Genomic DNA, 144179 nt, shown 5'->3' with positions numbered 1-144179 from the left:
CACTTAGTGACTGAGTTTCCGATCCCAATTGTGGTTGCTAAATGAGGACTCTGTAGTGAAATCTGCAGTGGTAGATAAGCAGATATCTCTCTCTCAGTTCATCTGGATTGTAATGGTAGGTGGGAATGGCCTTGGAAGATAGGGGCAAAGAGATGCTGCCATGGAGAAGTAGTCCAATAAGTGGACATAAGCCTGGGTTAGGCGATGAAAATATTAATACCCATTTTTTTGTAATCTATACTTCAAGCTGATATCAGAAACTGTTTCTTGATAATCAGATCTGAACCAAATGTTGACTGGTGATTTTGTGATTGTCAGTCTTTGAGAATTGCTATTATTTTTGTACTTTTTCTTCACTTTTTCCTTTCCTTTCAATCATTACCCCTTTTTCTGCCTGTATTTATAAAATCATTATATTCTCCCTCTCCCTCTCCCTCTCCCTCTCCCTCTCTCTCTCTCTCTCTCTCTCTCTCTCTCTCTCTCTCTCTCTCTCTGTGTGTGTGTGTGTGTGTGTGTGTGTGTGTGTGTGAGAGAGAGAGAGAGAGAGAGAGAGAGAGAGAGAGAGAGAGAGAGAGAGAGAGAGAGAGAGAGAGAGAGAGAGAGAACATCCCTGGGAGCAGGAATCTAACATAAAGAAGGATTATTAGCTAAACAATCAGTGCACTGAATTTGCATCTTCAAAACCCTTTCACACCAGATCATGCACCAATCCAAAGGTTATGTATCACCTTTTTCTCCATTTGTCTTTTTTTCAGTGGCTGACATTTTTTCCAGTGTCCTCCCATGTGTGAAGTTCTTTTGTTTACTTGCTTGCTCTTTGTAATGTAAACATTCCTCTGTTCTAGTCCTATTAGACCTCTCAGCGGCTTTCGATACCATCGACCATGGTATCCTGCTGCGGCGTCTCAGGGGATTGGGAGTGGGAGGCACGGTCCTTCAGTGGTTCTCCTCCTATCTCCAGGGACGCTCGCAGTTGGTGTTGACAGGGGGGCAGAGGTCGGCCGCGAGGTCTCTCGTTTGTGGAGTTCCTCAGGGGTCGGTCCTCTCGCCTCTCCTGTTCAACATCTATATGAAACCGCTGGGTGAGATCATTCGTGGCTTTGGAGTTGGGTATCATCAGTACGCTGATGATACCCAGCTTTTTCTTTCTACCCCAAACCACCCCAGTGATGCCCTCAACGTGATGTCCCGTTGCCTGGAGGCGGTTCGGGTCTGGATGGGGAGGAACAGACTTCAACTCAACCCCGACAAGACCGAGTGGCTTTGCATACCTTCATCCCGGGTCTATTCGGATATTCCATCTTTTTCTATGGGGGGTGAATTATTACCCCCCGTAGATAGGGCTCGCAACTTGGGAGTCCTCCTAGATTCGCGGCTCACCTTGGAAGATCACATGGTGGCTGTGACTAGGGGGGCTTTCGCCCAGGTTCGCCTGGTGCGCCAGTTGCGGCCCTATCTAAGCCGGGATGATTTATGCACGGTCACTCACGCACTCGTGACCTCTCGCCTAGACTACTGCAACGCTCTCTACATGGGGCTTCCCTTGAGGACCACCCGGAGGCTCCAGCTGGTACAGAATGCAGCCGCGAGAGTTGTGTTGGGAGTCTCCCGATACTCCCATGTGACTCCTCTGCTCCGTGAGCTGCATTGGTTGCCAGTTGTCTTCCGGGTGAGATTCAAGGTGCTAGTAATGGTGTTCAAAGCCCTCCATGGCATGGGGCCGGAGTACCTCAGGGAACATCTGCTGCCGGCATCAAGCTCCCTGCGCCCTGTGCGTTCCCACAGAGAGGGCCTCCTCAGGGTGCCACCGGTCAGAGAATGCCATCTGGTGGCCCCCAGGGGGAGATCCTTCTCTGTGGGCGCCCCGGAGCTATGGAACCAGTTACCGGTTGAGCTCCGGACGGCGCCCGATCTGCGCTTCTTTTGCCGCGATCTGAAAACATACTTGTTCGAGCAAGCCGGCCTAGCCTGAGGGGGGATTGGTGGGGTTTTTTTATCATTTTTAATTGGGGTTTTTACTATGTATCAATTGTATTTTAATCGGGCATGTATTTAATTATCTTTTAATTTTTGTAAATTTCTGTGTTTTATTCTTGCCCTGTACACTGCCCTGAGTCCTCCGGGAGAAGGGCGGTATAGAAATATTAATAAATTAAAATTAAATTAAATTAAACAGCGCTTGCAGTGGGGAATGGAAGGATTTATACTCCTTGCAGACAGTTGATCATTTGCATTCTTTTAGAGAGTTGTTGAGGCCACTTGGAGATTTATCTGCATCCTCAGGGTCACCTGAGTAGTGAAAATTACTGTGGAGCCTTCTTGGAATTGGTAAAAGGACTGTGCTGTAGAGATTTATTTATTTATTTTATTTATTTATTTTATTGGATTTATATACCGCCCTTTCCCGAAGGACTCAGGGCGGTTTACAGGGTATTTAAAACAAAAATCAATACAAAAGTTAAAAACAATTAAAAGAGATTAAATCAAATCCCTAAAAAATAAAAACCCCAATTAAAATTCTCAGCCTTGGCCAGAAAGCTCAAAGAGCCAGGTCTTCAGGTCCCGGCGAAATGAACGAAGGTCGGGGGCAGTCCTAAGCTCCGTGGGCAGCTGGTTCCAGAGGGCAGGCGCACCCACAGAGAAGGCCCTCCCCCTGGGTGTTATCCGCCGGCAGTCTTTTACCGGCGGCACCCTGAGAGCGCACTGGACGAAGGGAACTTGGTGCTGGCAGCAGGTGTTCCCTCAGATATCCTGGACCCAAGCCATTTAGGGCTTTATAGGTCATCACCAGCACCTTGAATCTCACCCGGAGGGCATGTGGGTCACTCATAACCAAGCAAATCATCGCAGCTACTCTGTCATTTCTAGCATCCCTGACTTTTTGTCCATATCTTGTTTTCTGTGAATCTTTCTCCTTGCCCAATATACTTTTAGTTTCTTGAGACTAGTATTTCAACTGTTGGAACCCATAACTCTATTAAAGATGGGGCAAATGCCTGTGAGTGCTTCTGAAAATGAGAGTTTAACATGACCACAAATTAGAGAAACAAGTTTCCCGTTATAGCAGAAAGCACATTTATTTAAAGAAAATACACAGTGGAGATAAGCTTAGAATCTAGCTACAGTAGTTAAATTTTATTGGGAGGAGAGGTCAAGAACATATTTTCTGGGTATGTGTAGGTATGTATATGCTCCTGGGGAAAAGACAAGAGAAAGTGACAGCAAGTCAACACTTTTCTACACAAAGAGCAGGCAGTATGATAGACAAAAAAGGGGTTCCGGATAAATCTTTAACTCTCTATCTACCCCTTACTGCCTTCCTTGTGGCCAGTTAGTCATGAAATACTGAAGACTTAGCAGCACTGGATTTCACCTCCAACAGCACAGCCCACAAGAGCCAGAAGACATGGAACAATTTGGGATCCATATAGTTGAACGCAGTATCTTATTATCAAAAATTGCTACAGGCAAAGGCTATCTTGTCCAGTAGAGTTTTATTTTTAAGAAACTTCTGTGGGACCAAAATTATTTTCTTCTTTCTACAACAGTTCCCTTCTCCTCCCAAACTGCTTCAGTGTTCCTGTCAAGGTTATACCCTACTTAAGCAGCATTTAATTTCCAAATGTTATTGTTGCACTACGCCTGAGCAGATCTCCAGGAAAAGGAAAGAAAGAGGTGTCTGCATTCTGTTAGTGATATTCTGCAAAGATAAGGTGATTTATAAACCTGTCTAGAAAAAGGAAGCATTCATGTCTTTAGCGAAACATGTGACTTGCCAATATCCCGCTGAATTTTTGATGTAAAGTGTCATGTATATACTGTCAAGCCTTGGACAAAATTAGAAAGTCAAAAGAGTTTACAATCCACTTGAACACTAATGAGTATTTGATCTAATCTACACAACCCAGTAAGTAACAGAGCATTAAATACAGAACTATTCTTTTGGGGATTTTTTTTAACTGCAGCTTAATTTATCAACTATGATGAATGACAGTTGCAGAGAACAAATACGCCTTAGGCAATTAACCGTCACTCATTATTTGAGCATATTTTTGGCTTCCATTTAGGGGGAGATTTATTTATTTTTTGTCCTATAAAATAGAACTGCTTATGCATCAGCTCACCCTCAGCTAGTAAAGTCTTCTTTGGGTTCCAAGACTGCAAAATGGACAGAAAAAGTGGTAAGGATGTGAAGGAGCATTATAGACATATGGATGTACAATTGCATGCTGAGCTTTTGTCTGGCAGACTGAACAACAAATCATGTCCCCAGGTCTGATTCTGACATGTCAACCTAAACACCATCAGCCCTGTTATGAGGTAAAATATGGAATCCATACGTTTAGTGTCATGCATGAAATGAAAATTCAGGGTAATTAAGAGAAAATTAAGAATTAATTAAGAAAAGCCATGTTTTCAGGTTTTCATTTATGTCATTGTATGCCCAGAGGCCATTCCTTCAGAAAATTGTAGCAAAAACCTTTCTGAAGAAGATATATGCTCATTTACCTTCATACCTACTTCCTCCATGGTACAGATCATATGCACAGGTATACAAGGGTTAAGAGAATGCTATGGACTGGTGAATGGATATTCAATCCATATAACCAAGGAACAAGACCATATTCTGTCAGCCCATTTTTCTTTCTCTGGGAAGGGTAGTCTTAGCCTACTTTCCCTTCAAGTCAGCAGTCCAGGAAAGCATTGCTGACTCTTTATGCTGTATTAGCTTTCCTCAGCAAACAAAATCACCACTCAGCCATCTTCCTTTCCCTGTATGCAGTGGCTGGAGTAATTCCCTACTGTGGATTTAGTGCTCTCTGAGCTTGGTTGTTTGCTTGTGGATGTTTCATTACCCAACAAGTAATAAAACATCTACAATCAAACTACCAAGCTCAGAGAGCATCAAGGACTCCACAGTTCAGCCTTGCGCTACATTTGTTCTCTTCTATTGCAATTTCCTACCAGCAGACCAACACATCCATGGATTAAGTTGGGAGACTGAAGAATCTGATCCATAGACTCAAAATCTGTGCAAAAGGGGATGGAATGATTCTCTGAAATCCAGGAGTATGAAATCTGGGCTGCAAATATCTGAATAGTGATTGGATACCAGATTGGTAACCTCTTACTGTGTGGGTTTTCAGGGAATCACAGCAGAAAAAATTCCTCTGCATCATCCTTTCTGGCCCAACCCTTCCTTTTTTTGTTTCATACCTCATCTCATTAAAATCAAGCATAATGCACATATCTTTATTTATTTCAATTCACATTAAAATCATTGGATAATCAGTGACCATGGCAAACAGGCTTGACTCTATGGATCCGAAAAAGGAGTCTGAAGTAGCTCTTGCGAGCCACTGGTTGCCCATTCCTGATGCCAAAATATTAAATACTGATTTTCAACACATTTGAAATTTGTTCAAACATTCAGTCATTTTACATCTTGATTAAAGGAATGGAATCATGGGTAAACACCCATGAAATAACAGGGACTGGAAAAAGATTGATCTTTTCCTCAGATTAAAAGCCATTTTGGTGGAGCTGATGAGGAAGCAGGAAATAATTTCAGTGTTAATTTAGCAGGTTTTCCAATTGAGGGTGGAGGGAATCTCTGTTGGTAATCTCTGGGCACTGGCTGGGATTTTTATGCTCTTTTTAGTTCCTGCATAGACTAGATCCAAAAGGAGGTTAAGGAAAGGTAGAAAGGTATGAGCAAAAATGTTGAAATGATTGTTCTAACTATCTGTTGGTTGATACTGTGAAAAAAAAATGAAGGAAGGCTGGTGGGATAGAAATTTCTTTTACAGAAATCTCACTGGACATTCTTTTCTTTAATATGCTTAATGATATTTTCTCTACACTTATCTGGACAAAAAAATACTCTTAACAAGCCTATCACTTCTGCCGTTGCTTTCTCTGGCACAAATTTGCCAGTCTTCCTTTCCTGTAGTAATGAGATTGATTTGTTGTGATATTGCACAAATGAGTTAGAACAAGAGTTTCAACATCTGAATTCTCAGGAGTATCATCTGGATCAAATGAGCAGTCATTTTTTAAAAAAAAATATTTTGAAGCTAATGCCTTTTCACTTCCATTTGTCTTATCTCTTCCACTTCTTTCTACGTTTCATCTTTTTTTCTTGAAAAAGTTTTCATTTTTCTTCTCATTGGTTGATCATCTACATCAGGCTGGAGCTGATATACCATACTTACCTAGTCTTACTTGACATTAGTTTCACTTGTAATTTTGTCTCCATGCAGGAAGCAGAAAGATAAGTGTAGTACCTTTCTGACAGGATCTTTCTGGATAGGTATAGAAAAGGGCTTTTTTTAAAAAAAATGTAGGAGTGCATTTGGAAATTTGAGACTATGTAATGAGTAAAGTCACAATTTCTAGTGGGCATGGTCAAGCAGAAAACATCAATTTATCAGAAGACAAGCTGAAGTTGTCTTACATAGCACCCGTAACCTGGCAATTGAATTAAATTACTTTGAAGTTATACAGAATACACTGAACTATAAACAAGTCAAACAATTTAACTTTGTAAGACAGCTTATCAGGAAACAGTCACTCAACATTTTCCAGCTCATATGTACCTTTTCATCTGATTGGAATTGGAAGGAAAGAAATAGATCCAACTCTAACTATGCCCGGACGCTTCTTCTTCATGTCTTTGGGGACTAACAATATGCTGCTATGTGAAAATGGTCTTTAAAACTGATAGCAAAATTCCATTTATACAAATTATTTACAGCTTTATTTTTATTTATTTATTTTAAAAAAAACAACAATTCTCCCTGATATTAGGCCTAACAGATTTGGGCTGCAAATCTCCTGATAATGTGGGAGAGAAGTAGAATATTATATTTGCTGCCATTTACTGGTCATTCAAATATGTGCAGCCCAAATTTCATGATTTTACCTTATATACAGTCAAAACAAGCTTATCTGAACAAGCAACTGAATGGGTAAATAATGCAGACTAGAATAATCATAATTTCCCCAGCTGGAAAAGCAATCTGTAAAATTCTGAACATTTAACCACACCTCTTGTATTACTCTGGATCTATTTATAATCTTTCTGATACTTAGGGAGTGACCATTCCTTTGGCACAAACCAGGACCTAGCTCTGATAAAATACAAACCACAGACAGTCAAGTTTCAAAGAAAATGATAATAATTAAATTATGTTTAAGCCAGCAGGGCACAAGCATTTTTCTGGTGCTAATTTAAGAGTTAGAAATTTTTTTTGAAAGCATGCTTGCTTATGTACCCCAAGAATGCAAATTATAATTATAACAGTTGACTTATAATTCAACAGTCATTTGATTTCACATAATTCTCAGCCCAAGTCTTGCATTTTGTCCAACACACTAGACCAGCTCATTCAACATTGTCTTAACTGTCTGGAGCAATACTGCTTAATTATTATTCCAGTGGGGGACAGATATATGAAAAGCTCTCCAATGTTTATCAGGTTAAAAAAATTAATAGCCTCTTGGGATTTTATGAGTATAGGACATAGTCAAGACACTGCAATAAATATTTCTGTCTGGCTCAGTCAGTGAGTCTGCATAGCCATTGCTTCATTCTTACAAAACAAAATTAATGGCAGAGGTGGCGTTGTGTAATCCAGCCGAAAGTGGCGACTGGCTATGAACATTTCGGTGAGTTTAATGACTTTGCTTTTGGTTAGATAGAACTTAATTATATGCCTCTGAACAATCCAAAGCATCCCAAATTGTTTTTGATCAAATTGAAATAGCATAATTCTCAGCATAATTAATTAATTAATTCTAAAACATCAGCCCATTTTTAAATTCTTTTGAGACAACTGGCTTAATGGCTCAAGTTAATGGCTCAAGTTATCCATGCTATATAGACATTATGCTATTGGCCAGATGTTATTTGGGGTCGAGTAATGGAAACGACTAGCACACATGTGCGGGGGAACCTTTACCTTTTTAATATATTAAGAAAACATTTTATCAAACAGCCTGCTGGATACCCCATACTCATTTCAATCCATTTAAAAGAGATGTGAGAAACTGGATACAATATGACAGTTTTAAGGAAAATGCTCTCATGGGCTTGCACAAAAGAAACTATACAATAAGTTTGATATTTTGTGTGAACTCACATTTGTACACACAGTACATGAATATTAATACCAGTTCAAACCAAACTGGAACTGCTCATCTGTGTCAATGTAGCTGGTGAAGAATTATTTTAATTTGGAATTATAATAGTCTTCCTTCTTGCATTCTCAATGAAAATGCAAATTAGGGATAAATAACTAGAGGTGAACAGAGTTTATTTAGACATATTATTGCTAAAATGAAATTTGTTATTTTCAAATGTATTATTTAGAAGAACTGAACCCATAGGACAGAGTAAGAGTATTGAAAATAAATTTATAATACAATGTGATAAGCTGATCTAATCTGCTGTTGCTACTATAATTTGATTTATATTTTTATTACAATAGAAGTTTAGATTTAATAATAGAAAGTACTGCATCAGCCTAATCTAACATGCTTCTATATATAGTAGCCGCTTCAAGAACAACATGGAAAAAGCTGGAAGGGAATTCAATTATTACCCTTTATTCACCTTGTTGTATGATTTAGGATATAGATTTCGGCACAGGAGGAAAAAGGGAGAAAGAACAACAGAAAGAAACATCAGGCATATTAAGAATCAAATATAGTAACGTTAATCCTAATTGTATAACTTTGAAGATAAATTGCACAAACAATGTGGTAGCATCTGAAAACTTAAGCTAAATTATGTCCATATTGCATCTCATCAGCTATACAGTTCTAGAAACTCATAAAGAAAATCCTGGGTCAACATGACATCTACAGCTTAAGGGAGACATGAAAAATAACAAATGTTTGGAGCAGCAGTGAAGAAGATAAAGCAACAAGTATTATATTCGGAGCACCATACAGGCAGATCAATTTGTGTTTCACTGGTCACACTACAGAGCCTGCTGCCAAGCTCATTGCTGTGATTTAATTCCATGGTGTCAGTTTCTAAGAGCCAGTAAAATATTTACACACACACAACTGAGGAGGAGAGGAAGTAGCTGAGACCAATCCTACTCATCTCAAACATCTCAAGCAACAGAGATTTACAGCCAAGCAGTCTAAATTCCTGTTGGAGCTCCCTAGAGGTATTATGAACTTTGTTCTGTGAAATAATTGTTGCTTTCAAACCAAGAAGAAAACCTTCACAGATTAACCAAGAGATTAATCACATGTGGCTAAGCCATTAGAGATACAGTGCTGGAAATGAAGAATCAAATCAGTGAAGGGGCATAATGACCAAACTGGCTAAAAGGCAATGATTCTGATTTTTTCCCCTATAGCTTTGGCAAAATGTTCTTAAATGTTTAGGCCATAAACTTATGGATGAGTCAACTTTGTTATTTTGCCCTAAGAACTTTGAAAAGGATTGAGTAAATCATACAGTAGTGTAAAGTAAGGATTCTAAAAGTCACACCAAGGAGACATAAGGGCTCTTATATTTATCGTTTCTCTTACAGTTAATATTTTAACTTTCTCAGGGAATGGCTTAAGACATTTACCCAAAACATAAACATGCTGGTTTCTCACTCCATATACAAAAGTCAAGTGGACTGTCAACTGAATAATCTGTTTTGCTATATCTATTTAGGGGTTCAGGTAGCGTATATACTGCACATTGTTCATCCAACAGAACATCCTAGGAGATCAATAGGAGCCATTGGGAGGCACCATTCATCTTTCCCAACATCGACTGCCTTAAACAATTGCTTCATTCAGTCTTCACAGTATGGCCAGTCTTGATTTAGACTGGTCTTATGTATATTTATTTGGAGAAGGACAGCTCCATCTCTGAAGAGACTCCTTGTCCCCTATGGTGAGCTCATCGTCCCAGTCTATGGACTTACCAGATGGAAGGAAAGGCATATGGCAGTAACATTCATGCAGTCTTACCTTTAAAAAATCCTTAATATAGATTGGGACCATATAACTTACTAAGCAAAAAGATAGTTTGCTTATTTATAGAGTAAAGTGAACTGATAATTTGTGGGTCTTATGGCACCTATCTTGTCTTTCACTTGCCAAACCTTTCCAAATTAAAAAAAATGTTTTTGTTTTATGCCCATGCTGGGAATTCTGGGCATAGGTCCAACTTTTATGTTTGTGAACTAATTGCAGTTTATCTGATCAACTATGGATAAGCAAACCATAGCTTATTGTGCTACATCAGGGGTGTCAAACTGCTGGCCCACGGGCCCAATGCATCATAGTGAAACAGTGCCCGCCCCATTGCCAGCAATGGAAAAAAAGTTGTGATACATCGCAATATGTCACGTGACATTGCGAGTTTGACACCCCTGACGCAAACAAGCAGATCCACATGTGTAGTATTCAGACTAGCTACTTTATTATTCTCTGTCTATTACAGAGGGTTCTTCTCCTCAGACTGGCAGTTTTAGCCTGGGAACAACCAGATAAGGCTCCCAGGCAGCGGCTCCCAACTTTTTGGGCACCAAGGACTGGTTCCATGGAGAGAGGTTGTTCCACAGACTGGAGGGGGCATGATTTCATGTTCTGCCTCCATCCTGCAGATGGAGGCTTCGCTTGTTTGCATGGCCCAGTTTCTGGCATGCTGCAGGCCAGTGCCAGTCCACAGACCAGGGGTTGGGGACCCCTACTCTAAGGCATTTAAGGAGGGTCATACCTAGCCCTCTTTTATTTAAAGCAAGTGCAGGCTGATTCCTCTCTTGAGCCCATTTCCCAACCAGGATAGTTGTTCTCCAACAGCAACTGTATCATTCATAATATCAGCTCCTAAAGATCTGTGTTAGCCCATCCAAAATGGCTTGCTGGGAGTACTATGAAAAATGTAAAACATGGTTCCTATAGTTGTTTAGCATCCCTTGGATCAAAAACTACTAAAATGTTGTCCAAGTTAGTCTTTAGTGGAGGATCTTGCTCACTCAGTCCCATCATATACCTATATCCAATTATATGGGCAAGGAACTGAAGCCTTAAGTATACTGATGAACAAAACAGTTGCAGAGTTTATTGTATTTCTAGATCATTGTTAATTTATATTTTGACTTTCCTTGCCATTTTTCATGCAAATAGAATTACTCTGACAAGCAGAGGCAAGGTCACGAGAGAGCACAAAGGCAGATTGTAGGCCAATCACAAGCAATTGCTAATAGCCAAACTGGTGGTCTGGTTTATGTGATGCTATTAGCATGACATTTGGAAGGATTATTTTTTACCCATTCAATTTTAGATAAATAGAAATGCAAAGAAAAAACATCTTTTGTGAAAAATAATGTGAATTTAGTCAGGATCAAACTTTTTTTTGCTCTTTGGTTAGATTTGATTTTATCATGCAAATATAATGGGATCTACAGAGGCTAATTTTTTTTCTTTCTGATATTTTATTCAGCTGTGCATGAAAACCATAAACTTATAATGTGCATGAGGTTAGCATTAATTTAGAGTTTAATTGGAAATGCTGAATTTGATAACTTATAAACTAAAGTCTTTAAATATATTTCTTTTCAGTCTTATACTTGTTTCTCTTTCTGCAGACAAAGGAAAAAACATAATACTAACTGTCAACCCAGGGCCTATATAAATACAAAAAAATAGGCATGGGATTGCTTGATCAAGTCAACAGTACCATCATCTTGGATGAGCATATATTAGAGAAGAAGTCACCATCTCGCTGGCATGCAGACAGTCTTGTCACCCCCAGTCAGGGATTTCAAGATGGATCCAGTGAACTTATAATGGATAGCACCAAGATCTTGGGGGTCCAAATCATACTGATAATGGCTTATTCTCTCATCATTCTGCTGGGATTCATTGGCAATTCCTTGGTCATCTACATGATAGTGAGATACAAAACCATGAGGACTGTAACCAACTTTTTCATAGCTAACTTAGCTCTGGCAGATTTAATGGTGGATACTTGCTTGCCCTTCACTTTGGCTTATACTCTGCTGGATGAATGGAAGTTTGGGGCTGTACTTTGTCATTTGGTGTCCTCTGCTCAAGCTTTATGTGTTCATGTATCTATTCTCACATTAACTGTGATTGCCCTGGATAGGTACAGATGTATCGTTTTTCATCTAGACAGTAGAATATCCAAGAAAATCAGCTTCACCATCATAGCGATTACATGGCTGGTTGCTGCTCTCCTAGCTAGTCCACTGGCTATCTTTCGAGAATACAGATATGAAGAAATTCCATCCATCAACCTCAGAATAACTGTCTGCTCAGAGAAATGGCCTTCTGACAACAGAGATGCCACTATATACAGCTTATCCATGCTCATCCTGCAATATGTCTTCCCTCTTTCTATCATCTGTTATGCCTATATCAGGATATGGTTCAAACTGAAAAGCCACATTAGTCCTTCTGCTAGAAATGACACTCACTGTCGCAGGAAAAAGACTACAAAGATGCTTTTCATGGTCGTTGTGGTGTTTGCCGTCTCTTGGCTACCCTTCCATGCTTTCCAGCTCGCTGCAGACTTAGGTATGGCACTTGCCCTCCATGACTATAAACTCCTTTATACAGTATTTCATGTCATAGCCATGTGTTCCACTTTTGCAAACCCCTTGCTCTATGGCTGGATGAATAAGAACTACCGCAATGGATTCCTTATGTTCTTCCACTGTCAGAAAAAACCAGAGAGACTCTATGCAGAGGGATCAATTCGGGGAAGGTCTTGCACTTTCAAGGCTACTACCTTGAATGGGAGCATCAAACACTCAACAGGTGATGGACAGCTACCAACACCGGTTTAGTACATAGCAGCTTCATCTCTACACAGGAGCTGAGCCTCAGCATTACCCACCTAAAACTGTTGATGTTTTTTTCTAAAATTAAAAATGAGTTGAATTCCCAAAATGCTGTCATTGTCACAACTAGATGAAAGCACCTTATCTGTCTGTCTGTCATGCCTTGTGTATGATCAATTCTGCTTTCCCAAGTTAAACAATCCTTGCCTCCAATTTGTGTTTCTTGTTCCAAGAAGCAGAAATCATGTCATTCCATTATGCTTTAATTTATGAGAATTTAGTTCTACAGCTATTTGAAGGACAGGAGAAATAGCTGACAGGATTATTTCACTGCTTTAGGCACTTAGAGGGAATGAAGGTATTTGCAACAATACTTGCAACAAACCACAGGATCCAATGGCACTCATTAAATACATGGTGTTTATTTTAATTTCCTGTAGATTTTTTGCGCTCCTCATATCAAAGATCTATCTTAGCATTCCTTAATCAGAATTTTAGGAAGTACATTATTATAGTTATAGGTCAACAAAAGAATAGGAATAAAAAAGATGTATAACACACGGGTTCTGTGGAAAGTTTGTTCTAAAGTAATTAGTACTAACTTCTCAAATTATTTAAAAAAGGCGAAATTTGCTTTTTGATTTCCAGCAGAAAAGATTGACTCTAAATGTTTTTAAGCTAAGAGCTGTTGATAGTGACATCCACACTACACTCCATAATCATTTTTTGTATTTGATTCACTGGCTAAAGTGATTGTTAAGTCTTGTTCTTTAATAAGTAAATATTTATTTTGGCGATTGAAATTCCTGTTCTTCTTGACTGTTGTGAATATTTCATATTATGAGGTTGCTTTCTTACCTTTTCGGTTTGGAGGATGCTAAGGTGTCATTCATACCCTTCATTCTTGGTTAAGTGTCTTATTGAAAAGAAACATGCCCTATAATATTTATGTCCACCTACTTGACCAGTTCAGATTCTTCATATATAGAAGAACAGATTTACCTTATCCTGAATTTCTCAGTTCTTCTGGTGTTCAAAGTAAAAATCAGGATAACTCCAGGTGGGAAGGAGAGTAGCTGCAAAGAGCAAATGTGAGTACTATGGTGCTCAGCAAAGCACTCTAAGTGAAAATTATGTCATTTATTGCCAACACGTTGTACCAGTTCTACCACTGCTCCAGGTGATCTAGAATTGCTCAGAAATGCTATGGAATATTGATATCTTTGACAATGGTGTTTGCTCTGGCTCCTAGAATGTAAATGAAATCTTCATTAATGGAGCCAAAAGGGTTATAATGGGATTAGATGTGTAATGGATAACTATGTCATCATGATAACCATCACAAATTGCTGCTGCCAATGTACATTAAAAGATCTATCTGAAAGGAACTTTGGAGTGTTTTTTTTATTTTTTATTTTTTATTTTTATTCCATTTATATCCCGCCCTTCTCCGAAGACTCAGGGCGGCTTACAAGCTTAGCAGTAGCCTTCATTCTATGTATATGCCTGCTTATTAGGGCTTTCACACACACACACCCCAAGCGGCGTTATTACAAAGTCAGCTTAATTACCCCCAACAATCTGGGTCCTCATTTTACCTACCTCGGAAGGATGGAAGGCTGAGTCAACCTTGAGCCTGGTGGGATGCGAACCTGCACTAATTGCAGGCAGCTGGTGTTACTTAAGGAGGCATTAGCCCACTGCTCCACCAAGGCTCTTTTCTTTCTTGGATCATGAATATTACTCTATCTGTGACTATCTAGACACATGAACTTCCACTTGGTGCAGAGACTGTCTCCCAGTTGATGCCAGGGTAATTAAAGTCCCCCATTACTATTGTGATGTGCTTCCTACATACCTTAGTTACCTGACTAGCAAAAAGTTCATCTATTTCCTCTGTTTGGTTGGGGGGCCTATAGTATACACCTATGGGAATGTCATTCCCCACCCCCTTTTATATTAACCCAAATGGATTCAAGACAGTTTTCATCATTGTTGTGATCTATTTCTGTAGAGATGTAGTTATTTCTTATATAGACAGCAACTCCACCTCCTCTTTTGTTTGGCCTGTTTCTTTTAAATAATTTAAATCCCTCTAGCTGTGTGTTCCATGTGTGGGTTTCATCCCACCAAACACGAGTTTGTTTTTTAACATATAAAATACTAAAACATTTCATGGTAACTTCTAAAATCATTTCCCTTTTTTGACCAGAGGGGGGGGGAGGGAGGGAGGGAGGGAGGGAGGGAGGGAGGGAGGGAGAGAGAGAGAGAGAGAGAGAGAGAGAGAGAGAGAGAGAGAGAGAGAGAGAGAGAGAGAGAGAGAGAGAGAGAGAGAGAGATGCAAGTGCTGCAAAATATACCGTGAAGTAATATTTCATAAATATGTTTTGTGCATGAACAAGATACATGCTTGGGGAAATGTAAGTTGTAGCATATAGGTCATGATGTCTTGACATAGGACTTCCCCCTATGTCCCCTCTGAGGAGGCCCATGCTTTTATGAGCTTCAAACAAATTGCACATTACTTTCCGTGTATGTGAACTGACTGCAGATCTACCATATCCCAAAGGAAAACCATTTAAGAAGGACTGGTTGCAGATCATGTGGAGTTGGAAGGTGATTGTTTTTCTGGAAGTAGTTTTTCTTCCCTATTGTGGTTTCCAACAAATACAATCAAGTGGCCTCTCCAGAGGCACGCGCACACACACACACACACACACACACACACACACACACACACACAAAAGAGATGATGTGAGAGAGCTCCATCAAAGTCTTCCCTTTTATAACTAAGAAAATGGGCTGAGGTGTCAATATTTGTGAGCAAATTGTGAGCAGAAGAGCACTTTCCACTCATTCCCCCCACCATTACTAGTATTTAGAGGCATGCTATCTCTGACCTGGCAAGTAAGATATTTGTGGCCATATAGGCAACAGGGAAAAAAGCAAAGCAAACAGTGCTGTGTTCATTTGCCTTAACAGAGGAATCCCAGGAAATCTTTCTTCTCTCTGATTGTAGCCAGGAGAGAATCCCCTTGAAACACACACACACACACACACACACACACAGAGAGAGAGAGAGAGAGAGAGAGAGAGAGAGAGAGAGAGAGAGAGAGAGAGAGAGAGAGAGAGAGAGAGAGAGAGAGAAAGAGAAAGAGAGAGAGAGCGCAAGAGCACAAAGCTCTACAAACTGGTGCAAAAGAGAATTAAAGAGCAAGAGTGATCAGAGAAAAGATGGTGATAATCAAGTTTTTCAGCACAGTTATTTCTTGGTATGATATTATGGCGATGCATTCAAAACCTTTCAATTCCACATCATAATGGGAAAATGAGATATGTCAACAACATACACATCTACATCCTTTAGTAATTAATCTGTTTTACCTTTGAATCTGTCATGAATCTCTTGTACCAACATATCCAAACTGTCACTGTGTATGGAAATATGGTGCAACACTTTTAACCAGTTTATATTTTCAAGACAACAAGGAAACTGTAGGTATCAAATAGTGGCTTAAGCAAAGCAAGACCTGTTTGACAGAAGAGGTTGTAGAAGGAGAAGGAAAGCTCTGACCAGGCTTCTCTCTGTCCTCAGCCAGTGGTGGGATTCAGCCGGTTTGCACCACTTCGGCAGAACTGGTAGCTAATTTTTTGTTGCCCAGGCCCAGAATGGACTTCCGGAAGCGGCATCCACACAGAGAACCGGTTGTTCACATATTTGAATCCCACCACTGTACTCAGCTATTATCTGCAGCATGATTGAAAGAATATTGGAATGTGCAATTGTAAGTAGAGCAATAAAGGAGAATATTTGTAGCTGAGAGTTGAAATGAGACATTTCATTACCCAAACTAGGTAACACCATCAGTGCTGAGCAAGTACAGCATTTACATCCAAATGATATAATAACCTGGCATCTTCTTTTGACCTTAGTCCACTCAACATTCCTGAATATAGGAAAATTGGAGATTCTTTTCCTTATTTTCTAAAAAGCTCCACATTCAAAAAAAGAAACACTGAACTCCTTGGTGCTTTCTGAGCCTGATTGTTTGCTTGCAGATGTTTTATTATCCAATTAACAATCCCGAGACAATCCGGCCTGGTCTGATAGGTTTGGGGTTTGGATTTGGTTTTAACATAGTTTTAATTATTGTATTATATTGGGCATAATTATTTAATCTTTTTAACTTTTGTATTGAACTTGTCGATCGGAAGGTCGGCAGTTTGGCGGGTCGAATCCCGAGTGCCGCGTAGCAGAGTGAGCTCCTGTTACTCGTCCCAGCTTCTGCCCACCTAGCAGTTCGAAAGCACGTAAAAATGCAAGTAGAAAAATAGGGACCACTACGGTGGGAAGGTAACAGCGTTCCGTGCGCCTTTGGCGTCTAGTCATGCCGGCCACATGACCACGGAGACGTCCTCGGACAAGCGCTGGCTCTTCGGCTTTGAAACGGAGATGAGCACCGGCCCCTAGAGTCGGAAACGACTAGCACGCATGTGCGGGGGAACCTTTACCTTTACCTTTACACCGCCCTGAGTCCTTCGGGAGAAGGGCGGTATAAAAATTTAATAAATAAAATAAAATAAATAAATAAATATATTCTCTTCTATAGATTCAAAAAAGACCCAAATAAAACTACCGTACTCATTAGTTAGATGCATAGGTCTAAGTCTTAAAGGCAGAACTCTCCTCAGAAATAATTAGTAAGTGTTGGTGGAATGGTCTGATTGTATTGGGATCCTTTCCCAGTCTCAATCTAAGAGTCTATGCCAGGGGTCCCCAACCCCCGGTCCGTGGACCAGTACTGGGCTGCAGCATGTCATCAGCTGGTCTGCACAAACAAGCAAAGCCCCATCCACAGGGTGCAGGCAGCACACAAAACCATGTACCCTCTGGTCCACAAAAAAACTTCTCTTCAGTCCCTGGTGCCCAAAAGGTTGAGGACCTCTGGTCTATGCCACTTGTAATTCTGACATGGGAAGGAGGATTACCTCAGGAGAAGAAATCTTGAAGCCTCCGAGATGGATGCAACTTTCCAAATAAGACAACACTATTACTATTGGTATTATCTTTGCTTTCTTTTGCCACGGTTCTACTTCTATTTGCAAATATTTTCTGATTTTTCTCCAGTTCTTTCTGTTTTACTCAGCTATTTCAAGATACTGTTACATCCAAACTGACTCTTTCATTACAATCTACCATGTTGGAATTTACAATAAATCCATTATTCTGTCTCCTGCACTCTGGAACAAGAAACAACAGGTCTTGAACTTTTTTCTGTGTTGTTTCCTTTCCAGGTATCAGAAAAATGCTACTGTATCCCCCTGTTCTTTTTCTTTTTTAGTCTAAGCATTTTTAATTCTGTCCTCCTCACTTGACTTATTTTTTTAATTCTGTCACATGCTATCATAGTCAATCCATTGAATGGAAGATAGAAATCATTTGGTTCAATATATTTAAATTAAATAGTAAGAAACAACACATTTTTAAGAGCAATAGTTATGGATACTTTTTAATATTTCATAATAAATCAGAGCTATCGGCAGTGGTGGGATTCAAATATGTGAGCAACCGGTTCTCTATGTCAGGGCTTTTCAACCTTTTCACCCATTATACCACTTTTAGGATAAGGCAATGTCTGAGTACCACCAGTTGCCCAGCAAGGTGTCAAAAACCTGACCAAAAAAAAAGAGGAAAAAAATGATAAAGTACAGGTAGTCCTTGACTTACAACAATTCTCTTAGTGACTGTTTGAAGTTACAACGGCACTGAAAAAAGTGACTTATAACCATTTTTCACATTTATGACTGTTGCAGCATCCCCAGGGTCATGTGATTTACATTCGGATGCTTGGCAAGTGATTCATACTTATGACGGTCACAGTGTCCCAGGGTCATGTGATCACCTTTTGCAACTTTTTGACAAGCGAAGTCAATGGCCGGGGGGGGGGCAGCTCATCACTCAGGTTGCAGGGTGCCTGTTGGGGGGGGGGACAAAAAATTAGCTACTGGTTCTGTTTGAACTGGTGCAAACTGGCTGAATCCCACTACTGGCTATAGGTTTGGGTTAAGGTACTCTAGTTTCCCTGTGATAGTGTAGCAGCACTGGAACTTACTGACCACTGACTGATTTTTATTACAAGTCTTAATAAAGTATCCTTGAGTTTAAGTGATTGACTTTGTGGATGAGTCCAAATGATTTTCTGGGCAACAATAAGAAGCAGTTTGCAACTTCTTTCCAGATTTTTTAATGTTTTATTTCAGGAGCCAGAAATAAGCATAAGCCCCCACTCATCCCATGGGACAACTTTGTAATTAGATTCATCCAAGAAAAAGGGCATAAAAATAACCTATACTGCTTTTTAAACATCATGTGAGACAAAAAAGGGCCTATTTTTAACTTCTGCCATCAAAAGATGCGTGATTGCTGCAGCAGTCTTAAAAGCTTGTCACTTGTGTGCTATGCTGCTTGCATTTATCTGGATAAAATTCAGTAAAATGATTTGACATATCTCCTCATAAAAAGGGGGGGGGGTTTAGACAACTGATGGCAACAAGCCATAATTTGCCTCGGTCTAGTGGTGTCTGCATTGTGCAATCCAAAAAAGTCCAGATGGAAGCCATGGTGATGTGATCAAAGCTCTTCCTGTTTTTATGTGTATCTCCCTGGACTTGCAAAGTTATAGGGCCACAAGTACCGGTATTCCTCAACTTATGACCAGAATTGAGCCCAAATTTTCTGTTGTTAACTGAGACATTGGTTAAGTGAGTTTTGTCCCATTTTACGACCTTTCTTGCCACATTTGTTAAGTGAATCACTGCAGTTGTTAAGTCAGCAAACCCAGTTGTTAGGTGAATCTGGTGAACCTGGCTTCCCCAGTGACTTTGTTTGTCTGAAGGTCGCCAAAAGGGATCACGTGACCCTGGGACACTGCAACCGTCACAAATATGAACCAGTTGTCAAGCATCCAAATTTTAATCACGTGACCAGGGGGGTGCTGCAAAGGTTGTAACTGTGAAAAATGGTTATAAGTCACTTTTTCCAGTGCTGTTGCAACTTTGAACCATCACTAAATGAACTGTTGTAAGTGGAGGACTATCTGGATGTGCATCTTTGGGTCTACTTATTATAGCCTTGCATGAGCAACACGCTGCCTTGGTAACCCCTTTAAAGTTGGTTCCGTGACAAATTTGTGCAGTTTGGATTTGACATCTGGGTGAGGATTTTAGTACTTGCCTCTCCATCGCACATTGTATCACTCAAAGCTTCCCCACTTCTGTTTGCTTAGGTTCGTAGCCATGGATCATTGTCTGCATGACTCAGACACTGAAGGGTTAATTGCTTTGGCCTTTCTCATCTTCTGTAGGATTGATTTTATGTTATTAAAGTTGAGCCAGGCTGTTGTTCTTTAGCCTTTTATTTCTTCATCAGACGTTTGTGTGGTACAGATCTTCTGGCTGAGGTAAATTGAGCAACTGACATTGTCTAGTTTTATTACATGGCACGGGCAGAAATGGTTTCACAAGCAATGGGCCTCTGTTAGGCCATCTGCTCTGGCTGCCAACTGAGCTCATTTAGACCCTGCTCAGCTTCTAGGCCACTGCAGCGCATGATGGTAACCTCATGGGCAAGGCAAAAGCTGTGAGATGGGTTGTTTAGTAATCTTTGGGAAAGAAGGGAAGGGAAGTGCAAAAGAGAGGGGTCTAGGACAGGGGTAGGCAACCTTGGCTCTTTTATGACTTGTGGACTTCAACTCCCAGAATTCCTGAGCCAGCCATGCTAAGGGAAAAGAGAGAGGTTTCCATGCTGAGCCATGCTGGCTCAGGAATTCTGGGAGGTAAAGTCCATGAGTCATAAAAGAGCCAAAGTTGCCTACCCCTGGTCTAGGATGTTTAGGTGCCAACCCTTGGCTGTGCCCACTTCGCTCCCAGTCAACCACTGCTGCTGAACCACAGCAGACTTTCCTCCTCCGCTGGTTCTCTGCCAGACATTGTTCACTGTCAATGGCCTCCTGGCCCTCCATCCCTAGCCCTCCATCCCAGCCTATTTCCTGAGGCATGGGTTGACCTGGGTGTTTCGTTGCTCTGGAGAAGTAGCCATCAGCGATGGTGCTGGGGGGGGTGGATAGTGTGTGATTGGCAGTGGGTGGGGTGATTGCAGAGGTTCTGGGAGGCAGCACATGAGCAACAGTAGGCTGTGGGGACAGTGCATGATCGGCTGCGGGCAATATGGGGCAGCATGCGATGAACGGTGGGCTTTAGGGGCTAGTGTGTGATTGGCGGCAGGCTGTGGGGAAAGAAGATGGGAGGGGGGAAATCAGTGAGGATATCTGACAGTGCCTTCCGCGGTCTGGTGGAGTGGCGGAGGCTCGGGCTGGGCTGGCTTGTGCTGGGCTGGTCTTCCCTTTCCTCGGTGGGGAAAGTTTCGGGGTTTGGAGGTTGGGGGTCATCGGCGATGTCTGGGACGAGTGGTACTGGGCTAGGTGGCGTTGGTGGTGCCGCTGGGGAAAATAGTGTGCCCGGTTGGGCTCGGGAACTGCAGTCCTGCGGCACCCGCTTCCTCAGTTGGTCAGCATGTCGCCGGATGAGCCTTCCGTCTCCTAAGTCGATGAGGTAGGAGACTGGGCCAGTCTGGTCAGAGATCACGCCCTGTAGCCACTTGTCGCCGGCCCCGAAGTTCTTTGCCCAAATGGGCTGGCCGGGAGGGAAGACTTTGACAGTCGGTGCGTGGGTTTGTTCGGCGGCTGCCCTGTCGGGGTGCAAACGGTCCAGTTTTGTGACCAGGCGGCACCCCCAACGGAGTTCGGCCGGAGACTTGCCGGTGGTGGTGCAAGGTGTGGAGTGCTGGGCCAGGAGGTATTTCGCCAGTCTGCAGTGCCAGTCGCCGGAGATGATTTTCCTTAGGGCTTCTTTAGTCGCCTTCACCATGGCCTCTGCAAGACCGTTCATGGAGGGGTGAAAGGGCGCGGAGGTGGCGTGCCTAATCAAGTTGGCCCTGATGAAAACCTGGAAGTCATTAGAGGTGAATTGGGGCCCGTTGTCAGATACGATGACATCAGGCAACCCATGGGTGGCAAATACCCTCCTTAAACCCCTGATTGTGGCTGCTGAGGTTGTGCTGGCTACTGGGATGACCTCGAGCCATTTGGAAAAACTATCTACTATTATAAGAAAATTTTGTCCCTGGAAGGGGCCGGCGTAATCGATGTGAATTCTGGACCAGGGGTTTTTTGTCACCTCCCACTTATGGACAGGGGCGTGTGGGAGAGGTGGCCTGGTCTGTTGGCACATGTTGCAGGTAGCTACAAAGTTTTTGATGTCTGCATCGAGCCCTGGCCACCATAAGTAACTGCGGGCGAGAGATTTCATCTTGACCACACCGGGGTGGCCTTCGTGAAGGGAGGTTAAAGCTTGTTGCCTGTGCGGGGCGGGTACGATGACACGGCTGCCCCAAAGGACGCAGCGGAGGTGGGCTGACAGTTCAAGGCGTCTTAGGAAGTAAGGCTGAAATTCTGGACCCGGGGAAGTGGATTGCCAGCCGGTTAAGACCCAGGTTAGAACCCTTCCCAGGATTTTGTCCTTGCTGGTTGCTGTAGCTATTTCTTTTGCAGATACGGGGCGGTCAGGCAATTCCTGGATAGCCAGAAGTTGGCCGGCGGGTGCGGGGTCTGGGTCAAAGTTGGGCAGGGGCAGTCTACTAAGGCCGTCTGCGTGACCCATTTCCTTGCCTGGTTTGTATTCAATTTTAAAAGAGTATGCTGCTAGGAATGTGGTCTAGCGAAGCATTCTGGGGGATAAAATTTGCGGGGTCAATTTGTCCCAGGTAAAGAGTCCTAGCAGGGGTTTGTGGTCAGTAAAAATTGTGAAGTGGCGACCGTATAAGTAATCGTGAAATTTCTTCACGCTCGCCACTAATGCTAGGGCCTCCTTGTCAATTTGCGCGTAATTGCGCTCGGCTTTGGATAAGGTCCTGGAGTAGTATGCGATGGGGGATTGAGTTCCATCGCTATGGAGGTGGCTGAGGACGGCGCCTATGCCATAGGGGGAGGCGTTGCAAGCGACACAGAGGGGCATTTTCTCTTTGTAGTGGGTGACAGTTGATTTGCTTGAAAGGAGTTGTTTTAATTTGTTAAAACTGTCGTCGTGGGCTTGGGTCCAGAGCCACTGGGCTCCTTTGTCTAATAGCCTGTGGAGCGGCTCTGCTATGGAAGCTTTGTGGGGGAGGAAGGCATGATAGAAGTTTATGAGACCCAAAAAGGCTTTTAGTTCTGCCTTATTTTTGGGAGGTGGTGCTGCCCTGATGGCTCTGACTTTAGAATCCGTGGGGTGGATTCCATTAGTGTCAATTTTGTACCCCAGAAATTCCGTAGAAGGAACTCCAATGGAGCACTTTTCTTTTTTTAATTTGAGGCCGGTGGTGCGAAATCTTTGGAGCACCTCTCACAGCCTGTCAGCTAGTATTTCCTCGGATTCCCCTGCGATGAGCACGTCATCAAAGTAGGGGCAGACCCCGGGGATTCCTTTAAGGGTTCGCTCCATGGTTTCCTGGAATATTCCAGGTGCTACTGCGATCCCGAACTGCAGGCGATTCACCCTGAACGCTCCGCGGTGGGTGACTATGGTTTGGGCATTGGCCGTTTGCTTTGAAACTGGCAGCTGCAAAAATGCATGGGCTAAGTCTAATTTGGCAAATATGGTGCCTGCCTGAATAGAAGAAAGCACGTCCCTGACAGCTGGGACTGGGTAGGCGTGGGGGTTCAAAGCATGATTCAGGGTGGCTTTATAGTCCGCGCAGAGGTGGACCTCCCCATTAGGCTTGACAGGGGTGACTATGGGGGTTTCCCAAGTGCCCCCTTCTGTGGGTTCTATGACTCCCAGTCCAATTAGCCTGTCGAGCTCTGCTTCTATCTTGGATTTGAGAGCGAAAGGGACTCTTCTTGCCTTAATCCTGATGGGCAGGACCTCTGGGTTCAATTTTAGGTCAATGGGGGGGCCATTGAATTTCCCCAGCGACCCGTCAAAAACGTCTGCATATTGTTGGCAGACAGCTTGTAATTGGTGAGGCTGGAAGTGGTTCACGCCCAAAATTTTTATCCCCAGGGGTTCGAACCAGTCGAGGCCAATGAGGCTGGCTCGTTTACCTGTTGCGATCTGGGCTGTTAATTCTCCCTGGAAATGTTGATAGCTAATAGAGAGCCTCGTTTCCCCTTTTAATTTGATAGGGGAAATCAGCTAGCAGAATTTTTGAGAGGGTAATAGGGAACCGGCGTCTGCACTGACGCGCGATCCCTTGTAGTGTGTCCCAGGACAGAATGGAGACTGAGGACCCAGAGTCCACCTCCATCTCGCAGGGGATTCCCTGAATCCGGACCTGAATTTTAATTTTGGGGCGGATGAAGCTGGTGGTTAAGGGCCCCTGGTCCATGCTAGTGGTCATGACGGATGACCATAGGGCCTTCCCTGGCAATTTGGGGGAGGGAATATTACCTTCCGGGGCCGCCTCCAGGTCGTGAAGGGTCTCGCAGCCGGTGCTGCGGCAGGTGGAGCGAATGTGGCCAGTTTTGCCGCAGCCATGGCACTTGGCATTTCGAAATTTGCATGATGCCCTGGCATGGTTGCCACCGCAGCTGGTGCACTTGGAGTGGTTGGTGGTCTCCCTTGGGCCTCCGGCCGGACAATCTGGTCTTTTGTCCCCCTCTCGGCGAGCCTGGGGGTTTGCGGGTCTCGGATGGATGGCGTCCACTTCAGTCTTCTGCTCGGCCGTTCCTGGGTCGGCATTTCTAGGGCAGTCGTGGTGGACTGACCCTGTGAAGGGATTTCCCGGTGGCAGCGCGTCTTCCCGATGGCTATCTTCATATGCCATAATTTCAATTGTTAATTTGGCCAGGTCCATCGTCGGCTTAGTAACGAGCTTCTTCTGGAGCTTCAGGTTTCTCAGACCGACGATGACCTGGTCCCTTATGCGGTCCTCGAGGTCCGGAAAACGGCAGCGTCGGGCCGCTTGTCGGACCGTGGCTATGAATGATTTGGCCGGCTCGCCTGGTCGTTGGTACTGACGGGCAAAGTTCAGGCGCCAGTATAACTCAGACCGTCTTGGGGCAAAATGATGATTGAGGCGGTCAACCAGCTCAGCGTATGGCACAGAAGCCACCGGAGCAGGGTCGCAGAGCCCTACGGCGATATCATAGACCGCCGGGCCGCTGAGGCAAAGGAGCGCCGCAGCTTTGGGGCGATCCTCGACAATGTTGTTGACGAGGAGGTACCCCTCCACTTGCCCAAGATGCGATTCCCAGCCCTCGGGCTGGGAGACATCGAATTCTCGGACGTGCCCAAGATTTGCCATACTGTCAGGTCCACGGGTCTGCTTAGGGTGGTGTGCGTGGAGGGCTCTCCCGACCAGCAAGTGACTTCAGCGGTGTCAGCTGGTGGGACGGCTTCCCTCCTTCACTTGTGGCTTCAGCTAGTGACTTCAGCTAACAAGCAGACCCGGATCCCATCCTCGTCGCCAGGTGGATTGTCTTGAGGGACGACAGGAGACAGCAGGCACGGTCAAAAACAATACGTTTATTGGGCAGAGGTCCCGGGCGAAGCATCGCCGGGAATCCCCCGTATTTATAGTGAACAGGGACAACAACAACAACAAGAACCAATAAACAAGCAAGGTTCTCCCGCCTAACAAGGACGCCCAATAAGAGAGAGACCGGCTAAAGGTAGGCGCAGCTGTAGCGGCTTGTTGCCGGGGCCAGCTGGCAGCTTTGACAGCTCCGGCTGAGCTGCGCATGTGCGGTTCTCTGAAGTTTGACAGCTGTCAGTGTACTGTGCATGCGCGGCAGTTTGACAGCTGTCAGAGTCGGCCGGTTTGACAGCTGTCAGTGTACTGCGCATGCGCAGCAGTTTGACAGCTGTCAGAATCGGCCGCTAGCTGCGTGTGTGTGTGGGGGGAATGCCGCAGCAGCCTTTTGATGGCTGTCAACGGCTGCCGGGGATCCCTTATAGATGTGAGGGGGTTGTTGTGTGTGTGAATATGTAACAGAGGCAATCAGTGTATTCATTCAAGATACATTCAGGATCAGGTTCTCCCTTTAGTAACTTAGTTATGACATTTTGAACTAGCTGTAATTGCCAGATCAACTCAAAAGGCAGCTCTATGAAGACAGTCTTGCAGTAAAGTCACCATGAGGTTACCAGAGCATGAATCATCCACTGACCTTCCCATCAATCAGTTCCCATTGTATACTTCTGTCTGAAAAATGTCCCTTTTTAGACAGTTGTCTAATCGGGTTATTGGTGCTTCTCAGGATACAGCTAGGTGACATTGCTTGTTTCTACCGTGGGTCCATGTGACACTATAATAACACTTACAGCATTCTGAAAAGACTTCGATGAACTTGAAAGTGTTTTTCCTGTATTTCTGAGATAATAGGTAGACTACCATAGTTAAGTTATATATAGGCCAGTAGCTATGGTGCTGGACCAAGAGTGGGGAAACACAAGATTTCCCAGACCAGCTGGGTGACTTTGGGCCAAATACTCACTCTCATTCCTAGACTTTTATAACCTTCAATAAAGCATCTCCATAGACTTCAATAAAGAAGATTTTTATCCTACTGTTAATTGCTTTCGGTCGATAATAATGTCTGTCTGTCTGTCAGTTTGTATCTGTCTGTCTATCTGTCTATCTCTGTCTCTCCCTATATTTCACAGTGAACGGAGGCACTCCTTTTTATTTAACGCAATCTGATGAATGGTAAAAGAGCTGAATGCGAGTGCCCGGCCTGCAAATTTCTATTCACATGGCTGTGTCTTCTCAAACTTGGAGGATGATATTTTTTTTGAAGGACGTTTAAAAGAAATGGAAACTATTCTCTGTTTCATACATAAACATTTTGCAAAGCGATTTAATATTCACTACTGCTTGTCAAAATAAAACTATGTATTCAGACATAGCTATAAAGAGCAGAGATAGGAAACAAAACCTGACTGTTATGAGTGAGCCAAAGATCCTGTTCTTTCATATTATATACAAAAAAAGATAAATGTACACCAAAAAGCAATTAAACTATGCACATGTAGCTCAACAATTATTTTACTTTCTTCCGATTGCCCCTGTGTCTTGTCTTACTCTTACTTTATGAAGAATATTGATGGATACAGTGAGATGCATTGTGTATCTGGATAACTTTGTTTAAAATTAACAATACCTGAGGAGTCAGATGGCTCAGCCTTCTAATATTCTAAAGAGGACAGGAAGCCATTCAGTGGCATGACTGAAATGTTAGGCCAGTTGTTTTTTATTTTCTTCAGGGTTTAAAGCGTAGAAAAAAGGACAAGATAGCTTCTGAGAATGAACAATGCCTGGGTTCTGTCTAATTCAAATCTTTCCCTATAGTGAAGTCCCTAAGATAGCCTTGTCCAAGCCAACTTCTCTAAAAGCACTGCTGATACGTCAGTACCCTCCTAGCTCCTACATTATAGTAGTTATCCCTGCTCTGCAGTTCAAAAACTGTATGAGAATCAAAAACATACAAAGCTACAAATATATAAATTAAAAAGAGACGAATCATTATTATTACTTGAGTGGGATCTAATCTATTCTAATTTTTGCACTGAAGCTCTAGGCCTCCATCTTCCCTTAACCCAGCACAGTCATGCCCTGGCAACATCCGTTTTCCCCCTTGACTCCATGACATTCTCTTCATCTCTTCCTCAGCTCATGAGTGAAATCACATTAATCTGTCTTTAGCTGTACTGATATTTAAATATTTCCCAGGCTATCCTCTGGGTATGTAAAATCTGTTGGGTTTCCCTACCCATTATTTTGGAGACAAAGTCAGGTGAGAGGTGGGGGCGGGGGGGAATGTGTGAGGTGCACACTGAGTATTTCAGGCAAATGTGGGGCTGTCCTTCCCTTTCTTTGGTCAGCCTTCTTCACTCCCGGCCTGTTACTCTTTTCTTAAAGAGCTGGACACGGAATGGCACATGAAATGTCAAGAAAACAACAAAAGTATATTTGTTGAAATAAACAGTTTTGATTTTTTTTGCTGTTAAGAAAGCTAGATTTGAACTTCACGTTAAATATATATGTTTCCCTTTGGAGAAGGTGCTGCTACTGACAGGTAATACTATAAGCCTCAAAACTAATTAAACAGGGTCTTTAATTAATTTGGCCTTCTGTTTATTTAATGTTAACATTAATTTTATCAATAAATTGTTGATATGGGAAGAAGAAATAGAGAACCTATTCTGTTCCCCTTGCTAAAGTATGCCTGAAAGCTTGTGGGAATTATATTCCTTAATTTAGAACTTTGTGATTCAATACACACACCCACACACACTGTGGAGCGATAGAGAAAGGGAAGGGAAAGAGGAAGGGAAGAAGGGAAGGAGGGAGGGAGAGAAGGAAGGAAGGAAGGAAGGAAGGAAGGAAGGAAATAACCAGAAGTAACACTTCTCAAAAGAAGTGAGCTCCTGTGAACTCCTGTAAGGAGTGGCCGGTTAAATAAAAGAGGAACTATATATTCATCTTCCACTGCCAGAGTGTGGAAGCCATGTAGGCACAAGGGGAAGAGCGAATCCAAAATCCTGACATGAGAAAATATTTGGGCTATTTTGAGGAAATCTTTATATGGAATCAATTACCATCTACTTTGTGTATCTTATCACCTTCCATACAATAACATTGTTTTAAAATGTTTTTTAAGCCTTCCAAATGGAGAAAGATAACATCTATATTTAAATTCCTAAGTTTATTGTTTTGAAAAGCTATGACATTTTTTTCCATCTCTGTTGAGAAAATGCTTTCATACAGGCTGAACGTTGTGGAGAAGCACCTTTCTCTTTCTTCTGCCTCTTGATTTCCCAAACTGAAGTGAAAAGTGGGGAGAAAGGGAAGGTGAATATTTTTTTCAAATGGTCAAGGACCATATTAAAAACTGTATTGTAAAATCTTTTTTGTAAAACTCTTTAATAATAAAAAAAGAAAACTGTTTTGAAAGACTCTTAAGTTTTATTATTTATTCATTTAAATGTATTGGCTGCCCAACTCAAGAGTTTGTCATGATTTAGTTGAGATATACATATACATATACATATACATATACATATACATATACATATACATATACATATACATATATATATATATATATATATATATATATATATATATATATATATATATATATATATATATATATTCCTTTGTCATAGTTTAGTTTATACAGTAGCACAGGAAATCCTAACCATTTTGTGAGTTCTACCTTTTTATTGTCATTCTCACCTTTTTCTCTTTAAAACATTCCTTTGTTTTATTCATTTATTTGCAGAATTAATATTCTCTCAGGAGGGCACTAAAGGACAAATCTAGTACCCTTTCAAAACAACACTAAACCTATGTTTTTAAGGAGTCTACCCAAGACCTGCCAATATTTGGGGATGTGAGCAGGTTCCTCTATCAAAGCCAGGTGTCTAGTCCTTCCTGCAGTGAAAAATACCATCAGAATTACACCTACCAACCTTCAGGGGAGTGGCCATGTCTGCAGAAGGCTAAAGAAGTCAGTAGGTACTGGACAGATCCCACTCCTGTGCCATCCATAATAAAATATTAGATTATATTCACAGCAGGAAAAACACTACTTTAAAACTGGAGCAGTTAGGCACAATTAGGCAGTCCATTAGCTGTGGACTGAGGATGAGATGAAAAGCAATGGCATGAGGACATGGCCTGAAAAAGTGATGACCAGGTGACTTTGTAGTGCAGTTAGGATGCCTCTTTGCAACCTCATTTCAGGGCTGTGCAGATTGACCCATCGAGCAACTATTAATCTCCCCCATCTGAATCCTCCCAAGGGTTCCCCTAACAGAAGACAGTACAGTTAATTCTCCATGTGTGACCACTCATTTTACAATGGTTGCAAATTAAAACTGCCCTGAAAAAAGTGACTTGCAACCCCTTTTCAAAGTTACAACTATTGTGCCACCCTTTCAGTCATGTGATCAGGATTTGGGTGCTTGGCAACCAGTTCACATTTACAATGGTTGCAGTCCACAGTCACCTGATTGTGATTTGTGACTTTCCCAGCTTGCGTCCAACAAACCAAATCAACAGGGGAATCTGAATACACTCAGTCACATAAGTCTCTTAACAATCATGAACCATAAAATCGGGTCCAGTCACATAATCACTTAAAGACTGCCTCATTTAGTGACTGATATTCTGGTCCCAATTATGACTGTAATTTGAGGACCACTTGTAATGACTTGGCATTTATGGGTAGTAGGAACAGTACAGTAATGCTGCAGATTCTGTCTTTTGCAGTGGTGTAATAACAACATCTCACCTACTGAACCACAGACCAGAGGTCAAATTTTAGTTTAAAGTTTTGCATCAATAGTGCATCAATCACATGCTTAATTCACTATGCAAATGAAGGGAAGGCTTATTCTATAAACCATGGTCAAGTTAACCAGTGATAAGTGAGTCACTGGAATACAGCCATTTTTAGTAGATTATTCCCCCTATGGCAGTCATTTTGTAGTGATGCTCAAAACAGTCTCACACATTTTTTTAAAGTTATTAAGTTTTGCAAAAATGTAGAGACTTCCTAGCTGACATCTTACAAGATATATGGCTGATGTAATAATAACAAAAAAGGGGGAAGTAATATGAATACCATATCAGAAGACGAGATCTGTTCATCTAAGTTAATTAAAGAATTTTGCCAAGCGGAGGTCACAGTTGGCCACCAGCTTTTCACAAGACCGGGCATACATCATTTTATTATTATTATTACTAATTTAAGCCAAGGCAATACATTTTTGACTGGGCAAGACATGTGATTATTTCAGCATCTTATCTATATGGGATTATCTTGCTTGACAAACAATGCAGATGACATTGGCGTGAGTTGATGCCCTCCTTTGGAGGAAAAAAATGCATTTTTGCCAAATTTGGGTATCACAGAGAGAAACTTTTGAAAACTGGCCTTCAACTGAGAAAAGGAATTTTGAACTATAGTTTCTCATTTCAGTGTATCCTGTATTTATTTTAAGAATCTCTAGACACCAGATACAATATTGCAACACTTGTCAGAATATTAATCTTTCCCTTGAGATTATAGAATGAAAAGAGACTTGGCAAAGGACAGGATAAAGAGTTTAGCTCTTTCTAAATCTTAATACTGTATGTGTTACATGATAAATGACCAATAGAGCTTCCAATCTATAAACAGTTGCCTTCAAAATATTCCTGAGACCAGCCAATGGGTGACAATTCAGTATGCAATTTGGGAATTAAAGCAGCTGAAAACAAAAATCTTCAGCCAGTTTTTGATGGACTGGGGCCACTAACCTCTGTTGACTTCCAAATTATAGGAGAAATGGAAAATCTGCAATTAAACTTTCTGACTTTTGCATTTTTAGACAATTTTTTTTCCTGATATAGAGCACTAATTATGATGAAAATAATTGCAGATTCATAATCATGCTTTTATAAACCACATAACCCATGTTCATTTGCACATTTAAATGATCTCCTTGAAAGAAAAACATAGAGGCATATGTTGGCTTACAGTTAGAATCCTTGCATCACATATCAACCCCAAAGAAATAGATCAGCTTTATTTTAGCACGTGCATCATTACATTAATATACTTTGCACCATATTTTTAACTCTCAGAGCGATTACATATATGATACATAGAAATAGACCATAAATCTGTAGGAGGAAACCATTTGCCCTTCAATACTCATAATATATTTATGCTCATGTTGCTCTACAGTACATTAGAAAAAATGTTGTTAAGCCTGTCTTAATAGAATATATTTCTCTGTAATGATCAGAATAGAAAAGCATAGATGTTGCACACTGTCCATGGTATGACGAAAAAGCATAGATTAGCTCTCTTGCATTTGGATATTACAATTTTATTCAGTAAAAGCTTGCAGTCATAATGCATTTTTAAAAGTATTAATTTAGCAAAATATACCAAGCTTCCAAGCAGACCTATTCATTGAAACATAGCATTGCTCCTTGCATCTCCAGATAACAGTTGTTGTTTTTTTTAAAAAAAGTTGCATTTCATTTGTTCCAAAGATCTCCAGATTACAGATGGTAGAAAGAATAAGTTTTTCACACAACCATTTAATTCACAGGAAGGCCATGCTTGTTTAAACTTGGTGTGGAAGAGACAACTCTAGGGAACACAAGGTTTGTAAGTTAAACTGGGAAGACGGTGGCAAATTGCTTCCCTACAGATACCAAGAAGACTTTGTCTTAACAAATCAACAGAAATTAATCTCACTTGAAGAAGAACTTACTTTGGTGTAACCGAAAACTCCAGGGCCATATATGACTTCCAAACCTGAAGAACTTTAAAGAGTCCAAATGTGCATTTCAAAAAGCATCTGGACTTTCTTGCTTTCTTTCTTTTTCTTGTAAATGTTTCACTTCTCATCCAAGAAGCTTCTTCAGAACTGAAGTTTTAAGGTAAAAAGCAAAGAAAGTTCAGCTGCTTTTTGAAAAGGACCTTTGGGACAACCATGAACTGTATGATTGAAAATCTCCATAGACAACTTTAAAGCACTTTGACAAATGGTAACCTTTAATTTGGCCAACATCCACCAAATGCAAAGTAAAAAAGAAGATGAAGTGATGACTGACTTTTTTAAAATTTATTTTGACTTATTTTTATTTGTTCATTTTTTATGCTGCCCTTCTCATTGATACAGCTTTGTAGGCTCATGAATTTACAGGAATGGTGACTGAAGCCATGAACTAAAGAACTGAGTTATACTTGAGAGAAAAACTGTGGTAGGTAGAGGCAAAATATAAAAGTACAGAAACATTGACAAGAACAGTACACATAGTCAAGGCCCTGGTGTTCTCTGTCATTACATACTGTATGTCTGGGAAAAGGGCCATTCGAAAAGCCAAATAAATTAAAAAATGGATGCCTTTGAATTCTGCTGCTGAAGAAAACTATTGAGAATAACCTGGACTGCAAGAAGAACAAATAATTTAGTCCTTGACAAAATAAAAACGTCACACACACAAGCTTGTAAGCCGCCCTGAGTCTTCAGAGAAGGGCGGGATATAAATGGAATTAAAATAAAATAAAAATAAAAATTAAAGCTTAAATATTTTAAACCCTCCAAAATTTTATAACAGGTTGCTTCCTATCTAAAGTAGCAAGACATCTAGTAATAAAGTAAATTATCTGAATTATCTTCAAGGAGAACTTCATGCTAAATTCTATGCAGAAAGAGTTTGCATATCAGGGTCACACTCCAAACTTTTCAATAACCTTGCTTACTAATTTTATATATGAGGGCAATTCGGAAATAAAGCTCTGTTTGGTTATCAATGACAGACACTCGCAGATACAGAACTTTTATTATACACATTAGAAAACTACAACATTACATTACTTTTCGACATAGTCTCCATTCAAATTGAGGCACTTGTCATAGTGTCTTACAAGTTTTGAAATTTCTCTGTGGTAGTCGCTCAGTGCCAAATCTGGGCTATACGTTTTGTAATGTTTTGTAATGTTTTGTAATGTTTCACTGTAGACTTCTGAATTGATGGCCGAACAATGCTCCATGAACTTTACTAGCAGTACTCCTTTGTCGTCTTCACATTTGGCAGGATTTTCTATGGCAACACTTCCAGTGTGGTGTTGGTTCACAATAATGCTCGCCCGCACACTGCTAAATGCATCCAAGAACTTTTAAAGCAGTTTCATTGGGATGTTTTTTGATTACCCCCTGCATAGCCCAGATTTGGCACCGAGTGACTACCACTAAGGAATTTCAAACCATGTAAGATGTTATGGCAAGTGCCTCAGTTTGAATGGCAATTACGTCAAAAAGTAATGTAATGTTGTAGTTTTCTAATGTGTACAATAAAAGTTCGGTATCTGCGAGTGTTTGTCATTGATAACCAAATGGAGGTTTATTTCTGAATTGCCTTCATAAATGAAGAAATGTTCAACCATTCAAATATCACGAAATTGTGCAAAAATCCTTCATGCTACTTTTTGGAATTGGCTTCAGTTATCTTCCAACCATCAATGCATTCTCAAATACATGTATCAGCCTGAATTGCTTACATACATTCTGAAATGTCTTCACAAAGACGAGAGAGAGACCATAGGCAAAGGTTCACGAATTTATTCGATTCAGCTCCGGGCAGCTGACTGTCAAAACAATCCCGGCTTTTATAGAGAACTGTCAAACATTTTAACCAATCGGATAACAGTGTTTTTCCCACCACTCAGACAGCAGCCAATCGTCCTGCGGCAATCTGACAGCTCGGCGGCTGTCGGGGAATTCCTCTCAGCTGAGCGTTTGGCTCGGTTCGGAGGACCAGATTGTGAACTGCCGATTTGACAGTTCCGGGAACTGTCAAATCTGGTGCGTGCGTATTTGGTCCGGCAGCCCGTCTGACAGCTGTCATTGAGAATGGCGGCCGGCGGGGCGGTGCGCATGCGCTGTTGCTCCCGGCGGCCATTTGACAGCTGTCAACTGTCAAAGTCCGCCGGGTCGGTGCTTCCCTAGCAGTTTGGCGGCTCCTGGGTTTCTGATATGAATCACATTCTGTCAGGGCTGATAGGCCATCTCTTATTAATCATCCCCATTGTGTCATTTCATCTGACGGATGAAATTTCCCACATTATATTATATTCCCACCATTGTATTTCCCACTATGTACTTATGTACCTTTCCACCCATCATCATCAGTTGACATTCACTGAACAAGAAGAGTAGCACTTCCAAATACCAAAATTTGTGCTCCAAACAAAATCCATAGAGAGAGGAATAAAATATTTTGACTGCATGTAGTTGGAAATCAACTGTATGGAATACATGGATGTTGAACTGACCAAGGAAAACAATTCTTGTCTTTTTTCAGATTGTTAATGAAAATGAGAAACCACGAAAAGCATTATGAAAGGGTGCTATGCCTGATGTCTCATCAAATGCAGTGTAAACAATAATAATAATAATAATAATAATAATAATAATAATAATAATAATAATAATAATAATTATTATTATTATTAATTAAATTTATATACCGCCCTTCTCCCGAGGGACTCAGGGTGGTGAACAGGGCACATATAAATAGCAAATACAAAAATTAAAAAGAGAATTAAATAATCGCCCAGTAAAACAATACAGTATAAAAACCCATTAAAAACCCTAAAATCCCATCAGGCCAGGCCAGCTTGTTCGAATAAGTGGGTCTTCAGACCGCGTCGGAAGGAGCGAAGGTCCGGTGCCGTCCGGAGCTCGACCGGCAGCTGGTTCCATAAAGCCGGTGCGCCCACAGAGAAGGCCCTCCCCCTGGGGGCCACGGTGTACAGGGCTATAAATACAATAAAAAATACAGTGTACAAAAGTTAAGATAGAATTAAATATTAAGCCCAATTTTCATTAAAATTAATATTAAAATCCCCAAACCCATCAGACCAGGCCAGCTGATTCAAATAAATAAGTTTTTAGATCATGGCAGAAGGAGCGAAGGTCAGGAGCCATCTGGAGCTCAACCGGTAAATGGTTCCAAAGGTCTGGCGCGCCCACAGAGAACGCCCTCCCCCTGAGGGTCGCCAGTCAACACTCTCTGACCGACGGCACCCTGAGGAGGCCCTCTCTGTGGGAGTGCACTGGACGAAGGGAAGTTGATGCCAGCAGCAGGTGCTCCCGTAAGTAAACTGGACCCATGCCATTTAGGGCTTTATAGGTCATCACCAGCACCTTGAATCTCACCCAAAGGGCAACCGGAAGCCAATGCAGCTCACAGAGTAGAGGTATTACATGGGAGTATCGGGAAACCCCCAACACCACTCGCGCGGCTGCATTCTGCACCAGCTGAAGCGTCCGTGTGGTCCTCAAGGGCAGCCCCATGTAGAGAGCATTGCAGTAGTCTAAACGAGAGGTCACTATAGCACACTATCCAACCAAGAGGCCCTGAACAAAGTTCATTTGAGTTTACAGTTTTTGTAGAAGCATGTGAAGTATTAAAGGAGGCTCTCTGGTATGTTTTTGAACAGAAACTTTTGCAAATTAACCAGTATAGCATAGCACTTTCAGTGTCCTATTTTTGATATATATTTTTTTAACTCTGTTGAAAAAATTGCTGGTTGTTTTATAGAATTACAATAAAACACCAACTCTCTGTAGACCTCATTGCCAAATAACTGGACAGCTGATGAACAATTCACACAACTTATGTTATTTGCATAAATATATATCAATTGTGTAAGTATAAAATGACTAAAATGTCACATTTAATGCACATTTGGATTTAATATGCATTCTTTCCCCCAAATGGCCCATTAAAGTGAGATTTTACTATATTAGAGACATATTCTCCGTGTACTTTCTATACTTCAAAATATTAAACAGTATGATGTGCCCTGAGTAGTGTCAGCCCCCTCTGAGATATACCTGCTCTGTTTGTGGTCCATACTGGAAAAAAGTAGTATTTTTTTTCTAACATTAACAAAATAATTGGTTCAGTTAAGAGAAAAATGATAGCTACTCCCCCCCCAAAGAATGACAACTAATCTCTGCAGGAACTATGGTCTTTTTTTAGGCTGCAAGCTAAAATATTTCTATACTCTGACACACAAAGCAATAAAAGAAGTAGGACTTCCCTATAATAGTTCATGCCAAGGGCTGCTAGATGGAAAATGCAACCCAAGCTATTGTGAAAGAGATGAAAACAGGTAAAGACTCTTGTCAAACAAGCTGAGCGCCTAATGGAGATCTTGATAATAAGTCCTTAAATAGCTCTTTCTGCACTAATGTGGCAAATCATAATCTTCCATAGCGTATTCATAATCCTCTGAATCTTACCCAGAGCAAAGGCACAGACACAAGTTTTTCTCCTTTTTGATCCAGACCAAGAACAAACAGCAAAATACAATTTCAAATCCAGTAATCTCAATCCTTCTCTTTCCTTTGCAACTTGCAACACTTTATATTTAACTCGTGTTTGTTCCCCCCCACCATGCCATATAAATTTAAATAAGGGGTGTGTGTGCCATAGTGTAAATGGTACATCTGGTGTTGAAAGAAAAACATCATTCTTGGCAAAATGTTCATTTTTATTATAGAAATTCTCCCCAACAGTGACAATTTTAATTTCTCCCATTTTAACTTATTTTTAATTTCAGTCCAGGTCTTAATAAAATTATTTTGAATGATCCAATTTGGATCGGTCACCGGGACCAGAGGTTTAGTCTTCTGAGCTTTTGGGGTCATGCTGGACTTCAGAGAACTTCTCTCTTCCAGAATATGTAGAGGAAATTCATTATTACATAGTATAAAATATCCTATTACAAAAGCTCTACTTGCATCCCAAACCATCCTTAATTCTGTACCTTTGATAAGATTGTCCTTAAAAAATTCCTTTAACTTATTTTAATAGCACTCCAGCACCATTTCTTTTTGTATTAACAACTCATTCAATCTCCACCTAAAAGTTCCATTTTTCTTTTTAAAAGTTAAAATCACTGGATTATGATCTGAAAATGTCTTTGGTAGTATATCCACTTTATAAACACTAATATTAATAAGATAAGTCTTAGAAATTCATGTATCTATTCTTGAAAAAGATCTATGTTTTTCAGAAAAATAAGTATATTCTTTTGAATTGCCACGTTTATGTTTCCATGAATCACATGCTCCAAATTATCCATTACAATCCCCCAGAAGACACCAATTTCCATATGTAAAATCCAATAGATTATACATAACTCCTTTGTAAAATGCTGGTTTATCTTCATTTGGGACATAAATTTCCAATATCAAAGTCTTAGTCTCCTGTAGATTAACACACCCAACATAACTTTATTGTTTTGTTTATACTGATAGTTTATCATATATTGCTTGCTTTTAGTGCCACCTGCAATTTTTGTCTATGAAGACTCACATATTAGATGTTCATATGTTTAAGCTGAAACACTTATATGAACATCTTGTAAAGAATGCTAGTATGCTTATTTTGATAACTCAGCTTCATGTTTATTGATGGAACTGTTAAATTAAGTTTTTGCTAGAGGAATAAAAGCAATTGCAATATTTGTGTCACTTTTTAGATTAAATGGCTCTAACATTCTAAGATACCCACCAGGCTCAAGGTTGACTCAGCCTTCCATCCTTCCGAGGTAGGTAAAATGAGGACCCAGATTGTTGGGGGCAATTAAGCTGACTTTGTAATAATGCCGCTTGGGGTGTGTGTGAAAGCCCTAATAAGCAGGCATATACATAGAATGAAGGCTACTGCTAAGTTTGTAAGCCGCCCTGAGTCTTCGGAGAAGGGCGGGATATAAATGGAATTAAAATAAAAATAAAATAAATAAATACCTGCCTATTATTTTTTTAAAAAATAACATTGAGTCCTATCAGAATGATTTAGTAGTCTTACTTTTCTTTTTCATTTCTTGCATCACTAATTTTAAGAGCACAACTTTGTTGAATGAAAGATATTTGTAAATGAAATCACTGTGAACATAAATGTTAACTCGTGGACTTCTGAACGGAGGGCCTGGGGAAGAGAAATGGAGCAGTCTTGTTATAAAGACAGCTTATAATGGCAGAAACATATCTTGGCAATCAGCAATGATGGAAAATGAAATTTAGAGGCAGAAGATAGGTGACCTTATGAAGAGTAACATTAATCATGTCCAGATTAGCTTGCTGGAAGGCCGACAGCTGTGCCTCTGTTTTTATGAGCAGGGTTATTGGTTCATGGCCTTTCGATCTATCTCCTTGGTTGCTGCCTGTTGACATAGAAAAAATGAGATAATGAGGGCAGCAAAAGATGGTAGGGAGGAGAAGGTGAAATATAAGTTTGATGGCTGATTAGAGGACAGAAATAAATGGGTTTCGGAGGCTGTGGGAGAAAATAAAAAGGGAAGATTAGGAATTCCCTTTTTTATTAGGAAAAAGATGTCGAGACTCTAGAAAGGGTACAGAGAAGAGCAACAAAGATGATTGGGGGACTGGAGGCTAAAACATATCGGGAACGGTTGCTGGAATTGGGTATGTGTAGTTTAATGAAGAGAAGGGTGAGGGGTGACATGATAGCAGTGTTCCAATATCTCAGGGGCTGTCACAAAGAAGAGGGAGTCAAGCTATTCTCCAAAGCACCTGAAAGCAGGACAAGAAGCAATGGATGGAAACTAGTCAAGGAGAGAAGCAACCTAGAACTAAGGAGAAACTTCCTGACAGTTAGAACAACTAACCAGTGGAACAACCTGCCTCTAGAAGTGGTGAATGCTCCAACACTGGAAGTTTTTAAGAAGAGACTGGCCAGCCATTTGTCTGAAATGGTATAGGGTTTCCTGCCTGAGCAGGGGGTTGGACTAGATGACCTCTAAGGTCCCTTCCAAATTATTATTATTATTATTATTATTATTATTATTATTATTATTATTATTATTATTATTATTATTATTATTATTATTATTATGGCAGTTCTTAGCTTTGCAAATGTGTAGATTTAAAAAAATGCTATTAAAATATACATATTTTAAAATTATCTTTGTTGTTGTGTGGATTTATTTATTTATTTGTTTCAGATTCTGCCTGGATGGCTTTCAGTTGAGAATAAATGGACTGCTAGTGGACTTTACATTGGGCATGGGATTGGATTAGATGATCATCAAGATAACTTGAATTCCAAGATTCTGTCATGCAAGGTTTTCCTTGCTAAGGAAAATTTACCCAGACTACTTGACTAGCAAGCTGATGTAGACTTCCTTATTTTTATTCTGCCAAATTATTGGACAGAAAAAAATGAGAAAGTAATGCCTGGGGATTAGACAATTAGAAAGTAATTGTCTAATATTAATTCTGGGTCTCAGGATACTGGCAAAAATATTCAGGAAAACAGTTCTTCTAGATCAGGGGTGTCAAGCTCAATTTCATTGAGGGCCGCATCAGCATTGCGGTTGCCCTCAGGGGGCCGGGTGGGTATGGCCTGGGTGGGCGTGGCCTACTGGGTGGGCATGGCTAAAGTGCATATGGCATACTGGGTGGGCATGGCCAGCTCTACATTGTTCGCATCAAGGGTGCCTATGGGGGCCCGGGCAGGAGTGGGACAGATCTGAGGGTCTCTGGCAGAAGGAAGGTCTCTGGGCCAGGGCCAAGGCAGTGGGGGCCGTTCCCTCACTGTTTCCAGGATGGCTTCACGGGCCGCATGAAACCACTTCATGGGCCGGATCCGGCCCCCGGGCCTTGTGTTTGACATGTCTGTTCTAGATGGAACACAGAAGTAGCACATGCAATAATAAAACTATACTAAATTTTGTATATTCCTGAGTTTTCTGAAAAGTATGGGATTAATATCTTTCAGTTGTAGCACTAGTTTCACAAGTCTCATAAGCAAAGTTTAACTTCTTTTTTTTGCAACATCTTATAAAAATTAGCTGAAGTGACATTATGTTAGATGGGATGTTTATGATGAATTTTTTATGATTCACTCATGATTTCATGATCCGTAAATCCTCTTAAAAAGTGGAGTGCTGAAAAGTAGCAAGCTGATGGGTAGCATTTCAGATGAAACCAAAAGCTTGAAAGACACTTAGTATTTCCCCAATGCATCTCTTCACCTACTCAAGAAACATTTTTGAGACATAATGCTACAGGTTTGCAATTTTGTAATCTAACATTGTACTATAATACTCCAGCTCTATAAATGTTAATCCTTAAAAGTTTGGTGAGTTGAGTTGTCACACTATGGGTGCCATTTGCCTCCTAAAAACAGTTAAAAAGCAGCTGAAATTCTGGTGAATGGCTTTAATGGGGATCAGAACATCCTGTGGTGGAAGCAAGTGATTAATTGGTCTTTTTGCCACCTACAAGACAAAAGGAATGGGCAGGTGTATGTCCTGCAATTGGCTTGCACAGGAGAAAGACACTTGGAAAACCTACAGTATTAAGGCTTTTGCTTACTCTTTGTTATAGATGTTTCAAGAAAATGTCTATGAATGTCAGGTGTATAATGAATCCTCAATCTTCTGGATTCCACATTCTCTGGATTCCTTCCAGTCAGATTTCAGACCATGGCACAATGCTGGAAGAATATTGTTTGTATCTGCTGATGATCTCTGGGGCAGCGCATCCATTCTGCCCTCTGAACAGCCCTCAGTACCGTCAACCACGATATTCTTCTGGACCAGGGGTGTCAAACTCAATTTCATTGAGAGCCACATCAGCATTGCGGTTGCCCTCAAGGGGCCGGGTGGGTGTGGCCAGGGTGGGCGTGGCCTACTGGGTGGGCGTGGCTAGAGTGCGTATGGCCTACTGGGTGGGCGTGGCCAGCTCTCCATCGTTTGCATCAAGGGTGCCTATGGGGGCCTGGGCAGAAGTGGGACAGATCTGAGGGTCTCTGGGCCAGGGCCAAGGCAGCGGGGGCCGTTCCCTCACTGTTTCCAGGATGGCTTCGTGGGCCACTTCGCGGGCCGGATCCGGCCCCCGGGCCTTGTGTTTGACATGTCTGTTCTGGACCATCTCAGGAGTTTGAGAGTGGGAAGCTCAGTGTTATGGTGGGATTCAAATATACGAATAACAGGTTTTCTGTGTAGATACTGCTTCCGGAAGTCCATTCTGGGCCTGGGCAACAAAAAATTAGGTACCGGTTCTGCTGAAGTGCTGCGAATTGGCTGAATCCCACCACTGGTTCTGCTCCTTTTGTCTTGGGGCTCTGCCTTCTCCCCACTTTTATTTAACATCCATTTGTGTCCTCATGCATAATCTCCCTTTGAGATCTGCAAGACTAGCAGCTTAGTCTAGTCTGAATCTTCACCAAGGTGCTAAAACATTTTTTCCTCCTTGGGTACTGGGGCCAAGTTGATTGCCATTCCCACCTGGAAGGCTGCAATAGAAGCTTGTCTTCTAAATACCTAGACATTTTTCTTGTTGTTTTCAACTGTGTTGTTTTCATCCTGTTTATTATTTTACTTATTGTTGTATTCATCATATTTGTATAGCTGCCCATCTCACAAAATGTGGCTCTGATTTCATGCAATGAGAATTAAAAACAGTGATATAAAACACAACAAACAGTTTTTAAAATATTGAAAGGCAAGGAGAAAGCAATGGATAGTAATTATAGTAAAACTACTCAGAAACTCACTATTCCCATGGGACACCCCCCCAGGCCTGATGACATAACCAACAGAGGGAATTATGGAATGCTAACAAGGATGAAGCCAACCTCACCTCAGGGGGGGGCAGAGCAGGGGAGGGTAGATAGAGATGATATTTCATAAGGCAAGCACCATGGCAGAAAAATTCTGTCTTTGAATCCTGTTGGATATAGCCCTTTAACAAATGGAACCAGAAACATAACTCTTCTGTGGCATCTGATGGGTGGGCAAATGAACCATCAGATCAGATTACACACTAGCCAGACTTGCAACTGTTTGATCTGGACAGCCATATAAATTTTTTAAACAAACAAACAAACAAAAAAACAAACAACAGATGATGTGGTTGGAATTTGTTTGTCGCTACCATGATGATAATATGAAAATGATGTAATTTGTGCCATTTGCCTAATGCAGGCATGTCAAACTGCTGTCCTGCGGGCCGGATGTGTCACGCCAAAACTGCATCCACCCCGTTGCCAGCAATGGGGAAAAAGTCATGATACGTCGTGTGACGTCACGTGATGTTGTGAGTTTGATGTGCCCGGCCTAATGACATTACAAAAATGATAGCTCTGTGATGACTTTCCATGCCAGTGATGTCATTTGTGTGGCTGCAATGAAATATAACTCATTTTAAGAGACTTTCAGGAATGACAGATACCATTCTCACTACTGTAATAAATTAGCCTTTACCTTAAGAGGATTGTACACATATTAAAAAATTAATTGTTCCATTCCCTAGATGCCTCCAAGCTAATGTGAAGAGAAATCGGTCTGTTATATTATAGTCTTGCTAGACTATTGTGCTTTGGGAGCCTTTAGCTGACTTGGCAGAGCAGAGTGCCTATAAACCTTTTAAGACTTATTTTAATCAATTTCCAGCTGAATAAAGTGATAAGGAAAGTCAACTTTGATGTCCAATGTTGCTGGCAGAAGGAAAGTCAGGAATAAAAATGTGAGCAGGCATAAGATGGATGACTGGGAAGGTCATCCACTCCTGTCACATTTTTATCTAAATGGAAAGACAAGATAAATACTCCAACATTTGCTACCTCAGAATATGGCCACCAAATGAGCTTTTCAAAAAGCAGTGATTTCTCCATCCCCTGCAGCTGCCTTACTTACTTCACAACCATGCTGCTAATTTTTAACATGAGCAGAAACTAAACCCACTCTTGTGTTTTATCTAACTTTCATTCATTCAACACTAAAAAAAATCTTGATCCTATTTCTTATTATACCACATTAACCTCTTAAGGAACCCATTCATACTACATTCAAATACTTGTGGACAGTTGGGAGATATTTTTCTCTGCAAAAGAGTTGGAATTTGAACTCAGGTTAAATTATGGAATAAAGTGTCTTCTTACAGTATATGAATATAACCATTCAAATTTTAGGATCATTCCAATTACATCGTCTCTATCCGCTGCTTTATTATTTTTCAACACTTTTACATTGGTTATGCCTTTCTTTTCATTTTATTTTCTTGGATGTATTTTTTATAGCATGAGTTTCCCCTCCCCCCGCCCACAAATTCTACTCTTCAATATATTACTAACTGATTATATGCCATCAAGTTGGTGTGGACTCTTTGGGACCACATAGATTTTCTCCTGAAGAATCTGAAATCATTTCATTACTGTTATGCTTAAATTCTTTCAATCTGCTGGAAGTGCTTTGATAGCCCTTTCCCTGTCTTCATTTCTGTTAGATACTGGGTTCGTTGCTTCAATGACAAGACAAGGTGAGTTCGTTCAGCAATGATCATTGTTTATTGCTTGCAGGAACTGAACTGATAAACAGGGCTGCGAATGCAGCAATTTATATCCTGGCCTCTAGGCAGTGGCCAATAGGTTTAAAGCAACCTATTGCTGCCCTAGAGGCAGCCAATGGCGGCGCTGGTGACAGGTTGTCTGAGGAGCTGGGAGCCATTAGCCAGCTTCCCTGCTTGAGCAACCTTCCAGCAATTAACCCACGTGATATTCCTTTAGCAAGACAAAGCCCAATACATTACAATTTCCATAAATTTGTTCTGCTTTTTATTGTCTGTTTTAATCTTAAACACATTAAGGTGCTGTGACTCACAACTAGTTTAAAGAAGCTAACAGTATGATTGGAACAATCCAGTATGAGTGGAACAATGCAGTATTGTAATAGAGGTAGGGCAAAGTCCTTGAAGGACTGGTCTTCATATAGAAACCTTTTATTATATTCATTTTAATGTTCAATGACTTTAATTATTATGGGGGAGGGTCCCCAAAAGATCCTGTATTCCATTTGTAGTACAATTTTTTTTATTTTTATTGGCTTTATATACCACCCTTTCCTGAAGGGCTCAGGGCGGTTTACAGGGTATTTAAAACAAAGATCAATACAAAAGTTAAAAACAATTTAAAAAGATTAAATCATTCCCTAGAAAAAATAAAAACCCCAATTAAAATTCTCAGCCTGGGCCGGAAAGCTCGAAGAGCCAGGTCTTCAGGTCCCGGCGAAATGAACAAAGGTCGGGGGCAGTCCTAAGCTCCACGGGCAGCTGGTTCCAGAGGGCAGGCGCACCCACTGAGAAGGTCCTCCCCCTGGGTGTTATCCACCGGCAATCTTTTACCGGCGGCACCCTGAGAACACCCTCCCTGTGGGAGCACACTGGACAAAGGGAACTTGATGCTGGCAGCAGGTGTTCCCTCAGATATCCCGGACCCAAGCCATTTAGGGCTTTATAGGTCATCACCAGCACCTTGAATCTCACCTGGAGGGCAATCGGAAGCCAATGCAGCTCGCGGAGTAGAGGTGTTACATGGGAGTATCGGGAAGCCCCCATCACAACTCGCGCGGCTGCATTCTGCACCAGCTGAAGGCTCTGAGTGGTCCTCAAGGGCAGCCCCATGTAGAGAGCGTTGCAGTAGTCTAAACAGGAGGTCATGAGCGCATGGGTGACTGTGCATAGGGCATCTTGGTCCAGGTAGGGTCGCAACTGGCACACCAGGCGAACCTGGGCAAAAGCCCCCTGGTCATGGCTCCTATATGGTCTTCAAAATTGAGCCGTGAATCCAGGAGGACGCCCAAGTTGCGAGCTCTATCAACGGGGGGTAACCCCTCACCCCCCATCGTTAAAGATGGAATAGTCTGGTTAACCCAAGATGCCGATATGCACAGCCACTCAGTCTTGGCAGGGATTGAGACGAAGCCTGTTTCTCCCCATCCAGACCTGGACCACCTCCAGGCAACGGGACATCACGGTGAGGGCATCGCTGGGTTGGTTCGGGGTGGAGAGAAAAAGTTGGGTATCATCAGCGTACTGATGATACCCCACCCCGAAACCACAAATGATCTCACCCAGCGGCTTCATATAGATATTGTACAGGAGGGGCGAGAGAACTGACCCCTGAGGAACTCCACAAACGAGAGGCCTCGGGGTGGATCTCTGCCCTCCCGTCAATACCGACTGCGAGCGGCCCAGGAGATAGGAGGAGAACCACCCTAAAATGGTGCCTCCGTTTTTTATACTTTTTACAGCAATGTAAATGAAAAACAAAATGTATTAGTTCAAGTAAAACAAAACAAAGATGTAAGAAACAAATAAAATAAACAAGCAAACAAAAAGATCCTAAATAAAAGAATCTTTACAACTATGTGAAAATTGCTACAATTCAGTTTTTAAAGAGCAAACTGAACTTTGACAGTATGGAACTAGATTGTCCATTATTTACTTTTATGCCAATAAAGAATGTATTGATGTTAATAAATTTCAACAAGCCAAACAGTTTAAAAATATTAGAAATTTAGGAAATAGTACAAATAGCACCTTTTTATTACAAGATTTGCTCTATGGGAAAAAATACGCAAGATACTGGTTATTTCTTGCAACCAGTTGGAAAAGGTCTTGGATTTTACATTTCTCCACTGATTAGTTGCTCTGTGAATTATTGATTAAAAATATTTTTAAAAATTCATACAGGATCTTTTCTATAATCTGACATAATTTTTCTTATCTGGAGTATGACTATTCTTGCAAAAATAAAAGAAGAGGTATTTCTTGTAGAAAAGAAGTGATATGAATTTATCCTTTTATCTGAATGAAAAAGAAGAGTGGAACAACGCTTTAATTAAGCCTTAAGAATAAATTATTCTACTTATTATAAAGCATATTTTTGTCTGAGAACTGCTGATGATAATGTTGAAAGAAAAGTCTTCATCAGGGTTCAGTCCAAGCTGGGAATAATCAAAATGGAGACTGCTTTAGAAAGAAGGTTGTAGTTTATTGAAGAGAAAAGCCAGACAGAAAGATGGCTCTGGGAAAGCTGACCACATATAGTGGGGAGTGGTGGGTTTTTATACCTTCTTAAGCTTTTGTTTGGAATTGTTCCTGTGGCATGAACTTGGACCTGAATCTGAGTGTGCCTTTCTGGTATTGGTGGGTTAATCCTATTATGTCCCCAAAGGTCATGTCTTTTAGAGCTTTGGTGGGGTATGTAGATTTTAGAGGTTGTTATGTACATAGGGGATGTCACACACATAGGGGATGTCACACAGAGATAAGCCACTGACACCACCAGGTGGCAGGGTGCTCTATCAAGATTGGCAGGGCATCCTTTGGCAGAAAATCCAGATATTGGGATTGTATACCAAGTATACCTGGCTAGGTATATAAAAGGGGCAGTTGCCCTTTGTTAGAGTTAGTCTGTGCTGAAGCAATAAAGTGTATTATGATGAACCCTGTTGTCCTGAGTCATCCATCTTGGCCATGCGGTCCAGAACTCACGATCTAACACTGGTGACGAAGTTGGGATGCTGTTTCAAATAGCGCGGAAGTCCAGGAAGGAGGGAAAGGCAAATCTTTCCCAGGGAAACCTCCTAACGCTGCAGACGCGTGGAGCAGAAAAAACTTCCGAACATGCCTAATGAAGCAGCATTCAAGGACCAGCAACATGGCCAAATTTGGGACCAGCGAATTCCGCTTCAACATCGATGAACCAGAGCGATGGGAAGCACATCTTGGACGGATCAAAGGGTTCTTAATGCTCAACAAGATCACAGAAGACAAGATGAAAGCGGTGGCGCTTCTGGGTCTCAGCGGTCAAGACGTATATGATGCGGCCGTGGGTATGTGCTCACCGACGCCGGTCGAGAACGTCTCGTATAATGACCTCAAGGCCAAATTGTTTGAGCATTTCATGCCAGAGAGAGCCCCGATGTATTGGAGGGTTTTTTTTTATCCCATTTATATCCCGCCCTTCTCCGAAGACTCAGGGTGGCTTACAATCTAAAGCACAAATCAATGTGCTTAGCAATAGCCTTCATTCTATGTATATGCCTGCTTATTAGGGCTTTCGCCCCCCCCCAAGTGGCATTATTACAAAGTCAGCTTATTGCCCCCAACAATCTGGGTCCTCATTTTACCTACCTCAGAAGGATGGAAGGCTGAGTCAAACTTGAGCCTGGTGGGACTCGAACCTGCACTAATTGCAGGCAGCTGGTGTTACTTAAGGAGGCATTAGCCCACTGCTCCACCAAAGCTCTTGGTATCAATTCATCCAGCGCATCCAGCAGCCCAGTGAGTCGACTTTGCACTTCACACTTCATCACAGCACTGAGACTGGCTGCCCGCCAGTGTGAATTCCTGGATCTCGATGATAGACTCAGAGACCAGGTGGTGTTCGGGCTGAGGGACCAGCAGTGCCGACGGATGCTGCTCACCAAACCGCGGATGACTCTAAAGGAGGTTTTGGCAGCCATGAAACCTTACGAGGCAGCCATGAAACCTGGCAAGCCCACACACCGCTCCAGCGGCAGCTCAGGTGCGACAATCCATCATGAAGGCATTTCGAGCAGTGGAAGTGGCGACACGGATGGAGAGGCTGAGCTAGATGAGGTACAGCAAAGATCGGTGAAACATCCATCGGCAAGAGAAAGACGAAGGTCACAGGAGACATGCACTGACCAGCAGAGGCTCAGTGGGTGGTTACAGTGATAAGGAACAAAAGAGAGCCAACTCTCACAACCAGAAGTGTGCCAGCTATGGGGGAAATCATCCGCGGGCAACTTGCAGGTTCAGATCTGCAAAGTGTTGCTCCTGTGGCAAAACGGGTCACATCACAAACGTCTGCCAGAACCGAAGCCGGGACAGTCTCAACGAGTTACAAGCAATGGCATCAGCACTCGAAGGTACCCCTCAGTGCAAAAGCTGGCTCAACCCCCCCAATCCTGGAAAGAGCATGCAATCCGTGTCTCACACGGAAGTCCATCAGCTACTCAAGCCAAAAATAACAATACAGGTCCATCTGCAAGGGGTACCTTGCACGATGGAGCTGGACTCTGGTTCCGCAGTCTCAATCATTTCTTATGAGACATTTAAAGGAATTTGCAATAGGAGCAGACAGAGGGTTCTTTTGAAGCCCACAACATTAAAACTGTCAGATTTCCAACACGCTCCCATTAAACTCAGGGGAAAGGCCACCGTGTCCGTGGGGGTTTAAGGATTTTCAGGGTCCCTTGGACATCTTGGTGACTGATGGGCGGAGAACTAGTTTAGTGGGGTTGGATTGGTTTGATGCCCTGGGTATTTGGTTGGGGGGAGTGAATAGCATCCAGCCCAAGCGTCTCAAATCTGTCTACAATGAATTTGCAGATGTGTTCGATGACAGGCTGGGAAAGTACACAGGTCCCCCCATCAAGTTGAAATTAAATCCGACGGTCTTACTGGTGCACATCAAGCCTTGGAGGGTTCCGTTCGCTCTCAAGCAAAGGATTGAGCGCGAATTAAACAAGCTGGTGGAACAAGGAGTTTTAGAGCCTGTGGATGGGGGAGACTGGGAAACCCCTATCGTGACACCGTTAAAGGCAAATGGGGAAATTAGAATATGTGCTGATTATAAGGCTACAATCAACCAACCCTTGAATCCGCATGCTTACCCGGTTCCGACAGTCCAGCAGGTTCTCTCCGCTGTCCAAGGTGGTGGGGTTTTTGCTAAACTTGATTTGGCGCAAGCGTACCAGCAGCTGACTGTCTCCAAAGAAACAGCGGATGCTCAAACTATAGTGACACATAGAGGAGCTTTTCGCATTAACCGTTTACAGTTTGACATTTCAGTAGCTCCTGGAATTTTCCAAGAAGTCATGGAGAGGACTCTGAAGGGTATTCCTGGCGTGTGTCTTTATTTTGACAATGTCCTCATTGCTGGGGAATCTGAGGAGATCCTGGCTGACAGGCTGCATGCTGTTTTAAGCAGATTTCGCTATGCTTGGCTCAAGCTTAAAAAAAAGTAAGTGCAGTATTGGAGTTGCCTCCACTGAATTTTTAGGGTTCAGGATAGATGCCAAGGGAATTCACCCTACTGACTCCAAGGTAAAGGCAATTAAATTGGCTCCCACGCACACCAACAAGGCAGAATTACAGGCTTTCCTGGGGTTACTTAATTTTTATCATGCATTTTTGCCCCACAAAGCTGCAATCGCAGAACCTTTACACAGATAAAAAACCCCATGGAATTGGACCAAGGTCCATGAACAGAGTTTTACTAGCCTCAAACTACTACTGTCCAGTGACTCAACCATCACACATTTTATTGAGGATAAGCCCATTTGCATTGCGTGTGATGCATCCCCTTATGGAGTGGGCGCTGTATTAAGTCACATTGAGGACAATGGGGAACAAAGACCAATTGCATACTACTCCCGGACACTGTCAAAAGCGGAAAGAAATTATGCACAAATTGACAAGGAAGCCCTGGCAATTGTGTCAGGAGTCAAAAAATTCCATGACTACCTGTATGGTAGAGAGTTCACAATTTTTACTGACCACAAACCATTGTTGGGGTTGTTCACTACTGATAAACAAACACCACAAATTCTTTCCCAAGAATGCTCAGGTGGTCCATCTTCCTATCTGCCTACGCTTGTAAACTGGTCCACAGACTGGGGAAGGACATGGTCCATGCTGATGCATTAAGTAGATTGCCTTTAATGAGCATCAATCCTGACCCAGCACTGGCGGAGCAGACACTACTCATCCAAGATCTTCCAGAATGCTCACTCCAGGTGAGAGATATTGCTGCTGGCACCACTGCAGACAAGGTACTGAGCAGGGTCACCACTTGGGTAGTGTCTAGGTGGCAGGATAAGAGCCCGGGTCCAGAATTCCAGGCATATTTCATGACGAGACATGCGTTGTCTTCCCATAAAGGATGTCTGTTGTGGGGTAGTAGGGTCATTATTCCTGAGAAATTGAGGGAAAGGGTTTTGCAGTCTTTGCATGAGGGTCACCCAGGCATTGTAAGGATGAAGGCACTAGCTAGAAGCTATTTATGGTGGCCTGGTCTGGACAAAGCCATAGAGGAGAAGGTAGCGGGGTGTTACACGTGTCAGAGAACAAGGCCAGATCAGCCTCAGGCCCCCATTCACAAATGGGAAGCAACACACACCCCATGGTCTAGGTTGCATTTTGACTTTGCTAGACCTTTTCAGGGACAATTGTTCCTAGTGGTAGTTGACAGTCACTCTAAATGGCTAGAAGTTGTTCCAGTCTCTAGCATGACTACTGCAAAGACTGTTCAAGTACTGAGGGGGCTATTTGCCACTCATGGGTTGCCTGATGTGTTGGTCTCCGACAATGGCCCACAATTCACATCTGCTGATTTCCAGGCATTCACCAAGGCCAACTTGATTAGACACGTCACATCAGCGCCCTTCCATCTGTCGTCTAATGGGATGGCAGAACGAATGGTGAGAACAACAAAGGACGCACTGAGGTGCATCATTGATGGCAACTGGCATCAAAAGTTGGCTCAGTTTCTTTTAGCACAACATACTACACCTTGCACATCAACAGGAAAGAGTCCTGCGGAATTACGTTGGGGTCGGCGACTCATAACTAAGTTGGATAGACTTCACCCTGACAGAGTGGCAGCACAAGAGGACCAAACCCAAATGAACACCACCAGAGAACTGCACATCGGTGATATGGTTTGAGTTCGGAACTATAGTCCTGGACACCGCTGGGTTCAGGGGGTGGTAGTTGACAAAACGGGTTCTGTATCATACATTGTAGAGGTGGAGGAGGGCCGTGAGGTGAGAAAACACATTGACCAGTTGAGGAAGCGTCAACCGGAAAAGCCACAAACAGTGTCCCCAGGCCAGAATCAGGCAGGAAAAAACAATGATAGGGATCAGGACCTAGCTGGCCACCCAATTGATGACTTCTTGTTAGCAGGCGACCTAATTGATGACTCTACGACTGACCCAGGGGACCTGGACACAGGGCTAGTTGTGAGAAGGTCAACTAGAGTACATAGGCCTCCTGGGTACCTCAAGGATTATGTAAGGTCTTGAGGTTAGGGTTATTATTGTGTAACAAAACAAGCCTCACACTGCGGGTGTTCTTTCTTGTTTAATTAGGATTCAGTTTGTCCGCCTATGGGTAGCAGACTGTTGGTACATCAGTGTCATTTGTGTTGTCTTGTATTTGTTTATTTCTTTTATTTTTTTTTGTTTATTATTTTATTTTCTTGTATGGGGGAAGGGATGTTATGTACATAGGGGATGTCACACACATAGGGGATGTCACACAGAGATAAGCCACTGACACCACCAGGTGGCAGGGTGCTCTATCAGGATTGGCAGGGCATCCTTTGGCAGGAAATCCGGATATTGGGATTGGTTCGAAGTATACCTGGCTAGGTATATAAAAGGGGCAGTTGCCCTTTGTTAGAGTTAGTCTGTGCTGAAGCAATAAAGTGTACTATGATGAACCCTGTTGTCCTGAGTTGTCCATCTTGGCCATGCGGTCCAGAACTCATGATCTAACAGAGGTCTTTGTCTAATCTCATAGCTTCTAGCTTCCTGGCCCCGACCTTCCTGAATGGATTATTGAATGTGCATTTCTAAAAGCTGGCCTCTGCTTGGGGCTATTAAGAAAACTGGGCTTGCTTTTCTGCCTTTAAGATCTTCTCCATTATTCCTTTGGATAAATATATTCTCCCTTTTTAATATTTCCCAAAATATTTCTTTCTCTGGATTCTTCCCACAATACCAAATATGCTAAAGACAGAAAATCTATATTGTTTTACTTTAAAATTATGATATTTTCATGGCAAGTACAGTAGGCTATAAATTCTATTTCATACATGGTTATATCTGAGGGCAAATCAGTAGAAACACACACACACACACAAATACGCACAAACGGGTTTTTTCATGAAATCACAGGAGTTGATTTGGGGAGAGACTGTCTTTACCATTAATATCTGTAACATATAGCATATATTGATTTATCAGTGAAAGGATAATCCATTGACAGTGATTTCAAGGAGCAGAATTTTTATTCTCTCACTCTTCTTCATCAGAGGAAGACTTCTGAGTTCCCCAAGGCTGACCAGAGTGAACTAATACCTCAGAAATGTATCTATTCAGAATGCACTGGAAATCCTCTCAAATAGGCAGATTTGATCCATAATTGTGAGGAATTATTGTTCAGCCCTATTGATTGCAGACCTCGGAATTTATTGCTTTAAACCTTGCACAGTACCGACAACTGCCACCCAGGGAACTGTCACCTGCAGTGCCGCCCTGTTTCCTCCACTTTCTATCTCCTTTTATCTTCTCTCAGGAGGGTCTGGCAAGCTCCCTTTGGCAGATGAGGCTCCCCACCCCACCACATTTGCCGTGCTTGTCCTGGGGCAATGTCCTTGCCCTTGCCCAGCATCAGGATCCGAGGTCAGCAGAGGGAGGAAGAAGATGGTGAAGATCATCTGGGGATGGTAGAGTAGGTGGTGGCAGTGCAGTATAGGGCTTCTAAAAGGGAAGAGATTCCAAAAGTGGGGGGAGGGCAAACAACATAGCCACTTAATTTTGTCAGATTTGAACCTGAATCTATTTTTCCCCATTCAGATCAGCAGAACCTGCAGGGAGGACAGGGCACTAGAACAGGACATTGATGGTCTTGCTTGGACAGCCCAATGTTTTGATATGTGACAGGGTATCATCAACATCATCAACTCCCTGAACTGATGGATGACTTCATCCAGCTGTTTCTATAGAAGGTAAACAGAAAGGGTGAGAGTAATGAGCCCTGAGGTACCCTAGGCTTGATCTCTTGTCCCGTCAAAACTGACTGGAACCAAATACAACAAAAAAGGAACTACTTCCACTCCCAATATTAGTAAATATGGACACACATAAAGCAATAAATGCTCTCTGTTCCAAGCATGAAATGTTCCCCATCATCTAGAAACTTCCAGCAAAATGTTTTGAGTTAACTACATTTCAGCAGAAAAAAACCCTCAAAGCAATATAAATGGTTTGATTTCACTGAAACAAAACTGAAATTGAGTGTTTCAGCCATAGGACACAGTGGGTACACTGTCGGAGGTCGGGTGGTGGAATGTCGGGGGCCAGGCAAGAAGATGTGAGGTCCAGCAATTCAGAGGACAGGCGGAGAGAACATGAGCTCTGGCAAGATGGGGTCTGGAGAGATGCAAGTGGGGGGGGCTGCAAGACCAGGCAAGTTGGTGGCCTGTCGGAAGGATGCAAGGCCCAGCAAGTCGAAAACCGGGTGAGGGGAATGTGAGGCCCAGCAAATCGGGGGCCAGGTGGGGGGACATGAGGCCTGGCATGGGGAAAGTGAGGCAGGGCAAGTCAGGGCAAGTTGGAGGGATGCAAGGCCCAGCAAGTTGGGGGCTGGTTGTGGGGATGTGAGAACTGGGAGTTGGGGGCCGGTCAGGGGGATGCAAGGTCCAGTAAGTCAGGGAAAGACAAAGACCCCTAAAATCTACATACCCCACCCAAACTCTGAAGACATGACCAATACCTACCAATACCAAAAAGGACATGCTCAAAAGCTCAGGTAAAAGTTCATGCCTCAGGAAAACAACCTCAAACACAAAAGCCCAAGAAGTTATAAAAACCCACCACTCCCAGCTTCATGTAGTCAGCTTTCCCAGAGCCACATTTCTGTCTGGCTATGCTCTTCAATAAACTATAACCTTCTTTCTGAAGCAGTCTCCATTTTGTTTATTCCCAGTTTGGACTGGACCCTTTTGAAGTTTTCTTTCAACACTTGGAAAGAGAAAAAGTTACAGCTGAACTGGGAGGGACCATTCAAGTGCTGTTAACCACTGAAACCGCTGTGAGAACCCAAAAGAAGGGATGGACACATTATACTCGAGTGAAGCAACCAGTAGAAGAACCAACCATGTGGACTGTACAAGAAACTGAAGATCCTCTATGAATTAAATTGAGAAAGTCATAACATGCTGGAATCTTGGCAATTTGGGGTAACTTGGGTTTTGTTAATTGCACTTGGAATTCTAATTCTCTACTGTTTCAGGAAAGAAATACCTTGTGTGTTTGGAAGAAAGAAGTCAGAAGAAACATCAATTCCTGAAGTGTTAGTTGTTGTAATATTCCTTGCTTAGAGAAAGATGGGGATATTGCTATTGTTATTGTGTGGCTTACTTTTCAATCCAGTCTTGACACTTCCAGCGAGTTCTGGAACACAATGTAAATGCTGCTCAGAAGTTAAAAGTACTAATTTCTAGAGTTTTCAGTCAACAATTAGTTAATAAACTGAGAAGAGTGACCTCCTCAGAATATATTAATATATACTGCCACTAGATGAAGCGATTATTATTACCAGCAATAAATTGAGTCAGCAGGTTAAGGTCTGCATTCGGATGAAAGGCGAAGATGGCAATAAATTAAAAAGTGCTTTGCAAGCCACTCCTGCTGCTTCTGCCGAACCACCTGCTACTGACATTATAGAAAATAATGAATCATTTTATGATGTGGATGTGGAAGCTGTGGATATCAAACCAACTGTTTGGTTAACTTTGAAATGTCTTTATGCTAGGAAATCAGGACACTCCAGTTGTTGTGTTCTCATTTGAATGAGAAGACAATGAAGATTCCAATTGTTGTGTAGTGAGTTCTTTGTGCAGGAAGTGAGACGAAGCAGGTGAGTTCAATAAAGCTCATGGTTTATTGCTTGCAGGATCTGAACTGAGAATTGGGCTGCAGCTTGCAGCAATTTATAGCCAGGCCCCTAGCCGGCAGCCAATGGGTTTAAAGCAACCACTGCTGCCTAGGGGCAACCAATAGCAGCACTGGAGACCTGGAGTCTGGGTTGCTGGAGAGCCGTTAGCTGCTCCAGCTTACCACATGATACTACAATTGAGCCCAGTACATAACACCCCTCCCCTCTTAGATCAGACAAACATCATAGCAATAATTGGCAAACAATACAAGTACAAAACTTAACATCATATCAACCTTAGAAAAACATAATACAGGTTACAAGGGTTAACCTCATAGTATCTGAATGAATAGGCTTCATTGCCAATACACTTGACAGTTAACATCATAATATCTGAATGAATAGGTTTTCATTGACAGCACACTAGACAGTTAACATCATAGCTCCAGTATTGTTCAGTACAGTGACAAGTTACAGAACAGACAACATTACAGTTCCTTTATTTTACAATGTAATCAGCAAGGTAAGAAGGAGGCTTGCGTACCCTTGTGGAATGCCTCGGGGTTCCAGTCACTTTGTGGTCTACCAGCTTACCCAGTGGGCCAGGTAGACCATTGTCCTTTGATGCACCTGAGTCAAAGGAATTGGATGCTCTCTGGCTGGCCTCTCCAGGTTGGCCCTCCCCAGAGTCAGATGGATCAGCAGAGTTGGCACAGTGGTTGTTAAAGTCTGATTGGCTTGCTCCTTCAGGGGATCCATGTTGCACTTTTGGACTCCCCTCCTCTACGCCCAGTTCCTCATTGCTTAAGAAGGAAGAGTCTTGAGAGTCCATGTATGAGCTGGCTTGGCTGCCATCTTGGAGACTTTGGGAGGGACTTATGACGCAGTCCTCACTTAGTGGCTGTTCTGGAAACCGTTTTCTGAGTTGATCAATGTGGCGTCTGACAACTCGCCCTCCCTCCAACCCCACTTCGTAAGAAAGGGGACCAGATGATTTGGTAATTTTACCAGGAACCCACAGATTCCCATGTCCATAGTTTCTGGCCCATACCCAATCGCCCACTTGAAACCCCCTAGGGGGTTTTGGTCGAGAGGCTTCTGCTGCCACTCTATCTGGATGCAACCTGTCCAGTTTAGTGATCAGTCACCTCCCCCAACGAAGTTCTGCAGGACTTTTGCCTGTAGCAGTGCAGGGCGTAGAATGTTGGCAGAGTAACAAATCTGCCAGTCTATGATGCCAGTCACCTGTTACAATGCGTTTGAGTGATTCCTTCGTGGTCCTCACCATTCATTCAGCTTGACCATTAGAGGACGGGTGAAAAGGGGCCGATGTTGCATGCCTGATAAGATTTGCTCTTAGGAAGGCCTGAAATTCAGCAGCAGTGAATTGAGCTCCATTGTCTGAAACTAAGACATCTGGCAACCAATGTGTTGCAAAGAGTTTTCTCAGCACCTGGATGGTCCTAGCAGTAGTCACGTTTGCAACTGGGATTACTTCCAGCCATTTGGAGTGGCTGTCTACCACTATGAGGAAGAGCTGTCCCTGAAAGGGCCGAGTGTAGTCTATGTGAATTCTAGACCAGGGAGTGTGCATTTCTTCCCACCTGTGAACTGGGGCGTGTGGCATCTCAGGCCTAGATTGCTGGCATGTATAACAACCATGTACCTGTGCCTCAATGTCCTTGTCAAGGCCTGGCCACCAAAGGTAGCTTCTTGCTAAAGCTTTCATTCTGACAATGCCTGGATGGCCCTCATGTAATGACTGTAAAACCCTGTCTCTCAGTGAAGAGGGGATTATGACTCTGTTTCCCCATCAGGCCCTTGTGAGCTGATAGCTCATGTCTTCTGACAAAATAACTCTGAAACTCAGAGCCTGGGCTTTTATCCAACCACCCTGTGTATACCCATGAAAGCACTCTACTAAGTGTTCCATCTGTAGCTGTTTCTGCAGCTATGTCCCCAGCATGGAGGGGAAATTCTGGCAGGTCCTGAATGGACAGAATTGTGGCCACAGGGGCTGGGGCTGGTTCTGTTAGTGGCAGTGGGAATCTGCTGAGGCCATCAGCATGGCCCATTTCTTTAACAGGTTTGTGAACCAATTTAAAAGTGTATGCAGATAAGAAAACAGACCATCTCAACATTCTTGGAGAAAGTATGTGGGGGGTTTGTTTGTCTGTTGCAAAGAGTCCCAACAGTGGCTTGTGGTCTGTAAAGACCATGAAGTCCCTGCCATATAAATAGTCATGAAATTTTTTTATTCCAGCAACAATGGCTAAGGCCTCTTTATCAATTTGAGCATAGTTACACTCAGCAGAGGACTGTCCTAGAATAAAATGCAATAGGGACTTGTGTTCCATTCTTTTCTAAATGACTCAAGACTGCTCCCACCCCATAAAGAGATGCATCACATGCTAAACAGACTGGTTTAGACTCCCTAAAATGAGTTACAGTGGATTTAACTGACAACAGTGCCTTTAAGTCCTGGAAGCTTTTTTCATGAATGCTGGTCCATTTCCATGGAGCTTTCTTATCTAAGAGCCTGTGAAGAGGCTCTGCCAATGTGGCCTTGTTAGGCAGAAAGGCATGGTAGATGTTAAGGAGGCCCAAGAATGCTTGTAGCTCTCCTTTGGATTTAGGACTGGGAGCCATTTTAATGGCCTTCACTTTGGATTCAGCAGGGTGAATACCGTTAGCATCAATTCGAAATCCCAGTAATTCTGTTGAAGGGACCCCAATACTACATTTGCTCTTTTTTAATTTGAGGCCTGCTTCACAAAGCCTCTGTAGGACAGCTCTGAGCCTGCTGGCTAACACTTCTCTAGATTCCCCAGCAATAAGAACATCATCAAAATAAGGGCAGACGCCCTGAATGCCTTTATGTGTGCGTTCCATGATCCCCTGGAAAATGCCTGGGACCACTCTGACCTCATCAACGGACAATTGCTGATAGGCCTGTGCTAAATCTAATTTAGGGAAAATAGTACCCCCTTGCAAGGAAGCTAATATGTGGTTGACCACAGGGACAGGGTAAGCGTGTTGCTTAAGGGCTTTATTGATTGTACATTTATAGTCTGCACATATCCTAATTTCCCCGTTGGCCTTAAGTGGGGTGACTATAGGAGTTTCCCACTCCCCACCATCAACAGGTTGTAAAACGCCCTGTTCTACAAGCTTGTCTATTTCTGAGTCAATTTTATGTTTGAGGGCAAAAGGGACCCTTTGTGGGTTAACCCTAATGGGGACTACATTGGGGTCTAGCTTGAATAAGGATAGGCGGGCCTGTGTATGTTCCAAAGGCTGAATCAAAAATGTCTGCAAAGTCCTCGCAAACTGATGAAAGGTTTGCGGCTTGTATCCGGTTGATGCCAGTTATCTGAATGCCTAAGGCATCAAACCAATCGAGTCCTATGAGACTCGTTCTCTGGCCCCCTACTACTATAATATCCAGGTGCCCATAAAACCCCTTAAATTTTACAGCCAAGGTGGCTTCTCCCTTAACTTTGACTTGAGCATTTTGAAAGTCAGTTAAGATTATGTCTGAGGGCCTCAGCTTGGCCCATTTATTACTGTGCCTGCACACAAAATTGAAGGTGTCCTGGAAAATAATGGAAACAGCAGAGCCAGAGTCCAACTCTATTTTACAAGGGACTCCTTGTAGCTCTACCTGCAATTTGAGTTTAGGTTTGAGGAGACAACGGGCCCCTGTGTGGCATACGCTTCTATGGCTTCTACAAAACCCCACACTGAATGGACCCTGGGCCCCAGTACCTTTCCTCGTTGGGTCTTCTGACTGGTGTTTGGGTGGCCGGTCCCTCTGGCGAGCTCTGGAAACTGCTGCTCTGGAAACTGCTGCACGTGGCTGACTGGAATCTGCAATTGGCGTGAAAATGGTTGCTGCCACACCCTTTACATTTAGGTAAGAGAACTGCCTTGTAAGTGTTCTCTTGCTGTTTGCTGCTGTGATGCTGCGTGTCAGTTTGCTTGTGGAGCTTGTTGACTTTGGGATCTTCCTCCTCCGAAGATTCCTCTGAGTGTTTGGCGTCCTCATGGTGGACCGTTTCTTCATGTCTGCCATGACTTCGTCTTGAGCTTCTGAAAATGTTAATTTTGGTCTGGCAAAAAGTCTTTGTTGGAGCATTTGGTTCCACAGGCCGCAGACGAGCCGGTCTCGCAGTCACTTTTCAAGGTTCGAGAATTTACAGAAGAGTGCGGCCTGCCTCAAGGCCGCAATGAATTCTGATGCTGTTTCACCGGGTTGCTGCACTCACTGATCAAATGTGAAGTGCCAGGCAATCTCTGACATCTTTGGCTGAAAATGCTCTCCCAGCTTCTTCTTGAGGTCCGCACAGGAAATTGATTCTAGCGATGTTGGAGCGAAGAGGTTTATGGCCAGGTCGAAAGTGGCTGGGCCACACATGCAGAGCAGCGTTGAAGGCCTTCAGCCCCTGTTCTGCGATTTGGTTTGCCTGGAGGTAGTTTTCTACCTGGGACAAGTAGGAAGGCCATCCCTCTGGATGCTTGACATCAAATTCGTGAAGTTTCCAGACCTTCGGCATTCCGTCTTCGGCTGGTTCCTGCAGTTTTCGATCCTGCTTCTCCAAGGCCCAGGGACTGAATCCGCTGAGCACGTGGTCGCTAGCATGGTTTGCTAGCCGACCGTAGCGGGGGGGGGGGAAATGCCTTTTCCCTCCAGGCATGAGCTGCCTCTTCATGAACTTCAGCTCTTTTGGAGAAGCAGGATCCCACCTTCGTTGCCAGTGTTGTGTAGTGAGTTCTTTGCGCAGGAAAGGAGACGAGGCAAGTGAGTTCAACAAAGCTCATGGTTTATTGTTTGCAGGATCTGAACTGAGAATTGGGCTGCAGCTTGCAGCAATTTATAGCCAGGCCCCTAGGTGGCAGCCAATGGGTTTAAAGCAACCATTGCTGCCTAGGGGCAGCCAATAGCAGCACTGGAGACCTGGAGTCTGGGTTGCTGGAGAGGAAGCCAAAAGATAACCGGAATAACAGGCAAGTTTGGCCTTGGAGTACAAAATGAAGCAGGGCACAGGCTGATAGAATTTTGTCAAGAGAATATGATGGTCATAGCAAACACTCTTTTCCAACAACCCAAGAGATGGCTCTACACATGGACATCACCAGACGGTCAACACAGAAATCAGATTGACTATATGCTCTGCAGCCAAAGATGGAGGAGCTCTATACAGTCAGTAAAAACAAGACCAGGAGCTGACTGTGGCTCAGACCATGAGCTTCTCATTGCAAAGTTTAGACTTAAACTGAAGAACGTAGGAAAAAGCACTAGGCCACTCAGGTATGAATTAAATCGTATCCCTGTTGAATATACAGTAGAGGTGACAAATAGATTTAAGGAATTAGATCTGATAGACAGAGTGCCTGAAGAACTATGGACAGAGGTTCGCAACATTGTACAACAGGTAGCAACCAAAACCATCCCAAAGAAAAAGAAATGCAAGAAAGCAAAATGGCTGTCTGAGGAAGCTTTGCAAATAGCTGAGGAAAGGAGGGAAGCAAAAGGCAAGGGAGAAAAAGAAAGATATGTCCAATTGAATGCAGAATTCCAGAGAATAGCTAGAAGAGATAAGAATGCCTTCTTAAATGAACAGTGCAAAGAAATAGAAGAAAACAATAGAATAGGGAGGACCAGAGGTCTTTTCAAGAAAATTGGAGAGATGAAGGGAACGTTTCATGCAAAAATGGGCATGATAAAGGACCAAAATGGCAGGGACCTAACAGAAGCAGAAGAGATTAAGAAGAGGTGGCAAAATTACACAGAAGAACTATACAAGAATGAGCTTAATGTCACTGATAATCACAATGAGGTGGTCACTGACCTCGAGCCAGACATCCTAGAATGTGAAGTGAAGTGGGCCTTAGAAAAGCTGAGCAACAACAAAGCTAGTGGAGGTGACAGTATTCCAGATGAGCTATTCAAAATCTTAAAAGACGATGCAGTAAAAGTGCTACACTCAATTTGCCAGCAAATTTGGAAAACTCAACAGTGGCCACAGGATTGGAAAAGATCAGTTTACATTCCAATTCCAAAGAAAGGCAGTGCCAAAGAATGTTCAAACTACCGCACCATTGCACTCATTTCTCATGCTAGTAAAGTTATGCTTAAAATCCTACAAGCTAGACTCCAGAAGTATGTAGATCGAGAACTACCAGAAGTACAGGCAGGATTTCGAAGAGGCAGAGGAACTAGAGATTAAATTGCCAACATATGTTGGATCATGGAGAAAGCTAGGGAGTTCCAGAAAAACATCTACTTCTGCTTCATTGACTATGCTAAAGCCTTTGATTGTGTGGATCATAATAAACTGTGGCAAGTTCTTAAAGAGATGGGTGTACCAGACCATCTTATTTATCTCTTGAGAAACCTATATGTGGGCCAAGAAGCAACAGTGAGAACTGCACATGGAACCACTGATTGGTTCAAAATTGGGAAAGGAGTCTGGCAAGGCTGTATTCTGTCGCCCTGCCTATTTAACTTATATGCAGAGCACATCATGAGAAAGGCAGGGCTAGATGAATCAAAAGTTGGAATTAAGATTACCTGGAGAAATATCAACAATCCAAGATATGCAGATGATACCACTCTAATGGCAGAAAGTGAAGAACTAAAGAGCCTCTTGTTGCGGGTGAAGGAGAGTGCAAAACTTGGGTTGAAACTTAACATTAAGAAAACCAAGATCATGGCATCCCGCCCTCTCAATTCCTGGCAAATAGATGGGGAAGAAATGGAGGTAGTGACAGATTTTATCTTCCTGGGCTCCAAGATCACTGCAGATGGGGACTGTAGCCAAGAAATTAAAAGACGCTTGCTCCTGGGGAGGAAAGCAATGGCAAATCTTGACAGCATGCTAAAAAGCAGAGACATCACCCTGTCAACAAAAGTGCGTATAGTCAAGGCTATGGTCTTCCCAGTTGCAATGTATGGCAGTGAAAGCTGGACCATAAAAAAGGCTGAGCGCCAAAGAATTGAGGCCTTTGAACTATGGTGTTGGAGAAGACTCCTGCGAGTCCCTTGGACTGCAAGGCGATCAAACTGGTCAGTCCTAGAGGAGATCAACCCTGACTGCTCTTTAGAAGGCCAGATCCTGAAGGTGAAACACAAATACATTGGCCACCTAATGAGAAGAAAGGACTCACTGGAGAAGAGCCTAATGCTGGGAAAGATTGAGGGCAATAGAAGAAGGGGACGACAGAGAATGAGGTGGCTGGATGGAGTCACTGAAGCAGTAGGCGTGAGCTTAAATGGACTCCAGAAGATGGTAGAGGACAGGAAGGCCTGGAGAAACATTGTCCATAGGGTTGCGATGAGTCGGACACGACTTCACAGCTAACAACAACAACAGCAAACCATGCAGACATCAGAACCATAGAATCCTTGAAGTTTCACCTAGGGAATTACTTTATTTTTTTATTTCACAGCCTGGCACTGGCTGGAAGGAAAAGGCAAAGGTGGGAAAAAAGAAAAGAAAGAATAAGCTGGTACCTAGAGAAAGGTCCTACCCTGGAAAAGACATACAGATTATTCTGTCTGATCTAAATATTCTTATTTGTTTCTGATTTAGAATGCAAAATAAAATATAATTTAGTTACCTATTTAAAAGAAATAAGTAAGCTTTTTTGAACAAAGAGATTTAAATCCAAATAACTATTTTAAAGCATATTTATAAATGAGATTTTATCTGAATGCTGATGCATATGACTAAACTACCTTACTTAATCTACTTTATTTATTTGGCACTTTGATACTCATCTACTAAAGACACATCCCTTAAATCCCCATTTTTATCCTATCTCTTCTTGTTCTACTATTGTACACATATTCCTCTACATATTCCACTGCCTACACAACTTTCACTGCCATATAATCAAGCCAGCAGATACATGGTAGCACATACTGATGCTCTGGCTTCTTCTTCTTTTTTTGGGCACTTCCATAAACTAATGGATTTATGCCAGAAATTAAACTTTACAAAATAAAAAAAATAGATATTGTCCTCATTCTTCTTAGATACTATACCATCTCAATTAGAAGACATAACAATCCTAAGAGTACAAATTTAAAGATGCCAGGTACTAAAGTTGAAATGCTGTTGATTTAGCATTAAAAACTGGAAAACATTCTATCAAGGGTGAATGTGAACGTTGTGCTGATCTGATGCTACCCACAATTGTCCTTGTGCAGGCAGTTGTGTACTAGGTCAACAGTGGCATAAAAGGAAATGCTGTGAATGCAGTTTGTAACATCGATGATATCCTTTGGAACGGATTGAATGGCTTCACACTGGTGGAGACTCCTGATCTGTAAGTTGGTAGGCCACCAGAATACCATAATTTCCTTTTTAAACTGGAGATGGGAGAAGCTCTGGAGCTCTTTCTCCTTGTGACCAGCTAGGAAAATAAAGGCTGTAACCCTTTGGTATTGCAGAAGAGTAGGCATTATGACAACAGCAGAAAGGATATTTGCAGAGTGATGTGAAAGTGTCTTGAGGGATAGAATGTAGCTGAATGGAAACAGTTCTAATGGTTGTTACAGAAACTCCTTTTTCCAGATACACATTTGTCTTTTTCCTGACCAAGGAAGGAGCAGATAAGTAATCATTGCTTCTTCTAACCCCCACCTGTTTTTTTTTCCATTGTGGTGATTTGCAGCTGAAAAAGAACAAAATACAACATGAGTGGAAGTGAATGGGTTTCATCAATGCAAAACATTGCTTACCCTTCTACATACGTGACCCATCCTCTTTAGCAATGCAGCAGGAAGAATAGACCTCTAGAAGGTACAAGGGATCACTTATTCCTTGAAGATATTCCTTCATACTGTACTTTTGCAGCTTGTAGGACTAATTCAGCCAATTAAGACTAATTCTCACCTGCACGATTCTTAGGAAATGAGCAGGTGAGTAGAGGAAAAACTATATTTTCAGTCATCAGCATCCTATGCTGTGATACCTCCAGTATAAAAGAGGTAAAATAAACGAAGAGTTAGACTTATTGTCTTCTTGGCTAGATTAGCATGATATGTAAAACCATAAATGACACAGCCACATTTTAGCAAAGTATGTGATGGAAACTTAGCTTATCTGGTTCATAAGATGTAGAAAATTAGAAAATGGGTCAATTAAGGGCAATCAATTATATTCGGCAATGTAAAAAACTAAAAAAAAAACTTGCACACACACATCACCTGATACTTCTTGGCTAGATCTCAACCTATTTTGGTGAGATTTTGCTGGGTTTTGAGAATTAAAGACTTAAGTCTTTTTTAGAGAATTTGGAAATGCATGGAAAGGAAAATCACTCCTATCTGTAACATTAAATTTTCTAAAAACCTTAAGAAGTGGTCTGAAGTGACCTTTGGCAGGGGGTGGGAAGATAGAAACTTGTTTCCTAGAGAGTTCTTGATCCTAATCTTTGCCATTAAGATTCCAGCAAAGAAAAATAATATTCAGTTCTTTCTCAGTTGAAGTCATTTCACAGGACTGTTGTGGGGAAAATAGAAGGTGCACACATTAAGTATGTTTGCCATCTTGAGTTGATTAAATATTAAAAATAGGATAAAAATATAATAATCATAATAGTAAAGTTGGAAGGGACCTTGGAGGTCATCTAGTCCAACCCCCTGCTCAGGCAGGAAACCCTATACCATTTCAGACAAATGGCTGTCCAGTCTCTTCTTAAAAACTTTCAGTGTTGGAGCATTCACAGCTTCTGGAGGCAGGTTGTTCCACTGGTTAATTGTTCTGTCAGGAAGTTTCTTAGTTCTAGGTTGCTTCTCTCCTTGATTAGTTTCCATCCGTTGCTTCTTGTCCTGCCTTTGGGTGCTTTGGAGAATAGCTTGAGTGCCTCCTCTTTGTGGCAGCCCCTGAGATATTGGAACACTGCTATCATGTCACCCCTCGCCCTTTTCTTCATTAAACTAGACATACCTAATTCCAGCAGCCGTTCCTTATATGTTTTAGCCTCCAGACCTCTAATCATCTTTGCTGCTCTTCTCTGTACTCTTTCCAGAGTCTCAACATCTTTTTTACATCATGGTGACAAAAACTGGATGCAATATTCCAAGTGTGGCCTTACCAAGGCCTTGTAAAGTGGTATTAATACTTCACATGATCTTGATTCTATCCTTTTGTTAATGCAGTCTAGCACTGTGTTGGCTTTTTTGGCAGTTGCAGCACACTGCTGGCTCATATTTAAGTGATTGTCCACTAGGACTTCAAGATCCCTCTCACAGTTACTACTATTGAGCAAGGTACCCCCTATACTATACCTGTAAATTTGGTTTTTCTTGCCTAAATGTAGAACCTTACTTTTTCACCATTGAATTTCATTTTGTTAGATAGCACCCAGTGTTCAAGTCTGTCCAGATCCTCTTGTATCTTAAGCCTGTCTTCTGGAGTGTTGGCTACGCCTGCCAGCTTGGTGTCATCTGCAAATTTGATGAGTTCCCCATCTATCCCCTCATCCAAATCATTGATGAATATGTTGAAGACCACTGGGCCCAGAGCAGAGCCCTAGGGCACCCCACTACACACTTTCCTCCATGTAGATGCAGTTCCATTGAGGACCACATGCTGAGGACGGACGGTCAGCCAGTTACGAATCCATCTGGTGGTGATGCTGTCTAACCCACATTTTTCTATCTTATCAAGTAGTAGTTTGTGATCTACTTTATCAAATGCCTTACTGAAGTCCAAGTAAATTATATCCACAGCATTCCTCTGATCCACTAATTTTGTCACCTGGTCAAAGAATGCAATAAGATTTGTCTGGCATGATCTGTTTTTGACAAACCCATGTTGGCTTTTAGTAATGACTTTGTTCACATCAAGGTGTTCGCTGATTTGTTTGATTATCTTTTCCAGAATCTTCCCAGGTTTTGAAGTCAGGCTGATAGGTCTGTAATTACCTGGATCCATTTTTTCCTTTTTTGAATATAAAACAGGTGGTCCTTGCTTAATGACTTTAATTGGGACCAGCAACTGTCACTAAGCACAATATTGCATGATCAGTTCAATTTACAATGGGTTGTGGTTGTTAAACAAGACATCACATGAATACAATTTGCAACCTCTTGCCAGCTCCTCCAATGACCTTGTTTGTCAGAAGCTGGCTGGGAAAGTTGCAAATGGTAGTCATGTGACCAAAGGATACAGCAAATGTTATAAATACACGATGGTTGTCAAGCATCTGAATTGTCATCAGATGAACCTGGGGATGTTGCAACAGTCGTGAGAAGCCCTGTCATACGTCATTTTTTTTTAAGTGCAGTTATAACTTTGAACAGTCACTAAATGATTAAGCAAGGAACTGTAATAGTAATAATAAACTAACCACAGTGGCTTGGTTCACACCTAAACTCTAAGGTAATTGGCTAGTTTGTAGTTTAATCTGTTGTGTAACTAATCATGGGGTAATTATTTCTCTTGCTTCTGTAAAAGTACAAAAATCGTCCACGTAAAAGCAGGTATTCAAAACCAGGATCTTATTGCAAGCTAAAAGCATTTATCTTTCTCCTACGTAGGGCTGCTTCAGTCCAGAGCACGAATAACACTCCAATGCCCTCCTCACCCCAAAAGGAAGCTTATCAGCTCCACTATGCAGAAACATCTGTGTCTCCAAACAATAGCTCCGTAAATGGCTTCAATTTACAAATGCCACTGTCTGCATTTCCTACCATTTCCCTATGACGTCTCTTTTTTCTGCCCCTCCTCCCCCAAATGATATTAGCGTAAACCATATGTCAAAATACACTTATTAGATTTTTTTTATTAAGATGCCACAAAATTCTTTCAGCTGCGGAATAACACACTCCTTCCCTGCAGATGCAACAGAACTCTATCATATTTTCTTCCTAGATAAGCTTTTATCGCCTCCCCGTCGATCATCGAAACTCTATGCTTTGCTATACCATCCCCGTCTCTCAGTTCAGCCTAGAGATTCCATCCGTCGAACGTTTATCGACCGGATGACCTATAGCACAGGAAGGAGTTGTCGAGGTAAAGCTTCCGGTACAGTGCCTTGTTTCAGAATCATTCTGACCGTTCCCGGCAAGGTGTTAAGTCTTCAGCTGTTTCTCCTCGCCGGCCGTTACAGCTTCTTTGCGAGGCGTGGAGTGGCCTGGCCTGGCTCCTCGGCATGCTCGGGCAGAGGCGGCCTTTTCTTCCAGAGTATGACCGGCTCTTGCCGCGCTTTCAAGTAAGTCCCGAGGCGTGTCATCCATCAAAGTCTTAGGGCTCTTTTCCCTCAGGTTTCTTAGTTGCGCTCATAGAAAAGTAGAGAGCAAGTAGGTCGGTAGCACTTCCGAGATTCTGCTGTGGGGAGAGGGCGAAGATGTCACGGGGAGAGGTGTATTGCGGCGGGAAAAAACGCACCACAAAAAAGGCTTTCAGGCGCGTTTAAAAGCTCTCCTGTCCCACGGTATGGATACAAATAGCAACGCCATCCCCTTATTCTAGACTTGCTTCTTATGACAGCTTGAGTATCTTTTTATCTTTCAACCGTCTCCATAATTTGTGTTTGGGAGCGTTTATTGTTTTCTTCTTCATTGTCCTTCACTTAGTTTTTCAAAACAGCTCAGTCACCCAGGTTGTCCCAAAGATGCTTCCCCCCCCCCAAAAAAAAGCAACTGGAAAAACAAAGTCCAGTTGCCTTTTGAGAGAGAGAGAGAGAGAGAGAGAGAGAGAGGAGAGAGAGAGAGAGAAACATCTTTGGGACAAAGCAGCCATTGTGAATAGAATAAAAAGAGAATAAAAATAAAAAGGAATAGAATAAAAAGAAACTAGAATAGAGGAATATTGATGAAAAGTCTTTAGAGGTATGTATGCTAAAAGTCATACCGTGATTTTAAAGTTTGTTTTGAAATTCAGCTGCAAGAAACATATTTCATACATTTAGTGACCTCTAAGCTAGAGAATTGCAGAAAAAAATACTATATACGTAATTACATATTATAGTTCTGTACTGCTTTTGAAATCAGTGCTTTAAATTCTAGCAATATTAAAATGTACTGGATCTTTCTGCCAAAGGTAAAAGGTTCATTGTTTGGGATTTATGACGTATAATGATTTGGAGAATGTAACATCCTAGAGTTTCTGTCTAGCAATGGATGCTCCATTTGATGGCGGTGAAGTAACTGTAGTCATGGAAGAGATAGAAAGCACATACACTTATTCATCCCCAGTGCCATCTAAAAAGAAGAAGAAATATAGAAGTCCTGGAGATCAAGGGGAAAAAACTAAAAAGCCCAGGTGAGTGATTTTTCTGAGTAATCAGTTGACATTAGTTTTTTAGGAATTGCCATTTCTTATTTTGTCTTAAATATTTTAAAATCTGTAATAAAGAAATGGATGCTTTCACACATATGCGTACTTGGCAAAAATCAACCTGCTCTATGGCTAATGACATTACAGAATTAATGAACAGTGTTGTGAAATTATGATTGAGTTGTTAGATACGCCCAGAGTTGTTGGAAATCATTTGGGCAGCAAATAAATTTCATAAATGATACTCTGTTCAAACTGTTTAAATGTTGCGGTATAGTTCCATAACTGAGAAGTGAGTAGTCATATATTCTTACTTGGCAATAATGAGTTTCTTTGAAGAGTTTCATTTTAAAAAAATTAGTAATTTGGTCATGCTTTCAATTATTTAATAGCTTTAGTGTTGCATTTAAATACTTGAGGCTTTAGCATTACACTTCAAAATTGTGCTTATAGTTTTTGCTTAAGTAACTTTTTGAGAGAATTGCTTATTATATATATATATATGTATATATATATATATATATATATATATATATATATATATATATATATATATATATATATACACTTTATGTATCTTTATTCTTATGAAGATATGTATATATATTTGTATCTTTGAGTTTATTTTTATTTATTTATTGGATTTACATACTGCCCATCTTGTCCAGCAACAACATGGACAAATCCTTGCAGATTCCTTGGCAACATTTTTTGGAATTGTTTTGCCACTGCCTTTCTCTTATGGCTGAGAGTGAGTGGCTGGCCTAAATGTACACAGCTTCATGCTTAAGACAGAACTAGAAGCCATGGTTTCCCAGTACCTTTAACTACTACACCTAATTGACTGTCTATGACTTTATATACTGTAGATATTTTTGTATTTTTGTGTGAAATGCCTGACCTAATCTTAAAAAGAGCTAGGGTGAAGTAAACAATTATAGCTTAGTATTTTTATAAAGTTTTTTTTCCATCTTGCACTCTAAAATTTGTATAGCTTTCTATCCTGTTTTCCAGCAGGATGACAGTTCTCAGGATGATATACATGGGGTTCTCACAGAGTTTCCATTTGGCTACTGAATAGATTCAAACCAGTTCACAGAGCATGGTCATTTTCAAGAGTGGGAAAAACTACTGCAAAGCATCTGGAAACAATCCAGTAATGACAGATACATTAATTGAATAGCACCTGTTTGTTACTTGACCAGAAGCCGGTCAGGGTATACATATAAATAAATACTATTCTTTAGTAAAACTGCAGTAATAGTACATTAAATATCTAAAACTCTTCTGCTTTTATAATTCCCCAGATCAACAGTCTGAAACAGCCACTATACTTTGTCAAATGACAGGGTTGGCTTTATAGCAAAATAATGGACTGCTCTGTTGGACTGCTGTATTACAAAAGCACAGTCTATGGACCTGAATTGCATGCAATTGTCTAAAGGTGTTTTAAAAATTGCTATTTCAAAGTAATTGCTTATTAACAAAGGGAGGATTAAACACATAGTGAATCATAATAAAATAATTTAGGCCAGCTGACCTTTTTCTTTAGAATGAGAGATGCCTAAGAATGCTCTAGAAACTTTTTTCATGTAATTGGAAGGACAATTTGTGTTTGTGTTCAAGAACTCATCAAGAACTAGGAGAGAAGAATTTGGATGAAGTGGGTGTTTCCAAAGTCACCATTCTTTTTCAAGAAATTCTGCTTAAGAGTTTCTCATTCTTATTGCTTTCAATAGTATCTTGAAAACAGTCCCCCTCCCATGCTTTTCATCCTAGATAACAAAAAAGCTATTGTCTTTTGTTGGTTTACAAGAATATATTAAAAGCAAAATGTCTGTTCCACAGACTGTGGACTAAACAATGATGCATGCCATTTACTTGTGTCAGTTTCAATTTATTTCATGCCATATTGTGATTCTTTGGAGGGGAAAAGAAGATGTACCAATAAGTTGAAAATAAGGCTTTCTGAGATCAATAGGTCTTGCAAGGAAATATGGTTCTTTAGAATTTGCTTGCACAAATAGGTTTGGGATGTTTATTGAACAAAATTTGTAGTCCTAATCTTTACATAATTCTATTAAAAAGTTTTTTTTATCAATGTTTATTGAAAATTCATGTGAAAATGCAGACCAGGAATAGATGGATAATTTGCTTGCATTATAATTTGAGAGGAAACTAGAGAAGTATTTTGCTTGTTTTCCAGATCTGCATATCTTCTGTATTATTATGATATATACCTGAAAGTTCAACAGGAGCTCCCACACCTTCCTCAGTCTGCAATTAACAAGAAGATCAGTGAGAGTTGGAGGCTGCTTAGTGTAGCTGAGAAAAGTTATTATTTGGAGAAGGCTAAGTTAGAAAAAGAAGGTCTAGATCCGGTAATTAATTTGTTTATAATTATACTTGAAAATCTGCAGGTCTTTTGTGTGCATGTCTCTGTGTATATGCATATTGTATATACTACATGTATTGAAAGCTCAAAAACAAATAGAATGCTGTTCTTAGACATACTCAGGAGGATAATTACGTTTCCATGAATTTCTATTATAGATTTGTAGTCATAGGAGATGTTTCTATATCGAAAATAACAAGTTCATAGGAGTCTACCTGAAATATTGGACACTAGTATTCCTCAGTATTGATTACAGTGTCAAAGAGCTTATTAATAGCAAGCAGTAAACTCATAACAATATTTTATATTTTGAATTCAATATTTATTGAAAATTGATTTTGGCATATATGTGTTCTCTATAGGAAGTTTCACCAGATAGCAGAACAAATGCTGGAAGAATACTATGTGTGAGATGAATAATATATCTCAGGAATTCCATCAGCTTCATAGCTTGAAGTGTCAATAACAGTAAACTTAATATTTATTAAACATATATGCCGCCTGACTCTTGATATTACTGGGCAGCTCACAATAAAGAAATTACAATATTTTTTTTAAAAAAGATAAAAGGTGGCAATCACAGTAAAACGAGGGGTCTTATTCTTCCTCACAGAAGGCCAGATAAATGTAGTTAAAATTAGAGAAGGTGAGATGAAAAAATTGCTTAGAATAGGGAGTTTTTTTCCTTTGAAAACTGGCAAAGAAACCCCTGAAGTGCTGCTATGCTGATGACTCCATATTCTATCTTTTTTTTCATAGAACTCAAAGCTGTCTTCCCTGACTGCTGTAGTTCCAGATATCCCAGGTTTTCGTAAAATCCTCCCTCGTTCTGATTACATAATTATTCCTAAAGGAAGTCTGCAGGATGAAAGGAATAAGCCGCACGTTGAACTTCACGTGACCCAGGGCCAAACAGCATTGGAAGGACAAACAGCTGCTGCTAATGTCACAAGTGTTTCCCATAGTGCTGTGCAGAACATACTTTCAGTGGACTCCGGCCAAATTGGCATTTCTGAGCAGTGCATTGCCATTGAAGGGGTATCAGAAGATCCCACCACATTTGTTCAGGCAGATACAATAGAAGAAGTTGTAGCATCAGAGATCTTGTCTCATTATGTCAGGCCTGCTGCACCTAAAGTGGCTGGCGATATCTTTCTGGATGAGGAGGCCCCTTTAGAAGCAGGAGATGGGTATCCCTGTCAAGCAACCAGTGTGGTTATCGAAGAAACTTTGGTTAACACCTCAGAAGCACCAAATGGGAGCATGACTGTGGCACAGCCACAGGCTTCGCATGGCCTTTCTGTGGTAACCGTGGTGACTAGAAGAGTAAGTAAAATGCTTCCTCTTAAATCTAATCCAGGTTATATTTAGCCGCATGTAAATGCCTAAATGATGCCAGTGTACATTTTCAATAGTACATAGGGTACCTAGGATTTTTGACTAATTAGCTCAGAAATGGAAAGAGTTGCATTTGAGATCTTAATGAACTACTTGTTCTGAGCTGTTTTGCTACAAAGTGTCCTCAGAATTTTAAAATTGACTACAGTGTAGAAAACGAGCAGTTTCCTTACTTATATCTTTCTTCTATTTCCAGGATAGACAAGAAAGTAATTCTGCAACCCCCACTGCACAGTTCATTATGCTGCCTCTGACAGCCCATTCTGTTTTGGAAAATCCAACATCAATCAAACTGGTCAGTAAAAGAAATGCATATTTCCAATAAGGCCTCTTAGAAAGGCATATTATTCAGTAACTGAATCATAATGTATTTAATATATCATTGAGGGTAAATTGAACACACTTCTAAATTGAAACATTTTTCTATGGTCTCAAACTTTCCCACATATACGTCCTGAAAACTTGGAGTTTGAAACCAAACTTTACAAAGAGGAGCATATTTGAATTTACATCGAAATGTGCATTTCCTGAATGCTTAATATAGGTTAAGCAAGACTGCCTCCTGGATTGTTTTTCTCCTGTTCCTTCTACCCGAGGAGCTGACAGACGAGACAAACCTAGTGGACTGTACTCTCTGGTGCTATATCTCATTTTATATAAAGCCATATCTTTTTACGTTTAAATGAACAGCTTGCTTTATGTTTTAAAGGTTTCTGAGGAGAGATGTAGTTCAACCAAGAATTCCATTTCCACTCTTACTAGAAACATTCACAAATAAAGTGCAAAAGCATTTCAAATGCATAAGACATGTACTGTGTTAATGAAGGGGTAGGCAATATAGTTTGGTCCAGGTATTTTAGATTTTAATTCCCATGAGCTCCTGCAGGAAAAAAGAATGGAAATTTTAGTCCTAAACATAATAATGATATTTAATTATATACATGAGATGGTGAATGGATGATAAAATGAAAATAGTTTGGGACTATGTTAGCCTGCATCTATTAGCTTTAGTGTTGTACCATTTGTATGTAACTTGCAAACCTTCACTCCATTCTTCCTATCAAATACAACAGCCCTACTCTTTGATACATAAATGTTCAGAATCATATGTCTAATTATATCATACATCTCTTTATTGCAAATTAGGTTCTAAAGTAAAAATGAACATGGAAAAACATGACTATAGAGAGGAATGTCATGATTGTGTGTGCGTGTGTTCATTTTTAAATTATTTTACTTCAGATGTTTATTTTGATGGTACTGTAGTTCATCAATCCATGTTGTTGATATTTCTGATGCTTTAATTAAATTTGATCTGTCTAGTTACTTGCAATCCAAGTAAGTTATTGCTACCAGGTAAAATGACTGCCAACTGCTAAGAAAAAAATGACTGATATCTTGATCGTCTCCAAAAGCATAATTTCCGATTTACACTAATTAATGTTATACTCCAAAAGGACTGCAAAATTATCCATGACTTTTACTGATTTTGCTACTAAAGAGTCAGGCTATATTTTGTCATCTGGAAGCAACGTGATTTTATAGTCCATATGAAGCATCTCAAGCTCCTGGTAAAGGTAGCTTTCCTTCCTTAGCTGTAGTCAGTTTTGTCATCCAGTCTTTAGAATGATGAGTGCTTTTTCCCGTACCCCAAGTACCATTTAAGATTATTCTCCAATTCATAATGCAGTGGTGAATTCATAAAAGGAGTCCATATTTTTGCCTAACATATTTCTAAGTGCTTTATTTGTAAAGAATTCACTTTGGTTAATATAGAATCTGGGCAGGGAGAAGCAAACTAGAAAGAAGCAATATATCTATCAACTCTGCCAAGGATACAGTTAAATTTTCTCAGAAATGTTTTACTTTTCTTTGCTGTTTGTTCCTAGATCCTTCCTGCTCTCTAGTAGCATTGGCTAATTTTTTGGCAGTGCTGGGTAGGATAAAAGTGGTTCTCCATCATTTTTATCCTAATCATTCATCATTGCAAGTTTGACTTTAAAGCAAGGCTATTTCCTGGAACCAGATAAGATCTAGATTTGTTAATAGTTACTGTCAATTATAGAATAACATGAGTTTATTTTTTAAGAAAGAATTAAACCACTACAAAAACATTTTTGTTGAATGACTTGAATCAACCTGAATCAAGACATATCTAGAAAAAAAATAAAGTGATTTATAATCAATTAAAATTCTTACTTTTTTATTTTAACATATTTTAAAATATAAGAAAAAGGAAATAGAAATTAAAAAATTACAAGCTAGCTTAATTTGAGTAAGATTCTTAACACTCAGTTATTGTAGTATTGCATACAAAGGTGATCTTATTCTGATACTTTAAACCAATATAAAAATGAAATGAAATCACAATAAAAAAGAACCCTATATGATAACTATAAATCAAAATGGGCAATTAATAAGAGTTTCTTTCTGATCCACAATTTGTTTCATTTAAAGACTAGTGCAAACCTTAGAAAAGGAAGAATAAGTTGTTATTTAGTTTGGCTATTCAGATATTAAATATAAACCCATCACCCTCCATAATAAATGTGATTTCCATAGCTGATGCAGTGTAACCTGTTTTCCCCCTTGGGGCTCAACAATAATCATGTCATTGCATTTGACTGCTTTACATGCAGAGCAAGTATACTGTCTCCCTTTCTCATGAATAAAATAATTTTGACTTATATTACAGTTGCTGACTTAATATTTTGAGTTAAATATTCCTTATTTGTATTCATAAAAAATAAAATTGGAATAATCCATCTGATTTTAGATTCTGTCCAAAAATTATACAACCATCTGAAAACACAAGAAACATAATACAACTGGAAATAAAATATGGATAATGAAAACCAGTCAGCATGATACAAGTATAATTAATATGAGGTAATAAAAGCAGCTGTCTGAAGTATTTGTTTATTCTGCTCCCAAATCTTGAACAAAATTCTAATTTCTGCTATATCTAAGGAACAATACAATACTTAAATATGAGATCATCCTAGAATCTAGATCATATATTATCATTAAATCATAATGACTTTTGAGGTAGAAACAAAGGTACATATATTCTGCTGTATTGGAGCAAAGCTTCTTATGCCTTCTTATGCCATTTAATTTTGTAAAGTAATCTATCCTTTCACTTCAGACAACTACTTACACTCGTAGGGGGCATGGAAATTGCACCAATCCTGGCTGTGTCTTTACTTATGTTACCAGACATAAGCCACCAAAATGCCCCATGTGTGGAAACTTTCTGGGAGGGAAATGGATCCCTAAGGTATGGTGAAATTAATTTTAAAAATATGACATTGCATAGAGAGACTTTTGTTTGTTTTGGGTTTGGGTCTGTAAAATGTTTGTGTTACAAAATGATTATTTGTACAAGTAATTTTTTTAATATACTTATGGTGATGAGTAGCATTGAAAATTTAATCGCTAATATAGCTAATTTCCAAGGGAAAAATTGGATGTCTTCTACCTTAACTGAACTAAATTTAATTATGAAATATTATTTTGAAATTTAGCTTTATTTTAAAAATACAGCTTATTATTTGGGTATTTAAAAGGGTTATGAACATGGATTTGATTTTTTTATTCAAAGTTTTGTATTTCATTGTTTGATGATTTACAAAATGATTACAATTTACCGTATACAAATTAAAATCAAAGTCATAGCAATAGAGAAAATCCTGTTTGAAAGTATAATTGTCATTGATTCTTAAAATTTAAAGTTGTCTTTTTCTCAGAAGATAAAGTTATTTTTTACAGGGTGTCATGTATCTATAGGAGATTCAGATACTACATATTTAATGCTAAATTGAGATGTTAGAGTAGCTTAAAAAGTATTATCATATCTACTTGTTTTTTTTATTTTGCTAGCTTCTTGATTAAAAATTGTGAAGAGTGAACTGTTTTAATTTGTTGTAATCTTAGAGTTCTGAAGAGTTTGAGTTTGATGTTTTCATTGCACTATAGTTGATGTTTTTTCATCTTTGGCATCTTTAAAATGTGTGGATTTCAACTCCAGAATTCTTCAGCTGACCATCCTTATATACTTAAATGTAAGTAATACTAACTTGGAGAGTTGGGTTGTTTTGGGGTTGTTGTTTTTTTGCAGGAGAAACCTCTAAAAGGCAAATCTGAACCAGCTTCTGGGCTACCGATAAAAACTTTGGGCCTGAAAAAGAGTCAACTACCATTAGCTTTTGGACAGGCATTGGTTCAAGATAATCCTGCTCAGTCTGTGTTAGAAAGTTCGGAAGCAGTTACCCAGCTTCTCAATGCATCTCCTGTTGAGGGGCAAGTGCAGGAGGCTGAGTGGGAAGAAGTGATCATCTCTGAGGCTCATATTCTTGCAAACAATGTACAGTCAGAAGAGCAAGGAGGTGCCACTACCATTATTCAGCTTCAAGAGAGCCTTGCACGGATAGAGCCATCGTTAGAACAGAAGGAGAGAGAAAATGATTCCTCTGAGACAGCAAATGCTCCCAGTCCCATTTCACACCCAACTTCTGCTGTGAAAAATACGACCGGGTAAGTCAACTTCACGTGGACCAAAAATGTGGTGCAGGTTAACTTGGTGTTAGAGTGCAATTCGTAACTTGGATTAAAATAAGCCAATATTTTACTTGGTGTGCTCCAAGATCTTTTCAGATAAAATTTTAGTTCTGAATTTATACCCGTGAGTTTAAACGAGCTATATTTTTGATGTTTTCCTTTGACCCCTAACAAAGTTGAGTAAGAATCAAGCAACTTTGTCCTTTAAGCAAGTTGCGATTGTTATGGCAGGGGTTTCCTGTGGGATTCTTACTTACATTTCCTTTTCAGTGGTGATGCGGTTGGTGCTGCCCCTAAGGGTCTGGAGCAGAAGAGCAAAGCAAAACCCAAGACTTCCTTGCTGGCTGCTGCGAGACCCATGAGGGCCATTTTGCCTGCTCCTGTTAGATTGGCAAGAGAAACTAACCAAGAACAGATCCCTTGCGGACAGTCATTTAGAAACAGTGGTAAATATAAGTCCAGTTTATGCTACAGTTTCTGAATTGTAGGCTGTGATTGCCGGCGGGTAACACCCAGGGATAGGGCCTTCTCAGTGGGGGCGCCTGCCCTTTGGAACCAGCTGCCAGTGGAGCTGAGGACTGCCCCCGACCTCCGTTCATTCCGCCGGGACTTGAAGAACTGGCTCTTCGAGCTCTCTGGCCCAGGCTGAGGATTAATCTTATTTTAACTGGGGTTTTATTTATACAGGGACAAATATAATTTTTTTTAAACTTGGTTTTTTAACTTTTGTATTTTGGTTTTTAATTACCCTGTAAACCGCCCTGAGTCCTTCGGGAAAGGGCGGTATATAAATGTAATAATAAATAAATTATATTTGATGGGTGTAAGCTTAGATGTAGTTTAGATTTAGTCTCAGAAAGTTATTTTAAAAATCCCTCATCACTGAATAGTGCACATTTAAAAAATCGGTCTAACAAAATAAAAGTAATAAAAATAAAAAAAATGACAGTCGAGTTGTACAAAAACATCAGTTAATTTAAAGTTCAAAATTTGTGCCTAAATGACTGAACCAAAAAAAAAAAGTTTTCATTTGGTGTTGAAGATGACAGAAAATCAAATGGGATTTAGAGATGACTTGCCATATTCCATCTTTCTTGGAGCACTTATTGTAAAACCTGATGTAATTCAGTGTGTTGCTTACTAATGTTAAAATTTTCATTTACATGTTTTTCCAAAAAGACAATTCCCCAATAAGAATCTCAGGATTAAAGCCAAATACACTGAAGCAGCTGGGTCAGAATCCTGTTCAAGCATCCAGTGCTGAAGATCAGAAGGTAAGATCAGATTTTGCCAAAATGCATCCTTTTCTGTTCTTTAGTTTACTAATTAATATACTAGTTTGAATTCAGTCTTCTAATGGAAAGCGTTTAGAACCAGTTCAAAGGATTTCTACTTCAGGTACTTCTGTACTTTACCAAATGGGGGAGAGCTGAATTGAATTCTCCATGCTTCATGGAATCTTGACCTAGTTGGGTGAAATTCCACACATCCTGGGATTTAGCAGTTTTGAGTGGAGCCAAGTAATGTAGCATGAAGAATTGTGAACTTTGACTATGATGATGTGTTGTTGTTTTTTGTCAGAAAACATCACAGTACATCTCACTTCATGTTTCTCTCTTGACTTCTTGTTCTCTGTCTAAAGCTTCACTGCAGCCCAAACAGTTCAACATCTCAGGTCAAAGTGGTGGAGGTCAAGCCAGATGTATTCCCTTCTTATAAATATAGCTGCACTGTAACCTTGGTAAGAATAATTGGCAATTGGAAATCTGTAAGATTGCAGTACCTAAATACTGTCTAATAAATGAACTTGGGGATTGTGTGCCGTCATCATAAATGTTGATATGCACTATACAAATACCCACCACACACTTCCTGTTTAGACTAATTTATGGAAAGGCCTGAAAGAGAATAAGAAATAGTAAACCAAAGAAATTAAAGGTGTGAAGCAAGAAAAAAAGGAAGTGTAACAATCTAATTCACCATTCACTACTCCTCTTACAAAGAAAGTCAGTTTGATGTGTTTTTCTTACCTGCCTACGTCTCATAATAATGCAGTGAAATGGAAATTGTTATCTGACGTGATATTAATCCATAATGAATATGGTTTTTTTGGCATTTTGATGAAATGTTAATACTTCTCTATACCAATGTTAATAATTCAGATTCGTTTGCATGAGCGCCTCCTGGTTAATTACTTTTCAGATGAATAGTTTTCACCGATTGACAGCATAGCAACCAATTCCATAGTTTTGTACTGCTGATATTTGAACATATAGTCTGGGAAATGTAGCACAGTTAAAATAAGAGTGGATAAAACATTTGAGCTTTCTATATAGGATTTGGGATTGGCAACCTCACGTGGTAGAGGGAAATGCAAGAACCCTTCCTGCACTTATGTGTACACTAATCGGCACAAGCCGAGAGTCTGTCCCCGTTGTGGTTACAACCTTGTCAAAGACAGAACTGAGAAAACGGCAAAATCTGCGGTGAGTTACGGTTCCTTTAAGCTTCCTTCAACTGAGTCTGTGATTTTGAAGTCCATAGGCCTTATCTCTGTATAAGTCTGTATAGGATAGGCCAGGGGTAGGCAACCTTGGCTCTTTTATAGCTCAGGAATTCTGGGAGTTGAAGTCTACGAGTCATAAAAGAGCCGAGGTTGCCTACCCCTAAGATAGGCCTAGAGACAAAGCAAATCTCTGCCTCCCCACAAGGTTTGACTTCGTTGTAGGCAAGAGTTTGTCTTCCCCTTTCACGTGCTGAAGAAGATAAGGGAAAGAAACAGGATATTTTCTCCTGACCTTCTGTGGCATTTAGAGATCTAGCATGACTGTCAAGGGGAAGACCCTGTGTTGATGATAACCAATCTTTCATCGGTCAGTTGGATCGCTCAGAATTGTCAGCTCACGGATGCATTAATTTGCAGGCAGGGAAGGACTATCCTCAACTTATTTTCAGTATGTGAGAGTCTGCACTGATTTCCTGAGGAAGACAATATTTACTATTCTTGTTCAGTTACTGGTTCTTATGACAACATCATCTATCTATCTATCTATCTATCTATCTATCTATCTATCTATCTATCTATCTATCTATCTATCTATCTATCTATCTATCTATCTATCTATCTATACCGCCCTATTCCCGAAGGACTCAGGGCGGTTTACAGGGCAATATTTAAAAGACAATATAAAATTAAGATAAAAATAGAATTAAAAAGAATTAAATTAATTAATAGCCCAACAATAAAACAATGTTAAAAAACTTGAAACTAAAAACCCCCTCAGTCCAGGCCAGATAGATCGAAAAGCCAGGTTTTCAGGTCCCGGTGAGACGAGCGCAGGTCGGGGGCAGTCCGGAGTTCCACAGGTAAATCATTCCAAAGGGCAGGCGCGCCCACAGAGAATGCCCTCCCTCTGGGGATCACCCACCGGCATTCCCTGACCGGCGGCACCCTAAGGAGGCCCTCCCTATGGGAGCACACAGGACGATGGGAAGTTGATGCTGGCAGCAGGTGCTCCCTAAGATAATCCGGGCCCATACCATTTAGGGCTTTATAGGTCATCACCAGCACCTTGAATCTCACCCGGAGGGCAACTGGAAGCCAATGCAGCTCGCGGAGAAGAGGTGTTACACGGGAGTGTCGGGAGACTCCCATCACAACTCACGCGGCCGCATTCTGCACCAGCTGAAGCCTCCGAGTGGTCCTCAAGGACAGCCCCATGTAGAGAGCGTTGCAGTAGTCTAGCCGGGAGGTCACGAGCGCATGAGTGACTGTGCGTAGGGCATCTCGGTCCAAATAGGGGCGCAACTGGCGCACCAGGCGAACCTGGGCGAAAGCCCCCCTGGTCACAGCTCCTATATGATCTTCCAAACTGAGCCGTGAATCCAGGAGAACACCCAAGTTGCGAGCCCTATCAATGGGGGGGGGTAACACCTCACCTCCCATAGTTAACGATGGACAAAACTGGTTCTCCTGAGATGCCGGTATGCACAGCCACTCAGTCTTGGCGGGATTGAGTTGAAGCCTGTTTCTCCCCATCCAAACCCGGACCGCCTCCAGGCAACGGGACATCACGTCGAGGGCATCACTGGGTTGGTTCGGGGTGGAAAGAAAAAGCTGGGTATCATCAGCATACTGATGATACCCCACCCCGAAACCATGAATGAGCTCACCCAGCGGCTTCATATAGATGTTGAACAAGAGGGGAGAGAGAACCGACCCCTGAGGAACTCCACAAACGAGAGGCCTCGGGGCAGATCTCTGCCCTCCTGTCAACACCGACTGCGAGCAGCCCAGGAGGTCCTGAAATCTCTCCCTCCCTTTTTTTCCTCATTTTTAATATCTTCTGTGATGCCATATAGTTTATGGCTAGGGATATGTAATACGTTTCTCAGACTAATTGTGCCCATGTGACTTGATGATATGCCACTTTTGTTGGTTTTGAATTCCATCCTTTTAAAATAATAATTGAGAGAAAGAATCAGACTGATAATGCTGAAAAGTTACTGATTTAATGGAGATATTTCTGCCTCCATCCCCATACACAAATTGAATGGAAATTTGCAGTTTATTACTTATAGGAATCATTGTGAACAATGAAAGGTGACCATGTATAGGTAGTCCTTGACTTACAACCCCAATTGAGCCCAAAATTTCTGTTGCTAAGTGAGACATTTGTTAAGTGAGTTTTGCCCCATTTTGCGACTTTTCTTGCCACAGTTGTTAAATGAATCTCTGTGGTTGTTAAATTAGTAGCACAGTTGTTAAGAGAAACTTCTCCATTGACTTTTCTTGTCAGAAGGTCACAAAAGGTGATCACATGACCATAGGACACTGCAACCGTCATAAATATGAGTCAGTTGCCAAGCCTCTGGATTTTTGATCATTTGACTCTGGGGATGCTGCAAGGTCATAAGTGTGAAAAACAGTCATAAGTCACTTTTTTCCAGTGCTGTTATAACGTTGAACTGACACTAAATGTAGTGCTGTATGTCAAGGACTACCTGTATTTAGAATTTAGACTTGTATGTGAGCTATTTCACTTTTGAACTTGTCTTACCTCACACCTCTTTTATAAAAAATTTTCTAGTGACTCATTTTGATTTTTCAGTACGTACGTTCAGAAATCTGTGACAACATACAGATCATTGCTAAAATGTTCTAGTATTGAGTGTTTTAAGCCAGTCTACCGAAGCAGTTCAGTTTTTGAAGCCTTTTTCCATTGGGCTAACAGTAGAATTCAATGGCAGTGGGGTTGAAGGACATTCCGATTATCCAGCAACTGGATTTAAATCCTTATTTTTCTTAATATACTTTTTAATTCGTTTTCCTTGATATAGCCATAGTATAGTGAAATAATAACTTCCTCTTTATCAAGCATACGGCCTGAGGTATCTAGTTTACTAACTTCCAACTAAAGAAAATAAAATTTAATTGTGATGAATGGTTTTTGTTAGTCCGGTATTATCTTTTGCACCACTGCCAGTGGCTTGACTGTATTTTGTATCCATTAGCGGTTTTCTCTAAACATCAGCAGGATGACGGAAATTACCCTGCCAACAGTAAGATCAACAAGTGGCTTAACAGATAATCAGATAAAGGTAATATGTTTTTTGTAGGAAGTCACCTCTAGCCCTGCACATGTACTGAATACCAGTGAGCCTCTAATTCAGTCCCAAAAAGAGATTCAGCGCCAGTCCACTCTGCAACTTCTGCGCAAAGTAATTCAGATCCCAGAGAATGAATCTGAACTCTCAGATGTTTTTGCACTGATTCACGAACTCAATAGCTCACGGCTCATCCTGTCTAACATGAACGAAGAAACAGTTACCATTGAGCAGACTTCCTGGTCTAACTATTATGAGTTTCCTTCTTCCCAATGCCTTCTCTGTAACAGCCCTTTATTCAAAGGAGGGCCAAAGTAAGTGAAATTACAATTATTGTCACTTTTCTTAATTTTACCATGTTGTGTTCCCTTTTGAAAATTCTCCACAGTCAAACTTAAAAAAAGATGGTTTAGAAAAGATGTTGCATTTGTATTTTTGTCACATTAATGACTGAAATGAAATGAAACTGTCGGAAGAACTACTTGTCCATACCCATCAAGAATAGGCTATTATGTTTATTTGCTCTTTTCCCCATGTCCTTATCCCAGGACCTGATTAATTTTTTTTTTATCCTGTAGCTTGAGAAAATTACCTGGGTAGTCTTAATTTTGTTAACTGAGATTCAGAAAGCTTTTAAGACCCATACAGTCACAATACAGGAAATATAATCTGAACAGATATTACGTCTATGAGGTACAGCTCACTTTTCAGACAGGAATAGAAGATAATTTTAGTATCTGATTATGTCTGCTATTTTGCAGTTTCGCTCTTCAGTTGCATTAGCCGGGTAAGGTGTTTGGTTTTTTTTTTAAAGCTGATCAAAAGGCTGATGATTATCAAAACAGGTACCAAAGAGATAAATTTCCATCCTTAAAAGTTAAAAAAGGATGAGGAAATAGACAGGGGCTGTGTTATCTTCAAGACAACTATTTATGGGTATCTTATTTGAAAATAGAGTATTTGCTGGAATTCTTGTGTTGTAACCCTAAACTTCTTTCAGATAAATAATATTAATCTGAGGTCCTAGGTCTTCAATCAATCATTACCAGTTTAGCTTGCCAGGAGAAAGCTCAAGATGGTTATTTAACTGTGTTTAGTCTAAGCTTAGCAGATAACTCTATCTAGGGAGGCTTGGCTGATACCAGCAACTCAGCAGGGTTAGCCATGGTTATTGTTTGAACGGGAGGGGGCTACCTGGAAATTCCAAGATTGTTAAAACTGAGGAATAAAAAAAAAGGCCTCGTTCTGTAGCATTGCCAAAAAAAAAATCATACATGTAGGACTCAAGATTAGTTTTACCTTAGTGCAGACATGTCAAACTCGTGATGTCACGCGACGTTGCACAACGTATCGGGACGGTTTTGCCATTGCCGGCAATGGGATGGGTGCGGCTTCTGGATGATGCGTCCGGCCCGCGGGCTGGCAGTTTGACACTCCTGCCGTAGTGGGACTGAAGGGAAGTGTGTTCTAACGGTACATAGTCTTGCTTGCCTGATCAGTAAGATAGCTACTTTGAAAATGCTTTGCTTTTACTTCTGCATAGTTAAGCATTATAGAAAGACCCATCTTCTCTGTGTTTCATGGATCAATATGCAATTTTCCGTTTCCATAGCTCTCTTGCAGGCCCTCAGGAATGCTGGTTGTTAACAGCTAATCGGCTGCAAGTTGTCACCGCCCAGCTCAAAGTGTGTGTGAATGTGCAGTGCTTGGCCCTTCACAGCTTCAGTGATATCTATACTGGTGAGTTAAAAGCGTGGAGGCATTTATAAAATTGGAAGCTTCGGGGAGCAGAATACGTTTAGGGCAAGGGTAGGCAACCTTGGCTCTTTTATAACTCATGGACTTCAACTCCCAGAATTCCTGAGTCAGCTATGCTGACTCAGGAATTCTGGGAGTTGAAGTCCATGAGTCATAAAAGAGCCGAGGTTGCCTACCCCTGGTTTAGGGTGTCCATTCTCTTCCTTTTATTTCCCTAGTGAAGCTGGGTTGTGCCTTTTTAATTTATTAACTTGGAATTTGAGATCCAAGTTATTTTATGGTCTGTGTAACTTTCAAATCCATAATAACAGCTGTTCTGTTTTTCAATTATAGGTTTGTTTAATATTGGTAACAAGCTTTTAGTGAGCCTGGACCTTCTGTTTACAATAAGAAACCATATAAAACTTGGCGAGGATCCTAAAGTGACAATTAGCAAGATTTTGGAAACTGTGCAGGAACACACAGGTATTAATATTACATTTTTTCTGCCTTTGCTACAGCTTTCAGACATTACTTTGTAATAAATTAGTTTTGCTATAAGTGAAGTTTAATATAGATAGTTTTTCCAACCAAATCTGTCCAAAATGCTGGTTGTTTAATGATTTTGAGAAAAGAATCTATTCTTTCTAAATTTAGAAAATTATCCAGAGGTTGTGATTTAACTCTCATTTAATATTTCAGCCTTGAAGAGCAAGGAACAAGCCTTAAAATATAAACTTGATGAAAGGTGGAATGTAGAGAGTGCAAAAATTATTGTTTAACCAAGTGAGAAAGTCAGTATTTAAGACAGATGGTTGGTATGATGTAATTTAAGATGGAATACCTTCACACGGTGACTGCTTGGTGCAAAGAGGTGGCAGGCTATAAGTTGTGGCCAGTAAAAATAGAATATATAATATTATGAAAGTTTTATTTCTTAGGATAATCTGTGAACCTTGAATAGAGAATTATTGAAATATGAAGCTTCCTTTCTTGAAGCAGTTTTTCCCTGCTGTTCTGAGAGACGGATATTAAAGTTACTGAATTGTATGACTTGCCTGTGGTTCAGCTTTCAGATCATTGTTAATGCATTGGTTCCTGACCTGAGTGGGTGATCGGTACTATACTTGTCATCTTTAAAAACTAGCCCAGGTTTAAATATCCTAATTCACCTAATGCAGGGTTGTCAAACTGCCGGATGCGTCATGCTGAAACCATGCCCACCCCATTGCCGGCAGTGGAAAAAAAATATCGCGATATATTGTGACAGGTCACATGACGTTGCGAGTTTGACTCCCCTGACCTAATGAGTAAGCAGTGTTGAGTCTCAGAAAGTTATAATTAAATTCATATTTCTGTGATTCTATTTGAAGCAAAAGTTTGAAACTCCATGTTGGTAGTTTGTCATTACAGATAGGGATTTGCATGAGCCTTTTTGATAGAAATTATTCTCATTGGCTCTTTTTTTTCCTTCCTCAAGAGAGAAACCTGAGCACTGAAGAGGTGAATCAAGTTGAGGAACTGCTGTGCAATGGTTACTGGGCCTTTGAGTGCCTTACTGTCCGAGACTACAATGATATGATCTGTGGTGTCTGTGGCATTGCACCAAAAGTTGAAATAGCTCAGAGGAACGCGGAAAGTGTTTTGTCACTAAAAAATATTGAGGTAGACCGGGAATGCATTGTTTTAAAGCTGCACTTGTTTGTTAGTGTTGATGTGCATATTTTGTTCAAACATCTTCATCTTTCTACTATAGAATTTACAAAGGTGGGCTTTTACTTCAGCAAAATTGATGGGTTGGCTTTCTATTAACACACCCTTTTAAATAAAAAGTAATGCAACAATGAAAGAAACAAGAACAAAAGTGATAACAGTTTCTTGAGAAAGATTAACTAATATATACAGTAACAATTAAATATTGATACTTTTCTTTCCTCCTTTTCCAATGCTAGTTTACCTGGCCAGAATTCTTGGCATCTAGTGAGGTAAATGTAGAAGATTTTTGGTCAACCATGGAGACAGAAGTCATAGAGCAAGTGGCCTTTCCCTCCAGTATACCTATCGCAAAGTTTGATGCCTCCATCATAGCTCCCTTCTTTCCACCACTAATGAGGAGCACCATAGTAGTCAACACAGAAAGGGAGAAGAACCTTGAATCGCATATAATCCCAGGTGGCAATCACATTTGTTTTCTTGTTTACCTTTTTAAGCAGTAGTTTTGATGGTATCCATAGTGGCACTAAGATTGAAAACTCAGTATGCTTTGCTGAAAAGGAGTGTGCCTTTACGAGTTTGTGCCCTATTAGATTGCATGCTAGTCCCAGATATGCATGGCTGTGGGGATAAATATGTAATGGTTACTTTTTTTCCTATGAAAAGCTGTAGGGGCAGCTTTTAGAGCAACACTTTCATGCTCATAATAGCACTTCCTATGTTTATATTAGACACGGTTTTATTTCTGTGAATTCTGATGAACATGACATAGACATGGCCTTCAGACATGGGCTAAAGGCTGTGTCCTTCCTTGTGGAAATGACGCTGACCTGGGTGCATCCAATTACTGAGGATTGTATCTTGCTTTTTCAGGTAATGCAAGTGTTCTAGTGAGGCTGATTCAGGATGAAATTTGTAAAGTGGAACAGATTGGTTCCTACAGTGAGGAAGAACTGCAAAATTTCTTGACACAGTGCAGCATTCCTTGGGAGGAGGGTGACTCCAAGGTAATCACAATGTTCTTCAAGAATATAGCCATGCTTCTGTTTTGAAGGAAGCATTACTTCCTTGCCTTCCTTCTGTCAAGTGCCTGCATAATGTAATGTCCCTCTTTCTATAGCAATAGCAATAGCACTTAGACTTACATACCACCCCATAGTACTTTACAGCCCTCTTCGAGCAGTTTACAATGTCAGCATATTGGCCCCAACAATCTGGGTCCTCAATTTACTCCCCTGGAAGTATGGAAAGCTGAGTCAACCTTGAGCCCCATCAGGATTGAACTCTAGGCTGCGGGCAGAGTCAACCTGAAATACTGCTTTCTAACCACTGCGCCAGCACTAGTCCTTTCTATGTTTATTAAATCTGTAAAATTAAATGATTTTAATTTCACAAATGACTAATAATGATGAAGTGCACTTCACCATAGGTAAAGGTAAAGGTTCCCCCGCACATGCGTGCTAGTCGTTTCTGACTCTAGGGGCCGGTGCTCATCTCTGTTTCAAAGCCGAAGAGCCAGTGCTTGTCTGAAGACGTCTCCGTGGTCATGTGGCCGGCATGACTAGACGCCAACGGCGCACGGAACGCTGTTACCTTCCCACTGTAGTGGTCCCTATTTTTCTACTTGCATTTTTACGTGCTTTTGAACTGCTAGGTTGGCAGAAGCTGGGACGAGTAACAGGCGCTCACTCTGTTACGCGGCACTTGCGATTTGACCCGCCAAACTGCCGACCTTCTGATCGACAAGCTCAGCATCCTAACCCACTGAGCCACCGCGTCCCTGCACTTCACCATAAAACTACCCATTTTTTTTCCTGAAGCAAAATAAGACCTGTGGGCCACTACTTAATCATCTCTGCTAGATGAACTGCAGTTGTCCACCTGTCTGTCTCTATCCTCCTTGATTTTGCATGCCGCTGGCTATTTGTAAGCTAAGACAGTTTGAAAAACTTGGTTGTCTGTTTTTTCTCTTTGTTTCTTAGGAGCAGCTCTGTCTTTCTTTTCTGGCTCTTTATGATTTTGTACAGAATGGGACACAAATCAGTCAGCCTCCAGCATTCCTAACAGGAGGGAAAATCTACAAAGTGTGTCCACATCAGGTGAGGCTGACCAAAAAAAAATAATGACACTAATATGTAAGGATGTTCATAATGAAAATGGCCACTGTGAATATTCCAAGAGTGGAAACAAACGTATGTATTTTAGAAGTTTGGTTGAAAGCGTGAAGCCAAGCCCACTGTTCTGTTTGGAACATGGAACAATGATCCCAGCTGCATAATTGCTATTCTGCCCTACAGTCATGGTATTTTTATAAAAACTGATATCCAGAAATTAGAGTTCATGGGGATACATGGGTTGGTTCACAATTGTGCAGAGGGATACTTCACATGCTTGCTTCACACATACGTTGCTAATGCTCCTAAAATTACATATATCAGGAAAAATGCCAATTGCTTCCTTGGGTTTGAGCCTAACGGGAATGTTGCAAGAAAAGGAAAAGGCTGTTTTTCTACAAATAATTGGTCAATGATTTTTTTTAAACAACCACAACATTAGTAAACACTTATAGGAGAGATGATAATTGAAAGGCATGTTGTTAAGTTTAACTGCTGTTTGTCTTGTAAATAAATTAAAAGATTGCACATCTGTTTTCTCATTGCTTCTTTGGGGGTTTTATTTGAAGGTTTTCAATTTTCTTAAAAATTAATTGAATTTTCTGTCATTTGGAAGGTAATTTTCATTCAGTATGGGCTACTACAACTCTTCTTTATTTACCCTGAAATATAAAACAAAGTCATAGTAATTGCTGCTCCCAAGGCCCCAGTGTTTTCTGTACTCGAAAAGAGAGAGAGAGAGAAAAAAACAAAAACTCTGCAAGCCACTTGAGTTTTTTTTTTATTGAAAAGTTTTAATATACAGTTTTCCTTTAAAAAACCCCCCTTCCCCCTCCCTCCTCCCCTCCCTACCTCCCCCTATCTCCCCCCCTCCCCCTCTCCCTCCTCCCTCCCCTGCCTCCCCCCCCCGACTTCCCCTCCTCCCCCCCTCCCCCCCCGACTTCCCAGAGCAAAATACAAGGTATATATCTAAAAAGCAATCATAAACAATCATATACTAACAATTATAAACTCTAAAATCCATCACTCTCTAGCTTATATAGAGTAAACCAATCCTTAATAATAGTAAATATGTATAAAGAACTAAAATAAAAGAAAACTAACGTCATTCCCATCTATGTTCTTCCACAATTCACTATTTCCTAAACAAATTCTCATTTACACATCACAAGCACCTATCCCTATCAACCTCTCTAGCCAAAATAGGCTATAATAGATAGTTCTTACACAAATTAACCCGCATTAACCCACAAAACTTTCTTCCTCTTCCTCTGTAGTAAATTGTCCATTAATTCCAAATTGAAGATTTTGTTACCATACATATCATCCCAAAACTCTTAAAAACACAACTACCACTTAACTATAAGTATGTTGTGGAAGTTCCATAGATTTCTACTGGTCTTATTTTTTTATCTTTTTTTTGAGCGTTTTAAGGCAGCACGCGTCACCCTCTGTTCTCTAGGATCATCCAAAAGAGTTGCAGCTTGATCTCCTCCTGTACCATTCTCGTCTATCTGTCCATCTTCATCCTCTTGATGTTCTCCTTCTCCAGATCCCTCTGCAGCTTCCAAAAGTGTTGATGGGGTTGCTTTTAAGACATTGTTGTAAAAATCATGCGCTTGCTTCACAGTACCCAAACAATACCTTTTACCTTCATACATGAAGCTCAACCCAGCTGGGATCTCCCATCTGAACCTTATATCTCTTTGCTTGAGCTCTTGCACAAGAAATATAAAGTCCTTCCTTCTCTTTAAAATCTTTGGAGGAATTTCTTTTAGAACCAAAACTTCTTGACCAGCAATCACAACTTTATTATCATAGGCAGCTTGTATAACTTCATCTCTAATTTCCCTTTTTACAAAATAAACCACCACATCTCTAGGCAACTTTCTCTGTTTAGCAATCCACGAGTTCACACGAAACACTTTGTCCATACCTTGTTTTATTTCAGATGCTGGATGGTTCAATACCACCTCAAAAGCCTCAGAAACCAGCTGCTTTAAATCTTCCTTGATATTCTCTTTTAGGCCTCTAATTCTAACAGCAAACTGCATCTGGTAAAATTGAGCCAGACTCAGTTCGCTATCCATTTTGTCTTTTAAATCTTCAATTTCCAATACTTTTGCTTCTAATATAGCATTCTTTTGAGTCAGATCTTCCACTTTGTCATCCAGCACCTCCACACATTTAGCTACTTTATGCACTGAGGACAAAATGTCTACCTTCATCTCTCTAAATTTCTGTTCCATCCTTTCTTCCATTCTCTGCTCCAATTTCTCCAATTTCTCCTCCATCTGTACAAATTTAACACCCATTGACTCCAAAATTAACTGGGTATGTTTTTCAAGATCCTTCAATGTCAATACATCGGGAGAATGCAACGCCTGCAGTAATGATTGTTGTTGCACCGGAGAATTTCCAGCACTCCGAAAAGTTCTAGGGGGAGGTTTAGCCGCCATCTTTTACTTACAATTGTGACGCACTTTCACTTTAAGTTTTAAGCACAGTCCATCAAGCTCGAGAGTAAAATAAAATAATCCTCTTCATCTCTTCATCTTTCCCTCTTGTACTGCTCTGCCTGCTCTTTTCCTTTCATAGTCTCTCCTTCAAGCAGGGATGGTCGCAGACGCCTGGCTCTGCTCCATGAAGTCCGGAGCAGAGACGCTAGCCAGCTGGGAGCAGCCCAGGCTACGGGGGAGTTCAATCCTTCAGCCGCCCAAGCTCCAAGCTCAGGCGGCCCCGGAGAACTCAACCCCTACCTGGGGGCTCACCCCCTCCTCTTCTCCCGAGGAGGGGGCTTCAAATTCGCCCGAACAGCTGATCGGCGCTGTTTCGGGCGAAAAATCACACAGCTGAGCCGCGGGCAGCCCGGGAAGGCTGTCTCCGGCGCCGCGGAGCCACCGGAAGTCAAGCCACTTGAGTTTTAGTTAAATGAAACAAAATCAATTTCACATGTTTTTAATGAATATGTTGAATGGGGTTGTTTTAATCTGAGTTTGAAACAAAAAAACATTTTCTAATTAGTGCCCATCTCTTACTAATATGTCATTCCAGAATAGGTACAGTATGGATTATTCCTATACTAGAAAATGTACTTATAAGGTTAGTGGAACAGGTGTTGTTCCAGGAGTGAACAGTGTTACAAGTAAGCAAAATAATTAAGTCTGGACAGAAGGAAAAAGAAAAAAGAAAATTAACAAAATCTACTTTAAAACTGGCATTCATTGTATTGTTATTCGACCATTCTATCCTTGCTCCCATTATATCCTCCTAGCTGAATATATGAAATCGTAGAGGTTTAAAATATAAATGTATTTTATCAAATCATATATTTTCTGTTTTAGCCAAGTACATTACTGTAATACTGGATCAACTACGATGCCTTTCTCTTCTATTATATCCCTATTAATAGTATTAATAGTATTTTGATATAATTTTATGCTTGCCTTGAAAAATATTATTTGAAAGTTGTATTAGTATACTTTTTACAGAGTGTGAGGGAATAAGCTTCTATGTGATGAAAGTTACATGAGTGTTTTAAAGTTTGAATACAAGTGTAAATTACCTTGGAAAACTGAATGAGAGTTTGTCCCAGTTATTTTGTTGTTCTATAATCTTTCTTGATCTTTTTTCTTTACAGGTTGTGTGTGGTTCAAAATATATTGTTAGAGGGGAAAGTCCCCGAGACCATGTAGATCTACTAACTTCTTCACGTCACTGGCCACCAGTCTATGTAGTAGATATGGCCACTTCAGTCGCGCTGTGTGCAGATATCTGTTACCCTGACTTGACTGCTCAGATGTGGGGAAGAAACCAGGGTTGCTTCTCAGACCCTATGGAGTCTTTAAGGGTTAGTTGCCATGTATTTCTCTGAAGATTAAAATCATTAGCAATACTGTGACTTATCTGGAATAGTTACCATGCATAGTTTTTCTGTTTCTTTGACAAAATCATGGCTTATAAAGATCTGTAGATTACTTTGGTAATAATTCTCTAAATGATATTCACTAAAAGTTACACTATTAGATGATTTATGTAGCTCCTTTAACAGTACTTATTCCCATTTATTTAGATCACAGTATTGGAGCAAGCAAGGATTTTACCTGTTGTCTCCTTCTAAAATTCATTTTTTAAATCAGCCAAAGAGTAGAAACCATGTCACCTTTCCTGAACACCAAGAATGGATCTGTATTGATCCTCAAAATTTAATATATTGATAAGAATGAGAAAGACAAACTGTTTTCACTAATCATAAAGGAATATTTTCAGGGGTGATCATTACAGTGCCTTCTTCCATCTAAAAAATTGGGGTCACTGTCTCTTTCTCTTGCAATGCACTTTACAAAAAAGCTATAGAAATATAATTCCAAGTTTTAAAAATTACATCATTTAATTCTTATGTTCAAGATGTGTATTTATACCGTCATCATTTGTTCTTGACTGCTTGGTCGATGCTCAATATATACTCCTTGGGAATGGTCAGTTACTATTCTAATTTTATAGAAGTATGCATGGTATGAGAATGTACAGGTTATTCAAAAAGCCTTCAGCCAAACAGTTTTGAACTTGGGACCATACTTTTTTATTGCTAAGCCAACTTTGAAGACTGTAAATACAAAGTGTTTTGTCATGCATACATCACTTTTGTCTCGCTTTTTTTCTTCCATCAGTATGTGTCTTGCCCGGAACTCCTTGACAGGCACTACAGTGTGGATACAACCACTGAGGAACATTCTGTTGAGCATCCAATCACTAAGTCAGCATCTCGCTTTGTAGTTCACACTGGGACAGAGCAGAAGACTCAAGGTGATCCAATGGCTCGACACCGTTCCCTCTCTCTATGCCGGGAACTGGAGCCCTACGGTGCTATCATTACAGCCATCAATGACAGCAAAACCAATAACGTTCGCCAAAACCCTATAGCATTTGACAGTGCAACCCACTATTATCTCTACAATCGTTTGATAGATTTTCTCTCCAGTCGTGAGGTTGTGAATAGGCAGATCCATGAAATTGTTCAAAGCTGCCAACCTGGTGAAGTTGTAATCCGGGACAATCTATATCGTCTGGGTGTTGCTCAGATCAAGACAGAAATGGATGAAGATGAGATACAAGAAGAAGAAAGTGTTGTCTAATATATTGCAAGGTGACCACGATCAGACACAATAGCTAAGCAGTTTGTCACAGAAAGTTCCAGTTGAGCACAGGACTATGTTAAGCTAAGAATCGTGACCTATTGATTGGGCTTCTGATCTGTAGACAGATAGCTGTTGACGAACAAATTTCTCTTTTCAAGAGGCTGGGTAAACCCAGAAGTAACCCAGGATAATTGTTCTAAGACAGAATGATTTTCTATTGCTGACAAGAGAAAGAAAATACATATGCAGAACATCACTTTTTTTTAAGAGTGCATGTTGCTGGAAATGCATAAAAGTGAAAAAAACCCCAGCATAAAACATGTGTGACTGCTCCAATATTCTGAAGTGGCCATCATAGATTGAAGAATATTTGGAACCTAGATCTTTTAAGTTTCTATTCTGAAAAGACTTGAACTTTGACTTGGCATTGGAAGGTTGAGAGTTTATGTGCTTCTTCAGCTTTTTTTGCATCAATCTGAGAAAACCACACATTATTTAGTGGTTGAAAGCTAGACTGGCTTGCATATTAAGTTATAAGCTACTAGAAGCATCATTGCCCTGACTAGCATGGTTATTTCAAAGGTTCTTCAGGGGTTTATATGTTTTGGATAAAGGATGTAGGCGGGGGATATTCAGGCACTTTACTTTATAACCCAGTTAATGGACTTGATGGTTTATTCCTGTGACCACAGATGCTACTAAAGATATGTGTGGAATAATGGTTGGGTTCCATGAATACAATCTAATAAGATATTTTTTTCCAAATTATTTCTATGGCTGAAATTGTTAGGCATGCAACATAACACTTACTTTTAAGGGCCATTTGGAAACCACTACATGCTCCACTATTCCAGTGTTATAAAACTGACCTGTATGAGTTCATACTGTCATAGTCAATTATTATATTGTTTTTTCTGTGTAATGTTTTGAGCCATGATGTGTGTCTACATTGTTCACTGATTTTGTGTTCATTCTTGGCCATCCATAAATCTACAAAGTAAAAAAAAATAGATTTCTGCTACCACTGAAATATGGGGAAACTTTCCCTGACTGAGGTAAAGTTACCCACTATGTTTTCTTCAAATTTGTGGTGTGGATTTAAAGCTCTCTTCTGTGAAGAGTTCTAGTGTGTACTGTGCTGTAAAAAACAACAAAAAAGAAACTTATTAAAGTTCAGAGCAAAACGTATCACTTGCTGTTTAAAATGCTAATTTATGAAATGCAGTTTTTAAGTCAGTGGTAAACTAATAAATTATCTCTTCCAGTGTTGGAGAGTAAAACTGTTTGGACAAATGAGTTTTCCTTATTTTGTAGCTTCAGGAGATTGAAAGTTACAGGGGAAAGATATCTCATTCTGGTTGCTAAAGAATAGAGTTACCGATCCATACGGTGGAAGTGTTTCTTTATGAAATGTTTGCATGGAAGAAATTAATTTTTATGCGTTGAAACAGTATTACCGTAATCTTTTATTTTCTTTGGGAAGAAACCCCCCTACAGAATCCATTGGTGCTGAATTTAAATTGTTTTCGTTATAACACTTAACGATTGGGTAATTAGAGCCAGAATAAATGCATGTTTTGTTTTCTTAACTTTATAATCCGAGCTCATTTAGGTGTTATGAAGGACAAAAACAGAATATGAATGATTTGTATCTTATTTTTTTAATATTCAATTAGATTTTGCAAATCTCATTTTATTATGACAGGTTAATACACTCCACAAATGATTTGCAGATCTAGCTTCACAGGCCAGGCATGCTGCTTATACTTCTATTTTTTTTCCTCCCATTCAAAAAATTAAATGTGCTTTTACTCTAAAGTTTTGTTTTATTGTGTCTATCTGAAATAGTATTATTAATTTCAATGGTTTTTAAACTAAAGAAACCATTTTCTGAGTTTCAGCTGTTAATCATTCCACCCCTGTAGTACTGAGTTATTTTCCTTCTAAGTGCTTGGACAGCAGAGGGGGCAATAGCAGCGCTTCAACATTCAGGATAGAACAATGCTTTATATATGCTTGGTTATTTATTTAAAGCAGGGGTAGGCAACCTTGGCTCTTTTATGACTCGTGGACTTCAACTCCCAGAATTCCTGAGCCGGCTGGCTCAGGAATTCTGGGAGTTGAAGTCCACGAGTCATAAAAGAGCCAAGGTTGCCTACCCCTGATTTAAAGGATCTGTATGGCGGCTTATGTTATATAAAGTAACTCTGGATGGCTAACAGGTAAAGAAATAACAATACAAAACTTTATCATACCACCAAACATCATAATAGTTCCGTCACGAAACTACAAATGGGAGGGTCTCTCTCCCTCTCCCCGCCTTCCCCCTTCCCATCCCCCAGATCTTAGCAGCCATATTAAATAGAGCGATACTATGCAAGAGTTCATAGAATCAGACAATCAGGTTGCTGAGCTTTTGTTTCGTAACATGATTAACATAACTAGTGCTGCAATTAATATAATCTATAACTATTGGGAACTTGTAAAAATCAGCCTTGTAAAGTCATATGTTTACATGGGGGAAAAACAAATTGATTAAAAAAAAGAAGACTGCAGGTTACTTGATCATATTGATTTATTTTTCATGTTAGCTGAATTACAAATAAACGTATGTTTATGCAATTGCTACATTAAGTTGCTTGAAACAGCAGTTAATTTTTTTAAAAAATAATCATCCGGAAATAACAGAGCACTAGTATTCTTGTTTAGCTGAAGTTTTGTGCAGTAAAAAAACATGTTCCCTGTCCTTGTGTCCTTACCCACCAATGGTTTTTATAACTTGCAAAAGACAATTGTGGCTAAGCATCATGAAAATTCTCTTGTCATTAGCGTGAGCTTCAGAGGTAACTGCTTAGCAAAGTGAGTAATCTTTTACGTAAAACCTGTGTAAAAATGAGCAGTTATTAAACAGTGGGTAAATCACTCCAGTTATTTGGAGCTGTTTGGGTCTAACACAGGGGTGTCAATTTCATTGAGGGCCACATCAGCATTGCAGTTGCCCTCAGGGGGCCGGGTGGGTATGGCCAGGGTGGGCGTGGCTAGAGTGCGTATGGCCTACTGGGTGGGCATGGCCAGCTCTACATCGTTCGCATCAAGGGTGCCTATGGGGGCCTGGGCAGGAGTGGGACAGATCTGAGGGTCTCTGGCAGGAGGAGGGTCCCTGCGCCAGGGCCAAGGCAGTGGGGGCCGTTCCTTCACTGTTTCCAGGATGGCTTCGTGGGCCGCATGAAATCATGGGAAGGATCTGCCCCCCGGGCCTTGTGTTTGACATGTCTGGTCTAGCGCAAGTTTAAAGTCATTGCTGTGGAAAACAAACAGGGCTGTGCTATCTGAAAGAGATTGCAGTGTAGGAGAACCTCTAGATCAGGCAACCTCGGCTCTTTTATGACTCATGGACTTCAACTCTCAGAATTCCTGAGTCAGCTATGCTGGGAGTTGAAGTCCATGAGCCTACCCCTGCTCTAGATAAAGAAGGCAGAAGCGGCTTCGTGAACTTTGTAAACAATTTTTCTGCTTTAACAATTCTAAAGAGTGATGCTTTGCACAGCCTTATCAAATAGAAGTGCAGCTCAAAGACAGTAAAATGTTTGGCAGCTTGTGCATATGAGTTGCAATATGTACAATTACCACAGTGTTTCAGGTATACCGTGTGTACTGCATGCTACAAAACAAATACTTGTTAAATGTCCCACACCAATTGCCCATTTGTCCTCTAATAGGATTTTTTTTAAAAAAACCCAGTTATTTTCTATAAAACAACTTGGAAAAAATACCTAATGTCAGTAGTCTTATGTTGCCAGTACTATACTTTGCTTGCTCTTTTGAATTTACAAAATACTAGGTAGCTATGCCTTCTTTCAATAATGCAAAGGGCAGATAAATATTAGAAATAAAAAGATCAGTTTGATCATAGAATAAGGAATGATAGAGTGATGAAATCCAACATAATAATAAAGACCTCTATACGTAATACACTAGAAAGCCAGATTGAAGTAATATTAGAATTTTGCCATGTAAGCTTCTTCTGATCCTGCTCAGCTCTTAAAAAAACAACAACACTAGCATGTTAAATGATATTCAGAAATGAAATGGCAGTTTGGTAGCTCATTAAAGTGGGAAGAAGATTCTTATGACCACTTCCAGTTCGTAACTTAGCAGCTGTATTGTGTAACTGAAGTTCTAATTAAGACTTCAAATGCTGCCTTCTGACTTAATATGTTACAATAACCTAATATGAAGATAGAACGTAGGTGCATTCTCTTAACTCAAAAGTGTTCAGTTCTACAGTTCTATAGTTTCACTTAGCTACAATTTCAGGTAGTACTACTCTATTTTACAGCACTCACATTACTCTAGTAGTATGTGAACAATTTGATTCTCCTTGCACCTGGGGGAAGACTTGAGTGGCATCATGTTCCCATCAGATAAACTATCCATCAAGAGATGTACAATATTTTCCAGAGTAAGCTAGTTGTCAAATTAACCTAGTATTGTAACATATGCATGAAGCTCTAGAATAATTGATAAAATGGAAACTAAAGGAACAGTAGAGTTTCCGTTTATTTCCACCAATTATTCTAGAGCTTAACACAGATGTACAATTATAGCTTAATTTCAGAATTTTCCAGAACTTTATTCTGGTGTTAGAGGCTCCTTAGATGATCTGAGCTGCAACAATTCTTTCAATCTCATATTTAAATGTATGTTGTGAACTTCAGTGCCCCCTATTGTTGCAGATGTAGTTGTCTCTGTTATGAGGTTTAGTGTAGGCAAAAGAGGAGTGAAAATTGAGGTGGTAATAGTATAGCGAGGAACAATAAGCCCTCTACTGAATAATAAGTCCTTGCCTTGAATTGCACATGATTCATTCAATAGAATAATGGCTAGTGGGTTATTTTGCATACTAGGTATGGGTAATTCCAAAAAGTAGATTAGAGAGATTAACAAGATTAATTCTACCTCACCAAATTCTTGGTATGGTTTTTCTAATCTGGAAACGTGACTTTTTAACCAAGAAGTACTGCTAACTCACGAGAAAAGTTAACTCTTCTACAGGCTAGAAATTAACCGTGGACAAAGCCACAGCCAAAACATAGTAATGACCTTTCTCCTATCTCCCTCCATTTCTTTTCACATAATTCATTTCTGAAATGACATTTGATATCAAGAATGAGAGGAAGCCTAAATCCAGCCTAGATCAAGTTGGAGATGATGGAAGTCAGGTGGGATACCTTATTTTGTCTTTGTTACATTGATCAAAATGTTCTTAACAGACACAGGAACAAAATTTGCATTTCTGAAGGAGAAATTACATCTATTTAAGATAAGCTAGTTATCTTGCATGTCTGAGATTTTATCCCATTCCCTATCACATTTAGATGGGTTATTTTTATCTTTCAGACTCAAAAAGATGTGCCCCGAAGTGATTTGCACTTATTCCGTATGCCCATCTAACACATAAACATTGAAAATCAGTAAATTTAAAGGCAACAATCATAATACATTCATTTGGAAATAAGTTTGATTTCATTTAACAGTCTTTGATTTGAAATAATGTCTATGTAAGATTATATTATAAAGTATTCATTAGTAACATGTGAATATATGGGGGTGCTCCATCACAGGAGATTTTTAAGAAGAAACTAGACAGTCACTTGTCTGAAATGTTATAGGTTCTCCTGCTTGAGCAGAGGGCTGGACTAGAAGACCTCCAAGGTCCCTTCCAGCTTCTATTCTATTCTATTCTATTCTATTCTATTCTATTCTATTCTATTCTATTCTATTCTATTCTATTCTATTCTATTCTATTCTATTCTATTCTATTCTATTCTATTCTATATATCTAAATCTAATCTTAGCTAACAGACTGGTTTTTACTGAAAATCACAGTAATTTATTTATTGGGGGTTTTATGCCAGTTCAATACAGAGGGACAATGAGTAGCTTATATTCCATTCTTTCAGTAAGAATATTCAAATAGCAAAACAATTAATGCCAAGTAATTCACATGTTCTGAAATGGTAATGCCAAATAAGAGAAAAATAGAGTTGCTACTTCTTGAAAAATAAATCCAATTCTCCTAAATCTAATTCTCCTATAATTAAAAAAAACTTTTTGAAGGTTTTTTTAAAAATTTTTTAGGAGAATTAGATTTATTTTCTTTCTTACAGATCCAGCAATTTTCCTCTCTATGATGGGTGGACAACCTTTGGCCCATCCCTTCAACCTGTGCCAAATCTTAGTGGCAAAATGATACAATTTTGGTTATTTTTCCAGGTTTGGAGGTTGTTTCAAAAATGAGTTTGTCTCGAGGAATCTTCCCAAAACCATCCTTATCTTTAACCATTCCTCCTACTGCCAAAGGCCAAATCTCTTCCAGTGATGTCCCTTTTGGTTTGGTTTATCTGCTGTGGATCTTAGCCTGCTCACCTAAGCTACAGACTTTAGAGTGGCAGGTTACAATGGGAATGCCTTTGCTTCTTTCTGTTCCCTGTTCTTTCTCTGCAAAACCCCCATCTAGTTCAAAATGTGGGTAATTTCTTTTCCCTCTCACATATTTTATAGGTTTGATAGTTTGTAGAAGAAGGTGTATCGAGAGAAGAAAATTTGTCTGCCTTGTTAAGCCTTGTTTTCTGCGATTGCGCTTAACAATCTCTCCCATTCTGCAAATCTGATGCACCGATTGTCCAATGTCCAGTATAGCCTCCCTTAAGCTATCAAGAGCGATAAAGCCCTCCTGTCAGTAGTTACAATCAGGTAGAATGGAGAATTTAGAAATTTGCTATCATTGCAAGGCACGGCCCCAGTCTGTGACTTACGTATAACTGTCTTGTTTTCTGATCTGAAAGCCTCAAAAAGGGATGCGATTGCATGAAATCCAAGTCCAATCTCAGATGGCATTTCATCATCCAGAGAACGTCCAGAACACACCCTAACAAAACTGATAATTGTTGCTGTTAAGAAGGGGTTGCTCCACTTCTCCCAACTCACAGGATTCTTCGAAGTAGCTGGCGGGCTCACATCCGCTGTCTTCTTCCTCTCTGGGGCTGGGTAAGTTTGTATAATCCTTCATGATATGAAGGAGGAGAGGAAGAGAGAGAGAGAGAAAACACAAACATACTTCAGAGTCTGGAATGTGTAGGGAAAAGAATTCAGACCCTGGTCGATAGAGATGCTCTGAACCAGCCAGGCAGCCTTGTCTCTCTCAAAAAACCCTGAGCAACTGCCCGCTGAACTTTTATTCACCTCCTTTTTCTGAATACCAAATACAACATTACATAAACCCCATCAAACTCAAAAAAATAGGATACATAGTGATAATTGGATACGTAGTGAGAACTTCTCAGGTGCCTATGAGATCATTACAAAAACAAGATACTAAAAGATATATGTGAAAGCTCTATCATAGCTTTTCCCAAACCTCCCACATGCCATCCTGTGCGAACCAGGAGAGTGTGCTCATCACTGTAATTCACGTAGAGGCCGATAAGAAACGTTTGGGAAAGCTGAAGGTTGGGAGGCCAAAAACCGGCCATTTCCACAAAATGTGTTCTTTTGAAAAAGGTAAATTAAATTTAAATTAATTAAAATTAATTTACTGTGGCCTTGAGATCAGTGTTGCATTATTTGTATATTTATCCACACAGAGCACTCAAGCTGTTGTTTATATCATTTTACCTCCTTTTTTCATTTCCCCCCAGGCATATAAATGACTGTGTTTGGGTGTATATGTGGAGAACAAAGTTTAAAGGAGAGAAGGAGGAGCAGCATAAGGCGTTTATGACAACCTTTATGATAAAATCAAAAATGTGAAAGAACAATCTTAGAGGGCTGAACCAGCTAGTTGTTTTTGAATTTTTATAAAGTAAACTATTCACCTGTTCCTTAATGGCATCCAGCTGTTTCTGAATTAAGGTGCAGATCTGACTGAAAGTAGGCCTCTGAGTGGGCTCCAATTTCCAGCATGCCGTCATTATATTGTACCTGCATTGGAGACGGGAGATGGGCAAGGAAGAAAAATCTGAGTCTGATACTTTCAGAAGCAAATTGCATGATAATATTGGACGGTCCCTGGCCTTATAATTCTGGCTTAGAATCTGCATCTTTGGTCTCCTTGGGTACTATTGTGCCATCTCATTCCTCCTTCGGCATGGTTCAGGCTCCATGACCCATCTGAGGGTTTTTTTTGAAAAATATTATGAATGCATGAATGGGAAATTAGCAGTTAGATTATTTGTGGGTATCCTAAAGCTTCTGTTCCAGACTGCCTGCATGTGGTCATTAAATTCAATGGGCTGAATGTCTGAGTGGACGTACTATGGTGCTGCCAAAAGCAACTAACCGACGTGGCTGGGGGTCTTTTGTCAGCATAAACACCAACCTTTCTGAAAGGAGGGAATCCCATATAATCAGCCCTGATTGGATCATTTATAGATTCACTCACACAGGGTTTGTGGAAAAATGAATGGAATTCAATTGTACACAAATGATTCCCATGTGACCAGAAGAACCTGTAAACAGGTGGGCAGAGCAAACATCACAAGCATTCTGAGCAATATCTCGAAAGATATCAAGATTCCCTCAGGTTTTTTAGGATGGATGGATAGATGGGTGGATGGGCACCTGGAGCTGAATTTCTTTTACTTACATATCATCCGGAGCAAAATCTGGCTTCCCCATATGATATCCTTGTTTCACAAGGCTGTAAAACTTGTTATTCACTTTCATGCCAGGATAGGGACTTCTTCCTATAAATACAAGAAAATAGGTAATGCCTGTATAGACGGAAGGACCCTGCAGTTTTAGAATGCTCCCTATAAAACTAGCTAAAATTTCTTAGGAGCCAGTTTCACCTCGGTCATTCTTTGCAGGCAGTTTGAGAGCAAGATCAGAGAAAACAGAGGTGCAAAGACAACAGATAAGCATTTTTCAGGCTAGGAGCTATACTTCTTCATTCCATCCTGCTTGGGCTTTGCAGGAGTCATGATTAGTGCTTGGAGCTGAACCTTTCTGATTGTTTTAAGAGTAAAAATATTTAATTTTTGGATGATTTTTTCCCCATTAAAACCCACCAACAATGTGGAAATATCTTCCTGGTTTAAGGTGATTGAAATTTTGGAAGGAATGCTATAAAAGCCTTTCATTCCTGAAAACTTTTCTTGACTCCTCAGAATGAAGTGTCCCCTGCTATTTGTCTGCAGCAAGCCAAAACTGCATTGAAATGATAGCACATATATAGTAATGTGATGGTCCAAAACTGCTCTGATATACTGGCATCCCTATCTATCTATATCTATATATCTATCTATATCTATATATCTATATCTATATATCTATATCTATATATCTATATCTATATATCTATATCTATATCTATATCTATATATCTATATATCTATATCTATATCTATATCTATATCTATACCCCTCTCTCTCTCTCTCTCTCTCTCTCTCTCTCTCTCTCTCTCTCTCTCTCTCTCTCTCTCTCTCCAATACAAGCATGTAGGTCTTGCCAAAAAAGCCAATGCAGTCCTAAGCTGCATTAACAGAAGGATAGAATTAAGATCAGGTGAAGTAACACTTTACAAAGCCTTAGTATGGCCACACCTGGAATAGTGCATTCAGTTTTGGGCACCACAATATAAAAAAGATGTTGAGACTCTGAAAAGAATGCAGGGAAGAGCAACAAAGATGACAGACATGGGACTGGAAGCTAAAACATATAAAGAAAGATTGCAGGAATTTTGGTATGTCTAATTTAATGAAAAGAAGGACAAGGGGGGACATGATAGCAGTGTTCCAATATCTCAGGGGCTGCCACAAAGAAGAGGGGGTCAAGCTATTCTCCAAAGCACCTGAGGGCAGGACAAGTAGCAATGGCTGGAAACTAATCAAGGAGAGAAGCAACCTAGAACTAAGGAGAAATTTCTTGACAGAACAGTTAAACCAGTGGAACCTCTTGCCTTCAGGTGCTCAAACACTGGAAATTTTTAAGAAGACATTGGACAACCATTTGTCCAGCATGGTATAGGTTGGATTAGAAAACCTCCAAGGTCCCTTCCAACTCAGTTATTCTGTTAATCATGTTTTTACATCATGAGGTGGGTCCACAGGCATGAACGCTGCATTTTTGACAAAGCCTTTCCACACAGAAAGACGCAGGCAGGCATAAACAAACCAATAAAGAAATGTTCTCCCTTACCTAGGGAGAATATCTCCCAGAGGAGGATGCCATAAGACCACACATCGCTCTGTCCTGTGTAGACACATTCAAAGATGCTCTCCGGTGCCATCCATTTCACTGGGAGGCGAGCCTGGAATGGTACGATATAAACTCAGAGAAGAGGAAGCCCTTATGCTTAGCATTCTTCACCGGGACTCTAGAGGTTAAACACTGGAGCCCCTTCTTTGCATGCAGATGATCCCTGAGATTTCCAGGGAGGGATACTTAGACAATCAATATCTTATCAATCAATACAGGCATTTCAGTGCCAGGTAAACCTTTATGGGATGTAAATGTATAGTTTCATTCCAGTTACTTACATTGCCTTTGACAACATAATTGCTGTCGTTCACAATATCTCTGGCCAGGCCGAAGTCACAGATCTTGGCCACTAGTCCATCAGCCACTAGCACATTCCGTGCTGCCAAATCTCGATGGATGCACTGGATTCAAGAAAGAGAGAAAAAAGGGGGAAAGGGACAAATTGATTTTCTTCTTATTTATTTTTACCTTTTTTTAAAAAAAGAAATAAATAACTCAAGGCAGCATACATACCTAACTCTCATTCCTCCTCTTATTGCCCCCACAAAAACAACCATGTAAGGTGAGACTAAGTGATTGGCCCAAGATCACCCAGAAAAGCTTTCATACCTAAGGCAGGATGGGAACTCTTTGTTTCAATTTATTGATCCTACAACTTGATTAGTAGCAAGGCAGATATAGTCCAGTTTGGCCAGTGCAAGGGTACTGTATGGTACTTACAAATGTTTTTATGTGGTCTAGGTTACTGGAATTAATGCAATCTAGAATAATGGGGAAGCTATAGTAATCCTGAAAATTTACAGAGGACAAACAAATGAAAAAAGTGCCATTTAGAACAGGGGTCTCCAACCTTGGCAACTTAAAGAATTGTGGACTTTAACTCCCAGAATTCCTCAGCCAGCCAAGTTGAAGTCCATGAGTCTTAAAGTTGCCAAGGTTGGGGATCTCTGATTTAGGACACCTCATACAAAAAAAATCATCTTACTGATTGTGCCAATATATCTATAAAAGATGTAATCATTTGTAGATATGTTTGGCTAATTCAACTATTTGAATTAACTATTGCAAAGTTATTTTTGTGAACTCTTCCATTCTCTTTTTCTCTTGAAATGGAGGTGGATATTAAAAGATCAAAATAATACAAATACACTTGTTCTTTCCTTTCTTATAAATGTTACTTTGCAGCTTTTCCTGTCTCAGTGCATTCATTATTTAAAGGTTGACAGTTATTAGGGTACCACATAGGCAGTGGTACTTAGCTACACAACATTTGTATAAACTCTGTATAGGAAAAGATGGAAAGATCTATTATTTTATAGAATCTGTGTCTCAGCCACTGGATTTTTTGTTGAATATAATTTTTGGACAACTTCTGCTGTAATAAAGAACCAAAGAGAGTGCTCTTGCCAATATGATTTATAACAGGGGTCCTCAAAAACCGGCCCAAGGCCCACTATGGGGCCATGCCCTGTTTGCAACTGGGCTGTGTGAGGGGCTGGTTGGCACACTTGCAATGCATGCAGCTCGATTTGCATGAGCGGTGGGCCAGTGCACACACACACACAACTTGACTTGTGTAAGCAGGGGGCCACTCAACTTGTGCGAGTGGCAGGCTGGTTCCCCTCTCTCCCCCCATTGGGAGGAGAAAGGACGGCTGTTGCTAAAACTAAAGTTTATGTCAGATTGCCCCTTGCTTCCTACAACATTTAAGCAAACACATATTCAAATGGATGCCCAAATTTGTATATTAAATGGGCAACCATTATAATTTTAATCAATCAATCAATCAATCAATCAGTCAGCCAATCAACCAACCAACCAATCAAAATGCTTCTTTTTATGCTGGTAAGAAAAGAGAGAACACAATGTTCATATTATCCTTAACAGGATTGTATACTCACTCTCACACAGACCCTATTTTTTTTTAAAAGCCATACAGAGTTGTGCCTTAAAGTTATAATCCAAAAAAATACTTCAAAGTAGTATAATCTCCTAAGAACAAATTCTTAGATTATACATGGATTGTCTCAGGAATCATAGCACTATGAACTGATAGGATTGTATAATACTCTGTGTAATAACAACAAAATTCCTTCTTCGTAGGACGACAAGCTTGGGCCTGAACTCCTTTTAGGATGATGATATGCATTGTCAGGAGAATGTCCTCACATTTTTGGAAGCCAGGAAAGTCATTCCCTGAGCTACTTGGTTGGAGAACTGCAGCAAAACAAAGAGATCAAGAGAACGTGGGTCTTCTTTTCCTTCACCTGATACCAAACTTCTTCCTAGATTGGGAGAAAGTTCACAGAGGTCACTGGAGGTATGCCTTTGATAGATAACGATAGCCACAAAGAGGGCCATGAAGGCAATTTAGCAGTAAGCTGTTAAAATAAGAAAGGTCAAAAAATATAATTCTCAAGAGAAGTGAACTCTCTGAATCTCAAATCACTCATGATAACAAAGGCCTACCTACCCAGAGACTAAATATAAGTAACTCCCAAGGAACTAATGGAATTAATTTGTGGTAGGCATTTGCAAGAATGAACCGGAAATTGCTGAGCAGAAGGAGATTTAATAGTTCTGTTCTCTTTGCTCATCCATAATTGCTTGGTTTTGCTTATCTATGGGCTTTACATATAAAGAATTGCTTTATGAGGGCTGTTTGGTGTTTTCTGAGTTTGCTAGCATTGACGATGTTACCTAGTTTGGGTACTGAAATGTCTGTAAGAAAATAACCAAGCTCAGAGAGTACCAAAGATCCCTCATTTCAAACCAGAGCTTCAAATATTCTCCTTTATTGGAACTGTTTTATATTTGGAAAGGATTTGGGACCAGAAAATGTATACACCCAAAGCAGCTTTAATTGTGAAATTCACTTTAATGAATGATGATTAAAGAATATAAATGACAAAGATGCAAGGAAGGGGTAAAGATGCAATTCACGAACAATGATTTGCATGCAAAATGACTTCCATATGAAAATGGTGAGGTTACACATGCTTCGAAATGAATTTGGAAAAGGCGCTTCCAATTTTGTGTGAACAGTCTTCCTTAAAGCAGCTTGTCATTATTCATTGTTTTCTGCATGAGTCTGAAAAAAAAAAGTTGCAGCCCCTTTAGGAAAACATCTCACTAAAGTTAATGCAGCATGTAAAATAGCAATTTTTTTTTAGGTAGACATGCAGTCTCCATGAAACAAGCTGATCCTACAATAAACTTGAGGAACCGAGTAAAGACCGACTGAATGGTGTAATCTATAAATATTACAAAATAAAAGAAAAACAAAGTAATAAAATACCCCCCCCCACTCCCTCCCTCAGCATATAGAAGGATCATGTCCAGTTCTGGCTTTTCTGATAGCGGTTTGAGAGCAATGATCTAATGCAGACCCTACGCATATTAAAATCTGTGTCATGTCTGAAATTGAGGAATTTAAGTAGAGCTGTACGAAGAACATTGCAACAATGCACGAGCTTTATTTATGGCAATATAATTTAAACATCTATATCTGCTGTATTATTGTTGTACAATGTATACACATATTATTAGGTGTCCATATGCATTACTGGGAATATTTAACAGTTACAATTATAGGTAGTAGCTAAGTATTAAACTTCCCAGTCATCCCAGAGATGAAATATCCCCTTTTTCCTGGATCACACTGAGTTGGCTGGCCTGAAAAATTTCCAGAAATAAATCATTCAGAATAGGAGGCTACTTTTAGTGTTCCAAACAGAGAACAGCCAAATTGGCATGGTTTGGAAGACAAATGTAATGCTTTAAGAGTTCTCCAGATGGCACATATTTATCCAGTGCTTGCCATTCCACTAATAAGGGTCCTTGGCCAAAACCCACAATGAATGGGCCACCAGCAGGAGCCATTCTATAAAAACCTTATGCTGTGAGGGAACACTGCTTGTAAGGCAAAAGGGAAAAAAGGGAGGGGGAAGGAGAATCTAGATGTGCAGACCTATGGTGTATTTACAGTTTAGATAGGTGCTAATTTATAAAATATTTGCAGGAAGGAGCAATGAGGCAGAATGAGTAAGTAAAACTTAGTTCAACTGGTACATAATTAAAGAACAAAAAAGGTTGTAAAATAACATATTGTTTTAAGTAAGGGAAGAACTAGGAAGAAAAAAAGGAAATGGAAAGTTGGATAGACAAACTGAAGGATCTTCTTTAAAAAAAGATCTCTTGTAAGAGACACATCACCACACAGCAACTGAACTATTCAGATACAGTCTGGATAACAATGAAGTGGTGAGTGCCAGAACAGCAAATAAATGCGTTTCTGGCTGTCCAACTTCCACAGTTTTGTTACTAATCCACAAAATGGAAGCTGGGGACATAATTATTATCCCTGCATTAAATTTGCCTTTCTCCAAAGGCAAACTCCAGCAGGCCCCATAGTATAATTAAAAAAAGAAAGACATTGCTGCTCTTTTCAGTCTGCAGAGTTCACACTTGATTCACCTAAGACCAAATTCTGCAGAAGAATTTGAATTAGGGAGAAGATTTGAATTAGAGAAATCTGTCCTGTCTCAAATGATTCAGCTGAGTTTGGATTTGTCTGAAATAGGGTTTCCTGCTTGAGCAAGGGGTTAGACTAAAAGACGTCCAAGGTCCCTTTCAACTCTGTTATTCTGGTCAGATCAGAGTAGAGCCCTAGTATATTAGATCTTGTGCAGAGTGCAGTGTTAAGGGAACTAAATTACTAAATTTGTAATAAAATTAGTGTTTAACTTAATTTCTTATTTCCAGATTTTAAAAATGCATTTTTGCTGAATTTCATACATTTAAATACATGGAGTTTTCTCTTGACAAGCTCATAAAATATCTTTATGTTTTACAAAGAGTTATTCGGAAATCAGATTTTTTTTTGAGTTCAGCTAATAAATCATGAAAAGGGACGCGGTGGCTCAGTGGGTTAGGACGCTGAGCTTGTCGATCAGAAGGTCGGCAGTTTGGCGGGTTGAATCCCGAGTCCCGCGTAGCAGAGTGAGCGCCTGTTACTCGTCTCAGCTTCTGCCAACCTAGCAGTTCGAAAGCATGTAAAAATGCAAGTAGAAGAATAGGGACCACTATGGTGGGAAGGTAACAGCATTTCGTGTGCCTTTGGCGTCTAGTCATGCCGGCCACATGACCACAGAGACGTCCTCGGACAAGCGCTGGCTCTTCGGCTTTGAAACGGAGATGAGCACCGGCTCCTAGAGTTGGAAACGACTAGCACGCATGTGTGGGGGAACCTTTACCTTTACTAATAAATCATGAGATGGTTAAGATTTAAACTAGGAAGTTTTGCCCCCAGTTCCAAAATGAGGGTCTCTGGTCACTGAGACAGGCATGATACCAAGCTATTTAATCTAGTAGATTCACATTTTTTTCCTGAATTATATCTAATCTTTTGTTGTTCCATGCTGAATAAAATAATACATGAAACTTTTAGAACTGAAGGTGAGGAGACAAACTGGCAGTAAGTGTGTCAGAAGTAGCCAGAAGACCCTAGAAAGATCAGAGAGTAGGCTGGATAAAAAATTGATAGCATCAGCAGGAAGATATTGGGAAAATTGGGAGACAGTGGGATCATTGGCAGCTGTAGTGAGAAGACATTGGTATAATTGGGAGTGTAGGGTTTACATCTAAACTTCTGGTTGGCTGATTAGATCCTGGCCAGAAACAACTTTCAGCCAGTTAAGCCTACCTTACATAATGATTATGAAGATAAGAAGGCCAGGTTGCACTGACTTTTCCAAAGAGAGAAATGCATAGTAATAAGCAAACAGCAATTTAGCTAAAATATTAATAATGTTGCTAAATTTTCTCTTGGCAGTGATCTTTGAGCATTACCTTGTGCTGGCATAGGCAATGATGTGGTGACCGATTTCATTTCCAAGTAACTGTCAACACTTTGGCATCCAAATCCACTATCGCTGAATGAAAGAGATCAAAAGAGGGGAAAAAACATTAATAGTTTTTATCAGTTTTAAGAGCAGATCTATCCTGCCAAATAGTTATTAAGTTTTGGTTTAATTCTAGAAGGTCTACTGAGGAAGTGAATAGGACAGTTTCCCATACAGGAACAAGCAAGTTTCTCTCTCATCCCTGGAGTAAGTAAAGGACTCTTTCTGAATTGTACATAGATCAAGTTTAGGCTAGACTTTCCATGTGTTTCTTGACTTAAAATGTTGGGGAACGGTGTAGGCCAGGGGTAGGCAACCTGGGCTCTTTTATGTCTCATGGACTTCAACTCCTAGAATTCCTGAGCCAGCTATGTTGGGTAGGCAACCTGGGCTCTTTTATGACTCATGGACTTCATGGACTTCATGGACTTCAACTCCTAGAATTCCTGAGCCAGCTATGCTGGTTCAGGATTTCTGGGAGTTGAAGTCCATGAGTCATAAAAGAGCCCAGGTTGCCTACCCCTGGTGTAGGCCAGGAGATTTTTGTCAGTTATGGTTGCAATGATCTCTAGCATCTAAAAAAGGAAGATTTGGGTTTTACATGTGGGTTTAGATGAATTTCAGAATACCCTCATATCTGTCTTAAAATAGAAATTGGAGTCTCTACTGGAGATTGCAATAGAATAATTTCTTGCTATTTTAATTAATTAAACGCATATGCCATCCATCTCATTCTCCAAAGTGACTCTGGGCAACTTTTTGTACACTTAAATATGCTGTCACTCAATGTCAGCTGTATTAACAAACTGCTAACACAGTTTTACAACCCATATAAGTGGAGGTCACTGATGACTAACTTATTACCTTCTTTGGACGTACTTTTTTCCAAGGTAGATGTTTTTGTAATCGGCCATCATGCTATCAAGAGTGGATTCCAGGTTTAAACCCTCAATTATGAGATGCTCAGCTTTTTCTCTCAGGAAATTCAGCAAGTCCCCAAATGGACAAAATTCAGTAATTACAAGGACAGGGCCTAGAAAACAGAAAAGAAACATCACTTGAAAGTAGAATCATTTTTCTCCTACACAGCAGCATTGATCAGTGAAGTGCTGTCCACTGAAAGAATCACATAGTTAGAATGACCTATGGGTCACCTACTTCTATCCTTTATTTAGAATAGGACCCACTAGACTAGTATTTCTCAGCCTTAGCAACTTCAAAATGTGAAGGTGGAATTATTTTTTAATCTCTCATTCATTCAACTCAGACAGCTCTGAAGGAGAATATAAAAATAAAGGATCTCTCAAGCTGAGTTCAATTTCTGGTATGTTATATGTTTTAAGTTCCTGAATTAAACCATTGGTGGCATTTATAGTTTGATGGGAATCTGATATTTTTAAACAAATATTTATTGAACTAGTGACTGTCATCTTCACTTGGAAACCTATAATTCAACCAATGATAGGAAAGAAAGGAAACACATTTCTGTGAACCAGAAAGGAAATGCTGAGAAGAATAATTACCTCCATGGGTACATGCTCCTAGAAGATTGACAATATTCTCATGGTGACCCAAATGGCTCATGATTTTCAGCTCAGACATAAGAGCTTCTTGCTCATCTGTATGCGCAGTTGCTGAAATCCAACATGAGAACAATTAATTTGAAGTCAAATATGGGAGCAGGATATAGGAAATAGACATGACACCTAAAATGAAAGCACCAGATGATGGAAAGGCTCCAGGTTAGAATCACTCAGTTGCAAACCTTAGCTAGTGTAGAAGCCCACTTCTGCAACAGTAATGGTTGGGAAAGTGTGACTGTGGGCATCCACATACATTACAACAGGGATACATACTTCCCGAATATTCTTCTGTGGCTCTCTCTGAGTCATTGAAGTGGGTGGGTCAAACAATGGGAGAAAAATGAGATTCCCACGGTGGAGGAATGGATTGTGAAAGCGTCAGAACTTGCAGAAATGGCAAGAATGATCTGTTTGCTCAGAGAACAAACAAGAAAAATGGTGGGGTTGTTTTTTGAAAGACTGAAAACCTTATATATTTACTGAAAGAGGAAAAATGAATTGATGCTTTATGGATTTGAAGATTAAGAAAGATGTGGACCAAAAGGGTGTTGTAAAATATTTAAGGCAATAAGAGTGTAATCATCTGTTGAAAAGGTCAAAGTCACTTATACATTTCTTAGCAAAAAGGAAACTTTGATTAACATTCATATGTTAAAAGACAAATCAAAATAAAAAAGAAAAGTGCATGAAAAAAGAGAAAGGAAACTTTAGTATATTTAGTAACACCAGCTGCCTGCAATTAGTGCAGGTTCGAGTCCCACCAGGCTCAAGGTTGACTCAGCCTTCCATCTTTCTGAGGTAGGTAAAATGAGGACCCAGATTGTTGGGGGCAATAAGCTGACTTTGTAATAATGCCACTTGGGGTGTGTGTGAAAGCCCTAATAAGCAGGCATATACATAAAATGAAGGCTACTGCTAAGCTTGTAAGCCGCCCTGAGTCTTCGGAGAAGGGCGGGATATAAATGGAATTAAAATAAAAAAAATAAAAAATAAATATTTAGTAAATATACATTAAAAATGCAGTGAGTAAGGCTGAAGAGAAAACATATAGGAAAAAAACAGAAAAAAATCTTAGTAAATATAAATAAAGAATTGAACTGGGTAGTGCCATAGATAGAAATCAGATTTTTTTTTTAGTAAATATGAAAAAATTGAAATTGGTAGGGCCAGAGAGAAAAAAGAAAGCCTGTCTGGTTCCTAGGAGCTGGTCTGATCTGGTACTTACATTTCAGCATTTTCACTGCCACCTTCAAGACAGAATCCTCCTTTCCTAGCCCAAAAGCTGTAGCTTCAACCACCTTCCCAAAAGCTCCAGCTCCAAGGACTTTTCCTGTGAAGTAAATACTGTCTTTTTATTTTTTTTTAATTAAAATTAATATTAAAAATATGCATTCATATGCAGTAGTTTTAATGATGCACATTTAAGATCAGGAAAAGTAAAGAAATAGACAAAGATAAAAGAGAAAAAATAAAAAGGGGGTGGAGAGGCACAAAGTAGATAAACAAGGCATTTACAGGTATCATAGAATTATTTAAAAAAAACAGGTGAAGATTTAATTCTATATACTTTATGGGAAAGTACCATTTACAGTAATGACATTTAATAGACAAATAGGTTGGAAAGGAACTTCAAATTTTGTTGAGCTTTACAAGATTGCTACCAAATATGGAGAAATGATTCGATCAGGTTTTTACAAAATGAGTGGTCCATTTTAGCAATCAGTACAGGAGTATTAAAACAAGTTAAACGTACCAGTTTTCTCTAACTAGAATATCCCATGTGAATTTAATATTATTCTTCAACTGAATTCATCACTGTTGCCTATTAGTTATTGTACCAAAATTCTGCACTATTTGATTATACAGTTTTTAACTTGTTTGGTGTCTGGGTTATATTTCATCAACAATTTCTATATAAGGCCCAGCAAATACTCTGTATCATAAAACCTTTAAATTTAGTCAAATTTAACCTTTATTAGTTTTATTAGTAATTTCCCAGGTATTTAATTATTAGTATTGGGACTTAATCCTGTTACTTGATACAAATATTGCTTTTCTTCCATGCCAGCCTTTGCCCTTATTAATAAAATAATCTGATATTGAAATATATTGCTATATGTATTCTGTCATCAATTTTAACACAGAACATTTGGCTGAGCAATATGAAGTACAACATCAATAGTGTATTATTTCAGTTTCTGAGTTTCCAATTTAATTCCAGTTTTTTCTTCTTGGCATACCTTCTTTACCAGAGACTCTAATGCCAATCAAAATAAGGAAGGGGAAAGAGGCAGCTTCTTCCTGTCTCTTTCCTCATATAAGTAGATTTCTGTCATAAATATTCATGACCTTGGCTTCTTGTGTTTTTAAAAACACCCCAAAAGAAGTTGGAGCCACAATTCATCTTCTGCAGACTTGTAAGAATGAAAAAAACATTTCAAATGATTTCAGGTTTCAACATTTATTATAGCTATGAGGCAATTTCAAATGAACAAAAATACTTTTAGATAAAAGCAGATTTGTCCACATTTATAGCGGGGGGAAATCACATTTTGAAGAATCAGAATGCCTCCTTCGGCACTTTCAAGAAGTGATTTTTTAAAAAACCCTTTATTTTGTTGTCATTTAGGGTGTTAATTGACGTAATTGCACTATTGCAAATGCACTCTACATGGGGCTGCCCTTGAAGTGTATTGGAAAGCCACAACAGTTGCAGAATGCTGTGGCAGAGGCAATTCTTAGGGCGCCTAAGTTGGCCCATGTTGTACTCCTGTTCCACGAGCTGCACTGACTGCTGGTTTGCTTCTGGGTGCAATTCAAGGTATTGGTTATCACATTTAAAGCACTGCATGTTATGGATTCAGGCTCTCCGAATAATGTTCTCACCCCACTAGGATTGGCTGGCCCCACTTGTGTCAGCAGAACAGACATGCTGCAGACTTCAGCAGCCAAGGAATTTCAGCTGGTGGGGTCTAGGAGAAGAGCCTTTTCAGACATGGCTCCTGACCCCCTTATCCCTGAGGTGAGATCCTCACACATCCTCCTGACCTTCCACAAAGTCCTAAAGACTTGGCTTTGCCAGTTTGCCTGGGGCCCAACAAGGGGGTCTTATCTGGAGGTGGCTATTAGATTAAAAGACCTCACCTCTCACATGTTCTTTGAATTCTCTTTTCCTCCCCATCTTTTAATGATAAATTATTATTGTTGTTGTTATTTATTGTCTTATTCCTTTGAACGTTTAGTGGTTTTGATGCCTGTAAACCTCACAGAGTGGCTTCTGGATGAAATGGGCAGAACACCAATTTAATAAATAAATAACAAATATGGAAACACAACAGAATAAATAGGATTTTAATTCTCTCTACAGGTGGGTGAGAGTATGTGCTTGAAAGCATGATCTTGAAAAGATTTTTTAGCCGAGTCTCTTAATAGTGAGTAAGTCAATATGGCCAAGGTGAGATTTTCAAAAGCCACTTCTATTTTTCCATTATGCCTAGCTTTGGTTATACAATCTGGACATTATATATATGTATGTATTTATATCCTTAATAGGACTAAAAATATGAATCCTGGGTGTGTGCATGTTAGAAAGAGAAGAATTGAGCACCAGGATAGAAAAATAAACAAACTGTTTAATATACAAAACACTTAGCTTTCATCGGCCAAACTGCCGACGTTGTCAGAGTAAGAATAGGAGATCCGGGAGTTTGTCTACATAGCCAGCTGCTTTTGCACCCTGCTCATTAAGCGGGTTACTGGTCTATTAACTTCAATTGGCCATAGCTGAGACAAGAACAACGCTCACAGGTGTGGGCACATATGGCTAGTCACAACCATATGTTTGATTTTGCCAACACTGAGGCCATAGCCCGGGATAACACCAAGGGCAGCCGGTTGCTCAAGGAGGCCTGGCTATCCGACAAAAACTCCATTAACCGTCATATAGACCTCTTACCTGCTTATCAGACACTCAGGGGATGGGAGGACCGATGCTATGACTTACGATGGGCACAACGAGCCTGCTCTTTGCAGGACCTGAACAATGCTGCTACAGGCAGAACAACAGCGATCCCCAGGAAGGATGAATCTTCAATGTGCCCTGTGTCAGACTCTGGGACATGTCCTGTATTAGATCCCGATTTGGAGGGCATGGCCACAACAATGATCCCCAGGAAGGACGAATCCACAACATTCCCGGCTTTAGGTCTTGAGACGGAGGCTCAGGGTCGACCAAAGAAGAGTAGGGGGTGAGGTACAAAGCAACTGCGGCTGGGTAATCGGCTCCCTGATGTGTATATGCTCACCAGGGGAGCGACCATGAATAAGAAAACAACTTTTGATACTGCAAACACGCTAAGAAATGCAGGACATTTAGAAACACTACGGCCGATTGAAGTTTATAGACCAGTGACCCGCTCAATGAGCAGGGTGCAAAAGCAGCCGGCTATATAGGCAAACTCCCAGGTCTCCTATTCTTACTCTGATGACGTTGGCAGTTGGGTGAATGAAAACTGGATTCAAGAGTTTTGGGTTAGAGATGAAAATTTAGAGGTGGTCTCACCAAATTGCAGGTTGTTTCTAGGAAATTCCCATTTCTCATTGTAAGGAAGCTGGGTGGGGTCAATAAAGATGTAATTGTTTCCTTCACAGGCTTCAATAATCTTCCAGTGGACTTGATATTTTGGTTTCTGAGAAGAAAAATTATTTAGGAATCATATGTTGTTTCAAAATATTTTGATTTTAGTAAAAGGTAAAGGTAGAGGTTCCCCTGCACATGCATGCTAGTTGTTTCCGACTCTAGGGGCTGGTGCTCATCTCCATTTCAAAGCCGAAGAGCCAGTGCTTGTCCAAGGACGTCTCTGTGGTCATGTGGTCGGCATGACTAGACGCCAAAGGCGCACAGAACGCTGTTACCTTCCCACTGTAGTGGTCCCTATTCTTCTACTTGCATTTTTACGTGCTTTCGAACTGCTAGGTTGGCAGAAGCTGGGACGAGTAACAGGTGCTCACTCTGATTTTAGATTCCCAGAATAAATATACAGATTCTCCTCGCTTAACAACCAGTTGCTTAATGACCGGTTGATATTATGACAGCCTCCCAAAGGGAGTTTTATGATTTGTAAAGCACTTCCAGCAGTCTAAAATATCATGCTACCTCCCGCAGTCATATGACCATATTTTGGGCACTTGGCAACAAGCTCCCATTTACAACTGTTTGCAGTGTCACATGGTCACATGACTGTGATTTGTGACCTTTTTGTGAATTATGGTGACTCACTTTATGACCATTGGGAAAAATGGTCAGAAAATCAAGTCACATGTGACCTGCTTAACAAGTGCCCTGACTTATGACCAAAATTCCAGGGCCAATTGTGGTTGTTAAGCAAGGACCATATGTAAAAGAAATTAAGCCAGTTTTGGTAAAAACCTGTTTTGCCGCAAACATGCCATATGTATTTTACTTCTGGTGTTGTACTAATAACTGTCTATATTGTAATCTTAAGGGGTTTGTTTGCTTTAATTGAGTTTCACACAGAATATATTTCTTCCTTTCCCCCTTTTGGGGATGTGGTGAAAAGAAACGTATTGAAAAATTCTGTTTTCTCTTTTCTTCAGCCTACTGGTATATGTGTGCTTTCTAAGTAACATTATTTCTCTGAATTGCAACTCCCATGATCACCCAGCTTCCATATTCATTGGGGATGATGGAGACTGTGGTTCAAAACATATCCAAATGACACCAGTCATTTGAGTTTCAGAGCTTCTTTGGTTTCTTGGGCAATATTTTTCATTATTTTTCCTTCCATACATAAATAAATATAAAAGCTTACCTGCTTATATTTATAGATTAAGAAGACGATACACAGAAGAAGAAAACCCATTGCCCCTCCAAAGGCCGCAAAAAGTAGTTTGGGGGTTTCATTTTTATTTTCTGGAAAAACAAAACGCAGAAGGAAGAGAACAATTGCAGGGAGTTCCAACCTCCTCGAGACTAACAGGAGCAGGTTCTGTGGTCAGTTTGTCAAACTAGGGTAAATATTTATTTATTTATTTATTTATTAGTTTTTATAAACCGCCCTTCTCCCGAGGGACTCGGGGCGGTGTACAGAGGAAGGAAGAAGTATACAGACCGAACAATAAAATAATAAGAAACACTAATGAACACAAACTGGGACCCCAATTAACGCTATCATGCCAGGCCAGCCTGCTGGAACAAAAAAGTTAATCACAACATGACAATAGTATGCACCACAATTTTTCTCTAGCACTCTGAAATATTGCTGAGTTTGCAAAGTAAACTCAGCTGTGAGGCAGTTGATTGGTTTCTGCCACAGCGTGTTGTGCTAACCCAGACTATTGGGGTTAATTGAACAAATCATCATTTGCCAGGATGTATGAATCAAACGACTCTTAAATTTGTCATATACCAGCCTTTCGTGCTTAGTATCTTTATGAATGGTATTGAGTTAATTCATGCTGAAAATTTATCCAGGTATTTTGGACAATAGTTCACAGATTGATGGGGATGATGAGATGTATTTTCCTTTTTTTGTAGTATTTTTTATTAGTTTAATCAAAATGTAAAATGCAGAAAAATGAAAATAAGGGGAAAATAAGGGAGGAAAAGAGAAGAGAGAAAAGTGTACGACAAGGGAGAAAAGAAAATAATTGACTTCCTACTCCTTTTGGTGCAATAAAATATATAAATTCAATAAACTTAAACTTAAACTTAAAATAAGGTAGTAAGACGTATTTGTGATGGTGGCAAGATATATTTTCCAAAACAGTTGAGGAGGGTGGAAATAAATATTCATGCAGCACATAGCTCTTCCCCCAAGTTTTGAAAATACTAGTCCATTATAAAAAGATGAAAAACTAGTCTGGGGAGCATAAACTAGAGGTGAAAAATGTGCATTTATTGCTAAAAACATCCAATAGTTTTGTTCCTGTAAATTACCAAAAAACAAAGAAAACCCTGAACATAGGAATTGAAATATTAGAAATCCATTCCTTTTGGATTCTTTTTTTTCCTTTAATTTTTTTTGTACATTTGAATTTTTGAATAAATCTACTACTCTTGTTTAATTTGCTCAAACCCCCTCAAATTTTTGCAGTAAATGTTCGCTTTAAGTGAATGGAAGAATGATAGTTTTTTTAAAAAAAAAAAGATGGAGATGAAATCACATAATTAGAATTACATTGAGAAATTACTGAAATGCCTCAGGAAAACTAATTTTTTAATCAAATGAATGTTTTGATTTATCTTACCAGTAACCTTACGAAGGATTGTAAGGATATGGGAGTCATTTCCAGCACTATTAACTGCGAAACAGCAAAAGTTCATACTGTCCTCCATCTCCACCTTAAGGACACTCTTCAATGACACTCTTCCATAGGGAATTTCACTCATGATCTCTGAACTGGAGTCATTCAAAATCAGGAACCCATATTGACCACATCTGATAGACAAACAAAAATGACAGAGATATTAATATGCCAGGTGCATGAGAATTTTATTTGCTGGAATTTCTAGGAATTGATGTATCAAAGGTTTTTCTTACCGTTGTGCAAATGATGAGAACAACAGCGGAAATAGCTAATTTGTCCGAGATACTGTCCAGTACAGTGGTCACGAACCTTTTGGGCACCAAGGACTGGTTTTATGGAAAACAATTTTTCCATGGACCTGGCGGGGGTGGGGGGAGTGATTTTGTGCAGTATATAGATGCCGTATATGCACAGATGAAGCTTTGCTTGCTGGTGCTGCCCAGTTCCTAACGGGCCACAGACTGGTACCGGTCTGCAATCCAGGAATTGGGGACCTCTGGTCTAACACATGGGTTAGGTGCTACCATTCCTGATCTCACTGCCATTGATCTTTATCTTTTTAGAATATTTGAATTAGCAGCAATTGTCACAAATTCCAAAATTGGGCAATGAACATAACAGCCCAAAAGAAACAACAAATGGATGAGAATCATTCAGAAATAAGAACAATTTGCAAATTAGCAATAGTTTCTTATGGCACTCAACTTCATAAACCCATTTTTCCCTATACCCTTTTGTCTGATTGATTGCCTCAACTATAATATAATTTTAATTGTGTAAATTAACTGCTCCAGAAATTACATTATAGGAAGTTGCATTTTTAAAGAAACCAAAATCAAAACTATCAGCCCAGTGGGGTTCCTTCAATATAGTTATAAAATATAGCAATAGCATTTGGACTTATATGCCATTTCTCTGTGTTTTACAGCTCTCTCTAAACAGTTTACAGAGTCAGCATGTTGAGAACTGAGATGAATCAGTTCCATAATGAAAATGGTGGTATATGAAAGCTGCAGTGCTGTTATACCCCTAAGTCACAGCAAGCATTTTTAAGTAGAAATGTATTGGCTTGTGCTGTGATTCTATTACTTACCCATGAATGTTGGAGGGAAATTTGTACCACTGAATATGTGGAGGAGGATAGCCAGTTACTTCACATTGAAGATCACTGGAATTGTCGGTCAACCTTTTAATTTCTGGTTTAGCTAAAAAGCAAATACAAAGGAACCATTAAAGGCAGCAGACAGTAGCGTATTTTCTTCATTCCAAATCTCCTTAGCAGTACTAAAAATGGTAGCACACTGAAAAATGGAAATTGCAGCAAATCAGATTAATACCATGCTCTTTGCAACTTAGCTCCCCATCACCTTTTCTATACAGGGGCATAAAGTCAAATTATTTTTCCATCTGAGTGAATTGACTCAATTATGACTAGGAAAAGTTACTTCTGATAAGAACTCAGGATCACTTCTAGGACAATATCAACAGTCATAAAGTATGAATTTTTGGAAGAAGTGTAGCTGGCATTTGTTTTGCCACAAAAAAGAAGATAATTTCCTTTTGCTTACCTACCCTGAGATCTGATATAGTTAAGAGCAACCATGGATATGTTTGGTTTTAAGGGTAACTGGATTTCCCTTAGAAAGACTTTGGTGTAGCTTTTGAGTTTCCTAGCACTCTAGATTGGAAAATGTCAGCCTTTCCAGAAACACCAGACAGGTAGCATGGCCAGAAGAACTACTTCTACACTACTTGTAAGTTTACTGTACATCTCAAATCTCCCTCTACCCTCCCCCATCTCCTTTACAGCCAAGAAATGAGGGAGGACCCCTTCTGAGCTCCTTGCCCTATCCACATTCTGCTGCTTCTCTTTTATCTCAACACTTATCTATCCACCTCCTTGGCTGCATCTCTGGTTCCCAAGGTCATTCCCACATGTCGTTACAAAAAGTGAGTAGTGCAGAACATACTTTTCACAGAGATGTAAAAATGAATGGATGCATTGGCTTCCCCATTGTCTGCAAAAAATATATATTCGCCACTGTTTTTTTCCCCCATCAAATTCAGCCTGAGTGTATTGATGTGTCTGTCAAAAGAGAGAGCAAATATGCATGTAAAAATGTTAAGAAGCAATTGTAATGCAAGACCTCCATAGTGACAGATGATATATTTTGGGAGTTTTATTTCGTGGTCAGCTAGCTTTCAAAAATACATTGAACAGAAATAGGAAAGAAAAAAAAACATCCTTCAAATTATGTCTAAGACAGTTAAAAAAAACAACCTTCTCATCTGCTACTATTCAATTCAGGGCACACTATATTGAAACTTGCAGCAGATTCTTCCTGGTTAGATCTAACTGGTAGAGTCAAAGCTGGCTGGAGAAGTAAGTCCTGGGAGTATCTGGCAAGCCAGGGATAACATTTGTAGTTTAAAACCAGTACTTTAATTATTCAAGAAAACCAAATGGCAAACAATGCAGGGACTGCGAAACTGATGTTATGTGCTTCCAGTCTTGAAGCTGAAACTATGCAGGCCACTACATTTTGAACCAGCTGTAGTTTCTAAATATTCTTTAAGGGCACTCTTCTGTATAAGTGGATTGCCTTGGTCAAAATAGATGGTAATGACAGCATGAGTAGCTAAGTTGAGCATAGTAGGGATAGTTTCCATTTGCTTATTCAACAAGAACCTTGAGTTAAAAAGGACCCCCAATTTGCAAACCTGCTTTCTGGTGGGTAGTGTTTAACCATCAAGGAATACCTTTGGTGATGACAGAGGATGGTGACATGGGAGGACTCAGCTTCAGTTTATTCTCTCCCTGACAACTTCCTAGCACCAGGAAAAGAAATAGATAGCATCTCTTCATGGGGCTAGTGATGTACAATTGTGTATTATCACATGAGCATGATACCACAAAATGAACCATAGGATTACCTCTCCCAGGGCTTAACATAGATGCAAAAAAGCAGAGAAGACAAGACTGACCCTTGAAGCATCTCCTAAACTGGGGTAATTTAATGCATTATTGTGATCTGCTCATTCCAGTTCATGCATTAGTGGACCAACTTTAAACAGCAAATCACATGAAATTTGAAGATAAACAGACTCAATGGGTTTTAGATGTCTGAGATTTTTCATAAAGTCATGCATCAGTATGGGGAAGTCCAAATTAAAATTCTTCTTGGACCAGTTAGGGAAATTCCTTGGGTGGGTGTATGTGCAAGTTTCTGCCTTTTCTCCTGTTCTGCTCTAAAAGGCTCTGGTGTGTCTAACATCTATCTCTGATCTTCTCAGGAAAAGACTCAATAAAACAAAATGCTGGCTTTGCTGAAATTATATGGGGAAACCTCATAGGACAGTCTTCCTCTCCCTGAAAATTAGGACTGGAACCAAAGCTGTGATTTGGGGAAAAAAACAACTCTAAAGGAAAGGAAAATGTCACATAGCCTTTACCTTAGATGACCAAAAATCATACGGCCAATGTTTGTGGACTTTCCTGATGGGTGTAAATGTATCCATCTATACGTTAAAGGTCTAGGATAAGCGTCAATGAGCACTTGAAGGTTCAGGTTCTGATGCATGTTTGTCTCCTGAATTCTGTTCTGTAATGTGGACAAACGCAGATATCCTTTCTCTGAAAAGCAAAGTAGGATGTTAATCTCTAGGGAAGTGAAGGGAGAAAGCTATTTCCTTGAGGAAAATAGCTTTATTCTTAGTAGAGTTGTTCATCACATGGATAATGAGGATAATAACCACCGAGGAGTCCAGTAGAAAAACAGCACATTCCAAAGCAAAAATAAAGTACTTAAAGCTGTTCCTGCCTTTCAGCTACTCAGGAATGACCAATGAGCCTGTTTTGATTGCAGAGGGTCATTTTGAAGGGTAGACCAAACCCATATTCACAAGGAGCAGCCATAATGCTACATGATGCACAAATTGCATGCCCATCGTTCATTACCTGCCACAGCAAATAGTTGCTTTTGTATGCAGAATTTAAAAATCCCACAGGAAGGACTTCATTCAATTCATTGTCTCCATTCTGGTGGCTTTGAAATACATTGGATTATTATTTCCACAATCCCATGTGAATGATTGGGCCACTACAGCTGGAAGGCACCCTGTTCGGGAAAGCTGATTTAAAGAATTCTGATCTGATCTTTAACCCTGAAAGTGATTTACAAAATCCAGTAGACAGACAATTGATGGGCTTATGAAAGAAGCAAACATGAACATGAACTGATGAAAGGACCAGGACACAATACTAATTTCATGTTTCTGGAGTTGGGATGGGAATGTCTAAGCTTTTGATTTCTTTTAGGTGTATCTGGAAGGCAGAAAAATTGGTCATAAATGTATTGGACTTATCCACCGATACTGGACTTTATGGACAAAATTCGATAGGAGCAAAGTAGTTGAATCACCCCAGAAACTTGTCATTCAAAATGCTGGAATGATTAATGGAAATGTGGTATGTGGGAAAACAAAATATCTATGTCCTTAAAACATCCATTTTTGAAAGTATTAGAAATTGTATTCTATCTTGAATTTTAAAAGAGAGTAGAAAGCAATGCTACATTTCATCTGAAAACTTTGTAGTAGTTATACTAATTAATCCAAAGTACCTGGGAATTTTGATATTTTATAGCTGTATATTTTTCCTGAATCATAAAGAAAGATTCTTATATAACATATTGGTATTTTAGAAAATATTAAGAATTTCTGTCTTTATCATGTAACTTCCTTACTGAGAGACTAGGATACTAAATGGTAGACAATCTTTGATAATTCTTCTCATCCATGTTTGATCATTCTTTTCATATACTGTTTGATAATTCTTCTCTGGAAAATGACTGCAGGACTTGGGTTTGGCTAGTTTAAAGAAAAGAGGAAATAGGGGTGACATGATAGCAGTATTCCAGTATTTGAGGGGCTGCCACAAAGAAGATGGGTCAAATTATTCTCCAAAGCATCAGAGGGCAAGACAAGAAATAATGGTTGGAAACTGATCAAAGAGAGAAGCAACCTGGAATTAAGGAGGAACTTCTGCTTGAGCAAGGGGCTGGATTAGAAGACCTCCAAGGTCCCTTCCAGCTCTATTCTATTCTACTCTATTCTGTTCTGTTCTGTTCTATTCTCATGCACTGTGTTTATTCATTTCTGATTGATTTAACTGATTTTCCATATTTCTGTTCATAAAAACCCTGCAGTCAGCTAACACAATATAAAAACTCCACAGAAACAGAATGAAAACTGGAATGGTGTTTTGGATACACAAAACCTATTTTTATTGGTGAGAGGAAGAAGGTTTTCCTTATAATTTCACCTACCTAATACCTGGAGAGTAACCGAAGCATTTACAACTGTTTGTAAAATTTCCCCAAGACAAGTATATTTTCCACTGTCTTGTAACTGCACTGCTGGAATGATTAGGGTAAAATCAGTTGCGTATGACTTAGCTAATCCAGTATCGAGTTCTATTGTATTCTTGCTGACCTGTAGTAAGAAAAGGCAGATTTTATTGTGCTGATTTGGAGATAGGAGCTCTTTGTCCCCATTATTTTCAATTAAACCTGTTCCAGACTGTAGGGCTTTTCCTTGAATAGGGCTGAGAAACCACTGGTCCTCCACTTATATTTTGTTAACCCCAATTGTTTATGTTAATTAGTGCTTCAGATATATTTCATATTATGCTAGTTCCTAAACAACAGGCTACGAAATAATGGTTTCACATCTGTATTAGTTAAATATAAAAATATACTTAAGTATAAATTGTTTTACAAGCTAATTAAAGTATGTAGAAAGCAAGATTCAAGACACAAAGAAATTGTTAAAAAAACAACCTGGATTAAATGATTAGGATGCTAAAGCAAATCAATCTGGAGATCTGCAAGTTTAATGTACAACATACAGTTGAAGCAGCTTTCTTCAATTTGATTGCCTCAAGACTACAACTCCCATCACCTGAGCCAGCCAATAACCTCATGATGCCTGGACCTAGCCATGATGTTGCCAAAATGATGACACATGTGTCATTTTGCAAACTCTGCCATTTTCTAGTTGTTGTCACAATATTGCACCCAAATATCTAAGGGGCAGAGTTTTCATTGTGACATTGCAGCACATATTAGATCTTCAGATACTCATGAATGACTTGCTGGTTAGGGATGGTAGACATTGTCGTTCAACAGCTCTGGAAGACAGGTCTAAGTCCTCGCATGAACGGGCTTAAATAAGCCACAAGAATCTCTGAGGTCATGCAAGACAGTCAACACAAGCTAAGGCTCACATTAAAAACCCTTAGAAATGGCTTACGTTTGCAGTAGGGGGATAGATCCATTTGGCATCATATGCAGAAGAGTGATATTGTACAATGCAGGAAATGTTGAAAGGTTCTCCTTGTATCCGCACTTGGTCCATTTTTGCTTCAATAGTAACTGTTAAAGGCTGACGGTTGTCTGAAAAAGTCAGAAAAGCCTGTTAAATACACACTGAGCTAGAAAGGCTTGTCAGTAAAAGAAACCTAATGTCTTCATCTTTTCTTACACTTCCCTTTGCTATTTCTGCCTAATGACGTTGCATTGTGTTAAGCTTCTGTTTTAAGCTTTTCAGCATCTTTTCCAGCAACCTTTTGACACAATGGATTGAGAAGTTATCCCAGTTTTTCGTTTGTGTGTTCCCATTTCAACCTAAATTATTTCAAGCCAGTTTGGCAATGACAGTAAAGGACAACCAATGTACTGAAGCAGCTATTCATTGCCCTGCCAATATGGACAATTGTTCTTTGTTGATTGATATTGATCCAGCATTGCACAGCAGAATGAATAGATAAAATTTGGAATCAACCTCTCCATGTTGAAAAAACGAACAACATGCACTGGAGCACTTTTTCTAATTGCTGCCAGAACACCTGTCCCAAAAGGCTTGTAAACACATGTTCAAGTAGTTACAAAAGAGCAGTTTCAACCTACCATAAATAGAAAGGGTAATTCTGGGCGAAATCACCCACTCTCCTTGAACCTGGGCTTTACACTCATAGGACCCTTTATCACTCAGCTCTACTTTGTGAATCCATATTCCTTCCTTAGGTCTGAATGAGACTTCTGAATCCACTGGAGAATACTCTTTAAGGAGGGTCATGTTGCCTGTGAATGTTGGGTCGGCAATCAGGCATGGAAGCAAGGCATCCCTGCCCTTTTCCACAGAATAATATGCATTCTGAAGGCCACACCACACAGAGTCAGGATCTGTAGAAGAAATACGTTATGAATCCATATGGTAGCTTGGCATGCCTAGAAAAACAGCTGGAAGCAATCTAAAATAAGGTTGTCTGCCGCTGACTTGGTGGTGAGAGCAAAATCTCTGAGCTCAGGTATTCTCTGTCAGTAGAGGCCTCTGGTATGCCTCTCTTTCTCTCTCTCACTGTGTGTGTGTGTGTAGGGGGGGTGTATCAGATATATCTTTGTTTATGAAATACATCTTTTGCCTCAACCCAGCATACACTGTAGACAATGTACAGATATTAATTATAATAGAAGTAATAACAGGATCCACTCTGGGCCAGTCACCGGGACCAGAGGTTTAGCCTTCTGAGGTTATGGACTCTTGCTGGAGCTCATTCTCAGGGAACTCATCTCTCACGTTCTGGTGACCCAGATTGGATCCTGCAACATTATCCTGGGATAAGTATATTTGCCTTCATTCACAAAAATAATAACAATGCATACTGTATAGTACCTAATCAATATCAAGTAGCTTGGTGTTGACTCCACTAATATCTGTAAAGTCAGTCTTGCCTCAGGAGGGCAAGTCGTTCCTCTCATTGTGCCTCATGGTAGGAAAGGATCTTCAGCAGGTCTCTGTCTCCCTCACTGAATAAATAGGCCCTAAATTGGTCCCAGGCTCCAAGACTTACAGGGCTTTATATGTGATAACTAGCACCTTCAACCATGCTCAGAAATGCACAGGTAACAGCTTCAAAGCAGTAGTGCAATGTAGCAGTAATGCATTTTGCAGCAGCTCAAGTCTCTGTGTGGTCTTCAAGGGCAAATATTTTGGCTGTGCCCACCATTTGCTCACCCAGCAGATGCTGTGAATCCAGACTCATTTATTATATGCCATCAAGTCAGTTTTGACTCTTAAAAAATACATCAGTGCTGTATATTTTCCCAAGGATGATTTGCTTGGCAACCTCATCCTTCAGATCTTCCAGTTGTGAATCAAAAAAGACTCCCAAATGGCAGGTACATATATTCTCCCAGGGACACAATCTGGCCAAGAGTTGATAATCTCCTAGGATTGTAGTCATCTGAATTAACAACTGGCTCTTTTTGCTTGAAGGGATTCCATTCTATGAGTCATCCAAATGAGCTAATTTCTCATGGTGGAACTGGACAAATTTGCAGCAGGGTTTTCCCATGATTGCTTTATTTCAAATGTGAAAAAATATTGGTATAGTTAAGCCTTACTGAAAAAATTACTCAAAAAGGGGGTCAGCTTCTAATCCTGCTGGCCTAAGTTTTTCATGCTTCACCAATTGTCTTTGCCACCTGATGGAGGAAGACGCTAATATATCCACAGCAGGCTTAACACTCCACACTTTACAACCCCCTCCATCCTCTGTTAAAACACTGACAACTGACAATGGAGATATGGGGAACATAATCCATCTACTCCCCTAATTCTCAGTCACTGTTTACTTATGCATGTGCAATGATTTATTTTCAAAGAATATGACAAATAATAAGGAGAAATCTGGTTACCTGTCACAGCCACATATATAGTTCTAATCCCCTCTTCTGGCTTGTTGATATAAGCACACTGGTAGCTTCCCATGTGGCTGCAACTAGCATTTGGCATGTAGAGGGTGCCATTGTCGTACACGATCACGGTGGACCCATTCTGGATACCAATCCACTCAACAGGGAAATTCCCTGAGCAAAATAATTTGACTGAGTCTTCTAGCTCCACACTCAGAATATCAAGATTAGGGTAGATGGTGGGAGAAGCTAGGCCTAAAATGAGGAAAAAGAATATTATTTTTTGTTATCTTCCAATTCTTCATTCTGAGAAACATTTTTTAAAAAAAAGTGAGTCATGATGGCTGGAATACTGTTGTTTTGTACTCACATAGAGACACAAACACACACAATTTGGCTGCCCTTCTCACAATAGTCACTGCTCTCACCGCTTACCAGCCGAAATCCGGATGGCCCCCGACCTTCACACCTTTCGGCGAGATTTAAAAACCTATCTATTCCAGCAAGCCGGCCTGGCCTGATAGATTTGGGGTTTTATTTGTAGATCTGGGGTTTTATTTGTTTTATTGTTGGTTTATTGTATACTTACTTTGCTCTGTACACTGCCCTGAGTCCTCCGGGAGAAGGGCGGTATATAAAACAAATAAATAAATAAATAAATAAATAAATAAATAAATAAATAGTGATTCTGGGTAGCAAACAAAGATTTAAAAAAGTTAAAAACAACACACCATAATTCCCTAGGTAAATCATCTAATCCTGAAATGACATTAACAACCAAGCTTGCTTACCCTTCTGGGGTAAAGCCAGATCTTCAGAGTCTTACAAAAGGCTAAAAGGATCAGGGCTGTCTGAATCTCTGGGCCACAAGACTTCACTTCTGCACTTTACATCAACTCACTATCCTTAGTAAGTTCTCTCATAGCAGTTCTGGTTTGAAATTAAAGACAGAGGGAATCACAAAATAACATTGTCTGCTCATGGTTGCTGGGCCCCAGCTGGCCTTAATCTTTTACCAAAGAAAGCCATAGTTATTTTTGGTATTCTTCCAGCGGATGGACCCACAATCTCATGCCTTTTGGTCACAGTTACATAACCAACCATGATATCCTATTCAGTTCTACAGTCCAGTTTCTCTCTTCCTTTTCTTAATCCCACAATGAAAAACCAACTGTATGTCCTTTTTTGCCGTGCATAACTAACACTCAGTAAACTGGAGAGAATTCAGTGGGTGCAAGGCAAGTGTCACTTCATCGTTCACAGTGCATTTTATTCAAAGTAGTCCTTGACTTACAACTACAATTGGGACCAAAACTTCCATTGCTACGCAAGTCAGTTGCTAATTGAGTCAAACCCAATTTTACAACCTTTTTTTGCCATGGTTATTAAGTGAATCACTGCAGTTGCTAAGTAAATCACATAAGGTCATTAAGCAAAGTCAGCTACTCCCTTTGAGTTTGCTAGTTGAAGCTGGCTGATAAGGTTGCAAATGACCATCAGCCATAGCAATAGCTCTCTCTCCATAGTGCTACCTCACTCTCTGAGCAGTTTACCAATGTCACACATATTGCCCCCAACAATCTGGATCCTCATTTTATCGACCTGGGAAGGATGGAAGGCTGAGTCAAGCTTGACCGGCCAGGATCAAACTCCTGGCAGTGGGCAGAGTTAGCCTGCAATACTGCATTCTAACCACTGCACCACTAGGGCTACTGGTGAATCACTGAAGTTGTCATATAAACCACACAAGGTCATTCAGTGAATCCAACTTCCTCCTTTGAGTTTGCTTGTCGAAGCTGGCTGACAAGGTTGCAAATGACAACCATGTAACCACAAAAAGCTGCAACTGTAGTAAATACACGCCGTCACCAAGCAGCTGACTTCTGATCATGTTACCATAGGGATGAGGTGAAATTCATAAGTGTGAGGACCAGTTGTCACTTTTCGGTGCCACTGTAACGTCAAACGGTCACTACGTAAATGGTTGTAAGTCGAGGACCTGTACAGCCTCTGCAGTGTCTAGCCTCCACTTTTGTTCTTCTTTTTGATCTGCCCTTTTCATCCAAGAGATCAACAAAGAAATCTTTATTTTTGAATGTTGGAGGAATTTTCTGCTGGCCAGTCAAACTGAGTTCAGAAAAGCCTTATCTTTAGGGGTTCTGGCAATCACCCTTCTTTGAGGTACCCCCTTCTTTTTCCTAGAACACAATGTTTCTCTCCCTTTGGGGTGAAACTCACCTTCTCCAGCCTTTTCCTGCCACTTGGGCCAATTCCCTTTCCAGTAAGAGAAGATACCTTTCTGTTCCCCCATTGACCTCTCTGGAGCCCTGGCCAGCCAGCTGGTCTCTTTGGAGACAGAATGCTCTCAGATATAATTTGCTTTTGCAGTTTCACAGTGAAACAGAGGGTTTTCTTTGCTGGGATAATTTTTTTTGTGTGTTCCCATTTGGGATTTCTGCTCATATATTTTGGATATATCTGGTCCAAATTCAGGCTTTTTTGAACAGTTGTGTTCATTTCATGGAGGCAGAGACATCAGAAAGGAAACAACTAAGTTTGAAATAACTTCATTACTTTCAGCAGCCTTCTTAAATTGCGAATTTGGCTCTGGTGGTCTGAGTGGTGTCTCTGTGTTAGCCTACATTCTTAAAGAGAACATTGTTTCAGACATATAGATGGAGCCTATGGTTCTGAATGGATTTTTTTAAAAAAAAATCTGTCACATTTCTCATACGTGTGCAGACTTTCTCTGTTTCTCTGGGCTTCCCTAAACTCTTCGCTCCCTGTGTCCAGAGAATCTTTGTATTTCAATAACTTGGCAAAGCTCAAAAATTTCTGAAAAAGGGCTTTATGTTCCTAATCTTTCAAAGATAAAAAGTGTCTGGTGCACATAATTTTGTGCACAGGTATCTTGGCTGCTTGCAGTTGTTGGCCAAATGTATATAGAGATAATCCATAAAAAAGAAATGCAAGTCCTAATTGCCTACTTTATTTCTCTACATTTATTGGCAGCTAGATGAAGCTCATGAATACGCATGAAATAAACATATTTGTTTTGAAAGAATATTTTAGAAGTAAACAGAACACTCCAATGCAAAATTAAGAAAGAGCAAGAAAGAAACAGGAAGTTCCCTTTATTTCTCAAGCACAGAGACTCCTTTACAGATTTACAGGCCAGTGAGAAACAGACGCAGGGACAGTCTGTGAAGACCCTCCCCCTTATCTAAGTCTTGCCATTTGCCCTGGTGTTCAAAACAGGGACAAAGAGATGATGCACATGCTAATTTGGGCAGGCAAAGGGTGAGAGACTTATAATTGATGGCTATACCAGCCCTTTATTTATTTATTTATTTGTTTTTGTTTTTTTTTCCCTTTGTAGGTCTGGATATCCCTACTACCCAGGACTAGGGGACTAGACGACAACTCTAGGATAACCCTGGTGAAAAGCTGAACAGATTTCACTTGCTTGATAGTGAGAGATGGATCAATGGGGAATCAAGAAAAAAAAAGTTCTTAATATTATGGTGGTGGTGGTGATGATGATGAAGATGCCATGGTGACACAGTGGTTAGAATGCAGTATTTCAGGCAAACTCTGCTCACAGTCACAAGTTTGATCCTGAGCGGCTCAAGGTTGACTCAGCCTTCTGTCCTTCCAAGATTGGTAAAATGAGGACCCAGATTGTTGGGGGTAAACCCTCAGAGAGTGCTGCAAAGTAGTCCCCTCCCCTCAACCTTTCTGGCTCCAGAGACCTGTCTTCCATGTTCTGGGGGGTGGGCTTGACAGGGGAATTCTGCAAGTTGAAATCCACGTATCTTAAAGTGGCCAAGTTTGAAAAACATTGTCTTAAGGACCAATGTCCCATGAAAAGATAAAGAAAGGAAAAGTGGAATTATGTATGGAGCATTAAGAAGGAAACAAAATATCAGATTCCAAAAGATCAACGACAGCCTTCAATGACTTTCACAGAGGAAACAAAAGGAAAAAAAGGCTTCAAGCTTTAGAAGAGCCATAATACTATTCTCTCCTCCAACCTTTTTATTTTTTTGCAACATCAGTGATTTCTTTTGACTGCCACATATATTTATAAGGGAAAGATGGGGAAGTGAGAAATATTTCTGTGAGTCAGATCTGCTGAGGAAGGCATCAGAGAATACAAACTTTATAGTCCCTTTCAGCAACAGAGGAAACACATTGAGACTGGTGGTCTCTGTCCCTCTTCTGTGGTTGTCTTCCCTGCCTCATCCTCCCCTCCCCACTTTAGCTCTTCAGTTTTGCTGTTCTTTCACTTCTGCTTTTTAGTATTTGACTGGGGGAGCAAGTGGGGTGGGATGGCAGCCCCCTGAAGTGAATTCTGCTAATACTTCAGGGGGAGGACTCCCCTTAGATTTCAGCTCTTAGTTTGTGATGTTTCCTTTTTATGTTTTTATAACCTTTTTTAAACAGTTGGAACTTTTTGTTATTTATGTGCGTGCGCGCGCACACACACACACACACACACACACATATGATTAAGCCTAAGCATCGACCAATGTGTAAGCTCTGATTCACATAGTGTCAAAGAGGACATAAAAATTCCCTAGTTTAAGTTCTGCAAAAAAAAAAACCTTCTCAGAGTGTCATGGCTGCTATCCATGGCTGCTGTTCTCACTTAAAGGTTGAACCAATCCCAGTGAACTCAATGGATTGAGATGAAACTGTGCAGCTAGCTGGCCTATTGATTGAGCTTGCTGAAATATGCTGATGGATTAATAAAGATTAATATGTTGATGGATTAATAAAGAAATACTTTGGTGTTTCTGAAACAGGATGTAGACTTGGGTGAGGCAGCTTTTGGAGCAGTAATAACTAGAACACAATCATGCCCTCTGTCTTGGAGAAAACATATATTAATGTGAATGTTACAACTCCTTTATCATCTTGATAATCTGTTTGTGTCTTGCTAGAACCAGACCAATGTTAACTGTACTATTTGATGACCTATAAAATGAAAAGAAAATTAAATAAAAAATACCCTTTCTGATAGTTCTAGGTTGAGCGAAAATGTCCAGTTTTGATTACGCTGATGTAAAAAAGATGTTGAGACTCTAGAAAGAGTGCAGAGAAGAGCAACAAAGATGATTAGGGGACTGGAGGCTAAAACATATGATGAATGGTTGCTGGTATGTCTAGTCTAACAAAGAGAAGGACTAGGGCTGATGTGATAGCAGTCTTCCAATATCTAAGAGGCTGCCAATATAGAAGAGGGGGTCAACCTGTTTTCTAAAGTACCTGAAGGTAGGACCAAAAGTAACAGATGGAAACTAATCAAGGAAAAAACCAACCTAGAACTAAGGATAAATTTCCTGATAGTTAGAATAATTAATCAGTGGAACAACTTGCCTCCAGAAGTTGTGGGTGCTCCAACACTGGAGATTTTAAAGATGAGATTGGACAACCATTTGTTTGAAATGGTACAGGGTTTTCTGCTTGAGCAGGGGGTTGGACTAGAAGACCTCCAAGATCCCTTCCCAACTCTGTTATTCTACTATTCTGCTTTATATGGCTAACTGATTATGCTTGGCTGGTATCTGAGTTGGAATATTAATTAAATGTGTTTGCAAGTAACACTTCTCTGTTTTCAGCTTTTGTTTGCTCTTTAGCCTGCTGAAAGCAACATAGAATCATAGCATTGGAAGGGATCTTGGAGGTCTAATCCAACTGCCTCCCCAGTGCAAGAATTCTCCTACTGCCCTGGACATATGGCTGCCCAGTCTTTTCTTAAAAACTTCCAGTGATGGAACAGTAAAAAAATTCTTACCTTTGGATGCTCTGCAGAATAAATCAACATCCTCTGCCCTGTGACATCCTTTAATGGTTTGGAGGTCAAGAACCAATGGGTCGAAGCTTTATTGTGAGACTTGAAATAATTTCCTGAGCTACTAAGGTACTGAACACCCTGCTTCTTGAAGCTATGGATGTTCCAATTGACATGTGCCTGCAATTTTCAGTCACCAATTGAGAGAGGCTTCCAGAAAGAGGTGGCTTAGGGGGGAAGAACAATACTGTTCAGCACCCAATTTTCCTCCCATTGTCAGTTATTTATCAGATTATTTCACAGAACGGCTTCCTAGAACACTGGAAAATTTCCCTTTGGAAACCAATTTGATCCAATAGGCATCTGGGGTGGACCATCTGAATATGGTTCTGCAGAAATCACAAGTGACTAACAATTGCAACTTGATCAAGGCATGATCTGACCATGGCAATGGAGTGCTAGAAATCCCCTTCATTTCCACATCATCTAACATCTTCTTTGAGACAAAAACAAGGTCCAATAAATGAACATCTACACGTGTTGGGTTCAAGATTACTTGAGATAGATCTATGATCGTTACGGAGTACCTAAATTCCTGATCCAGGATCCCTAGATCCCAGAATCTTCAACACCAAAAGTTGTGGGTTCTCTGCCAATATCTCAGAGATCAATTCCCTGGGCTTCCAAGTTTGACTTAATTTGGAATTATCTTAGTTGTCTTAATGTCATTGTTTTGATTTGGAAATATATACCAGTATGTGATGGTGACCACATTAACAATCAGCTTTGTTTTATTTCCATGATATAATCACAGAGCCAATTCTGATATATCTCTATGACAACTGCATATTAATTTTTTGGTTTTTATATTCATTGGGATCAGTGTGACAAGAAATGACAAGCAGAACACTGATGATGCTCAGGAGAAGGATACCAGAATATTTTGCATAATTTAAAGTTATTTTATCCCAGATTAAAACAACAAATACTTGGTAGAGTTCTAATCAAATCATTAAAAATAATCTATTCAGACAAGAATTTAAACATAGATCATACTTATTCATATAAACTGATATATGATTAACAAGGCATCATTCTCAAATTTCCATATTTCAATAATAAAATATTAAAAATAATTAAAACTAATAATTAAATCAACAGGATTTTATTAAGAAAGCCTTTGTGGATTTTTATTCTAAATTATATGCTAAGGAGAAGATTAATGAAAAAGACATTGATGAATATTTGGAGAATGCTAGCATCCCGGTGCTTACACAAGTACAAAAAGAGGAGATTAATCAATTGATTACAGAAGAAGAAATACTTACAGTAATTAAGGAATTGAAGGTAGACAAAGCGCCAGGTACAGATGGTTTGACGGCGGCCTACTACAAAAATTTACAATTAGAGATGGTTAAACCGTTAAAGGAATTGTTCCAGATAATCCAGCGAGGGGGAAAGGTGCCTCCATCTTGGAGAACTGCCTTTATCTCTTTGATTCCGAAGGAAGACCAAGATGCTACTCAAGTAAAAAACTATAGACCGATATCACTATTAAATACAGACTATAAGATATTTGCTAAGGTGTTGGCTAATAGATTGATGAGGGTTCTGCAACGGGTGATTCATGGGGATCAAACTGGGTTTATTAGTGGTAGGCAAATGAAAAATAACGTGAGGCATATAGTAGATGTGTTGGAATTTTTGGAAAGGAACAACCAGATCTCTGCGGCGCTAATTTTTTTAGACGCTGAAAAAGCTTTTGATCAATTGAATTGGCAATTTTTGATGAAAGTTTTAGACAAAATGAATTTTGGGGATAAATTTCTGCAACCAATCAGGGCATTATATCAAAAACAAACAGCCCGAATAATAGTTAACAATAGTCTGACAGAAGTATGTAATATTGAGAAGGGCACAAGGCAAGGGTGTCCGTTATCGCCCTTGTTATTTGTGTTAACATTGGAGATATTATTGGTAAAAATACGAAATTCGGAAAGAATTAAGGGTATGCAGATCAGAGATCAGGATTATAGATTGAGAGCGTTCGCAGATGATCTGGTTGTTACAGTGACCCAGCCGGAGAGCTCTGTTGTGGACCTGATGGAGATAATAATGCAATATGGGAAGGTTTCTGGATTTAAAGTTAATGTACAGAAAACTAAATTTTTGGCTAAAAACATGACAGCATCGCAAAAGGCCCTTTTAGAAGGGTTAACTGGATTTGAGATTGTTAAAAGGGTTAAATATTTGGGGGTGTTTTTGTCGCCCTCTAATACAAAATTATATAAAAATAACTATGAAAAATTATGGGGAAAAATCCAAAAAGAAATGGAGAGTTGGAAAAAACTGCAATTGTCTTTGTTGGGGCGAATTGCAGCAGTAAAAATGAATGTCCTGCCTAAATTTTTATTTTTATTTCAAATGATACCGGTTCTTAAGAAAGATTCTAATTTGGAGGAATGGCAGAGAGGTATCAATAAATTTGTTTGGGCAGGGAAAAGGCCACGAGTTAAACTTAAGATTATGCAGGATACTCGTGAAAGAGGTGGTCTTAAAATGCCTAATCTTAAATTATATTATGAAGCTGCTGCGTTAGCAGGTATAAGTGATTGGATTAATTTGACACAAGAGAGATTATTAAATCTTGAGGGCCATGACTTGCTGTTTGGCTGGCATGCATATTTGTTGTATGATAAGAAGGTAGATAATGTCTTTAGAGTGCATATTTTAAGACAGGCATTGCTGAGAGTTTGGAAGAAGTACAGACATAAGTTAGATTGTAAGATACCATTGTGGGCAATTCCAAAACACGCAATAGAAAATATACATGCTGGTTTCAAACATGATGTGACTATGTACAAGGAGATCCTAAGCTTGGAAAGAAATGAGTGGTGTCTGAAGCCATATAGTCTCTTGCGAGACGAGAAGATTGTTCAAAATTGGTTTCAATATACTCAGCTATGGGCCAGGTGGAAAGAAGACCAGAAAAATGGTTTTACAATGACTGATGAAAACCTGATAAAGCAAATTAGAAATCAGGGACCAGCACATATTAAACGGATATATCTTGCGTTGATAGAGATTGATTCAGAAACAGAACTTGTTAAGGATTGTATGATAAAATGGGCCCAAAACATCCAGGAAGTTATCACAATGGACATGTGGGAAAAGATTTGGGTGAGGAACGTAAAATTTACACAAGCTCAAAACTTAAGAGAGAACTTTTATAAAATGTTTTATAGATGGCATTTAGATCCTAAAAAGCTTGCAAGTATGTATCCGAACTATCAGCCAAAATGCTGGAGATGTGGAGATGAAGATGCAACATATTTTCATGTATGGTGGACTTGTAAAAAGATCAAGGTTTTTTGGATAAAAATTTGGTGGAATATGCAGAAGATTTTTAAGCAAAGGATAAAGTTTTGTCCGCAACTCTTCTTGTTGGGAATAATTACGGATGCTACGGTTGTGGACACTAAGTTGATGTTAAATTTAATTATGGCAGCAAGACTTTTGATAGGTCAGTATTGGAAGAAAGAGGAACTGCCGACCATAGAAGAGTGGACTTTAAAGGTCTCCGACCTGGCAGAGATGGCGAAGATTTCGGCTTATTTGAAAGATCACTCGCAAGAACGTTATATTATGGAATGGAGAAAATGGATTGAGTTTATCCAGAACAAGTATAGGGTTAAGAAGTTTCATGTAGCATTTGAATAAGTCTTCTTTCTTTTTTCTTTTTCTATTTTAGTTTTTCTATATATATTTAATATTACTAAGGTTTGTCTTATCCTATATAAGCTAGAGAGTGATGGATTCTAGAGTTTATGGTTGTTAGTATATGGTTGTTTATGATTGTTTTTTTTATATATACCTTGTATTTAGCTCTGGGAAGTCGGGGGGGGGAGGGGGGGAGGGCGGAGAGGTTGGGGGGAGGGAGAAGGGAGGGGGAGGGGGGATTGTTAAAGATAAATTGTATGTTAAAACTTTTCAATAAAAAAAATAATCACCATACTTGCTAACTGTAAAAAAATAGTAAGAAAAAGTAATTGTATAGTAATTGATATTGAAGTATGACTTTATGAAACCCAAACTAATATAGATTGTTGAGCCTAAATTTATAAATTAATCGTGGCACAAAACATTTAGTATTATTCAGTGTTTAATAACCCAGGAGCATCTTTATGTGAGCAAGTTGAAAGAAGTGCAAAGGCCAATGCATTATATAACATTTTAGAACAAGTAATAATCAGAACCCTAAATGGTACCTAGACATTCAGCTATTTCAAGTCTTATTTCTTTGCATATTTATTTTGCCAAGGAACACTTAATTCATTTTGTACAGAAGATTCCATGGATTGTTCAAAAAGACCTACTGGTCATCTTGGTAAACTGAAATGGAACAGAACAATTCACAATGGCTGATTTTATCATCTATAAGAATCATTTATTTTGGTAAATTTGTTCTCAATTTCTTAAGCTTCCAAAGAATTCTTGAGTTTTCAGTCCGGAACAAACTGAATTTAGGTTGACTCTTTGATAAAGAGTTGAACAATCTAGATAAAGATTAATTTTGAAATCCACCAAATATTTGGATCAGGAATGAGACCTAGAACACAACAGATTAATGTGTAGGGCTATCATGTATAGTAGATAAAGCAGAGCAGAGATCAAGAACAGATAAAAAAATCAGGTCATATTTGCTATAATTGGAAAGGGTTATTAATGGATTAACGGCAACATCATCAGCGAAGAGGAAATCCCATAGGCATTTCAGCTGGACTTTAGACTTTGCTGTCAATCTAGAGAGATTAAAGAGTTTTCTGTCTGATCTGCTCCGGAGATAAATACCCTCTCTTGCAGTTCCAAAAGCATGTTTCTGCATGACAGCAAAAAAGATCCCGAATAAAGTTGGCGCGAGGACACAGCCCTGCTTCACTCCACTTCGAATGTCAAAGGAATCTGATGTTAAGCCATCAAAAACTACAGTGCCTTTCATTTCTTTATGAAAGGACCTGATGATGTTGAGGAGCTGAGGTGGACATCCAATCTTGGGGATAATTTTATAAAGGCCGTCGCTACTAACCAAGTCAAAAGCCTTCATAAAATCTATGAAGGCTACGAAAAGTGACTGTCTTTGTTCCCTGCATTTCTCCTGCAACTGTCTAAGTGGGCACCACATTTTCCAGACTTACAAAGAGAGTATGGCTTAATAAGAAGCTGACAGAACATACAAAGATCCAGGTCTATAGAGCCTGCGTCCTGAGCACATTCTTGTACTGCAGTGAGACTTGGACCCTTTATGCACGGCAGGAGAGAAAGTTAAACACCTTTCATATGTGTTGTCTCCAACGTATTCTTGGCATCACCTGGCATGACAAAGTTCCAAATAGCGCAATCCTGGAATGTGCTGGAATTTCTAGCATGTATACACTATTGAAACAGCGACGTCTACGCTGGCTTGGGCATGTCGTGAGAATTGCTGATGGTTGGATTCCGAAAGATCTCCTGTATGGAGAACTAGTGAAGGAAAAGTGCCCCAGAGGGAGACCAGAGTTGCGATATAATGATATCTGCAAGAGGGATCTAAAGGCCTTGGGAATTGACATTAACAGCTAGGAAACCTTGACCTCTGATCGTTCAGCCTGGAGGCTAAAGACGCACCATAGCCTTCTCCAATTCGAAGAGACACTTGTGCAGCAGGCTGAGGCAAAGGGGCAGTCCCAGAACCAGCGAAATCTGGGGGCTGCACATGGGACAGATTGTGTTTGCCCTCAGTGTGCAACTCTTGAATTGGCCTTTTTAGCTGCACCAGATGCTCCTTTAGGACCTCTTTCCAGAGCACGATATCATAGTCTCTCGAGACTGAAGGATCCCAATGGTATTAATGGATTAAGAACATGTTTGGACAGCAATAGGGTAATAAGTAAATAAGCTTTCAGATTTAAAGAAAATCTAATAAAACATGATTTTAAAAGAGTTTTAGCAGAAGGGAACACTGACATTTAAGTTAATGAGTATTAGTGTAACATATAGAACCACTTCATGTAGACACAGAAATTTGGTATAGGGGAGGATATTTGATTTAACAAATATCAGAAAACAAATCTGACGTCAAATATGAACAGGTTTGTGTTTGTATTTGGGGGTGTGTATACATTTATGTGTAATCTTTTATCAGCACTGAAGTTGCTTACTATGAAATATCAGATTCTTATAAGTGGAGGAATAGGTTGCAGACTTTTCCCATCCATCCATCAATTCAGTTTGTGTAGTCTTTCTGAAGTAAGGCTTACTAGAAAACTATTGTTGATTCAGAGATCAGGATTATAGAGGTGCACACACTAACATTTTGGTGACAATCCCTCTAGCGAATTCAGTAGCAGTTGTAGACTGGTAGGAATTTTTGCCTCCGGGGCTTGAGGGAAGGCTTCCTACTGGCTTTTTATTCCTGCTCAAATCAACTGTATGGCAACAGGAGATTGCTACAAAGTAGTATCATTTCATCATGTCCAAAAATGTTGTGGAGTTAGGTTATGACGGTGAAGTAAGATGGGAAGATCTCCTGCCAGCATGTACACTGATATGGGATCAACATATCCTTTTCCATCCTTCAGCTTTCCCCACCCATCTGTCCATCAAATCTATTCTCATCATTGTTTTATCAATAGCAGTATCCATAAAAGACATTAAGTAGAGCTTATCTGAAGAGGAAGGAAAGATGGGCGGTGAGATCTGAACTGGGATGCCTTCCCAATATTTAGTTCCATGACCTTCACTTACACTGAAGTAAGTGTTCAGATATTCTCATTAAAGAGGTCTCCGCACAGTCCGTTTCAAAAGAAGGCACACAATAAACCATGATTCACCTTTCCTATCTCTGATATTAAAAGGAGAAAGCTCGGAAATTTGGGGTTACAACACTGAGTAGAGGAACAAAACGTTTAGATCTTTTTTAAAGCCCTCTTGTTGGCTTTTAAAGCTGGCTTGCTACCAAAGTATCCTTTGGGAGTGTGTAAAATATGGGGAAAATTAAAGCATCAGAGATGGGTTTCATCTGTGCAACAAAACTAAGCATGAAGGAACTTTCTTACTTGGAATTGGGCAATTGGCTTTTGAGTTTTCATCTTCTCCTTACTGGTCTGAGGAAACAGGCTGCACCTGTGCTGCTGTCCGCTTGTCTCTTTAAGCCCTCTCCCCAGCCAGGGTGGCCACCTTGATTATAAAAGCTGTGCTGAGAGCCAGCTCAGAGCGGCAGGATATGGGGGAGAGGGAATAAGTGTCTCTGCATGTGGAATTAAAGCAGCCAGAGAGATGTAATTTTCCTTAGTAGTACTCAGTAGGAGTAGTAGTTTGCAGAAGGAATAGGAGTTGGATTTGTAGAAGTGGGAAAGAGTGGAATAGGGGTGAGTAGTGCATAATAGCCTATGAATGTTTGTGTGTGTTGGACCTGTGTTGTTGTTGGCTTATTTGGAGCCCACCAAAATGGGTATACTGAAAAGAACCCATGACAAAAGTGGGGGAAGCAGGGTGGGATATCTGTAAAAAAAAGTGGAAGAGCCAACATAGGCAACCACACAAATGGAGATGGCTTAAACTCAAGAGTTCATTAAACATTCCATGAAAAAAAAACCTAGATACAAAAGGAAAAGAGTTTGGCCCTCACAGAAGTCAGACTTTGCAGGAAATGATCAACAACCTGGCTGTAGAAACCAGACTTCTTACCAGAACCTACACCACACAGAGGTAGAAGGGATGGAGTCTCCCTTAGAAAAGACTACTACTACCTTGGTAAACTTAAGGTATCCACCCTTTGCCTGTAGTTAAAACAAATATAGACCAGCCAGAAATGAAGCTAGGCTCAAATACTTAAACCAATATTGCTAATATTAAAACAACAGCAAAAGGAAATGTTTCTGCTAATTAAAGAGAAAGAATCAGCTTTGGAAGGAGGCAGAGAGTAAAGATAAACTAAGATGGGAAAAGAGTGAAGCAAGAAGAGATGTGTTGAAGGGACTGATGGGCTTAAAGAGTGCATCAACCAAATGTGTAAAACCCACCTGGGTGACCTTGAACCAGTCACACTCAGCCCACTCACTTCACTAGGTAGATGTTGTGGGGAAAGTAGGAGGAAGGTATGTTGGATATGTTCACCACCCTGAGTTTTTTTGTAAAAATGCAGGATACCAATAAAATCCAATTTGATAAAACGGAAGCCTATTTTATCATATTTGAAAGAGTTGCTACCTCTTGTAAATTCCTGAGGGTGAATGGGTGATCAGAATTCTCCATGTTTAACTGGAAAGACACTGAGTTTATAGTAGTCTTCCACCATGAGAAATAATGGACTACTTCCACATTCAAGAGATAATCCTATATAGGCATGGTATTTCCTACACCTATAGACTACATTTTAGGAGCTACACATTTGACAAATGTGAAGGGATTCTTGAATTGGGGACAAGATTGGAAGACTTAAGCAGGAAATGGTGAAGGCCAGATGAAAGGAGCAAAGTAAAAGTGGTAGAGCAGTTTCAAAGTGAGGTTTTGGATCAAAGGGCAGTAGAATTGGCACATTGTAAAATTAAGTACTTGATACTAATGCATGAAGTTTGTAAAAATCAGTGGCAGCATAGGGAAATGTGCAACAATCGTCTCTGTTATACAAACCCAACTACTCTTATATTCAATTTTACTATTAGTTTTTAGTTATGGTGTTACTATGTAACCCTGATACAAAGCCAGTTTTTAGTTTCTTCAAAGTATGGAAGACTTTCTTGCCAGTTCCAATGCTGAGATATATGAATTTTTCCATGGAATTTCAGAACATTGCTAAGATGGATCATGGCCTACTTCCCTCATATTTTCAGTAATCACTGGCCACTTTACCACATCATGGTATTGCATAATAGTGACCTTTGGTTTCTAGTCTGAAGCATGTAATTTTTTTCTTCCACCAAGCCTGAACATGAGACTTCTTCCTCTTGACTTTTAGAAACTAAAAGAAGTACAATCCACTTTTTTGTACAGCGTGAACTTTTCCAGTTTAACCCCATTGTGGCTGTAAACTTTTAATGCTGCCAATTTACTAGTGTAGCTTAATTATATTAGCTATAATTGATTAATGAATAATCCATGCATAAATATGCTAAATTCTTGATAAAAACTCACTCCCCCATTTCCCTTTAGTTAAAATATTTACCACAAAGCAGACTGACAATCATAGTACAAGTTAGTTGTACCATTTATGGTGGAGTGAGAAACTATCCGTGTTAAAGCTTGAGAAAAGACTACAGACTTTAAAAAAAACAAAAACCATTCCATGCTTTCCATGGTCATATAAAGTGTTTCTAATTTATCCTTTAAAATATTTTGATCAAATCTACATTTAGATGCTGAAGGTGCTATACAGGACTGATGTACACTTAAAAATCAATTATAAACTGAATTAAAATTAGAATTTTTTGGAGAAAAACTTTCTTCACTTTCAAATGGAATAACATATTGCTGATTTTCTGAGCAGGAAATATCTGTCCTAACTGAACCTGCTTCAGCTTCTTTAATTGATTAGTATCCTATTCGAATAATCACTTAACGATTACAAAACAAAACACAAACACCCAATCCCAGATCTTATTTTTCCCCCAAAATGGGCATTGTATAAACAAAGTTAACATTACTAGTTTCTTGAATATTCAAGTGTAAATGTATTCAAAAAAGAGTGAAGAGTGAAGAAAATGATCAAGAGTTTTAAAAGTAAAACTGTAGGCATTAACACAACATTGGATGTATCCAACTGGCCATCATACCAATAAAAAGCAACAAATTCCTTCAACAGAAATTTTCGATTCTCCTTTTGCAGGGCATATAAAAGGGCACTTAAAGCTTTTAAAACCCAACTTTCCTTATTTGGAACCTTCCAGAGATATCTGTTTGCAACTTCCATCACAACAACAAACATGGCAAATGGCCTTAAGAACAAGTGGCCTTAAGGTTGGGGCTGAAGAGAGTCATAATCCATTATGTTGTCTGGTTGGTCACAGCTAGAAAAGTTGACATTCTTCCCAGCTGCTACAGTTTACTGATGTGTGAATGGAATGAACAAGAAGACTTACCTTGACAGATAGCTGTTGCTATCAGAACCAAAAGCGAGCCCATTTGCTCTGGAATGAAGGTATTCACCAAGCATAAGTCAGTTGTGCTGTGCTATAGGAGAATAATGCCAGTGTCTTGGTCCAGGGAATCTTTCTTAGTGGAAAACAAAGAATGAGGCAATGAAAGCTGCTAATCCTTCAGTTGTGTATTCTTTGTGCCTGGTTGCCTGTTGGAGAAGAAGACACTTCTCGTTTTCTGAAAAGACCACAAGTTAGGAAATTTCTAGCTCCAAAAAAAGAACAAGAGTGTGTCATGAACACTCAATAGAAGGGAGGAGAGAGGAGGTACAGCTCAAGGAGGCCCCATTTAAAATAATCTTTTAAAGAATGCTTCAATCACGTTCCAACAGTACTGGTTTGCATTTGCAATCCGAAAAGATAATTTGTGAATGGCACCACCTTTTCAGGCATTCACCTAGAGACAATCTGCAGCTCACGGGGGGGGGGGGGAGCATGTGCAATTGTATCTACTTGTCCTGATGCAACCACACATGTTCAAGAGGTCTGAAATTTTCATGACTGTGCACGAAAGTGAATATAGTTGACATTCATTGGAGTGATGGAATGCTGAGGTTAAATCTACATTGGGCTCTGATGCACGTGATCTATCGTATAAGTGGACATGGCTGCAATGCAGGTGGAAGTTTGGAAAGGTGAAGGCTGAGACCAGAGCTACCACAGCTGGCAAGTGCAGCTTTTCAGCTCTATATGAGCCTAGTTTAGAAGAGATTTAGAAAGGCACAAATGAAATGATATACTATATATGAATTTTTTTTAAATGCTGTGGTAAAATCAAGTCATACTGCTTCAAGTAACCCTCATGAGATAGAAAACATGATGACAAAAAGAGTTCCATAACATTTTTATACTTCATTTTTTCCTTTCCTTTTTCAAATTCCTAGGAAAAGAATAGAAGGATGGAAAGCAGCAAAAGTAGATTATGAAATGAGGATTGTAAACTACGAAGGAGCATTTTGATTATCATGGGGTACAAATACTCTGTATAAATACATAGACCACCGTGCCTCAATAAATTTTCTATGGCTATTTCTCCCTTCTCTCCCCCAAAAGTTAATATTTTAGTGCTGTCCTTGGATGTTTTCACTGCCTGGGCAAATCCGTGGCACATGGCCTACATTAAGACTACAATTTGGGGGTCATGAAGGGAGGCTCAGCCAATCTCAATGTATACATGGTTGTACTTTGACAATAAAGGTTCATTCATATTCATTAAACTTGCTTAGTTATTTAGGAACAAATGGCCAATGCTAAAAGTGAAGAATATTGCCTGAAGTAAGGTCCCAAATATGCAGAATAGTGATTCCCCACAAAATCATCCCTTAACTTTATATTTTCAGGTATTTTTAGTGTGGTTACATCATTTTTCAATGAATATGGGTGAATCTGCCCTCCCCTTCCTCCTGAGAATCTGAGGAAATCCTAGGAACGATTACATTATTACATTATTATTAAATGGACA

The 144179-nt window shown here is 40.0% G+C and overlaps 3 protein-coding genes across 7 annotated transcripts; 2 read left to right on the top strand and 1 right to left on the bottom strand.

The window, feature by feature from the left end:
• Positions 1–3552: 3552 nt before the first annotated feature.
• On the top strand, positions 3553–14121 carry LOC310634508 (neuropeptide Y receptor type 2-like). Of its 2 annotated transcripts, none has more exons than XM_083352932.1 (2): positions 3553–3713; positions 11610–14121. In XM_083352932.1, exon 2 carries the CDS (start codon positions 11673–11675, stop codon positions 12831–12833), a length of 1161 nt encoding a protein of 386 aa, XP_083209058.1. In that variant the 5' UTR covers positions 3553–3713; positions 11610–11672; the 3' UTR covers positions 12834–14121. The 2 variants fall into 2 exon arrangements, with proteins under 2 accessions (XP_083209058.1, XP_083209057.1); XM_083352931.1 differs by lacking the exon at positions 3553–3713 and adding an exon at positions 9073–9182.
• A 52908-nt stretch (positions 14122–67029) lies between these two features.
• Positions 67030–94731, top strand: HMGXB3 (HMG-box containing 3). 2 transcript variants are annotated; one of them, XM_083352288.1, is made up of 20 exons: positions 67030–67184; positions 68089–68236; positions 70458–70632; positions 71406–71972; positions 72241–72339; positions 75193–75324; positions 76165–76580; positions 76875–77050; positions 77781–77878; positions 78247–78345; positions 78941–79090; positions 82224–82525; positions 83824–83951; positions 84303–84434; positions 85429–85613; positions 85901–86120; positions 86535–86668; positions 87644–87760; positions 91416–91625; positions 92446–94731. In XM_083352288.1, the coding sequence occupies exons 2-20, from the start codon at positions 68091–68093 to the stop codon at positions 92908–92910; spliced, it is 3951 nt and encodes a 1316-aa protein (XP_083208414.1). In that variant the 5' UTR covers positions 67030–67184; positions 68089–68090; the 3' UTR covers positions 92911–94731. The 2 variants fall into 2 exon arrangements, with proteins under 2 accessions (XP_083208414.1, XP_083208415.1); XM_083352289.1 differs by lacking the exons at positions 67030–67184; positions 78247–78345 and having other exon boundaries at positions 67432–68236.
• Positions 94732–95476: 745 nt separating this feature from the next.
• CSF1R (colony stimulating factor 1 receptor) lies at positions 95477–142838 on the bottom strand. 3 transcript variants are annotated; one of them, XM_083352292.1, is made up of 21 exons: positions 142661–142838; positions 126752–127003; positions 124961–125236; positions 124305–124447; positions 123320–123485; positions 121446–121626; positions 119963–120078; positions 119086–119197; positions 117933–118123; positions 116495–116595; positions 115225–115351; positions 111889–111993; positions 110604–110714; positions 109945–110113; positions 109028–109110; positions 105347–105462; positions 103456–103578; positions 103115–103226; positions 101561–101660; positions 100791–100896; positions 95477–99979 (listed from the first exon to the last, which is right to left on the bottom strand). In XM_083352292.1, the coding sequence occupies exons 1-21, from the start codon at positions 142701–142703 to the stop codon at positions 99845–99847; spliced, it is 2868 nt and encodes a 955-aa protein (XP_083208418.1). In that variant the 5' UTR covers positions 142704–142838; the 3' UTR covers positions 95477–99844. The 3 variants fall into 3 exon arrangements, 2 of the variants coding, with proteins under 2 accessions (XP_083208418.1, XP_083208419.1); XR_014491170.1 differs by lacking the exons at positions 95477–99979; positions 103115–103226 and having other exon boundaries at positions 100850–100896; XM_083352293.1 differs by lacking the exons at positions 100791–100896; positions 101561–101660; positions 103115–103226; positions 103456–103578 and having other exon boundaries at positions 99849–99979; positions 105284–105462.
• Positions 142839–144179: the final 1341 nt, after the last annotated feature.

This window comes from Vipera ursinii (genome assembly GCF_947247035.1).
Source record: "Vipera ursinii genome assembly, chromosome: 2".
NCBI classification, from domain to species: Eukaryota; Metazoa; Chordata; class Lepidosauria; order Squamata; family Viperidae; genus Vipera; species Vipera ursinii.
This window is presented reverse-complemented; position numbering and strand designations above follow the sequence as displayed.

Coding starts and splice junctions, on each gene's coding strand:
- LOC310634508 (XM_083352932.1), top strand. CDS start 11,673: ATGGGATTGCTTGATCAAGTCAACAGTACCATCATCTTGGATGAGCAT.
- HMGXB3 (XM_083352288.1), top strand. CDS start 68,091: ATGGATGCTCCATTTGATGGCGGTGAAGTAACTGTAGTCATGGAAGAG. Junction 83,952..84,302: donor CTTCAGTGATATCTATACTG/GTGAGTTAAAAG, acceptor TTTCAATTATAG/GTTTGTTTAATATTGGTAAC. Junction 87,761..91,415: donor ACAAAGTGTGTCCACATCAG/GTGAGGCTGACC, acceptor TTTTCTTTACAG/GTTGTGTGTGGTTCAAAATA.
- CSF1R (XM_083352292.1), bottom strand. CDS start 142,703: ATGGGCTCGCTTTTGGTTCTGATAGCAACAGCTATCTGTCAAG. Junction 118,124..119,085: donor TTTCCCTCCAACATTCATGG/GTAAGTAATAGA, acceptor TTTGTCTATCAG/ATGTGGTCAATATGGGTTCC. Junction 101,661..103,114: donor CTGGGAGATATTCTCCCTAG/GTAAGGGAGAAC, acceptor TTGTATTTATAG/GAAGAAGTCCCTATCCTGGC.